A 115,364-nucleotide genomic window follows, 5' to 3' on the forward strand; every position below is an offset into this window, starting at 1 on the left:
ACTCTTCAGTCCCAGAAGCTGGCCACGAGGCAACACGTTTTCTTTGAACAGAGTTACAGAAAAGCCAAACATCGTGCAACGTACTCACTCGCTGAGATAACTGAGGTCCAGAAGAGAGGATGTTCCCTCTGCTGGCAGTTTGGATAAACTCCAACATTAGACCATTTTCCTCAATTGCACAGAGATCCTACATCACTGGGAGCCACTGTGAGAGCTCTGTGATCCTGGCCGGCTAAGCTGAAAGGATGGGGACTCTCCACAGGCATCCAAGGCAAAGGACTCCCTGCGGAGAGCACTCCGTAGCAGGCGGCTCTTTAATATTCTACCGTGTTTTAGCCAAATGAATGGGGCATTTTTTAAGGCATTGTATACTACTATCTAGAGGACCACACTGTTGTCTTAAATCAATTATTAAAAACAACATTTTAAAGACTTCCTTAGCTGAAACACTACCAAGATCCATATTTAAAATACTTAAATATTTAATTATTATTGTAAACATTATAGTTATAGCTTATAGCATTAAATGCCATGAAGTAAATATAAATTATTATCCATTTATTTAAATATTTTTTCAACACTTGCTTGGGGCAGTTGATATGCTGAGACCCATAGCCCTCTCATCTTCAGTGTTTTTTAAGATGAAGAGATTACAATTCATTCTTTTCATCCTCCAATTAATATCATAACTATCACTGAAACCCAAGGTTTCATGTGCTGAGAATGGTTATTGACTTGTTTGCTTTTCCCTACTTGGGCCTATTCAGCTCAACTGGATGAGAAGTCCATTGGAAAAAAATGAACAAATGGTGAAAAGACATTTATTTAGGGCCCATAAGAATAATTACCGATGTAAAGACAATAGCAGTAAATTTAGATAGTATTTTTGTTATTTTTATTTTTTTAAAGATTTATTTTGAGAGAGAGAGAGAGAGTGCATGCACATGCATGCATGAACCGGGGAGAGGCAGAGAGAGAGGGAGAAGGAGTAGCTCAAGCAGACTCCCCTCTAAGGGCAGAGCCTGATGAGGGGCTTGATCCCATGACCCTGAGATCATGACCTGAGCTGAAACCAAGCATCGGACGCTTAACCAAATGAGCCACCAGGTGCCCCTAGATAGTATTTTTAAATGGTATTGTCAATTGTTGGCAGTTACAAAAAAATACAGGATCAGTGAATTTGTCTTCAATGTGATTTTTTTATTTTATTTTTAACCATTCCTATCATAGCAACTATAGCAGAATATGTTTTCCTTAAAATTAATATAAATATATTACAGAGTTTTATAGGACAACTTTTAACAGAGTTGACATTACTCAGCAAAGAGGCATGGAACAGAGGGGTTAAGAATATGGGTTTGCACAATAGCCAAACTATGGAAAGAGCCAAGATGTCCATCGACAGATGAATGGATAAAGAAGATATGGTATATATATACAATGGAATATTATGCACCCATCAAAAGGAATGAGATCTTGCCATTTGCAATGACATGGATGGAACAGGAGGGTATTATGCTGAGCAAAATAAGTCAATCAGAGAAAGACATGTATCATATGACCTCACTGATATGAGGAATTCTTAATCTCAGGAAACAAACTGAGGGTTGCTGGAGTGGTGGGAGGTGGGAGGGATGGGGTGGCTGGGTGATAGACATTGGGGAGGGTATGTGCTATGGTGAGCTCTGTGAATTGTGTAAGACTCATGAATCACAGACCTGTACCTCTGAAACAAATAATACATTATATGTTAAAAAAAAAAAAAAAGAAGAAGAAGAAGAAGATAGCAGGAGGGGAAGAATGAAGGGGGGGAAATCGGAGGGGGAGATGAACCATGAGAGACTATGGACTCTGAGAAACAAACTGAGGGTTCTAGAGGGGAGGGGGGTGGGGGGATGGGTTAGCCTGGTGGTGGGTATTGAGGAGGGCACATTCTGCATGGAGCACTGGGTGTTATGCACAAACAATGAATCATGGAACACTACTAATGATGTAATGTATGGTGATTAACATAACATAATAAAAAAAAAAGGTAAAAAAAAGAATATGGGTTTGCATTCTGTCTGCCACGCAATGGTTTACGGCGATGGCTGGTTAACTCCACTTGAATCTCAGTTTTCCCATCTGTAAAACAAGGATAATAATTGTACTTGCCTCTAAAGTTCATGTGAGAGTCATCCAAACACTCAATAAATACGAGCTCAAGCAGGTAGAAAAAATTATATATAAGTTGCAAAACTTGTGATGATTTTTCTAAGTGATGACCAAGACCATCCTGTTTGCGGTAGATTTACTCTTTTAAGTATTTTATATTGATTTCCTTTGTCAAAATAAATGTTTTAGGAATTAATAAATTTTTGTGCCTGTGAATCACAAAATCATGTTTTTTATTGTATCTGGTAATGGCAAGGGTAGGGCTAGGGGGCAGTGGACTCTGCATTAAGATTCATTTTTATGAGTTATAACCCTGAGGGAGAGAAGGCTAAGGTTAAATCAGGAACACTGCTTGGAGGTGATCTAAGAGTCATAATTTTAAGGAGGTGGTCTGTGATCTACAGGGAGGAGACTTTTTATCAGGCCTCGGATAGGCTGTTGAACTCTGGCTCTTCCATTCAGTGACACAAGCAAGATTCAAAGTCAAACCTGAGTGCTGTGGGCTCAAGTTTGCCACAGAATTTTCAGAGTAAAGTTCCAAATAATATGATCTTTTGAGTCAGGTGTGAAATTCAAACTGAGAGCATTAGATGAAAAAGTACACCTCATTTAGAAGTAATCTTGTAGATGGTGATCACAAAGTCACCACATCACACAATTACCTTTAGGCTGTGGTGTTTCACTGGTTTTTGAGACTGGGTAAAAAGAAAGACACCATGTTTGTGTTGGGGGGGAGCGGAAACAACCCCAAACACACAGACCTTTTCCGGAAATGTTTGGAACCATTCTGAGACACCTCTGGTGTGGTTCCAGAAATACAGAGCGCAATACAAGATACTGTAGAAGAGACGCTAGTCCAGGGCCTCCTCAAACACAAGCCACCTGTTCGATGAAGGCCTTGCAGTTCTGGAGCTCATGAAACTACGCTCTGGCCCTGCACCCAATGTCCCTCCAAGCCCACCCAGACCTGGCTTTGCCAACAAGCCTGGTCCATCCACACCTCCAGAACTTCCCCTCACCCTGTCATCAAAGGTGCTTGGAGGACAACGGTCACTCCTGGGTTTTGGGCCCCCAAATCTTCATGATGATACCTCTCTTGCCCAAATGAAATTCAAGGATCTTTACCTTCCCAGGGTTGATATTCTGTTTCTTTCTTGCTTTCAAAATTGGGAAGGATGTCAAACTGCAGTTCCTTGGTTTTTTAGCATCCATGTTAGTCCTGCAGGAGGAAGAATAAAAAGTACATTGGTAGTAGGAGCAAAATATAAGTAATGGCCCCTGCACCCAGGGATGGGAAGAATGCAGGGCAGGCTTGGAGACAAAAAGTGGTAGGCCTAGGGTGCCTGGGTGGCTCAGTCGGTTAAGCATCTGCCTTCAGCTCAGGTCATGATCCCAGGGTCCTGGGATCAAGCCCCACGTGGGGCTCTTTGCTCTGTGGGAAGCCTGCCTCTCCCTCTGCCTCTGCCTCTCCCCCTGCTTGTGTAAGCTCTTTCTCTCTTATAAAAATACTTTGTAAAAAAAGTGGCAGGCCTAAAAACAGTGGCTGAGTCTCCGCTAACTCCTTTTTTTTCCCTCTTGGTGGCAGATGATATCAGGAAAGGGGATGTCTTGGCATCAGCCCTTGGGTGCTCAGGGCAGAGGGAGACAGCAGCCCAGGAAGCTAACGAGCTAACGAGGTGGCCAGCAGTTTAGGACACCAAACAAAAAGACCCATTTCCTCTAGCTCACTGCAAAGTAAACCATTCTCTTACCACAACCACCTTTTGCTCTGAAAGATACATATATAAGCGGTTACTCGGTAGCTTAAAGCCTACAGAAGAAGAAAAGGGACAATGGATAGAAATGCTTTGCCTGGATCTCATTTAGCCATTTTTTGCACCTTCTTTATTCAGACCAGAGCTATATGAAAAATGAACTCACTGCAAGACGAAAATCTAATTTGCATTAAGTTTATGGAATCTGGTTAAAGCGATGATTTATATAAATGGAAGAGTCTTAGAGGCTCTGACGCCCGTTCCATTAACAGCTGCTGGAACTCTGCTTTGTGTCCCTTTGAAGTTCCTTTTCAGCCTCTAACTCTAATAAGAGCCAAGGGAGCCAAGGATATATGAACAAGGACAGAACAGGGATCAGTGCGAATGTTATCCTGGCTTCTGCAAACCACTCCATTGGTAGGTTCTTAAAGACCCTATAATAAATGGTGACAGCATCACAATTCTGAAATTATTCAGAGAACTCAAGACACGTCCTGCCCACTATTATCGCAGCATAATGTTGAAAAACCAGAAATTACTTGTCTATATATAATGAGAAGTTAAAAAATATGGCACGTGTATTATAGACTATGATGTGATCACTTTAAAAAATGAAGTCTCTATGTATGCCTGTAATGTATTGAATAAAAACAGAACAATATGCATGATTCCATATTTGTTTAAGAAAAGAACGAGATGGGGGCACTTGGGTGGCTCAGTTGTTAAGCATCTGCCTTTGGCTCAGGTCATGATCCCAGGGTCTTGGGATCGAGCCCCACATTGGGCTCCCTGCTCGGCGGGAAGCCTGCTTCTCCCTCTCCCACTCCCCCTGCTTGTGTTCCCTCTCTCCTGTGTCTCTCTCTCTGTCAAATAAATAAATAAAATCTTTAAAAAGAAAAAAACGAGGTGGAGGTGCCTGCGTGGCTTAGTCCATTGAGCTTCTGCCTTTGGCTCAGGTCATGATCTCGGGGTCTTGGGATTGAGCTCCCTGCTCATTGGGTTCCCTGCATCTCTCCCTCTGCCCCTCCCCCTGATTGTGCTGTCTCTCTCGCTCTTTCTCTTCTCTCAAACAAATAAATAAAATCTTTAAAAAAGAGAGAAAACAACAAGATGTTTGCATGTCTTAATCAGGTATATCGAAGAACATAGGAAAAACCATAGCTGGTGGAGCTGGGGGAGGTGAGTGGGAACATGAGTTTTAACACACACACACACACACACACACACACACTATGAAAAAATCCTATGCAAAAGTAAGCAAAAAGTAATAGTTGCTTCTCTTCAAATGATCATAATGTCACTTCTTTCTTCCCTTCCTTCCTTTTTACAAACATTTGCTGAGATAATTCTTCTGATAAACCAGACACAGCCTCTGCCCTTAAGGAGAGTTCATTATCTAGGAGGGAGACACATGGAAACAGGTCATTACAATGCACATGATCAGGGCAGTAATAGAGGCCAGTGCAAAGAGCTAATGAAGCACACTGCAGGGGGCTGAGGAAGCCTTCACACCTGAGCAGAGTAGAGCTGTCCTTGAAGAATAAACATGACAGGCATGGAGTCAAGAGCAGATGGACAAGACAGCAAGCACAACAGTAGGAAAGAGCACTGTGTTCTTCAGAAAGTGTGAGCATATGGACATTACCGTAGAGGGCTAGAGAGGTGGTTAGACTGTAAAGAAAGGGTCTCATGGTTCATTCTAAATCTGACAAAATCAGATTTGTACTTAGGATCATCTCTCTGGCAATACCATGGAACAAGGTTCAGAGGAGCTCAAGTAGGAAGCTGTCTTGAGCATCTAGGCAAGAGAGGATGAGGACCTCAACCAAGGCCATGTGAGGGCACAGTGGAAGTGGGAACTTGGGAATAATTTGGGAGAAAGAACTGGTAGAATTTTGGCCATCAGTTCAATATGAGGGTTGCAAAATCCAAACATGGGGTAAGAATGAATACAATTCTTTCTGCCAAGGCTCTGTATCAAATGCTCCCTCCATCTATTCCACAGGGATGTGGGAGACAATCAAGTCCACATGCATCTTTCCCAGCAAGTGGAGCTCTTTTCGTCTATTCAGCTTCTGGTGCTCTGTAGGTGAAGAGAACATGAAGACCTCAAGAAGATGCTGAGGCATCTTGGAGTCTAGTCTCAGTGCTGTCCCCAGATAGATTCTGAGCAAGTCATATGCCTTGTCTATCCTCAGTTTCCCCATTTGTAAGATGACAGGACTGGACTAGATGGCCTCTGATGTCCCTTCCAGTTCTAAGCTTCTTTGATGCTAACTTTATTAAATACTGCCAGATTGGAAAAGTTCTGTTGTGCCTTATTCCACAAGCTCTCTCCTTTGGATAATTCTGTGATAATCAAAGACTGTCTTGTGCCTTTTTTATTTCCTAAGAATGCATTCAATCTAGCTTCAATTTAATCCATGACACATAACCTATGTTCAAATCTTCACAGATGCCACTTTTTATCCTCAAAATAAGTGGTGAACTATGAGAATGTTTTATATCTTGTTTATAACTATTGCATGAAGGGTCAAAGATAACAAACTCATCTCAGAGCTAGAATGAATATGGCTTTGAGAACTGAAACTAAAATTTAAAATTTCCTCCTATTATTTTACACGGAGATCAGTTTCCCTACCTCTCCAGCTTAGACCCATCGCCTTCCCCTGGATTTCAGCACTCCTGTATGTGGAGATCATTTTGTCACTTGGTCAACAACTTGAGTTTTAATTATTTTAGGGGCATACATTTCATCTCATCTTGATTGTGAATCTCTTGGAGGCAAGAATGATGAGCTCGGATTTTATTTTATTCCTTACATTCCTCCTTCGGACAAGGACAATGACTTGTCCACTGAAAGCTCTTGGTACAAATGTGCTGAGAAAGAGACAACTAAGATAGTTCGGATGAATTCATCAAAAAATTTGAGACCACCATCTGAATGCCAGGGATTGCGTTAAGCATCGGGGCCTGAGAGATAAGGAAAACAGAATCCTTGCTTTCAAGGAGAGTTCAGGGTCCGGTAGGCATGACAGAGCCATCGACAGTGGGGCCAGGCTTATTGCACACATAGTATTTTACACATAGTGTGTTATCTATGTGCACCAATCTTCAATGCCCAGAAAGGAAATATATCTTTTGAGATTTACCTGTTATGATTTCAGTATTTCTATTGCAGTTGTCAAGTAGCTTGATCTTTATGCCTTGGAGAGCTACGTTTGGGGCAGAAATTGTGGCAGTGTAGGACTGGCAGGGACTCCCTTTGTATTTCTGTGAATAGGAGATAATGTACTTAATGTACTTAAGTTACTCTCACTGCTGCAAAGAAAACTCCTTGGCCCCTCTGCAATTATCCTTGAAACTCTTCATGGTCCATGGACTCTCAGAGCTGGAAGAGGTTTTAGGGGCCATTCATCCATTTTCCCACCCCAGCAGAAATCCTCTTTAGAGTATCCCTGGCAATCATTCAGTCTCTGCTTGAATATTTCTGTGACAGAGCTCACTGTTTTTCTGGGCAACCCATTTCACCTCTGGCTGCTTATACATATGGTTGGTGCTCAGCAAATGTGGGTGGGAAGAAATGATACTGAGCAACATATCCTCCACCAATACTTGCTATCCTCTGCAGAACAACAAAGAACACATCTACCCTCTCTTCTACTCCAAGAGCTCTTGAATATTCAAAACAGTGTCTTCTTGCCTCCCTGGCACCTACTCATCTCCAGGCATTCTGTAGTTTTATTTCAAGCATGTCTTCGTAGGATAGAGCATCCAGGCATGACAGAGAGAACTTGTATTGTGATTGTTCCTCTCTACTTTCTAGTTTTTCTATGACCTTGTTTTAAGTGGCTATCGTTTTCTAGAGTCTAGATTATGTACTGATCAATGCTAAATCAGCCAGAGAGATCTTTACATCACTTACCTGGTCACTGTATTTCTATTAATGAAGTCTAGACCAGTATTTGCCCCTTTTAGCTGTCACAACACACTCATGTTGGATTTGGGATCAACTAAAACCATGGACTCCCAGCACTGGGTCCTCCACAAGTTTGCAGAGGATGTATTCTAGCCAAGTTCCTGACAACAGTATGGAGCTGGAGAAGGCAAAGTCAAAGAGTGGCTGGCACACCACTCGAGACTCCTTTCAGGTTTCTCATTATCCTCCTGATAAGGACTAAAACCGAGAAGGGAAGTAAAAGACATAAGTCCCAGAACCAATTAGGCACAATCCAGGTTTGGAGAATTCCTTAGAACTCCTAGATTTTACATACTTAACACACGTAGATAATTAAATCCCTCGAGCAAGACTGGCAGCAAAGGACACATTTGTCCTTTCATAGTTTGAACTTTCTATAAATGGCCTTGCACCTTTGCCAGGTCTCCATTGAAGCCTGAACAGTGAAGCTTGAGTTAAGATTGTTGACCATCAGCCATTTAAAACAAATCAGAGGGGTTACAAGTTACTTACACCCTGAATTGGCTGATGGACGTTTCAAACGTAGCAAGTACCACAAATCAACTACAGATTAAAAAAAAAAAAAAAAAAAATCCAAATTTTGCATTGTTCATTCCCCTTTTAAGTAAAATATTTGCTAGGACGAGCATTACCCTAGAGTGGCAAATACCACCCAGAGGAAAAGTGATGCTCTGGATGTACCTACGATCGATCCGCACACAGCTTAAAGCAGTCCTGCATTGGGCTCTGCTTGAGCATGGAGGCTGCAAGCAGATGCACTGGGCCAAGATAGGCTGGTATCAGCCACATCCTAGGACATCCACGTGAGGCGTGGGGTTGTGGGCTCACTTCTGACCTCCAAAAGGACCAGCCACGCCCTGAAGATAAAGGAGGAGGAAAGTTTTGCGCCCCACGTTGTCGGGGTCAGGGCTGGAAGCAATTTCAGGAGAGGTCTTATGAGTTTCCTAAAATCCATCTCTCCCCACCCCGCACTCAGCCAAGGTCTGCGATGCAACTTTCTGTTAGGAGCAAACTACATGGATGCCAGTTTGTGAGGATGCGGCGGTTCGGAGCACTTGTCCCGTCCGCGCTCACACCCCGCGCCTCTCTCTCCTCCGACCACACTCCGCCTGCTGTTTCGCATTCTCTGCACCTCCCTTCTCCCCGCTTCCCCAGCCTTCTTCCCCCGTTGCCCCGGATGCTTCTGCCCCACCGCGGTCCCTTCCTCCCCGCTGGCGCTGCGCGCTGCCTTACTCGGTCCGGGCGCCGGCAGGTGGTGGCAAGAGCTGCCTGGGGCTGGCGCACGCTGCCCGGCGGCCGCTGCGGGGCGCTTGCTCCCACACCCTGCCCGCGCCGGCCCGGGACCACGCCCTCCTCCCGTAGCTATAGAAACTCTGGCCGCCCTTTTTGTGACTCCGGCCGCGGAAAGAACTTAGACTTTGTTCCCGTCCCAAACCACCGTTCACATCAGCCTAAAGAATACTTCTCTTTCCCCCCTACTCCCATTCTCTCGCCTCAGGTGGAACTGGACATCCCAAGGATGGGCAGGTTAGAGTTCACCGAACTGCCCGGGCTCATGAAATTGTTCCTACTTTGTCCCTCTTCCAAAAAGTTTGTGGTTCCCGGAAGCTCACGGCAAAAGTTCCAGATATAAAGTATTCATCAGATGAGCACTTTTTGAGCATTGGCTCTGCACCAGGTTTTAAATGCATGAAAACTAAGAAAAGTTCTAGCTGAATGACAGTAGCGTGACCTGGAGGAATATCGTCTGGTCTGAGGAAACAGACATTCAAAAAAAGCTTTTAGAGAGAGGAGTTGAATTTGAGTCTTCAAGGCCAAATAGGAATTAGCAACGTAAAGCAGGCAGTTAAGAGCCCACGTAAAGGCCCTGAGCTAGGGGACCACATGGTATCACGGGTGTCAGCCTGTTGGGTGAGGCAAGAGTCAAAAGTGCATAGGGGACAGCATGAGACCAGGTTGAAGAAGCAGACAGGAGACAGCCAGATTTGAAATAGCTCATGAACTAAACAGGCTAGGGTATATGTATGTGGATTTTAAGCAGAGGGGTGTTCATGCTCAGATTTTAGAAAACTTTCTGGCAATATGGTATGGAGGGTAGGCCAGAGTAGGTTAAGAATCAAGGCAAGAAGATGTCCATCGACAGATGAATGGATAAAGAAGATGTGATATATATATACAATGGAATATTATGCAGCCATCAAAAGGAATGAGATCTTGCCATTTGCAACGACGTGGATGCAACTGGAGGGTGTTATGCTGAGTGAAATAAGTCAATCAGAGAAAGACATGTATCATATGACCTCACTGATAGGAGGAATTCTTAATCTCAGGAAATAAACTGAGGGTTGCTGGAGGGGGTGGTGGGGTGGGAGAGATGGGGTGGCTGGGTGATAGACAATGGGGAGGGTATGTGCTATGGTGAGCACTGTGAATTGTGCAAGACTATTGAATCACAGATCTGTACCTCTGAAACAAATAATGCAATATATGTTAAGAAAAAAAAAAGATAGCAGGAGGGGAAGAATGAAGGGGGGGAAATCAGAGGGGGAGACGAACCATGAGAGACGATGGACTCTGAAAAACAAACTGGGGGTTCTAGAGGGGAGGGGGGTGGGAGGATGGGTTAGCCTGGTGATGGGTATTAAAGAGGGCATGTACTGAATGGAGCACTGGGTTTTATACACAATGAATCATGGAACACTACATCAAAAACTAATGATGTATGGTGATTAACATAACAATAAAAATTTTTTAAAAAAAGAATCAAGGCAAGGATGCCTATTAATAGTGAGTGATGTTTCAGAGTAAGGGACAGCAGGTGGAAAAACAGTTCTGAGCAATTTACAAAATGGAAGAGAGCTCAGTGACTGGATGTGAAGGGCGGAAGTGCCCCAGGCCCTCCAGTTGATAGTGGTGCCATTTACTAACAGAAAATCTAGGAGGGGAAACACGGAGGATAGGGAGGATATTACTGATTTACTGGTGACTTAATGCATCAGATTATCAATGAAACAGGCTCTTGCACAGAGCAAGATCTGGGCTAAAAAAATCCTGACTTGGCAGTCATTGTCACATAGGTGACCACTGGAGCTTGAAGTCACCTAAGCTTAAAAAAGGGGGGGGGGGGGCAGGGGAAAAGAATGGAATCACACAGAATAGGGCACTATGGTGGAAAGAGTGGATGTAGGTGACACAAGAATGTAAGTCTGCAAAATAATGAAGAGCAGGCAGGGATGTGGGGAGAAAACTACAAAAGAATAGTGTCATGTGAGCCCAGGAAATAAAATGTATTAATAGGTAGGTTATGATGAATAGGGTCTATAAGATTAGGTGAGAAAACTGTACACTGGATTTGAGAACAGAAAGGTCATTAGTGCTTTCTGCAAGGCCAGTTTTAGCATAATTTAAGGTAATTTTCAGTATAAGCTATTACTTTTTTAAAGATTTTATTTATTTGGAGAGAGAGAGAGAGAGACAGCAAGCATGAGTGGGGGAGGGGGAGCGAGAGAGAATCCCAAGCAGACTCTTGGCTGAGTGCAAGCCCAATGCAAGACCATGACCTGAGCCGAAATCAGGAGTTGGATTCTTAACCCAATGAGCCACGCAGGTGCCCCCAAACTTACTTTAAATAACACAGAGGAAACAGGTCCATCAGGCTGGTGCCAGATGATTAATCAGTGATAGCAGTACCTAATACAGGGTAGGCTCTTAATAAATGTTTACTGTTGAACTGCACCATATAGAGCACCTTAATACCTTGTAACTGAATACATGTTTTTAAGAAGGGGATGCAGTGGGGTAGGTGAGGTGGTATACAACAGTATACAAATATACACAGAAAAAAATGTACAATAGCAATAAGCAAATGCTCACTTTTTTTTTAAAGATTTTATTTATTTGAGAGAGAGAGAAAGAGAGAGACACAGAGCACGAGCAGGGGGGAGGGTCAGACTCCCCACTGAGCAAGGAGCCCGACACAGAGCTCGAGCCCAGGACCCTGGGACCATGACCTGAGCCAAAGGCAGACACTTAATGACTGAGCCACCCAGGTGCCCCTGCAAATGCTCACTTTAATCATTTTTCTAAATTCCTTATTTTCACATTAACATAGATGTTTCTATAAACCAAAAAAAACTGAACCAATAATATTATATGTTTTAATGGTTAACATGATGAGCAAGAAAAAGAGAGAGACTTTGAGGAGGAGGGAGGAGCAGAGATGAAGGGAGAGGGAGTGGAGAGAATCTCGAGAGATTCTGTGCTCAGCATGGAGCTCAAACCCACAACTCCGAGATCATGACCTGAGCCGAAACCAAGAGTCAGACACTTAACCAACTGAGGCACCCAGGCGCCCCTAATGGTTAACATGATTTGAAGAGTTTTTATTAAAAAGTGATCAGGAGCTGGTTGAAATTCTCACCATAAAATGTGAAATATCTACAACTATTTTTATTCATAACAAATTCACATTAAGCTTCCTGAAAAGCTGTATTATCTAATATCATAATAGGGATGACGAAGTACTTGACAGCCACCCTCTAATCACTGGCCTCACAAAGTGATTATTCTAAGAAACAGCTCCCCCCCACCCTTATACTTACAACAAAAAGACTAACTTTTTTTTTTTTTTTTTTTGCAAAACATTCATTTAATCGTGAAATGTAGACAATCAGAAATAGATGGATGTAATGGTATCAAGGAAAAGAGCATATCAAGACTCTTCCACTTTTATTAAAGGTTTTGGCAATGAGAGCTTCATAAAATCTCATGAAATTCTATTTGCTATATAATAAACATCTATTTCTGAGTAGGAGACATATGCCATATTATAGTAACCATTTTAATGTGTAAAATAATTCTGAATTCTTACTGTAAAAATATTTGGCTAAAATATGAAACATCTTTGCAGTAAAACTGACAACAAAACCTAAGTTAAGATTTCAGAAATGTCTCCTGGAAAAAATGGGCATGTTTCCTTTTGCTAGATAAAGCCACAACAGTGAAAGTTAAGGTGCCATAAATCAGACAAAGCTGGAAAGCAACATCATCTTCTTAGAACAGTATGCAACATGGACTTCCTCCCAAACAGACAACTACTTAATGACAATGACTTACTACACACAGGAAAAAGAGAACACGTTCTTCAGAAGGAAATGACATCACAAAATAATTCTTATAAACAATCCTCTTCTTGAAGTCTTGAACAGCTTCAGAGAACATCATCACAAAATAGGTAGAGGCAATTCACATAACCTTAAAGGATTCCTTTATATTATGATGCCCTCCTTAAATAGAAACACACTTCAAATATAAACACACTTGTAAAATTCTGATTCTCTTAATCAAACATTTGTTTACCACCACACTCAGCTGCTAGCAGCGCTTGGATGCAAAGGTTTAACTCGTGCTAATCTGGACAAGCCAAGGCGGAGACTCTGACTTGGAGACTTAACAGACACCCCTGCCGGGGGGCTCTTCCTCCTGCTGCAGCCGCTGCTTCCAGATTCCGCTGAAAGAAAGCATAGCACCTGCTGCTGGCGATGTTTGAAATCTCTTAACAAAGATCAACTTCTAAGACAGAAGATGCAAAAAGAAAAGCAGGTGCGGATTACTGCGGTATGTAAGTTCTATCAAGCCATAAACAAGATCAAAAGAATGAACAGTATTAAAGGGCAGAAAGAATACAGTACTGCCTATTTTCAAACATGTTCAGAAGGCAAGTTAATGGCACCAAAACTTTAAGCACAAAAGCTGAAACAGGTAAGTTGGGAGCAAGTAACATTGGTTTTAAAGGCATGAAGAACTGCATGCGGTTATAATTTCTAAAGGAGCAGAAAAATCCAATGCATTTTTTGAAAATGCTGCAATTTTTACAAATACTCCTTGAATCTATTTTTTCAAATATTAAATTATTGTAAACATGACAAATATTCTTTTTATTTATTTATACTAGTTTATTTAAGTGACATTATATGGTATTTGTCCTTCTCTGATTGGGGGTGGGAGTGGATGGGTGAAATAGATAAGGGGGATAAAGGGGTTGAGACATAAAAACTTCCAGTTATGAAATAAATAAGTCACGGAGATGAAAAGTCCAGCATAGGGAATATAGTCAATAATATTGTAATAACGTTGTATGGGGACAGATGGTGACTATGCTTATCATGGTGAGCACTTAGTAGTGTGTGGAACTGTTGAATCAATATGTGCCTGATATTTTACAAGATGAAGTAATTAAGAGACATTAAGTAATCATGCAGTTTCAGACTGCCATCTTTTTTTAATAATGCTTTTTATTTATATTTCAAGTTTTATTTAAATTCTAGTAACACATAATGTAATATTAGTTTCAGGAGCAGAATTGAGTGGATTCATCACTTACATATAACACCCAGTGCTCCTCACAACAAATGCCCTCCTTGATGCCCAACACCCATTACTCCATCCCCCTACCCATCTCCCTTCCAGCAACCCTCAGTTTGTTCTCTATAGGTAAGAGTCTCTTATGGTATGCCTTCCTCTTTTTTTTGCTTCCCCGATGTTCTTCTGTTTTGTTTCTTAAATTCCACATATGAGTGAGATCATATGGTATTTGTCTTTCCCTCACTGACTTATTTTGTTTAGCATAATACCCTCTAGTTCCATCCAAATGGCAAGATTTCATTCTTTTGGATGGTTGAGTAATATTCCATTGTATATATATACCACATCTTCTTTAACCATTCATCAGTTGATGGGTATCTGGGCTCTTTCTGTAATTTGGCTATTGTGGATAGTGCTGCTATAAACATCAGGGAGCAATACAAAAATACTGACTCAGACTGAAATCTGTCTATTAATACCTAGTTATCAGGGGGTGACCACTGTGGACCAATCAAGAAATGTCAGTGAAAAGAAGTAAACCAAACCTGAGTAGATTTGAAATGACTTAGAGAAGGAGAAGGGACAAATGAGGAGAGACATACCAGAGGGAGGAAAGTGGACAGAGAGAGGCTCTGACAGAAGACGACACACATTGTGTTTAAGGAAGAAAAACGGTATCAATCTCCCTGGACTAGAGGGTTCATGTGGTTGGGTGAGAGGAAGCAGATAAAGGACTAGTTAGGAAGCCACAGGTGCTTTGGGGCATGAAATGAACAGGGCCTGGACTAGGTTTTTGGTAATGTCAAGATAAGTGAAGGTCAAAGAATTCTTAAAGGATCAGTGAGGCTTGGCTGTGGAGCAAAAACAAAGGAAGAAAAGTCAAGTCTGCGAGGGCATTTGTTAAATGCTGGAAGCCCTGTGTACAGGTCCCGAGGTTTCAGTCAGACTGTGACCAGCGGGTCTTGAGCAAACCAATTTGTTGCCAAAAATAAATATCAGGAATGTTAAATGTTAACACTCTTTGACACTGTAATTCCACCACTAGGAATTTGTCCTAAGAAAATAATCAAGGATGTGCCCACAGATTTCTAAAATAAGGACGTTTGTGCTTATTGCAACCTTATTTATGACACTGAGAAAATAAGAAACAATCTAGATGCTCAGTATAAGCATGTAAGTATAAGGGAATGACATATGATGAATAAATGCAGCAATTAAAAACCTTGGTTTTGAAGAGTACGTAATAATATGGTGTTAACACTTACAACTAGGGAAAAACATCTGCCAGTGATAATTTTCCAGGCCCCTGCCCTTGATCAATAAATATGCCATACCTGGCGGGATCCACTTAGGTTTTCTGCTTTCAGCTGAAGGGCTGCGTATTTGTAATGATTTCCTAGTGGCCTCTGAAGAAAGAGAAACCTTTTTTGGTGAAGGCTGAGATTCTGATTTCACAGCAGCTGGAACAGAGTCTCCTGAAGTCACTTTAAAAAAAATATATATATAGAGAGAGAGAGAAAGTAATGAGCACTGGGTGTTATATACAACTGATGAATCACTGAACTCTACCTCCAAAACTAGTAATATACTCTATGTTAATTAACTGAATTTAAATAAAATTTTAAAAAAATATACATAGAAAAGGTTTTTCACAGAGGAAGATTAAGTCTAGCACATAGGTGTAAAAATTATAAACTTACATAATCTTATAAAAATTAAAAAGGCAATATCATAAATTTGGAAAATTCTTATTATACACAAACATTCACTGAGAGCCTAAGAATAGCCATTTTTACGAGCATTTGTAGGCAAGGCACTGTGGTAAGCATTCCACACACACTACCTTTAACTCTCAGAGCAACTCTGATACAGATATTGCTATCCACACTATCAGATAAGGAAACAGGCTAAGCAATCTGCCTATAGTCTGATAGCTGATAAGTACCTGAGCCAGGATTAGGAACCAGGTCCAAAGTCTATACCTGTAGCCATGACATAACAGTGTCTCATCAGTACATGTCAATGAGACAATATATTAGGCTCTAGGGTTACAAAGAGTATAGCTCATGGATCTTGTTCCCAAGGAACCTAGACTCTAATAGAGTTCAGTCACTAGACTAGTAAAATGCTCAGGTCGTGATCTCAGGGTCTGGGGTTAAGCCCTGCGTCGGGCTCCCTGCTCAGTGGGGAGCCTACTTCTCCCTTTCCCTCTGCTGCTCCCCCAGCTTGTGCTCTTGCTCTCTCAAATAAATAAATGAAATCTTTAAAAAAAAAAAAAAAAAAGGAAGGAAAGAAAACCAAAGAAGCCCAAAACATGTGGCAAGAGGGATCTCAAATCAAAGACTAAGTCAAGATTGAAAGCAAGAAATGAGAATCATGCAAACTTCCCTGTTCGTTGTCTGGAAAAAATGTGGTCCAGTGGCTAGAGCTTGGGTTCTAAATGGACAAACCTGGGTGCAAATTCCAGCAGCTCACATAATTAGTTGGAAGAATTCCAATAAATTCTTTAATCTGAGCCTCAGTTTTCTCACCGTAAAATGCAGGTGACCCTAGCTGTCTCAGAGGGGGGCCGTCAGTGCTGCAGGAGGGAAATTCTAGTAAGAGGTCCACAGGAGGTGGGGCTCAGAACTCTCAGCTGCTTTTCTCCCTTCCCCACCACCCCCTTCCTTCTGTGTATCTTAGCTAGAAGTGAACACTGGCAAAATGTTAGGGAAAACAAAGGCAGAGAGAAGAAAAACACATTAAATAAACCAAATACATTCCCTTTATAAAATTAAGTGTTTTGGACTAGGCTTACCCAAAGTATCACATTTGGATTTAGGTTTCTTCTCCTTCTTTTCAACTGGGGATTTTCCCTTCACTTCTTTCTTCTTAATTTCTTTCACTTTATTTTTTCCCATAGTGAAGTCTTCATCATCGTCTTCACTCTCATTAAAATCAGAGTCATCCTCAGACTCTTCACCTAAAACAGAGGATTACATACTTGATCTTTGTTCTAAAAAGTGAGGCTTCCGTGTATACCTGAAACTAATATAACATTGTATGTCAATTTACTTCGATTTTAAAACAAAGTGAGGTTTCTATTGCCTCAACTTTACAGCCTTTGCACTCGATTCTTGGGCACCTCGTGCTATGCTATGCCACTGCAGGACTGAGCATGGTTGCCTGGGTTTGAATCCTGGCCCCTCTGCTTACACTTTGTGTGACCTCAGACAGGCCGCTTACCTCACTGTGCTTAAGTTTCCTATGTATAAAATGAGGATAGTCATAAAGCCTACATGAGAGGGTTGTTGTGCAGATTAAAGGAGTTAATATAGGTAAAGGATTTAGAATAACATGTGGCCAAGAGCAAGCAAAACAGAACTGTTTGCTCTTACTATTATTATCATTATAATTTCCCATCAGTAATCTTTACTTCCAATTTTTCCAATTTAACTTAGTAACTTTAAAAGAATAGTAGGGCATAATATTAGCAACTCCTTCAAAACAAGGACCTTGATGGTAATAATAACAGTATACTTTCCTTTAATCACATAAACTTCAACATTCTAGAATAGAAACCCATTGGGAATCGAGAAGAGACTAACCATACCACAACATATTAACTGATAACCCTATGTATGATTTCATTTGGGACACACCTTTCATTTCCCACAAGCTCTTCTCTGTATTATATGAGACGATACAAGCTAGTGAGGTGATATGTTAAGTAGCTACAGCTGCTCTGGAAATCAACATATTTCACACAGCTGGAACAAATAATCCTAAAATTTGTATGGAACCAGAAAAGACCCCGAATAGCCAAAGGAATGTTGAAAAAGAAAAGCAAAGCTGGTGGCCTCACAATTCCGGACTTCCAGCTCTATTACAAAGCAGTCATCATCAAGACAGTATGGTACTGGCACAAAAACAGACACATAGATCAATGGAACAGAACAGAGAGCCCAGAAATGGACCCTCAACTCTATGGTCAACTAATCTTTGACAAAGGAGGAAAGAATATCCAATGGCAAAAAGACAGTCTCTTCAACAAATGGTGTTGGGAAAACAAGAGAGCAACATGCAGAAGAATGAAACTGGACCATTGCCTTACACCACACACACAAATAGACTCAAAATGGTTGAAAGACCTAAATGTGAGACAGGAATCCATCAAAATCCTAGAGGAGAACACAGGCAGCAACCTCTGTGACCTCGGCCACAGCAACTTCTTGCTAGACACGTCTCCAAAGGCAAGGGAAACAGAAGCAAAAATGAACTATTGGGACTTCATCAAGATAAAAAGCTTCTGCACAGCAAAGGAAACAGTCAACAAAACAAAGAGGCAACCCACAGAATGGGAGAAGATATTTGCAAATATCTTATCAGATAAAAGGCTAGTATCCAAGATCTATAAAGAACTTAGTAAATACCCAAAAAAGAAATAATCCAGTCAAGAAATGGGCAGAAGGCATGAACAGACACTTCTCCAAAGACACACAAATAGCCAACAGACACATGAAAAAATGCTCACCATCATTCATCATCAGGGAAATACAAATCAAAACCACAATGAGATACCACCTCACACCAATCAGAATGGCTAAAATTAACAAGTCAGGAAACAACAAATGTTGGCAAGGATGCAGAGAAAAGTGAACCCTCTTACACTGCTGGTGGGAATGCAAGCTGGTACACTCACTCTGGAAAACAGTATGGAGGTTCCCCAGCTATTGCACTATTAGGTATTTATCCAAAGGATACAAACATAGTGACCTGAAGGGGTACCTGCATCCCAATGTTTATGGCAGCAATGTCCACAATGGCCAAACTATGGAAAGAGCCCAGATGTCCACTGACAGATGGATGGATAAAGAAGATGTGGAATATTACTCAGCCACCAAAAAAAAAAAGAAAGAAAGAAATCTTGCCATTTGCAACGATGTGGATGGAATTAGAGGGTATTAAGCTAAGCAAAATAAGTCAATCAGAGAATGACAATTATCATATGGTGTTACTCATATGTGGAATTTAAGAAACAAAAAACAGGCTCATAGAGGAAGGGAGGAAAAAATAAAACAGACAAAATCAGAGACAGAAATAAACCATGAGAGACTCTTAACTAGGAAATAAACTGAGGGTTGCTGGAGGGGAGGTGGGTGGGAGGATGGGGTATCTGAGTGATGGGCATTAAGGAGGGCACATGATGTAATGAGCAGGGGTGTTATTATATAAGACTGATGAATCACTGACCTCTACCTCTGAAACTAATAACACAGTATATGTTAATTAATTGAATTTAATAAATTAAATTTAATTTTAAAAAAGAATATCTGATAGTTAAGCAATGATTCTTCTGTTTTGGGAAAGGCCAGGGGAGGGGAGTCAGAAAGCCATGTCTTATAACTAATAAATTCTGAATACTAAGTGTAAGTAAGGAGTAGTACTATATTCATAAAAACTTTACATTTTTTTATATTATAAAACAGTACATGCTTTTTGCAGGAAATATAGAGCACACCAAAGAAATATCAACGCAAAAGAAAATCCACTCTTAATCTCGCCACTCAGAGATAACCACTGTTATGCTCAGTGTATATAATATTTACCTATCTGTAGGAAATAATAAATTTTATATAAAAAATACATAAACATTTCCAAGCATACACAATAGACAATAATAAACTACCACTCAGACTCAATATTCATCAATATTTTTCTACATTTGTTTCATCTCTCTCTTGTCTTCTCTTCCCCTTCCTCCTTGGAGTATTTTAAAATAAATCCAAGGCATCAGCTCATTACACTCCTAGATACTTCAGAGTACGTCTCTAAAAAACCTGGGCTTTTTTTTTTTTAAACACAGCAATGTCATTATCATATCTTATAGTATCAACAACAGTTTCTTGGCATCACCTTCTATCCAGTCATTATTAATCAAGTAGGGGAGTTTCTCCAAAATTTCAAAATATAGACTCTTGGAGGACAAAACTTCCTATGTATCCAACAGTTTTGGTAGTGCATATATTCTTTTCTTGGCTTGAGGATAAATGGTAGGAGCTGACTAAACTCTATTTATCAAACTTTTCTAAAGATGGGGTCCAAGTGATCATCATCAGTCAACAAAGAAAGTAGTTTAAATAATTTGGTGGTGGGAAGACAGAGCTCCCAGAATCCCAAGTCATTAACACACCATATTGGCAAATCTGGAAGGCCCAAACAATGGGGTTATGGATTCTGTGAATCTTCAAATGTCCTTAAGAATTCTTAAGTCTTGGGGCGCCTGGGTGGCTCAGTCGTTAAGCGTCTGCCTTCAGCTCAGGTCATGATTCCAGGGTCCTGGGATCGAGCCCCACGTCGGACTCCCTGCTCCGCGGGAAGCCTGCTTCTCCCTCTCACACTCCCCTTGCTTGTGTTCCCTCTCTTGCTGTCTCTCTCTCTGTCAAATAAATAAATAAAATCTTTAAAAAAAAAAGAATTCTTAAGTCTTGGGCACCTGGGTGGCTCAGTTGGTTAAGCGACTGCCTTCGGCTCAGGTCATGATCCTGGAGTCCCAGGATCGAGTCCCGCATCGGGCTCCCTGCTCGGCAGGGAGTCTGCTTCTCCCTCTGACCCTCCTCCCTCTCATGCTCTCTGTATCTCATTCTCTCTCTCTCAAATAAATAAATAAAATCTTTAAAAAAAAAAAAAAGAATTCTTAAGTCTTATGTTCTCAGTGAGGGGGAGGAGCAAGATGGCAGAGGAGTAGGAGACCTAAATTTCGTCTGGTCCCAGGAATTCAGCTAGATAGGGATCAAACCATTCTGAACACCTATGAACACAACAGGAGATCGAAGAAAAGAATAGCAGCAATTCTGTGAACAGAACAGCGACCACTTTCTGGAAGGTCTCTTTGGATTTGTTTAGTGTATATTTTTCTGGGGTCATTGTTACCCTGTTAGCATTTTGTTCTCTTATTCATCTATTCTCCTCTGGACAAAATGACAAGACGGAAAAAATCACATCAAAAAAAAGAACAAGAGGCAGGATCAACTGCCAGGGACCTAGTCAATACGGATATTATTAAGATGCCAGAACTAGAGTTCAGAATGATGATTTTAAAGGTACTAGCTGGGCTTGAAAAAAGCATGGAAGATATTAGAGAAACTCTTTCTGGAGAAATGATAGAACTAAAATCTAACCAAGTCGAAATCAAAAAGGCTATTAATGAGGTGCAATAAAAAATGGAGGCTCTAACTGCTAGGATAAATGAGGCAGAAGAGAGAATCAGTGATATACAAGAACAAATGATGGAAAATAAAGAAGCTGAGAAAAAGAGAGATAAACAACTACTGGATCATGAGGGCAGAATTCGAGGGATACGTGATACCATAAGACAAAATGATACTATAAGACAAAACAATATTAGAATAATTGGGATCCCAGAAGAAGAAGAAAGAGAGAGAGGGGCAGAAGGTATATTGGAGCAAATTATAGCAGAGAACTTCCCTAATTTGGGGAAGGAAACAGGCATCAAAATCCAGGAAGCACAGAGAACCCCTCTCAAAATCAATAAAAATAGGCCAACACCTCAACATCTAATAGTAGAACTTATGAGTCTCAGAAACAAAGAGAAAATCCTGAAAGCAGCTCGGGAGGAGAGATCTGTAACCTACAATGGTAGAAACATTAGATTGGCAACAGACCTATGCACAGAGACCTGGCAGGCCAGAAGGACTGGCATGATATATTCAGAGCACTAAATGAGAAAAATATGCAGCCAAGAATACTATCTCCAGCTAGGCTGTCATTGAAAATAGAACGAGATAAAAAGCTTCCAGGACAAACAAAAACTAAAGGAATTTGCAAACACGAAACCAGCCCTACAAGAAATATTGAAAGGGGTCCTCTAAGCAAAGAGAGAGCCTAAAAGTAACACAGACCACAAAGGAACACAGACAACAGTAATAGTCACCTTACAGGCAATACAATGGCACTAAATTCATATCTTTCAAAAGTTATCCTGAATGTAAATGGGCTAAATGCCCCAATCAAAAGACACAGGCTATCAGATTGGATAAAAAAACAAGACCCATCAATATGTTGTCTGCAAGAGACTCATTTTAGACCCAAAGACACCCCCAGATTGAAAGCGAGGGGGTGGAAAAGCATTTACCATGCTAATGGACACCAAAAGAAAGCTGGGGTGGCAATCCTTATATCAGACAAATTAGATTTTAAACCAAAGACTGTAATAAGAGATGAGGAAGGCACTATATCCTACTTAAAGGGTCTATCCAACAAGAAGATCTAACAATTGTAAATATCTATGCCCCTAACATGGGAGCAGCCAATTATGTAAGCCAATTAATAACAAAATCAAAGAAACACATTGACAAAAATACAATAATAGTGGGGGACTTTAACACCCCCCTCACTGAAATGGACAGATCATCTAAGCAAAACATCAACAAGGAAATACTTTTTTTTTTTAAGATTTTTTTTTTTATTTATTTATTTGAGAGAGAGAATGAGATAGAGAGCATGAGAGGAGGGAGGTTCAGAGAGAGAAGCAGACTCCCTGCCGAGCAGGGAGCCTGATGCGGGACTCGATCCTGGGACTCCAGGATCATGACCTGAGCCGAAGGCAGTCGCTTAACCAACTGAGCCACCCAGGCACCCGGAAATAAAGACTTTAAATGACACACTGGACCAAATGGACTTCACAGACATATTCAGAACATTCCATCCCAAAGCCACGGAATACACATTCTTCTCTAGTGCCCATGGAACATTCTCCAGAATCAATCACATCCTAGGTCACAAATCAGGTCTCAACCGGTACCAAAAGATTGGGATCATTCCCTGCCTATTTTCAGACCACAATGCTTTGAAACTAGAACTCAATCACGAGAGGAAAGTCGGAAAGAACTCAAATACATGGAGGCTGAAGAGCATCCTACTAAAGAATGAATGGGTCAACCAGGAAATTAAAGAAGAATTAAAAAAATTCATGGAAGCCAATGAAAATGAAAACACAACTGTTCAAAATCTTTGGGATGCAGCAAAGGCAGTCCTAAGAGGCAAGTATATAGCAATACAAGCCTTTCTCAAGAAACAAGAAAGGTCTCAAGTACACAACCTAACCCTACACCTAAAGGAGCTGGAGAAAGAACAGCAAATAAAGCCTAAACCCAGCAGAAGAAGAGAAATAATAAAGATGAGAGCAGAAATCAATGAAATAGAAACCGAAAGAACAGTAGAACAGATCAACGAAACTAAGAGCTGGTTCTTTGAAAGAATTAACAAGATTGATAAACCCCTGGCCAGACTTATCAAAAAGAAAAGAGAAATGACCCAAATCAACAAAATCATGAATGAAAGAGGACAGATCACAACCAACACCAAAGAAATGCAAACAATTATAAGAACATATTATGAGCAACTCTATGCCAGCAAATTAGATAACCTGGAAGAAATGGATGCATTCCTAGAGATGTATCAACTACCAAAACTGAACCAGGAAGAAACAGAAAACCTGAACAGACCTATAAACACTAAGGAAATTGAAGCAGTCATCCAAAATCTCCCAACAAACAAAAGCCCAGGGCCAGATGGCTTCCCAGGGGAATTCGACCAAACATTTAAAAAAGAATTAATACCTATTCTTCTGAACTGTTTCAAAAAATAGAAATGGAAGGAAAACTTCCAAACTCGTTTTATGAGGCCACCATTACCTTGATCCCAAAACCAGACAAAGACCCCATCAAAAAGGAGAATTACCGACCAATATCCTTTATATACATGGATGCAAAAATTCTTACCAAAATACTAGCCAATAGGATCCAACAGTACATTAAAAGGATTATTCACCACGACCAAGTGGGATTTATCCCTGGGCTGCAAGGTTGGTTCAACATCAGCAAATCAATCAACGTGATACAATACATTAACAAAACAAAGAACAAGACTCATATGAGCTTCTCAATAGATGCAGAAAAAGCATTTGACAAAGTACAGCATCCTTTCTTGATCAAAACTCTTCAGAGTATAGGGATAGAGGGTACATAACTCAATATCATAAAAGCCATCTATGAAAAACCCACAGCAAATATCATTCTCAATGGGGAAAACCTGAGAGCTTTCCCCCTAAGGTCAGGAATGCAGCAGGGATGTCCACTATCACCACTGCTATTCAACATAGTATTAAAAGTCCTAGCCACAGCAGTCAGACAACAAAAAGAAATAAAAGGCATCAAATCGGCAAAGAAGTCAAACTCTCACTCTTTGCAGATGATATGATACTTTATGTGGAAAACCCAAAAGACTCCACCCCAAAACTGCTAGAACTCATACAGGAATTCAGTGAAGTAGCAGGATATAAAATCAATGCACAGAAATCAGTGGCATTCCTATACACCAACAACAAGACAGAAGAAAGAGAAATTAAGGACTCGATCCCATTTACAATTGCACCCAAAACCATAAGATACCTAGGAATAAATCTAACCAAAGAGGCAAAGAATCGGTACTCAGAAAACTATAAAATACTCATGAAAGAAATTGAAGAAGACACAAAGAAATAGAAAAACGTTCCATGCTCATGGATTGGAAGAACAAATATTGTAAAGATGTCAATGCTACCTAGAGCAATCTACACATTCAATGCAATCCCCATCAAAATACCATCCACTTTTTTCAAAGAAATGGAACAAATAATCCTAAAATTTGTATGGAACCAGAAAAGACCCCGAATAGCCAGAGGCATGTTGAAAAAGAAAAGCAAAGCTGGTGGCATCACAATTCCGGACTTCCAGCTCTATTACAAAGCTGTCATCATCAAGACAGTATGTTACTGGCACAAAAACAGACACAGAGATCAATGGAACAGAACAGAGAGCCCAGAAATGGACTGTCAACTCTATGGTCAACTCATCTTCGACAAAGCAGGAAAGAATGTCCAATGGCAAAAAGACAGTCTCTTCAACAAATGGTGTTGGGTGTTGGTGATTAACATAACTTAATAAAAAAAAAGAGAAAAAAAAAAAAGTCTTATGTTCTCTCCAATTTTCATTTTTCTTTCTCTACCGAAGGTCACAATGATCCTTCTTCTCATCTAGGGTGAATCAGTACAGGGCTAGAGTTCTGACATGTCACCTAAAGAAAAGGATCCTGCTCCAAAATAACTTCAGGTTTTCTGAAATGATACCAGTTACACATTCAAGTGCAATAGACAATCACTCTGAGGGAACTGGAGAGTTGTCAGTCATCGCTGGCTTAGAGTGAAAGAAAATACACTGATTGCATTGCTCCTTAAAATACACTAAACATGAAGAGGAACAGGTTTATCTTTCAACTTAAAGGTAAAGCAGGCTTGGCTGGAATAGCTTAAGGAGGTTTACACGGCCAGAAGACAGTATAAAGCTTTTGCATGCTCCAGCAGGGGACAGAAAAAGAGAGACAAGGAGAAAATTCTGTCTAAAGCTTAGTTTGTGTATCCACGGCACAGGCCAGTGGGCAGTTCTCACCACAGCTAATGAGCCAGCTCCCTCTAACAGAAGGACTGCTTCCCAGGGTGGACCACATGGCATTTTATAGGGAGAAGAGCCATACTTGTAGTGTGGTGGAAACCATAATAATGTAACAGGGGAAAAAAACCAAACCAGCTCTCAAAGAGCTGGAGAAGTAGCCGTCATTTTAGTCCACAAATGATGCTAGATAGGGGATACTTCTTAGAACCTAAGAATGTACATATACTACTATATAAACAATTTGCATTATTTTCTCCCAGTGTCCTAACCAGTCTCAGATCCGAGGATTCAGACATTCCATTTATTGGCAAGTCACTGTTACCACAACAGCTTCCTGTAGTGACTACTGTCTTAGTTATAATGATAATGACCCTCATCATCAGAGTTCACAGTAAAATCACCATTTGACAAGCACATTTCCCCCCAAACAGCTAACAGGTCTTGAATCCATCCAAAGGAAGTGAGAATAATTTTCAGTTAGAAATATTTTTTGCAGTCCTCACATCCAGCATAACTTCAGAAGCACATATTTCAATAAATGTTTTCTTTCCTATTTTCAGTGTTTTCTATATCCTAAATCACCATTCAACTGTACAGAATTTGAAAATAAATCTATTCCTCTTTCAGAACTGTGGCTCATATTTCATCTCAAAAATATTTGTTTATGCAAAATTGAATAAGAAAATCCACCTGGAACCAAACCAGTTACTTTTTTTATTTTTATTTTTTTAAAGATTTTATTTATTTGACAGAGAGAGCACAAGCAGAGGGAGAGAGAGGGAGAAGCAGGCTCCCTGCTGAGCAAGGAGCCCGAAACCAGTTACTTTTAAAAAATGACTATTTCCTTCTTTTAAAAAAATTTCTAATTGTGGTAAAAAAAAAAAAAAAAAAAAAAAAAAAACCACTAACATAAAATTTACTATCTTAATCCTTTTTACGTGTGGAGTTCAGTAGTGTTGAACATATTCACATTGTTGTGCAACAGAACTCTGGAACCTTTTCATCTTGCAAAATTGAAACTGTACCCATTCAACAATTCCCATTCCTGCCTCTCCCCAGTCTCTGCTAACCACCATTCTACTTTGTTTCTATGAATTTGACTATTTTAGATACCTTCTAAGTGGAATCACACAGTATTTGTCTTCTGTGCCTGGCTTATTTCACTTAGCATAAAGTCCTTAAGGTCCATCCAAACTGTAGCACATGACAGGATTTCCTTCCTTTTCAAGGCTGAATATCCCACTGTACATGAGACCACATGGTGTTTATCCATTAATCCGCTGATTGGCATTTGGGTTGTTTCCATCTCTTAGCTATTGTGAAGAATGCTGCTATAAATATGGGTGTGCAAATATCTGAGACCCTGCTTTCAATTCTTCTGGGATATATACCCAGGAGTGGGATTGCTAGATAATATGATACATCTATTTTAAATTTTTTGAGGACCTGTGGTCCTGTTTTCCACAGCGGAAATGCCACTACCAGCGCACAAGGGTTCTAATTTCTCCACATCTTCACCAACACTTGTTATTTTCTGTTTTTTGACATCCTAATGGGTGTGAGATGACAGCACATTGTGACTCTGATTTGTATTTCCCTAATGATACTGATACTGGGCATCTTTTCATATGTTTTTCGGCCATTTGTATATTATCTTTAGAGATTTTAACTACTTTTAAAGGCATACAGGCGACTTTTAAGTCACTATCCAAATTACAATTTCAATAAAAACTTATTTTTATAAAAGGATTCAAGACTATCTGAAGTTAGAATGTAAATAACACAATATTATTCTTTTTAAATCTCTATCATACCTGAAACATAACCCATATAAACCCAGCCAACAAAGCAAGTGATTTCACTTCCACATAGAAAGCAAACATTTGAAACATTACTAAAGATAAATTCATTTCATTGACATGCTGAGTAGACTTGCTATCTATAACTTTAAAATTGTTTATGGATTTTTCTGACAAGCGTGCATCAGATAATGATAAGGACATTCTAGAAGTGCTACGATCATCACCCCTGAAAGACACTTAAACTGACAAGGGGTTATTTTTATCATTTGGGGCTTTTTTGTATTCAGTAAACTTCAGTTGGAAAACATTCAGCCTGTGCTTTCCTATACTATTTCTTCAGGGTGTTTTCTTTCACTGGCTCCTGTTCTGGTGCTCTGCTTATGTCTGTGTTTCTCCAAGTAGGACCCCTAGACCACCTGCTTTGGCATGACCTGGATCATGTAAAACGGCAGGGACTGGTTCAAAAGGCAGATTTCTGGCCTCTACCCTGCCTTTCTCTTCTTCACGGCTCTTCTATGATGACACTGGACACATTCTACATTTCATTACTGTCTGTGTCCCCTTGCTTGAATTCAAGCTCCTTAAGGGAGCTCTGGTATTTTTTTTTGTTGTTGTTGTTCACTGCTGTATAACTAAGTGTCTAGAATATAATGCACAGATACTCAAATATTTACAGAATGCTGATGAACAAAACCATTTGTCAAGAGCATGTTAAAATCTGTCAAACTATATCATCTGATTTGGCACAAATTTATGGATTTATTCACTTTAAATTTTAATTAATATATTATGATGCTCTGTCAAGGTCACTATGCTTCCCATCTGCCCTAATTTCTGAATGAGTCTGAAAACATGTCACAATAAGATACAGGTTTCATACACTTCAATCCCAAACTATGTCATGAATTTCCACTATCTACAGAAAAAGTCTACATTTCTCAGAGTGGGTCTGAGGCCCTCCACGATCTTGTGCCAGCCTGCCTCTTTAGCCTCTTCTACAACATTCTCTCCTGCAGGCTCACTGACTTCTTGTATGTGTCCTTGTCTATTCCACTGTTTATGCCTTTCTGTCAGCCAGGAAAGCTATTTTATTTACCCTGTCATTTTGCCTAAATGCTACTCATTTTTCAAGCCACAGCTTAAAGGTCACCTCCACATAAAGCTTTCTCCCCAAATGGCAGAGCTGAATTTAACTGTCCTGTGTGTTCCTCAAGTTTGCATATACCAAACACTTAGCACAGTGCTTTGTATGCATTAATGGTCCCTAAGAACTTTTCATTGAATTTCCATGGGCTTAATTTTGAGGTGGGCTATAACTCACCAGTTGCAGAGTCTGGTTCAGAGTCATTAGCACTATCACCATCACTACCGTCCAAAAGAATCTTCCTCTGTTGTACCACAGATTTTGATGCTGCTTTTCTTTTCCCTTGAGCACCGTGAAAATCATCTTCCTCGGTAATCTTATCCAAATCTTCAGGAGAGGCGTAAAAATCAACGGAAAACTTTTGTGACAGGTAATATTGCAAGAGCTGCAGAACAGACTTCTATCACATCTGTTTTTTTGTTTTTGTTTTTGTTTTTGTTTTAATTTTATTTATTTATTCATGAGAGACAGAGAGAGAGAGAGAGAGAGAGAGAGAGAGGCAGAGGGAGAAGCAGGCTCCCAAGGAGCAGGGAGCCTGATGTGGGACTCGATCCCAGGACCCTGGGATCATGACCTGAGCCAAAGGCAGACGCTTAACCATCTGAGCCACCCAGGCGCCCCACATCTGTTGTTTTTATTTGCCCCGCTTCATCCCTTCACTGCTTCTGAGAGACCACAGAGTCCAACCTGGGTCAATCCCAGTACCTCAGGCTCCTGACAAAAGAGTCCAGTTTAAGGATAAGCGTGAGACTCAACTGAGGAGTCCTTCCCCAAGAAACGGTAAAAACTGGAGCTGGGAAGATGCAGCCCCTTTCTTCAGCGGTTGAGCTACTGGCTAGGAGCCGGGGGTCATCATGACCCTCCCCCAGGGAAGAAAAGAAAAATGGGTCTGCAGTAAAAGGGAAGAAAACTAAAACACAAAGAAACAAAGGAGAAGTGGTAAAGGGAACCTTGACAAATTTAAATATCTTGGTTCTAGCTACCGTGTCAGGTATTTAAATCAAAGTCAGAAAAACAGCAATGTTGACAGAGAAAGTAAATATTATTATTAATATCAAAACTTACCTAAATAATCACTGGCTACACTGCAATTGGAGATATGGGGAGCCTTATTTATTGTTCCGGTTTCGCTGCTGCCACATTTTTCGGTGCCTAAAGACAAGGAAGAAGGAAAAAGATAGAGGCACCTTAATCAGCCAAGGGGCAGAAATAGGAAAATTGGTGCTCCAATGTAAAAGCAACCAGATACAGATGAATGATCCAAACTCAGAGCACAATGATTTACCTTGGAAAGGTTAGCATATGGTTAGGAGTTTGGGCTCTGAAATCACACAGATTTAGACTTCAGTTGAAATTCAGGCTCTATCATTTACATTGGCTATATGGCCACAGGAAAGTTGCTTATCCTCTCTAAGACTTAATGTCTTCATATATCATATGGAGATAAAAAATAGTGTGTGGAATAATTGGGTTTATTGTGGGGGATTAAATGTCGATCACATATAGGAATTGCTTATTGTAGTGCCCAGCACATAGGAAACAGTCAATAAATATTAACTATCATTTCCATGTAAGCTGATACATGCTCTTACTAACAAAGCCTCTTCAATCATTATAATAATCTTAAAATGATTTAAAGTATTTCAAGAGGACTTTAAGTCATAATAATTGGTACTATTAAATCCCATTGCTATAAAGGGCATTCATCTATGAGAAGTGGTACTTCCAAGGAAATCCTGCTATGTCTTCTACCCTCTCTTACTGGAGAGAGATGAATTTCATTTTCTCAATTTTTGGATATAAGATAATTCTCTTTTTACATTTCTTTCATTTCCTGATTACTAAATGGCTCCCTAATCAACAGTGTCTCATTCATTTCCAAATAGGAGGCAATACTGATTTAAACATCTATACCCCTAAATAAGCTAATAAGTTAAAAATATCCTCCAACACAAGTTAAGCCAAAACAATTTCATCCAAAAAGTATTTTAACAGTTTGAATATCTTTTCCAGGAATAATGATTTCTGCCTCTCCAGAATATCAATATTGCCATCTGCTGCAGAGTTGCCAGAAAAATCGGAGAAAAACCAGAGAAATCCACAAGTCACACATCTTTTATGTCCACTGAGCTCGCTAACCAAACTAGTATCTTTAACCTGTAAATAATAAAAACTACCACTACCAGGTCATGTTTAAAGGATTTGAATTTTGAGAGAAAACAGGTGGATTGTTAGGATTGTATAGACCAATTCATTTGATCAAGAAATTAAATTTCCACTGTAAACAAAAATGTAGCTTGAACATCCAAGCTCAAAGTCCACGACCACAAGTTTACATTAAGTGTTAAGCAGAGATATGTGTGTGTGTGGGGGGGGAACGTAGACTTATGCAGCAGAATAAACAACCAAATCTAATTGTGCCCTCTGCAAATTGTTCCACTTGTTGTCCATAGTATTAAAATTTTACTCTTTCCTCTGTGAAGGCTCATCCAGAGAAATGATGACAAAAACACAAGGTTATAAAGATAAATATATGGAAAATAAAGTTACTTTTATCTTGAGCCTCTTCCATATCAATGGTGACTGTTGAAAGTTCCTTCACTGATAAAGCTAGTGCGACTTCTAAGTCCCGCTGGTAGAGCTTGTCATCTAAAGCCATCCTAAGGTGGACACACAAACAAAAATCAGTTTTTAAAAATACCAATCTCAACCAAACAGCAAAATCTGTGATTTTCCTAAATTACTATTTAAGAGCTGCCAACTCACAAAAATGTTTTTAAACGGTAATCATGATCATAATTGATTTTACTAACAACACTGCTAATATGTAGTAATGTCATGTTACATCTAGCACAAGAAACTGAAAAGAGCAGCAAGCACCATTGTTAAGTACTGTTTCCTTTCTGTGTAATGTCAGTCCTTACTACCAACTCCAAGCAGCTGCTCAACCTAGAATAAAGATGTGGCTCAACAACCCACTTAGAAATCTTCTTTGACCTCACTCACACCTCCCTAGACAAGTATTATAGCTCTTATATTAAACTGGTTTTTAACATCTGTTCCTCCCAATCTCAACTTTAACAAATATGTCACCAAGTACTTACTGTGTATGAGGCACACACTAGATAGAATACTAAAAGTACCCTCAAGGAATCTGCAATTAATGAGGGTAGGGAAATAAGACATACTAATAATTATACTATATATGCAGATTATTATTATTATTATCTCCTATTCAAGGTAGTCAAAAGTGCTATGGTAAGAAAAGAAATCAAAGATTTTTTTAAAAAAGGTTATATAAGGACAAAATACTGAGATGCACCTTGAGGGATTATTTTCTAAAAACAAGTTTTATTGAGATATAATTTACATAGCATAAAACTCACCCTTTTAAAGTGTACAATTCAGCAGTCTATAGTATATTCAGAGTCGAGAAACCATCACTGCTATCTAATTTCAGAATATTTTCATCACCCCAAAAAGAAACCCTATATCCATTAGTAGTCACTCCCTGCTTACCCCTCCCCAGCACCTGGCAACCACTAATCTACTTTCTGTTTCTATGGACTCACCTGTTCCAGACATTTCATATCAATGGAATCATATACGTGGACTTTTATGTTTGGCTTCTTTTGCTCAGCATGTTTTCAAGGTTCATCCATGTTGTAGCATATATCAGGACTTCTTTTTATTGCTGAATGATAGTCCAGTGTATGGACAGACCATATTTTATTTATCCATTCACCAGTTGGTAGACATTTGGATTGCTTCCATTTTTTGGCTATTATGAATGATGCTATGAACCTTCATGTCCAAGTTTTTGTATGGCTATATGTTTTCATTTCTCCTGGGTATATACCTAGGCTGGGTTATAAAATAACTCTGTGTTTAACATTTGGAGGAACTGCTAACTCTGCTTTCCAATGTGGCTGCACCATTTTACATCCCCAGCAACAATGTGTCAGAGTTCCAATTGCTCCACATCCTCTCACTGGCTATTGTCTGTCTTTTTGATTATGGCCATCCCAACGGGTGTGGGTGTGAAGTACCGTCTCACCACAGTATTGATTTGCACTTCCCTGATGGCTAAGACTGTCAAGCATCTTTTATGTGCTTATTAGCCATTTGTAGATCTTCTTTGGAGAAATGTCTACTCAAATCCTTTGTCCATTTTGTAAATTGGGTTATTAGTCTTTTATTGTTGAGTTGTAAGAGTTCTTTATATATTCTGAATACAAATCCCTCATCAATTATATGATTGGGAAATATTCTCTCCCATTTGTAGGTTATTTTTTCACTGTATTTAAAATGCAGTACAAGGAGCTCGAAAACAAAAATGAAAAAAGAGAAAAAAGTAAAGAGCAGGACATGGGGTAAATTTCTCTGTTAATGAACTCTTCTCATACTCGCAGCAGTGAACCGTATCATACCCCATGTTCCATTTGTTAATACTCCCATCTGCGTTGGTGGTATAGTGGTGAGCATAGCTGCCTTCCATTTGTTAATACTCCCCTTCTGCCCATCTCCTCTCCATACTACAGGTTTGGGGCCTCTCGGGACTTCCTTCTCTCATTCTCTCTTCTCTCTTGGTACTAACTAATGGAAATCCTATAGTCTACAAACTATAGGACCTTCTCAGTGCTGGACAAGTCTCAACAATATAAAGAGAAAACATCTTTTACCTACAGGAAAATAACATGGTTTTAATTTTTAGAAGACTATCCTTACAAATGTAATTTTTAACAAAGTAGTCTTATAAGACTTGAGGACTTTAGAGACAGGTACAGAGTCCTATCAAAGTAAGCTGTAACTCCTAAACTTTGTAATTATGATTATCTTAATACTTAAATGAGTATTTCCTTACATGTTTGTGAATTTCTTTTTTAAGGCAGAAAGTCACAAGAGGATTAATGGTACATCCCTGTTCTCTTACACCCACTAAATAAAATAATACCTAGGACTCTGCTCAAGTAATAATTTAAACCAAGAGTTCAAATCTGTCCCTCTCTTAAATTAACACATCTAATGTATATTTACTATATGTCTTACCTCTCACCTTTTTTTAGGGGTTTTCTCTTGTTGTGAGATATCTTCTTTCTGGAGATTCTTCAGTTTAGGTTTCCTTGTTTCTAGTTTTAACTCCTTTGGTGTTGTTCTGGGTTTCTTATTTAAAGGTGCAGTTGCAGAAACAAAGTCATCTATTTATGTGTGAATCAAAAATAAAAGAATCTATGACATTGCTTTTCATAAGTAAGAAATAAAAACATTTTCTGAGCAGTTGAAATTCATTACAGTGTGTGTTCAAGTTTTAAACATTAAGAAAATTGTTTAACTGCCACAATGTAAAAAATGTGGTTGGCATATTATTTTTCTTTATTCTCACTCATGCTTTTCAACTTTGTCGTAGTGGCCTTTATTTATGAAATTATCAGTCTAGCAAAAACTGATACAGTTCCGGTGACACTCAACATAAAACTGCTGCTATAGCTTTTATACTCATGCGTGACACACGCGTGAATAACTTCCGGGCACATGTAGTCTTAATTGCAGCTTTAGTATTAATACATGTTGTCTCTTTAGAGATTCCCAGAGTAGGAATATGATAACTCGTGGCTTGTCCCCCAACTCCACTCCATAATGTCTAGAACACAACTGGCAATTTATAAAAATCTACTGACCTACTGATAATAGTAATAAAAAGCTACAAGTTAGAGTCTCTACAATTTTCTCCCAAGTTTTAGACACACTTATGGTTGAGCCCAATGCAAAAAACAGGTTCCTTCAAACCTCAGGATTACAAAACATTTGACTCACAGAAAGCTCTGGTGGTCTGAGAAGTACAGAACCTACTTCGAAGTATAATGTAATCTAACTAAATGTTTCTCACACTTTCTGACCAAAATCCCCTTAATAGCAGAGACAAAAAAATACATAACCCAATAGGGTATAGCTTACTCCTAGCCTTTCTTCGAGGTCTTTTTTTTTTCTCCTAAGTTTTTATTTAAATTCCTGCTAGTTAACATACAGTGTAATGTGTACTAGAATTTAGTGATTCAACACTTATAATCAACACCCAGCGCGCATCACAAGTGGTGCCCTCCTTAATCCCCATCACCTATTTCCCCCGTCCCCCCCCCCCACTCAGCCCCGCTCTGGTAACCATCAGTTTGTTCTCTATAGTTAAGAGTCTATTTCTTGGGGTGCCTGGGTGGCTCAGTCATTAAGCGTCTGCCTTCGGCTCAGGTCATGATCCCAGGGTCCTGGGATCGAGTCCCGCATCAGGCTCCCTGCTCTGCAGGAAGCCTGCTTCTCCCTCTCCCACTCCCTCTGCTTGTGTTCCCTCTCTCGCTGTGTCTCTGTCAAATAAATAAATAAAATTTAAAAAAAAAAAGTCTATTTCTTGGTTTGCCTCTCTTCCCCCCACCATGTTCATTTGTTTTGTTTTTAAAATTCCACATGAGTGAGATCATATGGTATTTCTTTCTCTGATGTATTTCACTTAGCATAATACACTTTAGCTCTATCCATGTCATTGCAAATGTAAGATTTCATTCTTCTTTATGGCTGAGTAATATATGATCCAGCAATTGCACTAGTAGGTATTTACCCAAAGGATACAAAAATACTAATTTGAAGGGATACACACACCCTGATGTTTATACCAGCATTATTTACAATAGCCAAATTATGGAAAGAGCCCGAATGTCCACTGACCGATGAATGGATAAAGAAGATGTGGTATATAAAATCTTGTTTTATTGTACAATTAATGGGCATTTCACATTATATTCTGTAACACATTTGTGTTTCAAAAGACAATGTGTTTCTTCTTAAGGAGAGGGATAGGAGGAGACAAATCCCACTATGAGAAACAAGAACCTAGAATAGTTTAGATCTAAAGAGCCATTTCACCTGGCCCTGTTCATTTATCACTTACCCACATAATTCTTATCAGTGTAATTATCAGCATAATCATCCCAAATGCTTAGAAGGTAATTTTTGCAGCCCTAGCTCATATACAATTGAGCAATATGTTCAATGTTAGAATTCTATATGTCATATAAATTCTGAGAAAATAGATTTCCAAATTTTTAAAGCAAAAATATGAATCTCCACTTACCATCACTGTCAGAATTCTCAAACTGTGAATAATTGACTGGTTTCTTATGCCTATGACCAAGAGAGAAATTTTTTAATTACACAAATACCAATTTCCCACCTCCAATCCTTAAGACCATTAACAGTCTTGAGTAAAGGAAAATGTGTTTCGATTCTCTTAAGAATACTTAAACTTGAAACACAAGTTAGATTTTACAGTTGGAACTTAGCATTAGCTGAAGTAATTACAACTATACTTGATATACCTGATAAGGAAAAAATGAATTCAGATGAACCCTCAAAGTAAAAATAATCAATATCATTAACATAATTTACATACTGTGTAATTGCTGTGAGGTGCTTATAAGTTCCTGTTATACGTATTCTTTTGTTTTATGTGCTCATTCTGTCTTCTTATTTGATTAAAAACTTGACACTGAAAGCTATTTTCTCTCTTTTTTTAATCTCCCCACAATACTAAATAATGTTCTTTATGCACTGGACAGCGAAACAATGGTGAGTGACTTTGTACCTGCCACCTGAAACAAATCTTTTACTACTTTAGAGAGCCATTAGAAGAAAGTGATATTCAAAGTGGAAAAAATAAACTCACTTTCTTCCCCCTTCCTCTAGGCACTAAATGAAATGGCATTGTGGTTTTCTTTTCTACCTTTTGCCAAATACCCAAGTGTGAATAACCTAGTAGGCCAGTTGTTCTTTCAAGTAAAATGATGTTCTATGGAAAAGAAGTCAGTTCAGCTCCCAACTCAATCTCATAAGTGCTTTCCCTGAAGACAAACACTGTAGAAGTAGTTTATGTGTATATACGTAACTCTTATTACTCTCCTAATCTTTGGAGCTAAAGATTTTGAAAGCTGAATAAAATACAAAAACCCCTTTACAAACTCTGAAGACTGAATAATAGTAAAATATAATAAAACCTCTTAAAAAAATAAGTATGCTCAACAGTTGAGCTATAATGAATATGAGAATTCTTACTGCTTCATCAAACACATTCTTAAGTGAAACTGGCATTTTCTCTTTTTTTTTTTTTGTACTGAGTGTGCAGCAGTAAAGAATACAAAGATACTCGTGCAGTTCAGTGCCACTGCCTTGATTTGTGCTGAGCTTCCAGCAGTTATGCCACCATTGCAGTGCAGATGACAGAACAATGAATAAAGCGAGCAATGTCTCAGGATGACTATGAAAATAGTTTTGACCTGAGAAGGTTTCAGGGAACCATAGGGGTCTGTAGCTGGTACTTTGACAACTGCTATTCCAGACAAGGGGATTATGTCTTTGCTACTTGGGTGTTTAAAATTCATTTCAGACTTCATGTGCTCAAAATGGAACTCCTGATCCCCCACACCTCCTGAACCTGTTCCCTTTCCTAGTCTTCCCCACCTTGGTTAGTACAAAGATCATCCATTCAAGTAGCTCAGGCCAGAAATACTGTGAAATCATCCTTGATTCTTTTCTCCCCCTACCTCTACATCCACTTCATCCGCAAATTCTGTCAGCAGTATCTCCAAAATATATCCCAAATTCATCTGTCCCATTCCATGTCCACTGGTAACACCCCACTCCAAACCACTATCCAATGATATAGCAGTTTCCCTGTTCCCATTCTGGTCACCCCATCTTACATTCTTTCTCCAACAGAAGCCAGTGAACTTTATAAAACCAAAATTAGATTTCCTTGACCTACTTAAAACTCTCCATTGGCTTCCCATTGTACGTAGAATAAAATTCAAACTCCTTTTAAAGCCTACAAGGTCCTACCTACTCTGGCCCCTGCCTATTTCTCTGACCTAACCCCCTACAATTCTCCCCACTGCTTGCTAATGCTACAGCTTTAGTGGCCTTCTTTCTGCTCCTCGAACATAGTCAAGCTCAGGGCCTTGGCTCTTGTCCCCCTCTACCTGGAGTGTCCCAGATTTTCACTGGCTAGCTCCTTCTCATCATTCATATCTCTAATCATGTATTATCTCTGCAGAGAGGCACATCCTAACTACACTATTTAAAATAAGATTTTCCTCCTTCTCACTCTCCATCACTTCGCAGTATTTATTTGTGGCCCCCTAACCTTACCCCTTGACTTGAATGTAACCTCCCACAATTAGTACAGTATACAGGTAACTTTCTAAATGAATGGCTGACTCTAGGCCTCCATAGCACTCCACTGTGGTTAGGTAGGGGAACAGTTTCAAAGAGTATAATGGAAAGCACAGAGGATCTGGAGCCAGATGATTTAGGTTTGAGTGTTATCCTGCCACTCACTAGCTGTGTGACTCACCTAAATTGGCCTAGGAGTTTCAATCGATAAAAACAGGGATACCTAAACTGTTATATCAAAGAACTACAGTGATGAAAAAACGAAATAACATGCAAGTAGGAGCTCGGTGAAATGTAAAGCGCTGTTCGAACGCTTACACAACCAGGGCTTCTTTGAATGGGGTCGGTAAAAGAATCCGCAATTGCTGCGAAGGGGGGGCAAACAGAAGGGAAAAGCTAGCATGCTAAGATACGTCTGCGGATTGGGTGACTCTCAGTGGAGACTGGAGAGCGTCCCAGAAACCGTCCATCCCACCCCACCTTCGCTACCCTCCGTCCTATTCGGCCCTTCCCCCTCAATCGGATGTAGACGAAGTTGCCTACAGCGTCTTCCTGCCTCTTCTCCCCATCCCCGGCGCTGTCGCGAACTACTCACCTCACAGGCCGCACCATGGCCCCCTCCAATGCTGAAAATTCGCAGCTTTCAAGTTCTTGCTGGCAGCAGCGGCAGTTTCAATTCCCGCCCAAAACCAGACACAGGAGCTCTCCGCCCCCTACCACCAGCCCTCCAATGATTACCAGCCATCCTTGCAGCTGCGCATGCGCTCTGAGAAGGCCTAAGTGCTCACGCCGTTCCCAAGGCATTGCCCTTCCGCATCCGGTCTACCAAAGCTGAGTTTGTGCTTTGCCTTTGCACTTTCGCTACGACAGTGGATTCCTTTTTTTTTTTTTTTTTTTGCGCCTTCTCTGAAATTCACAGTAACAGTATAAATACACCTTATTACATTTTTAAATGACCAAATTGAGGCAGGATGGAAAAACGGGGCACTTAGACTGAGGAATTTTCTATAGAGTGCCGGGAAAGAGGAAAAAGTATGGGCGAATCTGCTGAAGCGAATCTGTTAGCTGTAAAAACAAGTGGGTAAGTCAGCTGATGTTCCCTGTGCCCCAGCTCATTGACTGCTCGGAGTGTGCGGTCAGCTCAGGACTTCGGAGCTAGGGAAGGTGAGCCCAGAACCACGAGCGAGGAATCCCTTTGAGACTGAGACCGCCTAATGGAGCGGGTGTTCTCACTGGGCTGGAGCTTCTCGCGCCGGCAGCCTGCCCTCCCTTTCCTGCACTCAGAACCTGCGCTCTGTTGGCGGCAGGAGTTCGGTCCAGCCCTCCTCCTCCCATCCCAATTTTGCCTGGGAAACCTTCCTTAATTTCACCCCTGCTAAAAAAAAATTAAAGTGGGACTAAAGGGAACTAAAGAAGGGAACTAAAGTTTCAGTTTGTTGAAACATAATAAGTTTAAATGTTGAGCCGTTTGAAATCGGAGCTAATGGTTTTTGTTGACCGAAAATATTGAATCTAAACAAGATTAGATCATAACCCATTTATCCGTAACTTCAGTTCCCTTTTACAGTGTTCCCTTACTGCTTTTGTCTTCATCATGTATACTCAGTCAGCAACCTGTGATTTTTTATTATTATTATGTTCTTAGAGAACTTTTATTATTATTACTAGCCTTCATCTATTGATCATCTTGTTTGTCAGATGCTTCGTATTTATTATTCGACTAATCCTTATGATAATCTTACAAATTAAAAGACTTCTCCGGTGCCCATCTAAGCTGAAACCTGAAGAATGAGTAGCTGTTATCCAAGGAAAGAAAAGCAGTAAGAGTGCTCTAGGCAAAGAAAAAGCATTCAAAACGGTTGGAAGTGGAAAGAGAGGTTTGGTGTTGAAAAGAGTTCAGTATGACTGCAAAATGGTTTGTGAATTTGTGTGTTGCGGATGAAGGGATGCAGGTGCTGGGGGAAAGACGTCTGGAAATATAAACATTGATACTGGGTATAGGAGTTTGAATTTTATCCTGAGAGCAGTGGAATGTGATCAAAAGTTTTTAAGCAGATGAGCAACATGATCAGATAGGCACTTTGGAAAGATTACTATAACTTCAGTATAGAGAATACTATGAAAACTGTTTTGATGGTGAAAAGTGTAGAGATGGAGTTTAGCAAGGAGGCTGATAAATATCCTCAATTGATATTGATTCTTACTCTTTGTGGCCAGATTTTCTTCTTTTGAAAAGTGTCCAGTTTACCTTTTTTTGTATGTCTTTTTCCCACATGGAAATCTTTCCAACACCATCTTTCTTCCATCCGTGCCCAGTAAGATCTCATAACATCGAAGATCTTCAAGATCACTTCTTGGTCCCTGATCTATTTCTTTGACTTTGTATTCACCAGTTGTTTCATAACTCTGTATCTGTCTACCCATTCATCTCTTCCTAAAAATTTTCTCTGCTCTTCTCTCCATGTTCTCTCTCTATTCTTGAGAACCCTGCCTAGGAGTGCAAAATACTTTATGGGCACAATGTTTTTTTTTTTTCTTTCCTAAGTGAAGTTTAAAAGGAACTTTTTTCATTAAAAAAAGAAGCACTTCATTTCCTTCATGAAGGTGAAAATGCAGGGATAAAGGTAGGAAAACCTAGAATAATTAGCTTTGAGTCACACAAAATCACTGAGTGGTGGAACGTTTTCTTAAAAGTGGTACAACAATAAGGAAACATTATGATTTTTATGGACTTATGATCTGCTGGGCTTATGTTTGTTTGTTCTATAGAAATCCTGCCAAAGAAGATGAAGAAAAGCAGAGAAAGATTCTGCAACACAGAGAGGGAATTTGTATATGAATTCAAAGTAGGAAGTCAGTGCTTAGAACTGAGGGTGCCCCTCAAATTTCCTATTCAAGAGAATGCCAGTCATTTACATGGGCGTCTGATGCTGCTGCACAGTTTACCATGCTTTATAGAAAAAGGTGAGAACTGATTTTTTTAAGAGTTTATTTGTTTATTTTAGAGAGAGTGAGCATGTGGGGGTGGGGGAGGGGCAGAGGGAGAGAATCTTCAAGCTAACTGCCTGCTGAGCACAGAGCCCAACATGGGGCTGCGTCTCATGACCATGAGATCATGACCTGAGCCAAAACCAAGAATTGGATGCTTAACCGACTTAGCCACCCAGGCACTCCAAGGACTGATTGTTTTTTTTAAAGGTTTATTTATTTGAGAGAGAGCCACGCACATGTGTGCGCAAGTGGAGGGAGGGGTAGAGGGAGAGAATCTTTAGGCAGACTCCCCACTGAGCATGGAGCCCAACACTGGGCTCGATATCGTGACCCATGAGATCATGACCTCACCCAAAATCAAGAATCAGACACTTAACCAGCTGAGCCACTGAGGTGCCCTGAGGACTGATTTTTTTTAACACTTTATTATTAATTACACTTTATTATTTTCTGATAGTCTCTTTCCTTAGACATTTCGTATTAGAAAGCTTAAGCCTGAGAAGCTTGAAACAGCCATAAAATATGAAGTGTTTAACTGCTTCCTAGAATAAAAAGGTTCCCCAGGCCTTTGTTATTGAGTGTTTTTTTTCCCTATAACCCTTGTAGTTGTTTATTGGGCAATTTAGTATAAAAACTAATTTACAGGGGTGCTGGGGGACTCAGTTGGCTAAGACTCTTGATCTCAGCTCAGATCTTGATCTCAGGGTTGTGAGTTCAAGCCCCACATTTAAAAAGATTAAAAAATAAATAAATGAAAATCAATTTATATAATGAAAAATTAGTTATAAGGTTTGGGTTAGAATGCTTACTCTCTTAATTTAGTTGGGTGGATACATTTCAGCTATCAGTAATTATGACATTATAGAATTGTATTGCTAAATGCATTGCCCTTTTAATGATCTGGTCCTCAATTCCTGAGATGTCATGGAAAGGAAGGAATACTAATCTTTGAATAATTTTTGCTTACCTAAATTAATTCATAAGGTCGTCTGTATTAAATCCTTTTTAAAAGGTCTCTATGTTCTATGTCACAAATGAGAAAAACATTTTAAGCTGAGAATATGTTAGATCATAGAGCTAAAGGGAATCTAGGAACTTTTTAACACAATCTCATTGTACAAATAAGGAAACTAGTACACTGAAAAGTTAAATTTTTTGCCTAAGGCAGTGGTTCCCATAGGTTGTTCCTTGATCAGAAGCTACAGCATCACTTGGAACCTTGTTAGAAATGCACATTCTTGGGCCTCGCCCCATTCTTTCAGAATCAGACACTCTGGGGGTGGCATGTAGCAATCTATGTCAGTAAGCCCTCCAGGGATTTCTGATGCATGCTAAAAATTGAGAACCACTGGTCTAAAGCTACAAACATAGTGACAGAGCCAAAACCAGAACACAAGTATCCTGATTTCTGTCCCTGTGCTCTTTCCATTATATCATCTCTAAGTAGTGTCTCTAAAACTGGAATTCTAGATCATCCCAATTAAATCCATTTTAATATGCTAATCATTCAATTTCTCTTTCAAATTCAAGGACTGTAACTCTATGTATAGGAAGCTTTTTCATTTAAGTACAGTAACCTTCAGAACCTCAAAATCTGTAGATTTTTCTTCATGTGCTTTTACCTGCTCAGTTTCAAACTGAAGAATCAGACTTAAGAAAATAATGTTTTAAATTAGTATCAAGGTTATACATAAGAATTTTGACCATTCTCAATGCAATAACCTGTAATAGTAAAGAAAAATAATTGTGAAACTAGTCAAATGATCCCCAAGCTGATTTTACTGTATTTAGACATTAAGTATACAAGGTTGATAAAATAAAATTTCACATTGGAATGCTTATTCAGGTAAAATGTTCCCTGTTTACTTCAGGATTTTGCTGATGTTGGCATTTCTTATCCCTGTTACAGACTTAAAAGAAGCTCTGAGCCAGTTTATAGAAGAAGAATCCCTCAGAGATTATGACAGAGATGCCGAAGCATCCCTGGAAACTGTGAAATCAGGTGAAGTAGATTTACATCAGCTGGCCAGTTCATGGGCCAAAGCTTATGTTGAGGTAAGAAAATAGATCAGATTGTAAATATCAGGGATATTTTAGACTTTGATGAAGCTTTTAAATTGCTAAAGTAATACTGAAACAGTTGTGGAGTCCTTTTTTCTCTACATACAAGGTTCTATTCCATAATATGTAACCTATATTGATGTTCCTGTGCCTCCTTCCTATATGAGGGTGAGCACCAAATACTTTATGTAATATCTTTGTAAAAGAGAAGCTACTTTTATATTTCTAACCAGCACAGGGTTGGCAGATTTAGCAATTAAAAATACAGGGCACCCAAATCTCAAAGAATGAATAATTTTTTAGTATAAGTATATCCCACATATTATATGGAACATACTTACAGTAAAATTTATTCTTTTCTTATCTGAAATTCTAATTTAACCAGGTGACCTGTATTTTATCTGGCAACCTTAAACTAGCAGTAGTAGTTCCTTTTAGGCTTTTACTTTTGTCCTCTCACTTATCCTCACTGTTGTTGTTGTTGCCTTTTTTGATTTGTTTTGTTTTAGAGAGAGCAAGCGGGCGTGAGTTGGGGGCAGAGGGGCAGAGGGAGAGAGAATCTTAAGCAGGCTGCCTGCTTAGTGCGGAGCCCAACGCGGGGCTCGATCTCAACCCTGAGATCATGACCTGAACCCAGGCACCCTTCACTGTTGTTTTTATAGTTACATAATGTCATCACTTTTCCATTTAAATAATATATCTTATTTCATAGAGTCTAAGATGCCATTGATCATAACACGCACCATTAATTTATTTACTACCGAGATAGAACACCACCATCAATTAAGCAATGGTAGAATACCAAGATACCATCAGTATAAGACACATTCTGATTTCTCAGAGCTGTAATGTGAAAAAATATGCATCTTAGAATTGATGAGATACAGTTGAGAATCTACGGCATGCCAGGTACTGTACTGTGCCAGGTATTGGACATAAAGTGGTGAGCAAGATAGACACAAAATGAAATTTACATTTAAGTTAAGGAGCCAGAAACAGAACTACATAAACAGACAAATTCTATAATTGCAAGCTATAATGAGTGAATTACATCCCACTTTAAGCAACTTGGTCTATGAGAATTTGAAAATCAATTTTATGGGGTCATATTTTGTTGTTCAAAGCAGTTTGCTTCATGTCCGTTAAGGTTTCCTAGTATGTTTAAAAGATGACACTATTTACATGTATTATTTTGAATGTTAAGAACACAGTTGTTGCATTAAAAAAAAGATATGCCTGTAATAATTACTATTTAAAGAAACCTAATCTTTCTGCTGATAAAGGAATAAATAATTAAGATGTAGTTAAAGAATAATTCTACTTAATTTATTCAAGCAGTATTTTTTTGTACATCTAAAATGTACACAGCTGAGGATTTTAAGTCTTTGCCTTCAAGGAGCTTACAATCTAGTAGAAAGAGACAAAGAAATCTATAGCCAATAACACTGTGCAATCAGTGTTGGGATCAAGGTAAATACATGGGAGCATGTAGAGAAGTTGGGAGAAGAGTGGTCAAGAGTTCTTGAAGAAAGCAGTCAATTCCTCTTCTAGGATTGCTATTGTTTTGATACAAAATCTGGAAGTAGAACCTCTTCTAGCCCTGATTTGGTGTAACCAAAGAGAAAACTTCCCAAATGTTAGGTCAATAAGTGCTTATGTGTTTAAATTTATCTTATTATAAAAAAATAATTACCATATTCACTAATTTATGGTTTTCCTTATTCTTCTGCACATTAGCCATTCTAAAAATAAGAATTTGACTGTCTTCCAGATTAATGATCATAACAATAGTAATAATAATAGTAATATTAATATAACAAAATAAGAACACTCTATACTTATTCATTTAATCACAAGAGTGCAGATTTACAGTGAATTAAAATCAACAAGCCTCCATCGAGCAAGTACTCTGTTCTCACCCTCTACAAATTTAGTAGATACATAGCACCTCTTGTTACTTAGAGTTCAGCTTTCTAGCAATGCCAGGATTCTAGAAGTATAGTTGCTTGTTTGTTTTTAAAGAATTAAGAAAAGAAAGAGCAAAGAAACTAATACTAACAGTAAAAAAAGGAAATCTTGACTGTCAGGAAAATAACCGAGAAGACCTAAATATTGTTATACCCACTGGATGTATTCGGGCTGCCACTGGCTGTGAAAATTATAAAAGCTGAACAGCTAGTACAGGCTCAAGAATGTAGGAATCGGTGACTAAAAAGAAGGAATTGAAAGGGAAAAGGAAACAATGTTGCAGATCACCAAAGGGCCGGCAGAGATTAGAAGCTGCAGCCTTATGGAGATCGGAAGAATCCAAGTATGGCAGGCAGAAGACTGATAGTGGAAGCAGAATGGAGTAGAAGGGACAGAGGGGCTAACACATCGCTGCAGTATATGGGTAAACAGTATTTCAGTCACCTGAGAAGAATAACTGGACCATCAGGAAAAAGGTGAAATAGCATAATGTTTACAGTAATACTGATTACCTTGGTTATGAAGGAATGAGCTCCATTTACTATAAACGGACCTACTAGATATTTCAGATGCTAATATATTTAAATCACGAAACTTTTTCCTTAACCACCTTTTGATGAAGATCTTTTAAAAATGTAGTACAGGGGTACCTGGCTGGCTCAGTAGGAGCAGTGTGTGGCTCTTGATCTCAGGGTCATCAGTTCCAGCCCCATGTTGGGTGTAGATTACTTTAGATAAAGATAAATAAACTTTAAAAAAATTTTAAATAAGGAACGTAGTACACATTTCCTTGCTTTCTTAAACACAGTATATAAAATTCAGTTCCAACTCTTGAGGACCCCGAGTCATTACTATAAATATAAGTGATTATACCTTTACGTGATACAGTGAGGCACAGCTACAAGGAAGGACTGTCTGTCCCATCACTGCAGATGCAGTACACTGCAGAGATGTACTGAGTATGCTGCTGTTATATAAGGAATTTCCATTGTGGAGGACCATTGCCCCTGATAACAGAGCTGTACTTTAATGGATGTACTTGCCTGGTAGAGGAGATTCTGATGGCCTACTAAAATAAAGTGTGTATGACTGTGAATCCCTACTGTGTGGAGTAATTCTGTTTTCTTCTGTGTTTCCTTTTCTTGTCTACTGTCATAGGATCTATTGCTTGTCATCTTGTTCTGTTTTCAGCCTCTAAAAACCTTATATGGTTTTTTCCTAATCACAGCTGTGTCTTTGCTATTGCACTAATTTTTTAAAATAATGAGAAGTAAGCTTGGCTAGATGAGGAAAGCTAAACAGAGCCAAATATTGGCAAAATTGTGAAGTTGGCTATTTATTTTTGGTGGTGCCCTATCTTCCATTTCAGTATTGTCTTCTCAGGTCTCTTTGTATTCATCCATTCATCAAATGTGTACTGAGCTTCTGTTAGATATCAGATATTGTGTTAGGCACTTGGGGATAAGCAGAAAGAAAATAAGACACAGTTCTTACCTTCTCAGAGTTTATAGACTGTCAGCAGACAGATATTTAAAATTAAGTGCAGTGGGGCACCTGGGTGGCTCAGTCGGTTAAGCATCTGCCGTCAGCTCAGGTCATGATCTCAGGTCCTGGGATCGAGCCCCATGTGGGGCTCCCTGCTCAGCGGGGATCCTGCTTCTCCCTCTCCCTCTGCTCCTCCCCCACTCATGCACACTCTGTCTCTCTCTCTCTCAAGTAAATAAATAAAATCTTTAGAAAAATAAAATAAAATTAAGTGCAGTGAATGTGATAAGTGCTATGGTACAGGACAGTGCAAGGAGAGCACAAAGCAGGTACACCTATTCTAATCTAGAGAACTTCAGGAAAGCTTCCCACAGGAAAAAGAAAGTGAGTTGAGACCTGAAAGATTAGTTGGAAATAGGTAGGTGGAAGGTATGTGGTGGGAGAGGAGAAAAATAATACCCTAGGTAGAGGGTATAAATATAAAGGTTTGGAGGTGAGAGAGCCCATGGCACATTAGAAAAACTGAAAGTTGTTCAGAATGGCTAAGAAAGAGAGTTGCAGGCCATCTTGAGTTCTGTCTTTATGCCAAAGGTAATGAGCAGCTTTAAAAGAGTTTAGTAGAGGAGTAAGATGATGATCATATTTGCACTTCAGGAACGTCAGTTCAGTGCATTAGCATGAAGAGTTTATCCTGCAAGGGAGAAATACTGGAATAAGTTAGAGGACTGTTGTAGTTAGGGAAGAAATTATGAAAGCTTAGTCTAGAACAATGGTAGTTAAAATGGTAAAGAGAAGATAACAAATGACTTTTCATTCATATATTTGTTTATTCAGCAAATACTTTGTGTGGATCCTGTACTAGGCATTGGGGATGTATCAACATAACAAATCTGGTCCTTATTCCCATGGAACGGTAGTGAAGAAGACAGTTAATAAGTACATAAATTATAATTTTAAAAATGTTATTAAATAAGTAGGGTACTGTCATGGAGAACCATGAAGGGGGTTATAAACCTAATTTATATAGGATTAGAGAACTCTTCTCTAAGGTGTTAATATTTAAGCTGAGACATGAAAGATAAAAGATCAATTGGCTCAGATTTCTTGCTTGGACAACTGAGGGAATGGTGGAGTGGTGCCTCCCTTCACTTGAGCTCCCTTCACTTGAGAAGCAAGTTACAGCATAAAAATGATGGCTTCAGTTTATACCCTTTAAATGTGAAGTGCCTACAAGAGGCACCCATGTGGAGATGTCTCATAAGCACTTAGCTGTGTACACCTGGCACTCAGGAAAGATGATTGGATTGGAGACATGGGTATGGGAGTCATTCATACATAGATGAATTTTGAAGTCATGGAATGAATGAAATTGCCCAGGGTGACTATGTAGAAGGAAAAGAGTACATGCCTGTCCAGAATCCCAATGAAACCCTGCATTAGAATTGTCTGTTGACTTACCTGTATCTCCTGCTTGTATGGATAGCCACCTGGAAATGTTTAGTGTATTCTCTATTATAGCTCTGGTACGTAGCCCAGTGCCTGAAAATAACAGAGCTTTGGTATGGGTTGGATAGATGGGATAAGTAGATGGCAAAAAAAAAAAAAAAGATGGATGAATATACAAGTAAATGAACACACTAACACTTACGGGATGAACAGAGGAAGAAGAACCTGCAAAGGGAAGAGAGGAATTGGCCCAGGAAGTAGAAAGAAGACAGAAGATTATGGCTTCATGAAAGTTGAGAAAAAAGAGGTGCCAAGAAGGAGGGAATAGTTCATATGTCAAATGCTTCCAAGAAAATGAAGTGAGGAAAAGTCTCAAAAATATCCATTAGGTTTATCAGGTAATCTTTATCTGCAGCAAGATAGTTTTAATGGATTGGTGGGACTGAAACTAGATTTCAGTGACTTTAAGAATGTGTGGCAGTATTAAGGAAGGCACGTACTGCATGGAGCACTGGGTGTTATACGAAAACAATGGATCGTGGATCACCACATCAAAAACTAATGATGTATGGTGACTAACATAACATAATAAAATTTTTAAAATTAAAAAAAAAAAGAATGTGTGGAGTGTGGAAATAGAATGAGTATAGATAACTCAAGAAGCTTGGTTGCCTAAAGAAGAAGGATGAGACACTTGCAAAATGAAAACACAAGATCAGAGGTTTGTTTATGATGGTATCAATGAAGACTAGAAGGGATAGAATCCAGAACTCAAGTAGAGAATCTTGACCGGGAGGAGGTACATTTCTTCTGTTCTGGCAGAAAGGAAGAAGAAAAGGATGGATATAGATTCTGAAAATTTTACTGCTTTAGTAGCAGAAAGTTGAGGACATTTTCTTCTAACTGCTTCTACTCTATCTGGGAAATAAAAACAGGCCATGTGTTTAGATGAAGTGGGGAACTGATGACACAGTTGGATGTTTGAGGAGAGAACTGACCAGAAAAAGATAGGATTTCCAGGCATCATTGAAGGGAAAAGTTAGAGTAGCACCAATCTGTCATCATAAACTTTACAGTTTTGTAGTTTTTCTGCTGCAGCATTCTATAGCCTGACTGCAGGCATAGAGAAAAGGAGTAATACTAGAGTTTTGTTAGGTGGGCAAGAGAAAGAACATCAGTCAAGGGGGTTGAGGATTTTGGCAAGAAAATATTTGAATGCTGGACCATTCTCTAAACTACTTAGGGAAGAAAGTGAAGCTGGGCGGGACCTAATGGCTGATAAAATATAAGAACGTAGAAGGGTCTGTGCAGTGGAGATCCTGATGATTTAAAGAACTCATTGCCTGGGAGTAATTGAATGTGAATCTTGGTTGGAGGTTATAGTCAGACTGAATGTTTCAGTTTCAGAGGCTGAGCTGTTCCTGGGGATGACACAGAGTGGGGGACTCAGGGGGAGCAGAGGACTTAGTAAAGATAAGTTCAGGGAGGGGCGCCTGGGTGGCTCAGTGGTTAAGCGTCTGCCTTCAGTTTGGGTCATGGTCCCAGGGTCCTGGGATCGGGCCCCTCATCGGGCTCCCTGCTCCACGGGAAGCCTGCTTCTCCCTCTCCCTCTGTCCCTGCTTGTGTTCCCTCTCTCGCTATGTCTCTCTCTGTCAAATAAATAAAATCTTAAAAAAAAAAAAAAAAGATAAGTTCAGGGAAGCAAGAGGCAGGGCACTGGATTGGGTTACCCACATGGACATCCAGGTAACCCAGGCTGATGACAGGAGGTGGAACAGAGAGGAAGTCTGTGGTGTGAACTCAGGGCCAAAGCTTTATGCGGGAAGGTAGAGGTGGAGAAATAATGGCTTGGACATTAAATAGTTTTCTTTTTGCAGGCCTTTACTCAATGCCCCCATTCCCGTCAGCCATCACAGTTCCTTTCCTAGCATCCTCTCTCCTGAGGGGTTGGTATGAGTTAGGTTAGGGGAAAACTCTGTTTAGTGCTTCTCATGTAGGTAGTTTGTACCTATTGGTAAGGCTTGCTCTAGGCCAAGTGTTAAATTGATGCTGCCGGTTACTGTTGTTAGCTGATCTGGTTTGTGAGGTTCCTGAATATTTGGTACTATGTATGGGCAAGCAGATCTCTATGATCTCTCACGGGCTCCTTCCTACAAAGTTTTAGCCTGAACCTGAAGTGAATTTCGAACTGAACTTAAGTCACATGGGCTGCTTATAATTCCTGGAGCAGTTAGCAGAATGTGCTTTCAAGTTTTCAGAGGCATTAGAGCAGATGAAATCCATGTTCAAGATTCAGCTAGTCACCTTAAACTCTTCCCTCCTGATCTGGCAATTGATTGAAGTATAAGTGAAAGGTAAGGGATAAAGGTTTACCTGTTGATTGACCGATTTGAAGATACCTATTTCTGGGATATGTCCACTTGCTTTAGTTTTAAGTAAATTATTACTCTGAGTTATGTCCTCATCAATTACAGTTTTTATTTTCATTGGCAAGGAAAGGGAAGAATTCAGATTGTTCTTTTTTTATAGGTGTCTGTCTACAAAGATCAGTAATGGAAAAAACATTGAGTTCTTTGTGTTATTTCCACTTTTGCCATTAAATTGTATAATCTTTGACAAAGAACTGCTCAGCCAGTTTTCTCACCTATAAAAAGCATTGTGTCTGTCTGATGTATTGACATATCTCAGGTCCTTGGGACAGGCATCCGTACCTCCCCAATGGATATGTGTGCATACTTCCTTGGATGGATCCTTGTGTGTGTTGAGGGTATCCCTATTTTGCCTCTCTCCATATTTCTGTTTTTCTTGTTTATCAGTGTTTACTCAGTCCCTTATCATTTTTTTAAAGATTTTATTTATTTATTTGAGAGAGAGAAAGAGAGAGAGAGCACATGAGAGGGGGGGAGGGTCAGAGGGAGAAGCAGACTCCCTGCTGAGCGGAGAGCCTGATGTGGGACTCAATCCTGGGACTCCAGGATCATGACCTGAGCCGAAGGCAGTCGCTTAACCAACTGAGCCACCCAGGCACTCAGTCCCTTATCATTTTGATAGCTACTGTTTTCATATTCTTAAAAGCATATTCTTAAAAGTTTTCATATTCTTAAAACCATTTTAAGAAGAAAGAATACTAGAAAATCAAAATAATTGCATAGGTTTATCTTGATGTAAAATCCTACACATGAATTGGATTTTCAGGGTCATTGCATCACTAAACATGTGAGTATATATGTAACCTCATTTTCTAAATGTATATCCTATAAAACCTTTTTTAGCAATGTATTTTTAATAATGAGAAGCTTTTTTTTTCTAATTATAATAATATAAAGAAAGTTAAGGTCATCAGAAATCCTACATTCCTGAAATAGCTACCATTAGCATTTTGTTGATCATCCCTTTGTGTGTGTGTGTATGTGTGTGTGTTTTACAGAAATGTTATTCTGTAATTTTACAGAAATGTTAAAATTCTGTTATTTTACAGGAATGAGATCATAGCACCCTTAATTTTTTTTTCAATTATGAACACTTCCTATCCCTTCCTCCATATTAGTACCCCCTCCTCATTCCTACCTCCAGGTAATTCATATTACATCTTAGTTTATACTTTTCCATCTTTTTGTATACTCAAATAATCCTATATAACCTATATATACACATATATAAATAGAAGGTCTCTATCCTTGTCTGATGTACAAAAAAAAATTCATAATATATGTACTCGTCTAATAGTATAGTAAATGAAAATGCCGTGTCATGATTTAAGAATGTCTGTGTGTCATCTTGTAGACCACGTTAGAGCATGCAAGGCCTGAAGAGCCCAGCTGGGATGAAGATTTTGCAGATGTGTACCATGACCTAATCCATTCTCCAGCCTCTGAAACTCTCCTAAATTTGGAACATAATTACTTTGTTAGTATCTCAGAACTGATTGGCGAAAGAGATGTGGAGCTGAAAAAATTACGAGAGAGGTATTTCAGATTTCTTGCACTATCATAATTAAATGTCACATTGTCAGATACGATGGCTGCAGAATAATTGGTTTACATTTAATTGTAAAATTGAACAATAAAATAGAAAAAAGTTCTCTAATATTGGAAATTAATTTTCTTGTGTGTTTCAATCTGTAATTTCAGCTAGGAAGTCATCACACAGGCTTATAAAACTTCTCAAGTGATTTACCTGAATAAATTATGGTGACTTTATATATTATTTCTAATCTTTATATATTATTTCTAAGATCTAGGCACTGTGCAAAATGCTTTAGATGATGTCTTAGCCTGTTCAGGCTATAACAAAATACCATAGACTAGGTGGTTTAAACAAGAGAAATTTATTTCTACCAGTTCTGGAGGCTTAGTAGTTCAGGATCAAGGTGCCAGCAGATTTGGTATCTGGAAGACCTGTCTCCTGGCTTATAGACAGTGCCTTCTCAATGTGCGCTCCCATGGCCTTTCCTCAGTGTGTGGTCCTGGTGCGTCTCTTCTGGAGAGAGAGTTCTAGATACTAATTCCATCATGAGGGCTCCAACCTCATGACTTCTTCTAAACCCAATGACCTCCGAAGGCCCCACCTCCGAAAATCATCACATTGGGGGTTAGGGTTTCAACATACGAATTTGAGGAGACACAAACATGCAGTCCCTAACAGATGCCTTATCTCATTTGATTCTTACCGCAGCCCAACAATTATTACCCCCTTTTACAGATGAGGAAAATAAGTGAAATAACTTGTCTAAGGACAAGCTAGAATTTGAAGTCATAGCTCCACTCAAAAACTCTTAACCACTGTACCAAGCTCTCTCCCTATTTGGAACCTCTTTAAAACCCTGCCGTTACTAAGTTCATGGTCTCTTTCAGTTCACTTTTGTAAGTTTATTTACATGAGGGGAAAAAATAGCACTAGTATTATTCCAAGACATTTTAATTCATTGCATACAGTATTGAAAACAATGCTTTAGTGATTAATTTTTTTCCCTCCAGAGTAAGTAAAAAATTGCTAGCATTATTTATTTTAAAACATGACTTTCCAGATTGCTTCCTAGCAATTCTATAAAATATAATAATAATCAGGGTATGCTTCTTCTAAATAATCCATTTTAATCCAGCAGAATCTAATAACATTTATTACCTTAAAAACATTCACTTAAGACTTTAGGTATATGTGGTATTAAGATAATGTTTTGAGTGGCTGATGTGAAATTTCTTTAATTGTAAAAGTATATTAGGACCAAATCACATGTATTTCTTGTGACTGACTTGAGAGTCTGTCCCAAAGCTGGTTTGCTCCTGGCTCTCATTTGCTTTGCATTAGAAAACGTTGGGACCAGCAAGATGAGAATAATCTGTTATTTTGAGGGTTGTCATAGTTAGGAAAATTTAAAACGCAAAAATCATAAGCAAATTGATTTAGTAATTTTTTCCTGAGAAATACTCTTCTCCATACCAGATCAGCATTTTTACTATATTGCATAGGTTGGTACATTTTCATAACAGTTCTCCTCTCAACCTTTTATTTTCCTATCTAGTAAAATACTAGAACATTCCCTGTCAGAAAGAACTTGATATTTTGACATTTGTCACTCCGTATGGGTTTAGCTTTGCTGTTCAGCTGCATTGAGGCAGTTTATTCCTTTCTAGGTGGGATACCTGCAGTATGAGTCGTCACCAGGTAAAGAGTTGAAGCTGTGTCCCTGAGGGAGACAAAAATTTTATTTAGTCCTTTATTATGTAGCCAGTAAAACTGTGACTATATTTTTAGAGTAAGAACAAAATATAGGTTAGATTTATATAAGTATTCTTCCTCTGGGGAAGCTGCATTAATTTATTAATTATCTGCATTTACTGGTACTTCATACTTTTTTTTTCTATTGTGGAATAGTTTTTTTGTAGGAGTTTGGGTTTTTGTGGGGTTTTTTTGTAAGATTTTTTTAATTTATTTGACAGAGAGAGAGATAGCAAGAGCAGGAACACAAGCAGGGGGAGTGGGAGTGGGAGAAGCCGGCTTCCCGCTGAGCAGGGAGCCCGATGTGGGGCTCGATCCCAGGACCCTGGGATCATGATCTGAGCCGAAGGTAGACGCTTAACAACTGAGCCACGCAGGTGCCCTGGTTTATGTTATTTTTTGAAATGTCCTTTGGTCAAATCTCTTGATGGGGTTTTGCTTTTTTTTTCTTTGTAAACATAAACAATATTTAAATACATTTATTTTTTTTCTTAAGATTTTATTTATTTATTCGACAGATAGAGAGCATAAGTAGGCAGAGTGGCAGGCAGAGGGAGAAGGAGAAGCGGGCTCTCCGCTGAGCAGGGAGCCAGATGTGGGGCTCGATCCCAGGACCCCAGGATCATGACCTGAGCCGAAGGCAGCCGCTTAACCGACTGAGCCACCCCGGCGTCCCTAAATACATTTATTTTGACAACAATTTGTAGTTTATTCTCCACATACCCAAACTGTTAGCTTGAAAGGGAAAAATAAGCTAGGTTCCTCTTGAGGTAGGTGATTGTTGTAAAGGTTAACAGTATAACTTAAGACAAGTTAGACTTCACTGATAGCTATGGAAGTTCACCCAATTCATTTACCCAATGCATGAGCAGAAGTGACACATTTTCTTATTTCTCTTTTCATTTTAATTCCACTTTACATCTTTAAAAGACAGTTTCTTAGCACAGTATAATAATTTTTTCTGTTTTGTTCTGTTATAGCAGACTGTTATAATCGTTTTTTCTAAGTGTCTTCAAGATAATGTTCAGGTTGTTAGAATTATCACACCTGACATACTGAGCCAATACCTAGTTAGATAGAACTAGAAATATAATAAAATTTCCTTTCATCTTAATCCGAGAAAATGTATATTGTATCATTAACTGTATCATTAGCTCTTGCATTTCTGACACATTTAGGATGAAATGTTCGTGCAATTTCTTTTGTTGAATTATTTATTAGTCTTTTTTTCCTCACTGTTAATTTGCTGCTGTTAGCACACCAGATTTAAGATACAAAAATTTGAAGATACTCATTTATTGATATTTAAAGATACTAAATCTTTAAAACTTAAAAATGGCAATGATACTTTTTATCCACTAGAGGGAACATGCATAATGTAAAATATTAATCTATTTATATCAAAGTTTGTATTTATAATTGTCGCAGTTATTTCTGCTTTAATTAAAAATTTTACTTGCAAGCACCTGGCCCCCAATAGTTATAAAAAGTTATTGGGGTCACCTTCATTAGAATTAATTGAGGACTAAATGGTACTGAATATTTAATAGTAGGAGGTAAATACAGAAATGTATAAATAAATGTATAACATATAAATGAGTTTTATTTATCACATACATGTAAGTGTCTTAATCAGTTGTTATAATTAAGGATAAATTCTCTTTTAAGAGCGATTACATTAATTAGACTGATAGTAAAATCCTTTTCCTTAATGTCTTTATTTCATTCTTTTCACATTTGTTTGAAATATATTTTAGAACAAACTTTTTAAATACATTTATATTAGATAATTTTTTAATTTGAAAATTTTTAAGAACTTATTAAAACATACAGAAAAGACAACAACTGTAGGTGTACAATAAGTTTTTATAAAGTAAGCACACCCATGTAATCATCACTCAGCTCAAGAAATGGAATATTTCCAGCACTGCAAAAGGCTCCCCGGGGTCTTCTTGTCACAGCCCATCTCTCCCATAAATAACTGGTATCTGAACTTCTAATACCAGTGATTAGTTTTTCCTGTGGGAAAACCATGTTTAATTTCTGCACAAATGAAGAAGGTAAGGCTAAAACATACTTTAGAATGTATCTTATATTCCTCTATAAGGAGAACTTTGTGACTTAATACCAGTTTGATTCTTAGAACCTAATTGACAGCTTCGGGGATACTACAAGCTAACTTTCAGAGCTTGAAGTCACTTTAACTCCTGTGCGTATAAGTAGAAAATGTATTAAAGCTGGAGTCAGAGTATCTTCTTTGAAGAAATCTACAGATGAGAAAGGAATCTAGTTTCAAGCATCAGTCATGGAAATTGAAAGATTGCCTAGATTTTGACTGCTTTCACTTATGTGAAGCTTAGATCAAGATCTAGCTGTACAAATGACGCGTTATATGACATTATCATTATTCCCACATCCCCATTTCCAGGGCTTCAGAGTGATTTCTAGGTATTACAGTTGCTGTGCCTGGACATCTTCCTATAAAAGAAAAAATTTTATTTTCACTTCGTAGAGATTGTTTAATGAATCTGGAATGGCCATACCCCTTAAAGATATCATGAATAATATCTGATATGCTCATTTATGTTTTAGACAAGGCATTGAAATGGAAAAAGTGATGCAGGAATTGGGTAAATCACTGACAGATCAAGATGTAAATTCACTGGCTGCTCAGCATTTTGAATCCCAGCAAGTAAGTGAAGTGCAATGATTTTTATTTTATTTATTTATTTTTTTTAAGATTTTATTTATTTATTTGAGAGAGAGACTGAGATAGAGAGAGCATGAGAGGGGGGAGGGTCAGAGGGAGAAGCAGACCCCCTGCTGAGCAGGGAGTCGATGCGGGACTCGATCCCGGGACTCCAGGATCATGACCTGAGCTGAAGGCAGTCACTTAACCAACTGAGCCACCCAGGCGCCCAAAGTGCAATGATTTTTAGATACACAGTTGCATTTTCTTTCACTTATGTTTGTAAAAAAAAAAAAAAAATTGACCACTTGGTGTACTCTCTCTTTTGAGGACTTAGAAAATAAATGGTCAAATGAATTAAAACAATCAACTGCAATCCAGAAGCAAGAATATCAGGAATGGGTGATAAAACTTCATCAAGACCTAAAAAACCCTAACAACAGCTCCCTCAGGTATTAATCATCTATTGTTCTTGTTAGATGAAAGTTCATTGTTAGTAAGAGTTTGTATGTATTATAAAATTGAATCTTTTAGTTGTAGCTATTTTTAAGTTACCAATGACAGTTCAAGATAATTTTATACTTCTAACACCTTTGGTATTATCTGGATTTGTGTGGGTTATTTGGGAGGGGGGTAAATTGGTTGGCTTAAAATAGTGATTTGCCCCCTTAGAACTTAGCTATAAATCTCTTAGGTGTGTATATCTAAGTATCCCAAGTACAGTCTCTTGTTCGTTTTAAATTGGTTTCTGTTCAGTGCAATAAGCATTGGTTGAATGCATCTTAAATGCCACGCACTCTCTAAGCAGAAAATCAAAGGTGCCTATGCATGTGGAGCTTATATTCTAGAGAGACTGACCTATAAATAAGATAATACTATGTAGAATGATATGTGCAGTCAGAGAAGCATGTGCAAGGTAGAAAAGGAGTATATACACAACTAAAGAATCATTGAACACTACATCAAAAACTAATGATGTACTATATGTTGGCTAATTGAACTTAATAAAAAAAAGAAAGGAGTGTAGAAGACTTCTGTAATTCATAACTTGTACAGTACCTGATGGCCTAAATGCATTGTATTTCATATGTTGCCCTAGAGCTTGACAGTGCTTATGTTTTTTCCTGGCTGTATACTCATATGTTTGAGAATTTCTTTCTTTCAAATCTTCAAGTATATTCAACAGGAAATGTACTTAGAACAGTATGATAATCCTGTTTCCAGCAGTTGCCTGGAATCTGCTCCAAACATTTAGAAATAGCATTTTATTTGTGTAATGTCAGTCTCCCCTCTAGTCTTGCCTTGGAGACAAAACCCATGTGTGTTTTTTCTGCTGTTATACCCAGATCCTTGCCAAGTGTCTACCTCTTCACACTGGCACATAAGACATGCTCAGTATGTATTTATAGGATGGGTGGACAAATAGGCAGATGGATGAATTATCATTTAGCTGTTTACCTGATATCTCTATCACCTCTTATCCAAATATTATAATCTGTCATTTGCCTTATTTTCCCAAGACAACACCTTAGAAAAATTTAAACAAGTTTTTATGATTAGAAATGGGGTAACATCCTTGACACTGACATATTTGACTATACTCCTCATTTCAAATAAAAATAATGAACAAAAAATTTAAAAAAATAATGAGCACAATACAAAGGGAGAGGTGCGCAGAAAGAAGGGTTGGGAACATCTGTGTCCTATAATGTGTAATGGAGTTTCTCAAACTGCTGGTTACAGTCTGCCAGGACCATTCTAGATTCTTTACTTTCCAGTCAGACCTTTAAAAATCGCAATAAAGGGTCACCTGGGTAGCTCAGTCGTTAAGCAACTGCCTTCGGCTCAGGTCATCCCAGGGTGCTGGAATCAAGCCCCACATCGGGCTCCCTGCTCCACAGGAAGCCTGCTTCTCCCTCTCACTCCCCCTGCTTGTATTCCCTCTCTCGCTGTGTCTCTCTCTGTCAAATAAATAAATAAAATCTTTTAAAGAAATTAAATAAATTTAAAAAATCGCAATAAAATGAGATCGAATGCAATGGAATGGAACAGAGTATGGCAGAGTAGAATAAGGAAAAAATATGAGAGCACATCATACATGAAGCTTTCTATAAATAAATGTGTGTATTAAGCCAGAATGTAAAGTATATACTGTATGTTTTGGTCAGAGATGTGGAGAGTCTGGTGATGGGCATTAAGGAGGGCACATGATCTGATGAGCACTGGGTGTTATACACAACTAATGAATCATTGAATACTACATCAAAAACTAATGATGTATTATATGTTGGCTAATTGAACTTAAAAAAAAAAAAGGAAATGTGGAGAGTCACTGATTTCGGGAAGCTGAGAAAGCCCCTTGTTATAAACATTATCTCGCTTTGCTGCTGTAGTTTCAGAAATTCACTCTATAGAATCAATTCCATTGTGTACATATTGTCCTCTAGCTGATGCTGCTTTTACAAACTAAGTATTCCTAGGAAAGAATGTTTTTACTGTGACTTTGTCAGTTTTGCTTTTCTTTTAATAGCAGTTTCCTTGGGCAGCAGAAACTTGTTTTCGACTCAACTCTGTATAGAACTCCTATAAGAAGTTGATAAAAGTGGCATTTTATTTTTAGCCATTATTTTTGCTTTTTTTAAAAAAAAGTCAGGCCTACTGAAGGGTAGACTATGCAAATTAAAATTTACCTCTTTTAGGTTTACATTTTGATGAGTTTTGACAAACTTAACTGTCATGATTTCATGCAATCAAGATACAGCATTTCACTTCTATACCTTTATAACTCATTCCTTTCTCTTTCCCAGCTCCTGGCAACCTGCTCTGATTTCTGTCCCTGAAGTTTTGATTTTTTTCAGACTGTCTTATAAATAGAATCAAACTGTTATGTAGCAGTTTGTGTCTTGCTTCTTTCACTTATCATAATGCTTTTTATTCATGTTGTTTCATTTATGAATGGTTCTTTTCTTTTTATTACCCAGTAGTATTCTAGAAATTTTATAGTTAAGATTTATATGCATAAGTCATGATGTATTGTTTCATATATATTATATAAGTAAATATGCCTACTATAAAATAGTGAATAAACATATATATATATATATATGATGGTGTATAGTTTTGTTTTTCTTATGATATCTTCATTTGGTTTTGGCATCAGGGTAATGGTGGTATCATAAAATAAGTTGGTGGTCTGCTGATGACCCTGTCAAAGGAGTTGATATCTGTGATCATCAATTTGACATCATATTTTTATTTCTAGTACTTTAATTTCCTTTCTCTCTTTGCTTAAATTCCTTATGTGTCCTTGTGTATTGTTTTCCAATAGATCTTTTAGCATATTGATCATCATTATGTGAAAGTCTTTTTCTTTTATGCCCAGTATTAGGGTCATCTCTCAGTCTGTGTCTGTTGATTGCTTTATCTCTTGACAATGAGTTATTTGTTTCTTTTGCTTGCTTTTTTGGGTCTCTCTTTTTTAAAAGATAAATGCTTGTTGTGTGTATTAGAAGAGACTAAGGTAAATAATATTTATGTCCAGAAATGAACAGGCCATTAATGTGAAGGTCATGCCACCCTAGTCAGTAGTTGAGCTGAGTTTGGTTTTTGTTCCATCAGTGATACCACAGGCTTCATTTTCTACTGTAGTAAGCTGCTGCCACTTTGTATTTAGAATGGGGCTTTGGGTTCTAGAGGGTTTTTTCCTGTCATTCTGTTCCATCCTCACTTTCGGGAGTCTTTGTAGGCTTGTGCCACAGCATGAGGTCTCTATGCTGTTGCTCTACCCCTGAGGAATAGACTGTTGTTGTTTGTGACTTGGTGCTAGATTCATAGTTGGGGGTGGGGAACAGGTCTCTGTTGTCTTTGTCCAGCTTCAGTCTTGGGCAAGCCCTGTATCTCTAGAGTTTGGGTTGGAGCATTCTCAGCATTTCTACCTGTGCCACTCAAGGGGCTCCCTTGTCTCCTGGACTGCCTCCAGTGTTTTCTTGGAAACACCTGGTGGAGACCAATGGAAAAGAGTTTACAAGTACATGCAAACCTCCCTCGTGCCTGAGGCTCATAGCTATTCTAAATTTACATGCTAGCCCACACTTGGCCTTTAAGAATTCATTAAAATTTTAGCGATTTCTTTTTACCTCTTTACATTACAGCAATTCATTTCTGCCATGCTCTGCCAAAAATGAAAACTGTGTCTCCTGTCTGCCCTTGGAGGGGTGTGTTGCATTTTAGAATTGAATTTACTTGGTTGCCATGTTACCTCAAGTTTCAGAAAAGTTAGGATTTTATAGATTATCTGGCTTTTTCTTGTTGTTAGAGAAGGAGGAGCAATCTCTTGTGGCTTTTCAAATCCTACAATGAGGATGTTTTATTAATATAAATTTATTTTTAAGTTTAAATTTGCCATATATCCTAATGAAGTTAGTGAGACTAATGAGACTCTTTGGAATAACCCCAAACATGTGGTCCAAAATGACTATTATAGACTTATATCATCTTCAGCATACCATGAAATTTGAATTTACAGTTGTACAGTGCCTCCATGGAAACCTTTTCAGCAAATAAACAAGAACAGAGTAGAGCAAAGGGAAATGTCCTTGAATGGAAGGAGAATGTTGGCAGGGAAAAAAGCAGGAAAAGATTTAAAAAAATAGAAGATGTGAATACATCAAAATGAACTTCATCTTTTTTATTATTCCTTTTATTTGACTTCTTAATTTTTATTTCTATAACTTCACCTATTTTTTAGTTTTTCCTAGAGCCAGCCTTGATATAGGATATATTATATTTTTTTAAAATATGCCATTTTAAAGTAGTAAGTTAATCACTTCATTTAATCATTCTCTTAGGCCACATGAGTTGATATTCTAATGACTGGAAAGAATAATATGCAATACTTACTGTAAAGAAATCAAAAACAAGTAGGAATTTTAAGAACTTCTGCTGTTTATGATTCTTTCTTATTACCATGGATTAAGGAGTAGTTTAGGAATAAATTAAGTGGTATTCTCAGCTTTTGTTTTGTCTCATTTCATTATAAAGCTTTCTTTCCTTCAAGAAAAGTTCCTGACAAATAGACCAAAAAAGCATATGAATAATTTTATTAATTTCAGTGAGGAAATTAAAGTTCAACCAAGTCAGTTCAGAGAATCTGTAGAAGCAAATGGAAGGATTTATGAGGAGCAGAGAAAGTTGGAAGAAAGTTTTACCATTCACTTAGGTAAGTGGATTCATTTTTTGCAGGCGTAATTTATTATAACTTGGGAAGGTTTTTTTATGCTGTAAGAGAAAAATCCCTAGCATATGAGTACAATGTACCCATGTTGTTTTTAATTATAAATTATATCCTGCTCCCAGCAACATGCAGAAGAATGAAACTGAACCACTTTCTTACACCATAAACAAAAATAAATTCAAATGGATGAAAGACCTGAATGTGAGACAGGAAACCATCAAAATCCTAGAGGAGAACATAGGCAGTAACCTCTTTGATATCAACCACAGCAACTTCTTTCAAGATATATCTCCAAAGGCTAGTGAAACAAAAGCAAAAATGAACTTTTGGGACTTCATCAAGATAAAAAGCTTCGGGGCGCCTGGGTGGCTCAGTTGGTTAAGCGACTGTCTTCGGCTCAGGTCATGATCCTGGAGTTCCGGGATCAAGTCCCCGCATCGGGCTCCCTGCTCAGCAGGGGGTCTGCTTCTCCCTCTGACCCTCCCCCCTCATGTGCTCTCTCTCTCTTATTCTCTCTCTCAAATAAATAAATAAAATCTTTAAAAAAAAAAAAAAGATAAAAAGCTTCTGCACAGCAAAGGAAACAGTCAACAAAACAAACAGGCAGCCTATGGAATGGGAGAACATGTTTGTAAACAATGTATCCGATAAAAGGTTAGTATCCAAAATCTTTAAAGAACTTACCAAACTCAACACCCAAAAAACTAATAATCCAGTCAAGAAATGGGCAGAAGACATGAATAGGCACTTTTCCAAAGAAGATGCTCAACATCACTCAGCATCAGGGAAATACAAATCCAAACCACAATGAGATACCACCTCACCCATGTCAAAATGGCTAAAATTAACAACACAAGAAACAATAGATGTTGGTGAGGATGCCAAGAAAGGTGAACCCTCTTGCGCTGTTGGTGGGAATGCAAACTGAGGCAGCCACTCTGGAGAACAGTTTGGAGGTTCCTCAAAAAGTTAAAAATAGAACTACCCTACAATCCAGCGATTGCACTACTAGGTATTTACCCAAAGGATACAAAAATACAGATTTGAAGGGATACATGCACCTCAATGTTTATAACAGCACTATCAACAATAGCCAAACTATGGAGAGAGCCCAAATGTCCATTAACCAATGAATGGATAAAGAAGATGTGGTAGATATATGTACAGTGGAATATTACTCAGCCATCAAAAAAATGAAATCTTGCCATCTGCAACAACATGGATGGAGCCAGAGTGTATTATGCTAAGTGAAATAAATCAGTCAGAGAAAGACAAATGTGGTCATAATGTGGAATTTAGGAAAGAAAACAGATGAACATATGGGAAGGGGGGAAAGTAAAAAAGGAGAGAGGGAAACAAGCCATAAGAGACTCTTAACAATAGAGAACAAACTGGTGGTTGATGGAGGGAGGGGAGTGGGAGATGGGCTAGTTGGGTGATGGGGATTAAGGGGTGTACTTGTTGTGATGAGCACTGGGTATTGTATGTAAGTGAATTCTACACTGAATTGTATGTCACTGAATTCTACCCCAGAAACCAATATTGCAATGTGTGTTAACTAACTAAAATTTAAATTAAAAAAAAATTATGTCCTGCTTCTAGAGTTTGTTGGCTACACATTTTCTGTTTTAGCTAATATTTATTTTTTAAAAATAGAAAGGTTAAATCTGAATAGTTATCAGAATGGGAAATTGCAAGGCCTATTTCTAATTATTTGTAGCACAGATTTATCTGAATTCTTGCCGTAGAGATTTGCATCCTGTTATAGTGGATTTTTGCAGCTGTCTGAGTTTCTTTCTGGGACTGTTGCCCACCCCCCAGGAGCCCAGTTGAAGACCATGCATAATTTGAGATTGCTGAGAGCAGATATGCTGGACTTCTGTAAGCACAAAAGAAATCATCGAAGTGGCGTGAAGCTCCATCGACTCCAGACTGCCCTATCGCTTTATTCCACGTCTCTGTGTGGCCTGGTTTTACTAGTAGATAATCGAATCAATTCATATAGTGGTATTAAAAGAGGTAAGTTAACATTACCATATTTACTTCATTAAATTTCCCCTTTAATACCATTCTTACAAAGAAAGGAATTACAGAAAAACAAAAAAATTTAGCCCTGGTATTCTAGTAGCCAAGCAACACACATACCCAGCCATGGCTATTTTAGATTTCTTTCATACTTCAGCATGGGTAAAGTGCTTCAGGATATTTACTTTTTCTTAAAATTCTGTTTTATCATAAGTAATGCTCTTATGGGATTCTTGCTTCAAGGCATAACAAAAAGAATAATCAAGACACAAATGTATTCAATTCAGAGGCAGATCCTGGCTCAGTGTATTTTAGTTCATCCCTTTGTCCTTCCTTCCTAGGTTTTTTAGATAACATATTTCTTAAATGTTCTAGGTATAATTCTGTGTTCCCTCTGTACAGTTCACTTTATATGATTATTTTAAAAACTTTATATATATTGAAATGTGTAACTTCTTAAGGAAGCTTGAATAGAGTTTATTTCCCATCATAAATAAAAGAGCTTTCTTGTATTTTTCAGCATTTGGGGGACTGGATTATGATTAAAGTAACTATTATTTAAAGAAGGTTTGGAATTATCTGAAAATTTCCTTGTCTATTAATTGTTTGCTCTTTTGAGTGATTGGGAGATTAGGTTTCTGATTCAAACAAAATCTCTGTCCCCTAACTTAAGACATAAGCATTGAAAGGGCAAGTATAAGAAATCATATTTGTGAATTTTATATTTTATTCTGCTAGCTCTCATTGTCTGTAAGTAAATACTCAACATTTGATAGTTCATCTATAGAAGTTCATAAATGTTTTGGGTTCTTTAGATTTTGCCACAGTTTGCCAAGAATGTACTGACTTCCATTTTCCCCGAATTGAAGAGCAGCTGCAAGTTGTCCAGCAGGTGGTACTTTATGCTAGAACCCAACGAAGGAGTAAGTTGAAAGAATCACATGGTCAGTAAAACTAAATTTTTCAAAATTTCACTTTCAGTGTATTCTGTCCCTAAGCACTCTAATAGCATGTGGACCATTATTAAAATACAGAAAGTTGTATTGGTGGAAAAGTGGAAGAAAGAAATTAAGAACAAAATTCAAGATCTTTAAAAGCTTGACTTCTGTTCTTAATTTCCTTCTTTGCGTGACTTTGTTCAATAACCTTAGCAAAAACTGTCTTTAAATTTAAATTCTGTAGTTACACTTTAAAGTACTCAGTGGAAAGTTGGTGGTCTTTTCATCCAAGTTCTGTATCTCTAAAGTGGACATAATTACTACCTCAAAGGGCACTGAAGTGATAGAGTAAATGTTAGCACAAAATATACTTTTTAAATGTTCTACCTTTGATCCGTCTTAGGTAGTAGGAAGTCAGTTATAAGAGTTGTTTTTGATTGTTCTTTTGAAAAATTACTATGTCCAGAACTATGTCCTGTTTTTTTTTCCATATTTATCCATAATATAAATATCCTTTCTAACTATTTGAGAAATTTGCTGGAAAATTATTTTTAAAGCTATAGAAAATGTTCGTGGCATCTCTCTGTAGATTTCTATTTATTCTTAGACTTAAGGGAAGATATGGGTAAAGGAAAGAACTTCGGCTCAAATTACAGAGTTCTATTTTTTAATTGAAAAATATAAGTTTAAAAAGTAGTTTCTTTATAAATTAAATTGGCATCATAAGTTTTAGTTAAGAGCTAAATATAAGGGTAATATCCATTCAAAATATATGTAAGTTGCATGTTTCTTATTTTTCAGACATTTCATATTATATCACAGGCATAAAATAACAGTATATGTTCTTATTTGGCTTTAATGCATACTCAGTATTTTATTTTATTTTTTAATAAAAACTTGATGTCTTACCCAAAAAATAAAATATGGCAAGTTTTTAAAGTGTGGCTGGTCAAACTTTTAAATCTTCCTCTGGTACTTGGATGTCTGTTTTGTTGGTTTGTTTTGCAATTGTAGTGTTTAAAAGAAACCATCATAGTACTTTTGGTTCATATGTTTTGTGTTTTGTAGTAAGCAAAGAGATATTGTTTTATTTTTGCTTGCTGTCTTTGTTCCTCTCCCAATGTAATTTGTAGAATTTCTCCCTTTCTCCTGATGCTAGAAGGTAGCTCTCTAGACTTGATTAGCACTCACTATGGTTTCCATATTCAATAGACTTCTAAAAACTTGTTTTATTTTTTAATCATTTCCTAAATAGGTAAAACAGTCTCAAGATTCACAATTTAAACTGTACAAAAGAGCATACGGTGAAGGTCTTCATAATTGTCTGCCAGCCATTCAGTTTCCCCCACCCCGCAGAGGCAGCCAAGGCTGCCTTGTACCTCCAGACCTATGTCTATATGTGTATCCATGCGTGTATGTGTGTGCCTGTATTTATTTTTCCTTTTTACACAAGTAGCATCTTTCTCTGCACACTTTTCCGTATTTTGCTTTTTTTACTGAATATTTATTTATTTTGGCCATCATATCATATCAGTGCATAAAAAACATCCTTATTAGCTTTCCACTGCCCCATAGTAGTCCATTGCAAGGCATCCTGTTATTAATCAGTTCCATGCTAGACATTTAATCTGTCCCAGCATTTTTGCTACTATAAGTAATAACGCATGAGTCACCTTATGTGTACATCATTGTGCATGTGTGAGCATATCTCTAGGAATAGACTCCGAAAGAGAAATTACTGGGTTAAAGGGTACATACATTGGTAGTTTTGATAGTGTTAGCTGTTGCTCTCCATAGCCTCACCCCTAGTTTATATTCCCACTCTAGGGAACTGTGGCTTTGCTGTGACACTGTGTGTCATATATGACAGAGCCAGGCTGTGTGAGGAAGTCATAACAGAAATGTATCCTAACATAACAAAGGACCTTTCAGAAAATTCCAGTGTGTCCTCTTATTCTTCTACCATCTTCTTCCTCCATCTCATTCAAACTAGCAGTGATGTAATCAGAAATATCTTAATATTATTCTTAGTAGTGACTAAAAGCATGAAGATTGAGATCATGACAGGTGTGGGAGAAGGAGGAGGATTCTAAGTATATTTATGAGAGATAGAAAGTGTGCAGCAAATGACAGGAAGTTTTCAAACCACATACAGTTAAGGCAATGTGTGTAAATCATGGTATTATTTTGTTCTTGTTCAAGCAACTATTTTGTGGTTTAAGTGAGTCAGTGAAACAAGCAGGTCTATAAAAGACAACTTTCTGAAAGGAACCCACATGTTGTCATAGAAGAGCTCAGTGAAAATACTTTCTCTGTCTTTTCCTCTTCTGTGCACACCCACGTATTTGTTCTACACGTTTACATCCTGATACTCAAGTACCTATTTATTCTAAGGCATTCCATTGTTTTCCTTACTGTGTTCATTATATTAGAATCTTTATATTTCTACAATCCACGATAACAAGCCAAAAGCAATTTTGTTTTCTGTGTACATGTTATATACATTTTTTTTAAAAATGAAAAATAGTAATTTTCTTAATATTACAAGGTATTACCATTAAAACATGGAGAGGGGAATAGGCTATGAACTGTTCTCTCTTATTCACTTAGTAGGGATTCTGTTTGTTCATACCCCATGTAAACAAAATTGTTAGAGTCCTTATTTATCATTTCTTTTGTTTTCTGTGCTATGATCAGACATTTATTCAAAACTTATCAGTTGCTGGGGTGCCTGGGTGGCTAGATGGTTAAGCGTCTGCCTTAGGCTCAGGTCATGATTCCCAGGTCCTGGGATTGAGTCCCATGTCCGGCTCCCAGCTCAGTGGGGAATCTGCTTCTCCCTCTCCCCCTGCTTGTGTTCTCTCTGTCTCTGTCTGTCTCTCTCTCAAATGAATAAATAAAATCTTTAAAAAAAAAAAAAAGCCTATCAGTTGTATCGCTCTGTATGAGAGACAGACTATTACATTAAATATAGATTCTGGCAACACAGAGCCTCCTCTCTCTGCCTCTTTCTCCCTCTATTGACAAAATATTTTACAAGGTACAATGATATAATCAATTATTCCGAGTAGTCGCTAAGTAAAAATAGTAAATTACTTTCATTCAGAACATTTTTGAAAGCATAATTGCCCTTGGTATTTTCAGTTTACTCATTTGAAGATCTGACTGTTTTCAAGTGCTATTCTGATGCTGACAGCCATTCCAAATAGTTTTGTATTTAATTGGAATACATATACACCATCTTAAAGGTAGCTGCTTTGAATGCTAATATTCATTCTGCATTTTTGAGTTTTGGTAGAAGATACATCTGAATCTTATAAGAAATCTATTAAAAATACATGTACAGGGGCGCCTGGGTAGCTCAGTCGTTAAGCAGCTGCCTTCGGCTCAGGTCATGATCCCAGAGTCCTGGGATCAGGTCCCACATCGGGCTCCCTGCTCTGCAGGAAGCCTGCTTCTCCCTTTCCCACTCCCCCTGCTTGTGTTCCTGCTCTCGCGGTCTCTGTCTCTGTCAAATAAATAAATAGAATCTTTAAAAAAAATACATGTACATATGTAAAATAATTTGTGTCCAATTATAATAATGTATGGTCAATTGTGATTTATTTTACCAGTATTTATCCGTCTAAATAATATCATGCCTTCCAGAAAGAAAAAACAACTATTGAATATCTAACACAAGAAGTTCCCATTTGAAACAAAGTCTCATGTATCTATTTGAAATAAATTGTATATGGTGTCAGATAAGAAGTAACAGATTTCAGAATGGGCTGAATATCAAGTGATTCCTGGTACTACTAACCATTGCTTGTAGTCCTGAACAAGTTATATCAGCAACAGTGACTCAGATTCTAAAAATAAAGATGGCCACTCTACAACTATCTAATGAAGTTGTTTTATGTGTAGTTAATTTAGTGCCCTGAACCTCCCAGATGAAAAATAGGGTACTGCCAAGTCAAATGTGGTTAAGCCCATAGGGTTTGGAATCTGGGTATGTGAGTTCAAGACCTGGTTCTGCCACTTACTGTGCATCCTTGGTTAAGTTACTTAACTTACGTAACCCTCTGTTCCCTCATATATACAATGAAGATAGTAACAGTATCTACCTCATGAGGTTGTGTTTTAGGGGTTTTGTGAGAATTAAATGAGATTATGCATGTAAAACATGTATCAGAATGCCTGGCCCCCCAGCTATCCTTAGTAAATTTTTGCTGTTATTGTGATTGTTTGGGGAGCAGTAGAATTAAATGTGTCTTCATATGTTATTATGTTCTTTCATGTTGTATTATCTCATGAATAGATTCTGGAAACCGAAATGGAGGAAATGATGATAAGGCTAAAAATGCTGACAGAAACTACTTAAATATTTTACCTGGTAAGTAGTATTTTATTTGAAATTGCAATTTTCTTATGATCACATCCATGGAGATCATAGATTTGAAATAAAAGTTCTTATGGTGTATACATTATAAGAAGTTTGTCAATGTATCACTTTGAAACAACATTGTATCTACAGAATATACTTTCACAGATGTTCTGCAATTTAAATCTTTATTCTTATACTAGTACTGACTTTCTAGATCCATACAATAAAAATTGTCCAGACAATTGCATAAATTTAATCCCATTTGCTATTTTAAAATTCTTCTGTTATACATTGTTTCTTAGTTTCTTAAATGAAGCAAGAAGTCATTTTTACTCTGAAATATAAACAGTACTAGAGACAGAAACAGTTGAACTTGTGGAAAGAACATGAGTCATATAATTTAGAATCTTTCTTATTTCCACCTCCCCATAACTGTTCCTGTTTCCCATTTCTTTAATTTCCTTTGTTATTTTCAGATAGATTATTTATCAAATGGAAATTCAGGCTCTTGATCCTCTTCCAGATTGAATTCACTCTGGTGATCTTGTAGTGTTCAGTTGACAGAGTATAGCAAGGAAGGCGTATCAGTTCACAAGCATAAAGTCTTTTGAGCTAACTAGTAAAGTTTGCATTTTCCTAAATAACTAGGTTGTTTCCTCAGTGTTTCTACCCCAGATTTTCTACATGTAGGTCACATTCCATTTAATAAGCAAATAGCATGTCGCTTTCTGGTATTCATCTTGTCAGTCCCAGTCAGTTAGCTTGTGGTCATCAGCTTCCGAACTCCCTCCCGCCTTCAGAGATTCTACCTTCGTGGGTAATGTTAGAGGCAGGATTGCATCACCACATGCTGTTTCCTCCACTTTGTGGAACAGGAAACTGTCCTCCTCTCTATCTAAAAATATCTTCATTGAGACAGGATTTATTGTATTTCTCTGCACAGATCCATAATTTAAATCATCCATATTTTGTGGCTTTCTTAAAATGTGCCAATCTCATTACCTATTCCGGAGGTACTGATGTGTGGGTTTTTTTCAACTTACCTCTCTCTTGCTATATTTATTTCCTTCCTTGCTCCTTTTTGGGAAGAGCCTATAGGTTAGTATCACATTATTACCACCAAATCAGGAGGATATGTCGTAGTCCGCATTAGAAAAGGAGTATCAAACTATTGGGTTAGATATGCTGACAGCATCTGAATTTCCATTTGTTAAAGGATGCCAACAGCAAGAAAGTTTACCAGAGATGATGAAAGATCCAAATCACAAATGCTTTTAAGTTTTCAGGTTGAAAAAGAAAACAGTTTTATTTATATATTTATTACCAGGAGGTTTGCTCTATCATTATCTAAATATTTATGGTTTATATTATCTAACTCTCACAACAGCTTTGTAAGAAAAGCAGTCAGGCATTATTTTTCTCATTCTTACATGAAGTACAGAGGATCTATAAATCAAATTAATTTGCCCAAGATCACTCAGCCAATAGGTGCTTAGAGACCAGATTTTCTCAATACCCAATCTAGTCCTTCTTCTATATCATATTATTTTGATGACCACTGCCAGCTCCATGATCCCCATTTCACTACTGGGTAAAATGAGGCCAAGAGACAAATCATGTAAGGTCAAACAAAGCAGTGCCAATTTGGGGATTAGGAGCACCTGACTCGTTCACTAAGTCATCTGCCTCATCACTGGACCATAGCCCATATTTAATGCTGCCACTCCCCTCATCTCAATGATCAGTTAGAGTTGAGGAGGTAATATACTTCACTGGGCCCAGAATGATACTGTCTCATACAGTCTGCCAGGTTTCTGATAGGCAGTCTGCATCTTGTATTGCCTTCCAGGGTAATTGTAACTGTACTCTTCTTTTCATCTTTTATCTTAAGTCAAAAAAAAAAAAAAAAAAAGGCCCTTGCATGGGGCCTGTTAGTGGCATCCATGGATACAGCTTACAAACACTGGTAACTACAGATGAGTAAACACTGTGCTAATGTATATCAAATATTTTTAAGCATACTCTGTGTTTATAAATCAATATAAGTAAAATCCTAAGATAATGACTTTGAAGCAAGGGGAAGCAGAATTTGTGAGGGCAGGGGTTAGTGATGTAAGTGTAGTTCTTAGAAGCAAAGCTTTCCTAGAATTTTCATATCAGAATTTCCAGGGAGGCATGTGTGTTTGTAAAAACATATTCTTTATAAGCTTGTATATTTTACATATTTATACTGAGAGAAACTGTAGAATATAAAGGCTGATGGCTAGTGTGGCTACATAGAAAATGGAGTGATTATAGGAAGCATGGATTTTAAGGCTTGTCTATAAACATTTGTTCATCAAGTCATTCAACAAATACTTATTAAGTACCTTCTATGTACCAGGCACTGTTCTGTGTGCTGGAGATAGAACATTAAACAAGATAGACAAAATCCCTGTAGTCATTGAGCAGAAACAATGGTCTCTTTGATAAAAAAGCTTTTGCACAGCAAAGGAAATAGTCAACAAAACTAAAAGGCAGCCTACGGCATTGGAGAAGATCTTTGCAAATATCTTATCAGATAAAGGGCAAGTACCCAGAATCTATAAAAGAACTTACCAAATTCAACACTCAAAAAACAAAAAATCCAGTCAAGAAATGGGCAGAAGGCATGAACATACATTTCTCCAAAGGAGACATTCAGATGGACAACAGACGCATGAAAATATGCTCAACATCACTCAACATCAGGGAAATACAAATCAAAACCTGAATGAGATACCACCTCACGCTGGTCAAAATGGCTAAAATTAACAAGTCAGGAAACAACAGATATTGGTGAGGATGCAGAGGAAGGGGAACCCTCCTACACTGTTAGCGGGAATGCAAACTGGTGCAGCCACTCTGGAAAACACTATGGAGGTTCCTCAGAAAGTTAAAAATAGAGCTACCTTACAACCCAGCAAGTGCATTCTAGGTATTTACCCAAAGGGTACAAACATAGTGATCCGAAGGGGTACCTGCACCCCAGTGTTTATAGCAGCAATGTCCACAATAGCCAAACTATAGAAAGAGCCCAGATGTCCATCAACAGATGAATAGATAAAAAAGGTCATATATGTGTGTACACACACATTATACCCACACACATATATATATATATATATATATATAATGGAATATTACTCAGCCATCAAAAAGAATGAAATCTTGCCATTTGCAATGACATGGATGGAATTAGAGGGTATTGTACTAAGTGAAATAAGTCAGTCAGAGAAAGCAAATACCATATGATTTCACTCATGTGGAATTTAAGAAACAAAACAGATGAACATAGGGAAAGGGAAGGAAAAATAAGAGGAAAGCAGAGAGGGAGGCAAACCATAGGAGATTCTTAACTGTAGGGAACAAACTGAGGGTTGCTGGAGGGGAGGTGGGTGGGGGTTGGAATAACTGGGGAATGGGCATTAAGGAGGACACGTGATGTGATGAGCACTGAGTATTGTACGCAACTGATGAATCACTGAATTCTACCTGTGAAACTAATAATACAGTATAAATTAAATTGAATTTAAATAAAACTTTTTAAAAATAAAATAATCTCAAAGAATTTCAGTGCTGAGAAGAAAATAAAACAGAACAATGTGGAGAAGAAGAAGTGAGGGGTGTCCTATACCAGATGAGACAGTCAAGGAAGAGCTCTCTGAGGAGGTGACCTTTGATCTGAGACATCATTGTAAAAAGAAGTCAGCCGTATAAGAACCTTGGGGAAAAACTTGGACAAGGCAGCCCTGATTTGGGAACAAGCTCTACATGTTTGAAGAACTTTACAAAAGCCTGTGTGGCTGGGACAGAGGAGAGGGTAAGATGAGGACAGATAGCTAGGCAGCATCCAGGTCACATAGGCCACGGGAACCACAGTAAAGAGCTTGGATTGTTTTCTGAATGAAGTGTGAGCCTGTTGGACAATGTTAAGTAGCAGAGTTTTATAATCTGATTTATATTGAGATTGTTTGGGCTGCAAATGTGGAAATGGTTTGTAGATAGGCAAGACTGGGAGCAGAGAGATTAATTAAGAGGCTTTGACAAAAACCTAGGTGAGAGATGATGGTAGCGTGAACCTAGGGTAAGAGCATGAGGTAGGGTAATAGCAATTAAAATGGAGTATCTCAGATTTGAGATATTTGTTGGAGATATTACTTAAAGTAGTTGATGATGAATTGTATTGTGGATTAGGGAAGAGATACTGAGATATAGAAAGTAATTAAGGGCAACTTCTGTGTTTTGTCCTGTGCCATTAACTAACTGAAGGGAGATTAGATCCACAAATTCAGATGGAGAATGCTGATTTAGGGTGTGGGGAAGAGAGGTAATCAAGCAACCTGTTTTTTTACATGCTCACTTTGAGTTAAGTAGGACATTTTGAGCATTTACATCAAAAAGTACTCATTTGATTTACTTACTTAAGACTTGGTGGTCACCATACCAATTTGTGAACCTAATGCAAAATTGGCTATTGTCTCTTTTTTTCATCACCTTTCCAAGAAGTAAGGAGCAATGGCTGTATTTGCTTCCTGAGCCCAACATAGGTTCCTGATACCTCTCCTAGTTCAGCTCATTGACTGCCCTAATTATAGTTACTTATAAAGCCTATCGATGAATGTGATTTATTCATTTGAAAATCATGATTGTATTTGGTGTTCACAGGAGAATTTTACATTACACGGCATTCTAATCTCTCAGAAATACATGTTGCTTTCCACCTTTGTGTGGATGACAATGTGAAATCAGGAAACATCACTGCTCGAGATCCTGCCATTATGGGACTCCGAAATATACTCAAGGTTTGCTGTACCCATGACATCACAACAATAAGCATACCTCTCTTACTGGTGCATGATATGTCAGAGGTAAGCAGATAGAAGAATACCATAATTTTATAAATATGTTAACCATCAATATTGTGTAGTAATAATAATCCACTTTACATTTTAAAAGCACTTTTTAAAAAACTAATGGACCTTTGAATCTCCTATCTGGTTAATAGCACTGAGTGACATATGATACAAAATAGTGAATAATCCTTAACCATTTATGTTCAGAGAATTATAGCCTTATAGTAGGTAAACTAGAAAATCAGAATTAGCTTTAGCTTTGGATAAGACATATACCCCTACTTCTCTCCCTCTTCCTCCATTTTTGTCTTAAGTAGCATTAGATTTACCTCCACATTTATATTTGGCCTACACTAACATTAAAATTAGTTTGCATTCTCTGAGTATGCATTAATAGGCAACAGAAGGAGATACTAGACAACAGGAAGAAGCCAGCCTCATTTTAACATTCTCTCAAAGATGCTCAAGGATGCTTTTTGGATAATGTAAGTGTTGGCTTCTACAGTTAAAATGTGGCATAATCATCCATTCATTTTATTATGTACTGTGCTTTGTTTCATATTTTGGAAAAAAATCTTCCCGTGACTGCTTTCTCTCCTGTTTTCCTTCTCATCCACATAAAAACTGGTTAGAGGGAATAAGCTGAAGAAATAATACAAAGACCAAAACTCAATTTCAAATAGCCTGGAGAAACAAAGTAGCCTCAAAACAGTGGTGGTGCAGTCAAGTGCTTCTGGGAAAGCTAGTGGTCAGCCTGGTGATGAAGGACCCACATCAGCAACTTGGGGCCTGCTGGTTTGGAGGTGGCTTTTTTTTTTTTTTAAATGAAATGGCTTAATGCAAATTGTGAATGTCAGGAAGGAAGTTTGATCATTGATTATTAAAAGTTATTTCTTGAAATAAAAGATGTATAAATGCTGCTTTTTAGAGCAAAACATTTCGATTAATTCATTTTAAATGCAATACCCTGTGTAAACACACACACAAAATCAATTCCAGGTAAGATGAGGTGATTTTAAATGATTTACCACTTACATCCCATTTGTATTTTCATCAGACACATTGTTTCAATTAAGAGAATTCTGGCTCCATCCTATGAAAGGTGTATCCAACTGCCTGATTTATCATTCCATTCACTTATATAGCCTAAGTCATACCTAATATGGTATCAGGAGAGATTAACACACATGGTTTGTTTGGGGTTTTTTCAACTGTAGCTTTATAAAGTTTTAGTTCCATCAGGAATGTTTAGCCATTGTTAAGTTATCACTAACTAGTCCATCTATAAAAGTGTTTGGAGAATAACAAAGTTTGTGATGAATTCCAGCCGCAAGGAAACATCCAAACATTCCTGCAGCTGGACTCCTGGTTAACCAGTTTATAAAAATGGTTATATGTAGGTGGGAAACAACCTCAAAAACAGTATTTCCAAAAGTCACTAAGTTTGGATTTACTTCCAGACATCTGATACTACTAGCATTCCCTCTCCCACAATGTTACAAAAGTTACATGTTTTAAATTGGGACAGCCAGCTGCAGGACATTAAGTTTGTTTCCAGAGTGTCCATTTTAATTCACAAAAGTATATTGAGCCGCGATCCTCCCATTTGTTGTATTTAAACATCCATTCGGGTCAAGAAGTTTATTCTACAAACTCAGACAACATTGCACAGGATATAGAGTTAATCTTTGTTTTAGCTTTCATGCAAGGGTCCCAAAGCATTTTCAGGTGTTGTTTACTTCCTCTAGCAAACAGAATTTCTAGACGCTCGGTTACCACATTTTAGCGTGTGCACAGTAATGACGATAATGTCTGAAACAGCCCATGTTCTGTGGTAGCTAGAGCTGTAGAAATTAATTGCAGTTTAAAAAAAAAAAAGAAAAAACTAATCTATCAGCGAAAAGAAAGACATCCTGATAATCACCAGCTTATCTCTATAGATATTTGTAATCTCAGATACTGTCATACTGGTGCCAATCTAACCTGATAGGTATGGAATGAACGTGCAAGCCAAGAATATCAAGTTCCTGATTTCCTTTTCTTTTTTGTTGTTAACTTACTGAATAATTTGGGACTTAAAGGTTTTAGTTATTATAATTGTGGCTGATGAAGATGTTATTTGTTTTTAAATTTTTATTAGAGTAGAATACACATACAGAAAAGTATACATAAGCATATAGCTCAAATTTTCACAAACTTAACACCCATGTAACCAATACCCAGATCATAAAACAGAACATTATCACCACCCCAGAAGCCATCCTCATGCTCCCTTCCAGTCAGGTAAACCACACTCTCTCCATGAGGGTAACCATTTTTTTCCATTTTGAAAAGCATAGATTACTTAGGCTTGTTTTTGTAGTTTATATAAGTAGAATCATATATACATATTCCTGTATCTGGCTTCTTTCACTCAATAATTGTTTGCAAAATTTACCCTTATTATTGTCTGTGGTTGTAGATTGTTCATTCACATTGTTAGATATTACTTCACTGTGTGATTAGACCACAATTATTTAGCAATGCATTCTACTATTTATGGACATTTGGGTAGTTTCTAGGTTTTGATTATTATGACTTACGTTGCTATGAACATTCTAGTGCATAGATTTTGGCATTTCTGTTAGGTATAGACTTAGGGATGGAATTGTTAGGTGTCAACGGTATGTGTATGTTTAGCTTTGGTATTTACAACCAAATAGTTTCCCAAAGTGGTTGTACCTAACCCATTGTTTTTGAATGTGAAAAATAAGAATGCCAGACTGTTCCTCACCTTCAGATAATGACTGAGAAACTGATTAATAGTATTTCAGGTACCTCAGAGGCATATACTTGAGAGTAAAGAATAGTTTTTCAGTTTCTCCCATGGGTGTATGAACTCAAAATAATTCTGATATAACTTTTAAGACATATACCAACTAAATCTTAATCGCCTCTGCAGTTCAACCTTACCCTAATCAGAAGATTCAAGTTGAATAGTCAAGTATGGCCTGTTATTTTTTAGAAGATACTGTCTGCAATTATAATCATAATTGACATTTTTAAAAATTTTAATTACAGCGTAGTTAACATATAGTGTTATTTTAGTTTCAGGTGTGCAGTATAGTAGTTCAGCACTTCCATATAGCAACCCAGTGCTCATCAAGATAAGTGTATTCTTAATCCCCTTCACCTAGTTCACCAATCCCCCCACTGACCTCCCTCCTTTTTTTTCTTTGTTCATTTGTTTCTTAAATTCCACATATGAGTGAAATCATACAGTATTTGTCTTTCTCTGACAAGCTTATTTTGCTTAGCATTATACTCCTTAGATCCATCTATGTGGTTGCAAATGGCAAGATTTCATTCTTTTTATGGCTGAATAATATTCCATGCATATATATACCACATCTTCTTTATCCATTCATCTTATTGATAGACACTTTGGCTGCTTCCATAGCTTGGCTATTGTAAATAATGCTGCAGTAAACATAGGGGTGTATATATCCTTAGAATTCATGGTTTTGTATTCTTTGGGTAAATACCCAGTTGTGTGATTAGTGGATTGTAGGATAGTTCTATTTTTAAATTTTTGGGGAACCACCATACTGTCTTCCACAGTGGCTGCACCAGTTTGCACTCCCACCAGCAGCACAGAAGGGTTCCTTTTTTTTTTTTTTTAAGGTTTTATTTATTTATTTAATTGACAGAGAGAGAGAGAGACAGCATGAGAGGGAACACAAGCAGGGGGAGTGGGAAAGGGAGAAGCAGGCTTCCGGCCCAGCAGGGAGCCCGATGCAGGGCTCGATCCCAGGACCCAGGGATCATGACCTGAGCCGAAGGCAGTCGCCTAACCAACTGAGCCACCCAGGTGCCCCATCACAGAAGGGTTCCTATTTCTCCACCTATTCATCAACACTTGTTTCTTGAGCTTTTGATTTTAGCCATTCTGACAGGTGTGAGGTGGTATCTCACAGTAGTTTTGATTTGTATTTCCTTGATGATGAGTGATGTTGAGCATCTTTTCATGTCTGTTGGCCATCTGGATGTCTTCTTTGGAAAAATGTCTGTTCATGTCTCCTGCCCATTTTTTAGTTGGATTATTTGGTTTTGGGGTGTTGGGTTGTGTCAGTTCTTTATATATTTTGGATACTAACCCTTTATCAGATATGTCATTTGCAAATATCTTCTCCTGTTCAGTAGGTTGTCTTTTAGTTCTGTTAGTTAATGCTTTGCTATGCAGAAGCTTTTTTTTTTTTTTTTTAATGTGGTCCCAATTATTTTTGCTTTTGTTTCCCTTGCCTCAGGAGACATATCTAGAAAGATACTGCTACAGCTGATACCAGAGAAATTACTGCCTGTGCTCTCTTCTAGGATTTTTATGGTTTCAGATCTCACATTTAGATCCTTAATCCATTTTGAGTTTATTTTTGTGTATGGTATAAGTAAGTGGTCCAGTTTCATTCTTTTGCATATTGCTGTCTGATTTTCCCAACACCATTTGTTGAAGAGACTTTTTCCCATTGCATATTCTTGCCTCCTCTGTTGAAGATTAATGTCAAAGACCATATAGTTGTGGTTTTATTTCTGGGTTTTCTATTCTGTTCCATTAATCTATGTGTCTGTTTTTGTGCCAGCACCATACTGTCTTGAATCACTACAGCTTTGTAATATAACTTGAAGTCCAGAATTGCGATGCCTCCAGCTTTGCTTTTCTTTTCTCTTTTCAAGGTTGCTTTGGCTACACAGGGTGTTTTGTGGTTCCATACAAATTTTAGGGTTGTTTGTTCTAGCTCTGTGAAAAATGCTGTTGGTATTTTGATAGGGATTGTATTAAATGTTTATATTACTTTGAGTAATATAGACATTTTAACAATATAAATTTCTGTTCTATGAGGTTGGAATGTCTTCCATTTTTTGTGTCATCTTCAATTTCTTTCATCAGTGTTTTATAGTTTTTGGAGTACAAGTATTTCATCTCTTTGGTTAGGTTTATTCCTAGGTATCTTACAGTTTTTGGTACAGTTGTAAATGAGATTGTTTTCTTCATTTCTCTTTCAACTGCTTCATTATTAGTGTATGGAAATGCAACAGATTTCTGCACATTGATTTTGTATCCTGTAACATTCCTGAATTCATTTATCAGTTCTGGTGGTTTTTTTGGTGGAGTCTTTTGGGTTTTCCATATATAGTATCATGTCATCTGCAAATAGTGAAAGTTTTACTTCTTCCTTACCAATTTGGATACATTTACTCCTTTCTGTTGTCTCATTGCTGTGGCTAGGAACTCTAGTACTATGTTGAATAAAAGTCGTGAGAGTGGACATCCTTGTCTTGTTCCTGACCTTAGGGGAAAAGCTCTCAGTTTTGGGGGTCAGGCAAGTTTTATGAAAAAAGGGAGTGGTCACTAATGTGAATTATTACCAGTAAGGACAATTAGAATATAAAACTGAGAAAAGGTTTGGTAATTAATAATCATTGAATTGTAACCCATCGTATAAAGTAAATACCCATAAGTTCATACTGTTGTAAACAGATGATTGAATAAATAAATAGGGGAGAAGAAACAATGCAGAGGAATTCCAAATAATTTATATAGATATTCATTCTTCAGGGAGGGAAGCAAAAATCACCTTTTACATGTGTGCTGTTCACAGTGAGTGACTTCTTTCTAAAGAGTATGTTATGGAAAGGTTGGGGAACGGGAGAGGGGAATAACTTTACAGTGGAGAAACCTGAGAATCACTGCCTCAGCAGGTGATCCAGATCAATGTCAACAGTCATAAATCATGTTGATAAGGTGTATTGATATGATATTATAAAAATGGCTCCTTACCTCTGTAGTCTTCCTACCAAAATCCATAGCACCACTCTGACCATGAGAAAAACAGCAAATTCCAGTAGAAGGCATCCCTTACCTGACCGGGACTCCTCAAAACTGTAAGGTCATCAAAAACAAGGAAAGTCTTGTTTCATTCATTTATTCAAAACTCATAGGCCTGAGGTGACATTATAACTCAATATAGTATAGTATGCTGGATGTGATCCTGGAACAGAAGACATCATTAGATAAAAACTAAGGAAATCTGCATGAACTATGGAGTTTAGTTAATAATAAGGGATCAGTAGTGATTCTTTCTCTCTTTTTTTGGCTATGAATTTGTTTATTGCATCACATTTACTGCACCCAGTAGAAGGATTAAACATGTACTCAGGGTTTTTTGACTGACAGCAAATAGAGATTCTTTAGTGAGATCTTGGCAGTTTGATGGTATATATATACTGTCTGTCATGTATACATGGCATACCTATACATATACTTGCATGCATACATATATATAATTTCATTGATGGAATAATAAATGTCAGAAATATATCAGAAAAACATGTTTATATTTATATTATTTATAAATAATAAAATAATAAATATACCTAGTAGTGCAATTGCTGGATTATAGGCTATTTTTAAATTTTTGAGGAATATCCATACTATTTTTCAGAGTGGCTGCACCACTTTGTATTCCCACCAACAGTGCAAGAGGGTTCCCACTACTAGGTATTTACCCAAAGAATACAAAAATGCTAATTCGAAGGGATACATGCACTCCGATGTTTATAGCAGCATTATCAACAATAGCCAAATTATGGAAAGAACCCAAATGTCCATCGACTGATGAGTAGATAAAGAAGATATGGTCTTGTATATACAATGGAATATTAATCAGCCATAAAAAAGAATGAAATCTTGCCATTTGCAACAACATAGGTGGAGCTAGAGAGTATTATTCTAAACATAGGTCAGTTAGAGAAAGACAAATACCATATGATTTCACTCCTATGTGGAATTTAAGAAACAAAACAAGCAAAGGGGAAAAAAAAAGAGAGGGAGAGGTAAACCAAGAAACAGACTCTTAACTATAGAGAACAACTTAATGGTTACCAGAGGGGAGGTGGGCGGGGGGATTAAGGAGTGCACTTGTGATGAGCACTGGGTGTTCTATGGGAGTGCTGAATCACTATATTTGTACAACCGAAACTAATATTACACTGTATGTTAACTAACTGGAATGTAAATTAAAACTTAAGGGGTACCTGGGTGGCTTAGTCGGTTAAGCATCTGCCTTCAGCTGAGGTCATGATCCCGGATCCTGGGATTGAGTCCCACATTGGGCTCCCTGCTCAGTGGAGAACCTGCTTCTCTTTCACCCTCTGCCTGCCACTCCCCCTACTTGTGTTCTGTCTCACTCTCTCTCTCTCTGTGTCAAATAAATAAATAAAATCTTTAAAAAAAAACTTAAAAAATAATATGTATATAAATTTTAAATAAATTACAATACCTTAACTCTATAAAACAGCAGTTTTTAAATTTGTGTTCTGAAGATCCCCCTAGGATCTTAGCCCCTTTCTGGGGCTCAGCAAGATTTAAAATATTTTCATAATGATACTAAAGCATTATTTGTCTTTTCCATTCTCATTTTTTCATGAGCATCAGTGAGTTTTTCCAGAGGCTGTACACAACAGATTAAATGCAGAGTGGATATAAGAATCCAGATGTCTTCTATTAAACCAGGCTTTAATGAGATTTGAAGATATGTAAATCATTGCCACTCTTCTTGCTTAAATTTTTTTGTTTAAGGAAATATAGTTACTTTCTACTGAAAAAAAAACAAAACAAAACATGTTAGGTGCACCTGGGTGACTTGGTCAGTTAAGCGTTGGACTCTTGATTTCGGCTCAGGTCATGATCTCAGGGTGGTGAGATTGATCCCCATATTGGGCTCTGCACTCAGGGGGGAGTCTCCTTCTCTCCCTCACCCTCTCCCCACCCCCTGCTTGTGCACACATACATCCTTTCTCTCTCTCTCTAAACTAAGTAATCTTTTTTAAAAATATGTTAACATGCAATAGGTTTTTCATTGTCATTTTTAAGTGAAATTGATTCTTTTGTGTGTTGCTGTCCAATTTCCCAACACCATTTGTTGAAGAGACTGTCTTTTTCCCATTGCATATTCTTGCCTCCTTTGTTGAAGATTAATTGACCATATAGTTGTGGGTTCATTTCTGAGTTTTCTATTCTGTTCCATTGATCTATGTATCTATATTTGTGCCAGCACCATACTGTCTTGATCACTACAGCTTTGTAATATAACTTGAAGTCCAGAATTGCAATGCCTCCAGCTTTGCTTTTCTTTTTTCAAGGTTGCTTTGACTATTCAGGGTGTTTTGTGGTTCCATACAAATTTTAGGATTGTTTGTTCTAGTTCTGTGAAAAATGCTGTTGGTATTTTGATAGGGATTGTATTAAATCTGTAGATTGCTTTGGAGAGTATAGACATTTTAACAATACTTGTTCTTCCAATCCATGAGCTTGGAATGTCTTTCCATTTGTTGTTGCTTAAATTTTTTTTATCAGTGTTTTGTAGTTTTCAGAGTACAGGTCTTTCACCTCTTTGGTTAGGTTTATTCCTACGTATCTTACAGTTTTTGGAGCAGTTGTAAATGGGATTGATTCTTTAATTTCTCTTTCTGCTGCTTCATTTTTTACATTTTTCTGTTTTAATTTCCAATGTAATAACTATCAAGAGATAAAATCCACATAGACAAAAGCTCATTGGCGTCCTCATTGATTTTTAAGAGTGTATAATATTGGGGCGCCTGGGTGGCTCAGTCGGTTAAGTGTCTGCCTTCGGCTCAAGTCATGATCCCAGGGTCCTGGGATAGAGCCCTGCATTGGGCTCCCTGCTCCTTACCCCTCCCCCTGCTTGTGCTCTCTTTCTCTCTGTCAAATAAATAAAAATCTTAAAAAAAAACTTAAAAAAAAAAAAGTGTAAAAGATCCTAAGACCCCATAAGGTTCAGAACCACTCTAATGAAATAATAAATGTATATTATAGTTATGATTATGAAGACTCGCAACATAGAAAAGTAATTCTGGAGATAATGAAAAGTAGAATTTAAAATGGTATAATCACTGATTGTAACTATAGAAAATTATAAGTGAATCGATTATAGTCTGGCAGTAGCACTCATGTGTGCATTTGATCAGAGATTAGAGAGGAATGTAGAAAAATGAATACATTTGGTTTGGTAGGTGGCTGGGATGGGATGTTTGTGTATTTCTGTCACTTTTTAAATAACATGTTATACAATAAAAGCATTTTGATGCATTGTTCCAGTATTATACAAGTTAATGGAATTATTCATGCTAAAACACAGTAGTTGGAGTTCTGATGTCAGTTTGTCTTTAGAATTAATTATCTAGAAAGTTTTAAGGGTATGTTTATTTTTTAAATTATATTTACTAGGATAATTAAATTGGTTTCTATTCCACAAATGTAATCTAACAGCTATAAGGAGTTATACCTAAAGACCAGAGAAATCCAGCTAAAGTTAGCAAAAAGTTGCCCAGATCTGTTCACAAAGTAGAGGTCAATGTTATAGATAAATTAAGACTTGATTTTTTTTTTTTTTTTTTTACAAAATTCTGTTAAAAACATTTATTTTGGTTCTCTCTTTAGGAAATGACTATACCATGGTGCTTAAGGAGAGCAGAACTTGTGTTTAAGTGTGTCAAAGGTGAGCATAACCTTATATTTTAACAACATGACCTGTATTTCTTAGTCCCAACTACTGAAATTAGAGAAACCCAGGAGAAGAATATGAACGTTACCTCTGTCCTCTGGTGCCTCAATTAAAAGTGGTTTAACAAGGCAAATATTTTTTACTTATCTTTTTTCCAGTCATAAAATAAACAAGTCTCTGGCCCTCTTGAAATGCAAGGATATTTGGATATTATTTATATTTTGCTCTGATTATGTCTTGCTCTCTATTGCCTTTTTATTTTCTTAAAAAGAAAAAAATAGAACCACATCTTCAATTATCCTTTAATAACCTGCTTTAGCTTCATTGTATAGAGACTAAATAGGACTTGAGAAATCATGAGTAAAAATGCGTTAACAAAATTATGTTAAACCTCTCTGGCAGGGGGAATTAAGGATTGCAGAAGTTTATCTGTTCTTTGGGCCTAGCCTCTCCTGCACACAAGTGGCTACCTAAAAAGGCAAGACATGAAGCCCCACATGAAAATTCAGTTTATCTTCATAAGGGACTTGTAGGTTTGAGGACCAGAACTCATACTTCAGCAAAGTCTGTTGTTCTGTTTTAGGTTTCATGATGGAAATGGCTTCATGGGATGGAGGAATTTCCAGAACAGTACAGTTCCTAGTACCACAGGTGTGTTATCTGAATAGATCTCTCCCCAGTTTAATCTCTGCTATAATATTGTTCCCAGATACAGCTAGACACCCTGTCCTAAACTCAATATAACATAATGAAATGCTTACAGCTTTCTGTTTATTAAGGGGAGAAGTGTTTGGATGCCATAAAAGCATTTACTTTATTGTCAAAGATGTCAGCATCTGCCACTCAAGGGATCTTTTATTTAACCCCAAAACCAAATTTGACTCTTTTGGTTTTTTTCCCACATTTATGATTGAAGAATTCAATAAATATGTGATTGAAGAATTCACGTAAAAGGGCATTAGCAAAAAATGATTCTGTATTCTATATAGAGCCTAGCAAAATTAGTGGTACTTTACTTACTGACTATACGAGAGTTATCTAGGGATTTTTCTGGTAATCAAATTTACTATTTGACAGAAACAACATAGATTCTCAGAAGGAAAACACCCCCTGTCCATAACCATGCGGTTAACTCAGTCATGAAAGAGAATTTTCATATACTGCTCTCCCTATCTAGGACTAGTTCCATATTTTAAATTACTTCAAAATTTTAAAAATCAATGATGATTTAACAAATGTGAACTTTTTTTTTTACTTCTAACAGAGTATTTCTGAAGAAATGTTTTATCAACTTAGTAACATGCTCCCCCAGATCTTCCGAGTATCGTCAACACTTACTCTGACATCCAAGCACTAAATCCTTAGAGACTGACACGTTGGCAGAAGAAGACTGTTAAACTTTCCAGGAACTTGAGCTGTGCTGGGATTCTGTCAAGCAAAAGATGCCCAGAAAGAGAACTTGTAATCCAAGCCCCAAATCAAATCATGATGTAGGTCTGTGAAGCCTTACAAAAATTCATATACCATATAGTCTAGTGATCAGCCTTTTACTTATACATTTATTCTTAAAATTTCTTTATGAAAAAATCTTTTTTTCTACTGTTATGCCCTGTCTGTGAATATTAGTAAGTTAAAACGTCTTATATATCATACCTGGACACTTGATACAGGAGATTGTTAATTGCATTTTCATGGAGACATTTGACTTTTCCAAAAGGGTTGAGTCATATCAAGTGCAAGACTTAATCATAAAAATAAAATCTTTCCTTTACCTTATTTGCCAAGCAAAAATTAAAAGGCACGGAGATATACATTGCAAGTATGGATTTCTTGTGAAAATCTTTGTAGAAACACAAACATATGAGACAAACTTTTAAATTCTCCTGTTTCAAAAACTCTAAGGTTTTATAAGTCAGAAAAAAAAAATCAGGAAAGGACTTTGGATTCTTTACCTCTGTCTCACCCTCTCTATATGACCTTGCCCTTGTCTATTAATAACATTTCATGGGCTGGGAAAATAGCATGCTCATTTGCAAGCCCAATGGAAAGTTAGTCCAAACCAGCACCTGGCAGGATTTTAGTGTTCGGCAACATTATGACAGTCAGACAACAAAGATCATTTTCATTTCTCCATCCTGCTTCCTGCATTCTCAACTTCCTTAACCATTCTTCTACTTCCTGCATTCCATTGCTGATAACTAATGTCCCCATTTCTTTCTCTGCTCTGTTTCCTCTCCTTTTTCATCATCTTTCCTACTTTCTCAGATGATGCATATCACTTATTTCTCCCATCTGTAACACATTTGCTATGAGTAGTGACTACATTAAACAAAGACATTTGCAAAAGCAATAGTTTCATCATATCCAAGTTGTATGCATGTTGTAACTGACCAATGAAATGAAATGGAGGGCTTTGACATTATGAGGAGGTGTTATGGCCTGATTCCAAGAAACAGAAAGCACTCTTGTTAGTGTACCTAAATACCTAAATGTAGTAACTTACAGAAACTCTTTTGACACACAAAATGCTTTCCCATAACACAGAATATGTCTGGATTTTCTATGTCTTGATGCAAGGAAGTGACTGTCCAAGTAACAACACTAAGGAGAACACGCACTCCAGACTGTGTCCATTACACACTAACACTTTCCACATGCTTTTCCAGGGAACCTGGAAGGTAGGAATTCTGTTCTCACAGCGAGAAATTGTCTTCCAGGCACCACTGTTATGCTTGAGACTGATTCTAATGCAAAGCAAGGTAGACAGAGGTGGAAAACAGGGGTGTGTTTAGAGCAGTATCAAAGACTACTTTTTTTTTTTTAAGATTTATTTATTTATTTATTTGACAGAGAGACAGCGAGAGAGGGAACACAAGCAGAGGGGGTGGAAGAGGGAGAAGCAGGCCTCCCGCCGAGCAGGGAGCCCGATGCGGGGCTCGATCCCCGGACCCTGGGATCATGACCTGAGCCAAAGGCAGACGCCACCAAGGCACCCCAAAGACTACTTTAGATCATAATATGAAAGGTCAAGTTGGAAGTGGGTGTAGTTGGATCAATATTAGATGTTCAAAAAGAGGAATTGAGAATCTTTCCATAGAGGTTCTGTAACTAGGTGGACAGCCAACAGCTAGGGGCATAGCCAGAGGTCAGGGGGTAGGAGTAAGGGTTCACTCATGGAAACTTGGTGAATGCTGCTGCCCCGTCCTTCCTTTGCCACTATATAATGTAGCGGCTTTCACTCCAGGGCAATTAAAGGTAGCGTTTGGCCCATGAAATCAAGATAAATGTATTAAATATCCTTTTTTTTCACATGGTACTGTATTATGAGATATACAGAGTGGTAAGATTGGAAAAATGCTTATGATGTTATATGAAGACATACCAAACTCTGAGCTAGTAACAAATATATAATTCAAAGCACTAATTATATGTATGCAAGTGATGGGGATTTTAGTGAAGCAGTAGATGAGGAAGTCTGGAATTTTGTGTTTGGACCAGAAAAGGTGAGATCATGACCTTTTTCTGAGTGTTCTAGAGAGCTTCATGGAGGGGAGTGGTTTGGGGCACTTCATGAGTGATACAAAGAAGGTACCTTAGCAGGCTGAGACTAGAAGGGGCATTCTCGGTCTAAGATACAGATAGGAACAGAAACCAAATGAAGGGAGGCACTGGTAAATGGCCAGTAAGTTGAGAGAAGCTGACCACAAGAGCGTTTTGGGGGTGGGGTAGGGGGCCTTAGCTCAAACATTGGTGAGGAGTGTTCCACTGAGCACGAAGCTTTTTATTTGCGTAAACAGTTAAGTGTTCCTAAGACAGATGACAATATGGTACTCAAGGCCTTAAAAATATGCTTTGGAAATCACGCAGGGGCATTGAGCCTGCTGTGTCCATTCCATACTGCTCTGTCCTCCCCTTCCCCGATTTTTGTTCTCAAAGCACAAAACCAAGCAAAGCTGTAACATTGCCATTGATCAAGAAGTGTGGTACCAGCTGTTCTCAGCATGACAGTGTGGCCAGAATGGAAGAAATGCATGAAAAAGAATTTCAACAGAAAAACAACTCAGTTTGCCTGGGAGTTGGCAGACCTCTTACTGGCACAGTACACACATCCTTTGTGCCACTTTAGTTGGAGGCTGGCTCATTCTCACAAGAAGAAAAAATGTTCCACAAAGGAAAGATGAATTCACGGAAACGTTCCTAATGTAGAGGCCCTAAGGGGAATCAGCAGAGCTGTGCCAAAAGAAGAAACAAAACTTAGAGAATGGAGTCTTGGCTGCTTCTCAGTCTCCAGGTGAAAATGATTGCTTTTCTGTTACTCCGTTCTCCCATTTAGATGAAATTGGACTGCTTTGCTCAAAAGGAGTTACAGCAGTGTAAAAATCATTTTCACAGTTATGAAGTAAAAAATGTTTTACAACACCTATTTACCAAAAGTACCATGCAGGGGCGCCTGGGTGGCTCAGTTGTTAAGCGACTGCCTTCGGCTCAGGTCATGATCCTGGAGTCCCTGGATCGAGTCCCGCATCGGGCTTCCTGCTCGGCAGGGAGTCTGCTTCGTCCTCTGACCCTATCCCCTCTCAGGTGTTCTCTCTCTCTCATTCTCTCTCTCTCAAATAAATAAATAAAATCTTTTTAAAAAAAAAAAAAAGTACCATGCATTCAGAACCATTTAGATCAATGTTTTTCTACCCTTTAACCATCAAAGACCCTTTCCATCATCTTCAGCATATTTCTCTGAAATGTCTTGAAAACTTTTACCTAGCAAACAATTGAAGTAAAAAAAAAAGTAATCTTTTTTTGTTGTTAAAGACATATCTGTGGAGCTGAGTGAGAGTATTAGCAAGCAATACATAGTATTCCCACATAGATTATCATTGTATGATTCCCATACATAGTTTTTACACATAAAATACATAGAATTATTGTGTAATACCAGGCAAATTCACAAAAACAACCTTGCTGTTTTACTTAACCAGCAAGGTCTCATCCCAGTGAAATGTACTTCAGAAAGATTTTTTTTTGTTTTTGCTTTTGTAGTTTATTTATTATTACATTCAGTTAGCCAGTATGTAGTACATCATTAGTTTTTGATGTAGTGTTCAACAATTCATTAGTTGCATATAACACCCAGGGTTCATCACAACATGTGCCCTCCTTAATGCCCATCACCCGGTTACCCCATCCCCCCAGCCCTCTCCTTTCTGTAACCCTCAGTTTGTTTCCTGGAGTCCAGAGTCTCTCATGGTTTGTCTCCGTCTCTGATTTCTTCCCATTCTGTTTTCCCTCCTTCCCCTGTGGTCCTCCACACTATTCCTTATGTTCCACATATGAGTGAAATCATATGATAATTGTCTTTCTCTGCTTGACTTATTTCACTTAGCATAATCCCCTCCAGTTCCATCCATGTCGATGCAAAAGGTGGGTATTCATCCTTTCTGATGGCTGAGTAATATTCCATTGTATATATGGACCACATCTTCTTTATTCATTCATCTGTTGAAGGACAGCTCAGCTCCTTCCATAGTTTGGACATTGCTACTATGAATGTTGGGGTGCATGTGCCCCTTCTTTTCAGAAAGATTTTTTTTAATAGCTCTTCAAGGACCACTAATTCCAGGAACCCCAAGCTGGGAATCACAACTTTAGACAGAAATACTTACATGAGAGTACATTACAAAGGGAGGGCAGAGATAAGGACAACATGAGTGGCAGATTGACCCTAGAATCCCATTCAATAAACACCAAATGTTTACTGCATTTCTTCCACACACAAAGGCACAGTGCTGAGCAAGAGTCAGCCTCTAGAAGGCTATGCAAAGGCTATGGGACTTGAGGAACTATTTGATTAAGGTAAAAATGCTTGGCAAGCTTTTCTGTGATCTGTGATGCTGACTATGACTAAGATAAAATCCCAAGTGAAGCAGGTGAAGGGATGAGAAGCCTCCTGATAATAACTACAGAACTAATAATATGGGCATGTGATGTCCTATTCAATATTCACAGCTACAATTATTGCAGTGCAATCCAGTTCTCTCTTGCTATTCTTTTCCTGACATATCCAAATCCAAGATTTGGCTGAATTTCATGCCGTATATAGTCAATCATCATTAATCATGGATTCTATATTTATGATTTCACCTACTTGCTCAAATTTATTTTTAATTCTAAAATTAATCCGTAAAGGCATTTATCAAGGCACATAATCATTTACAAAAGCACTGGTGTTTTTTTTTTTTTTATCAAATCCAAGTTGTGTGGCTGTTGTAACTGGCCCACAGAATGAAATAGAGGACCTTTGGCAGCACTTTGGCATCACTCAGGAGTTAAAAATTTTGAGTAGACATACACATCTTCCCAGCTGAAAGGAGAAAACACTCTGCCTTCTGGTTTCAGCTCTCGTAATATAAATAAGTATCCTTTTCATGGTCTATTTAGTGTCATGTTTTTCACACCTTTGTGCTTTTTGTTGGTGATTTTGCTGTTAGCCTCCAAGTGCAGTGCTGAAGTGCTATCTAGTGTTCCTGAGCACAAGAAGGTTGTGACGTGCCTGATGGAGGAAGTGTGTGTGTTAGAGAAGCATTGTCCAGGCATGAGTTATAGTGCTGTTGGGTCATGAGTTCATGGTTAATGAGTCAACAGTCTTTATTAAATAAGATGTCTTTAAAAAGAAACACACATTTGGGGCGCCTGGGTGGCTCAGTTGTTGGGCAGCCGCCTTCGGCTCAGGTCATGACCCCGGGGTCCTGGGATCGAGCCCCGCGTCGGGCTCCCAGCTCAGCGGGAAGCCTGCTTCTCCCTCTCCCACTCCCCCTGCTTGTGTTCCCTCTCTTGCTGTGTTTCTCTCTGTCAAATAATAAAATCCTTTAAAAAAAAAACACATTTAAAAATGTTATGTTCACTTATTTGTGGAACGTAAGGAATAGCATGGAGGACATTAGGAGAAGGAAGGGAAAAATGAAAGGAGGGTGAAATCAGAAGGAGAGATGAGCCATGAGAGACTATGGACTCTGAGAAATAAACTGAGGGTTCTAGAGGGGAGGGAGTGGGGGGATGGGTTAGCCCGGTGATGGGTATTAAGGAGGGCACGTACTGCGTGGAGCACTGGGTGTTATATGAAAACAATGAATCATGGAATACTACATCAAAAACTAATGATGTGTTGTATGGTGACTAACATAACATAATAAAATTTAAAAAAAAATAAAAATGTTATGTGTGGATTAACTCACAAAAATGTAGTGAGAGGCTTGCAGGGAACTCGCCCTGTATTCCCTCTAGGAGCAATGGCTCAAAATTTCCTCCCTCATGTTCACAGCACTAGAATCAATAGTCTGTGTGTCTTCTCTCACAGTCAAGAGCTACCTGTATATATCTTTAGCACGTGGGGAATAAGACATGAAACTATATTACAGAGAAGCAAACAGATCCTTTCTGGAGATGTTTAGGAATTAAGCAGAAATTGCTGTCACAGGTTAGGTATGACATCTGCAGGAAGAGAGTGTATTTGTGGGTCTCTCCCTCCCTGTTTCATTCTCATCTGCTTTCTATCCTTCTCTTTTTTTCTTTATAATGAAGTCCTAGCTTCTTGTTATCAGCAAATCTGTACTCAACTACTCAGGATGACAGTATGGCATCAGAGATGGGGAGCACAGTCCCTAGAATTAAACCAGGTTCAAGTACCACCTCCCTGACTGACTTGCTGTGGCTTGTCACATTGGGCATATTACCTAACCCCCCTAAGCATGTTTCCTCGTCTGTAAGCTAGGAAAAATTAATAATAGTATCTACCTCATTGAGAAGTTGGGAGGATTAAGTAAGAAAGTGCACACTACCTGGCATATAGTCATTCTATAAATATTTGCTGCTATTATCCTTCCTTCATGCCTTCCTCTCTCCCCCTTCCTTCCTTTCTTCCTTCCTATCTGACCTTTCTCCTTCTTTCCTTCCTTCCTTTCACTACATAGTAGGGATACTAAGTCATTTAAAACGTCATGTCCTCAAGGAGCTTACAGCCTTATTGAGTTGAGAAGGCAACCCGTGTAACTCACAGTATTAGCCCGCATATAATAAGGGTACACAGTCAGTGCAAAATAAAGTGTACACAGAGTGCTGTGGAAGTCAAAATAGAAACATGAGCAATGCATTGGGCCAAGAGGGATGTTGAGCCCCTTGAGAGCTGCTTACCCTGCCTTTCTCTGGCATTGAGTGAGTATCCTCTGGGAGCCCTTGTTACACTCAATAGGTCAAGCACAAATCCTCCTGGCAGGCAGACAGAATGCCACCTGTGCCAATGGCAGCAACAACTTCAGGAACAAAGGACAGGGCAGGTTAGAATGTCAGGAGGAAGTCACAAGGTAGGTGAGTAACCCTGTATTTGAGTGGAACAGGAAGGACTATTACATTTTTATCAGGTGGATCTAGATTTTAGACATAACAATAGTATTAAGCAGTTATAAAAGTGAAAGTCTCCTAGCCCTGCAGCAGCCATAAAGAATTTACTTCTGTCATGCTTCCCTGGTTCTTCTCTCATGATTCTCTTGTCAGTGAGCTGATCAAAAGTTTCCTATCTTACAGGTGACTGAGGCCACAGGATTAAGTGCTGGCAAAGGATTAAATGCTAGAAAGGTATAGGGGAAAAGTCCTTCCAGTGGAGAATTAGAATTCAGACATAACTAGTCGACTTGGTGTACTTTGTGCATGTGGTGGCAGTGAAGGGGTGAGGGTAATAAGTACAACTCTCTATTGTAAAAATCATCTTGGCTATCAGAATAACAAACCACTCTAAAACTTAATGGCTGAAACAGGAAGCATTTATTACTCATGACTCTGTGGGTCACCTCTGTAGTTCTTCTGGTCTTACCTGGGCTTTCATGAGTAAGTCTTCAGACCTACTTCAGTAGGTCAAATAGGCAGTTCTGATGAATTTGGCTGGGGTCTCTCACATGTTTGAGTGTTGGCTGGCTGTAGGCTGGAATAAAATGACCTCAGCTGGGGCAACTGGACTTTCTTTCACTGGGTCTCATCCTCCGGGAGGCTAGCCCAGAATTTTTCACATAGCAGTAGCAGAGTTAGCAAAGAGAAAGTGGAATCATGCACTGACTCTTGAGTTCTAGACTCAGAGTGGACACACTAACACTTCCACCACATTCTATTGGTTAAAGCAAGTCATGAAGCCAGCCCCTACTCAAGGAGTGAGGTATTTGTTGATGAGAAGGGCACAATGAGAAGTCACACTGTAAAAAGCACGGACACAGGATGGGGAGAAGAATTGGCAATATTTTGGCTATTAATGTATCACTCTCTCCTCAGCAATTTCCACTTTCTTGATGTTGTTTTTCATTCTTATGGGTTTATTTATAGTTTCAATGCATATATAGTGTAGCCATATCTATACAGTGTAGCTGTAAAATGTATCATGAAATGTGCCAAAGTGTCATACTGAAAGCTTATTTTCTACATGTCATTCAACAACTTGCTTTTTTTAAAATCCCACATCATGGGAGCGCCTGGGTGGCTCAGGTCATGATCCTGGGATCCTGGGATCGAGTCCCACACTGAGCTCTCTGCTCTGCGGGGACCCTGCTGCTCTCTGTCTCTCATGAATAAATAAATAAAATCTAAAAAATATACATATATATTAAAATTTTACATCATGTTTTTGAGATTTAATCATGTTGACACAGAGTTCATTAATTTTAACTGCTATATTATTTCTGAATACTCTGAATTATATGCTTACAGCCCATGTTATTTATTCATTCTCCTATTGATGGACAATGGGAGGTTATTTTCACATTTGTGCCACTTTGTACTGTGCTGTAGTAACCACATTCTTACACAGGTATCATTGTGCATATGCGCTAGTTTCTCCAGGGTGTATATCTCTGAATGGAACTGCTGCATTATAGAGTATTGACATCTTCAAATTTGATAGTTCCAAATATTACTCCAAAGTATGTGTACTAAATTCCCCTTCTATTGGCAGTATGTGAACACCCCCTTTTCTCCATATCTCATATAAACTAGGAAAGAATTTTCAGAAATTTTAATTTTTCCTATTTTAAGTATGAAATAGCATCTCATTGCTCTTTTGCTTTACATTTCTGTGGTTATGGTGATGATGAATAATAGCACAGCATGTTTGTTGTCCATTTTTATTTTTATTTTTTTGAGTTGCCTGTGTGAATCCTTTGTCTATTTTTTCTATTGGGTTGTCTTTTTCATATTGATTTGTAGCCTTTCTTTTTATAGCCTGAACATTAAACCTTTATAACTTATTCTTGTACATCTTTTTCCCCAGTTTATAGTTTTTTTTTTTTTAAGGTTTTATTTATTTATTTGACACAGAGAGAGAGATAGTGAGAGCAGGAACACAAGCAGGGGGAGTGGGAGAGGGAGAAGCAGGCTTCCCGCCAAGCAGGGAGCCCAATGCGGGGCTTGATCCCAGGACCCTGGGACCATGACCTGAACCAAAGGCAGACGCTTAATGACTGAGCCACCCAGGCACCCCTATAGTTTTTTTTTTTCACAGAGTTTTAAATTTTAGTGTAGTATAATTTATCACTCTGAGATCTGAGCAGGAAAGCAAAAATAAACCTATATCTAGGTTCTTTATGGTAAAACTGCAGGACACCCAAAATGAAGATAAAAATCTTAACAGTATTTTAATTTTTTAGTAAAAACCAAGCAAAAGCGATTTGAATTACAATTTCAAAAAGAGCAGACTTCTCAGTAGCAATAACAGATGCCAGAGAATGATCAGTGTCAGAGAAAATAACTGCCAACTAAAAGTTTTATACCCAACGAAACTATCATTCAAGCCATACAACTACATAAACACATCTAAGTAAAAAAAAGGAGGTTTCAACTAGCAGAACTCTCTAAAAGATCATCTCAAGGAAATTACTTTACTTCAGAAAGAAGAAAACTTATCTTCAAAGGAAGGGAGAATCTTTCAAATTGAGAACGTAGGGTTTGTTCATATAAAACAGCAAAAGACCAAGAGAAACTTGACCAGGTCATCAACAAAAATATTTAGCTATTTATGGATTTTCTGAACTACCTTAAGAGGTTAGCCATGGAGCACACATGGCACACTGTCTCTGTTTAATGTTTGTTAGTGTCCTTTTGTTGGCACATCCACCTTAGTTAAGTCAAGACATCATTTCCCTCATCGGAATTTCTCCATCTCTAAACCTTTATTTCATATTTTCCACCTATGCTACATTCTAAGTCAATATCTTTTATCTGTTCACTGTTTCTCTTAATTTATATGTAACTTACTGTTTGTTTCAATTTCATTTAACTTCAGTGCCAAGGACCACATATTTTTTTGTATAGAAATTCTACATTATTTTCATTTATAAAAAATCTTTGTAAATCTGCCTGGTATTTTGTTGTAGTGTCTTGTTCTTTTCTTATGTTTTATATTCTTTCTATGACTTTAATCATTTGAGATATATTTATTATATATGCTTATCAGATTATTCAATTATTATTATTTTGGTGAGAACACTTACGTTCTCTCCTAGCAAATTTCAATTATATAATACAGTGTTGTCAACTATACTTACCATGTTTTACATTAGATCCATAGATTTTATGCATCTTATAGATGGAAGTTTGTATCCTTTTACCAACCTCTCCTTTTTTCCCCCACCCCCCAGTTTGACTTTTTTTTAAGATTCTACAGATAAGCAATGCCATGCAGTATTTGTCTTTCTTTGTCCAGCTTATTTTACATAGTATAATGCCCTCAAGCTCTATCCATGTTGTTGTAAGTTGACAGGATTTTCTTCTTTCTCATAGCTGAATTAGGGGTGTGTGAGTGTGTGTGTGTGTGTGTGTGTTTATACACACACACATCTTCTTTATTCATCTGTTGACAGACATTTATGTTGTTTCCATATCTTGGCTATTGTGAATAATGCTGCAATGAACATGGGAATGCAGATAACTCTTCGATCTCCTGTTTTCATTTCCTTTGGATATATAACCAGGAGTGAGATTCCTGGATCATATGATAGTTCTATTTTTAATTTTTGAGGAATCTCAATGCTCTTCCCCATTGTGGGAAAACTGGCTGCACCAGTTTACATTCCCACCAACAGTGCACAGGGTTCCCTTTTCACCACATCCTCACCAGCACTTGTTATCTCTTGTCTATTTTCCCCTCAGTTTTATTGAGATATAATTGACATATAACACAGCAACATTATGATTTGATATAAGTATATATTGTGAAATAGTTACCATAATAAGTTTAGTTAACATCCATTAACTCACATAGCTACAAATATTTTTTCTTATAATGAGAATTTTTAAGATCTACTCTCTTAGCAACTTTCAAATATAAAATGCAGTATTGTTAACTATAGCAACCATGCTGTATGCTATATTCCCAAACTTACTTATCTTGTAACTACAAGTTTGTACCTTTTAACGATCTTCACCCATTTCCCTCCCCAACACCCTCACCTCTGGCAACTATCAATCTGTTCTCAGTTTTTATGAGTTTTTTTTTTTTTAGATTGCACATATAAGTGAGATCATTCAGTATTTGTCTTTCTCTGACTTATTTCACTTAGCATAATAATCTGAAGGTCCATCATGTTTTCTCAAATGGCAGGATCTCCTTTTTATGTCTGAGTACTATTTCCTTATACACACACACACATATACACATCACATTTTCTTTATCTGTTCATCTGTCAATGGACACTTAGGTTGTTTTCATATATGGGCTATTATAAATAATGCTGCAATGAACATAGGGGTGCAGATATCTCTTCAAGATAGTGATTTCATTTCCTTCAGATATATACCCAGAAGTGGAATTACTGGATCATATCATAGTTCTATAAACTCTTTGAGGAAACTCCATATTGTTTTCCATAGTGGCTGCTCAACTTACATCCCCACCAACACTGCACAAAGGTTTCCTTTTCTCCGCAGCCTCACCAATACTTATTATCTCTTTTCTTTCTGACAATAGCCATTCAAACAGGTCTGAGATGATATCTCATTGTGGTTTTGATTTGCATTTCCCTGGTAATCGGTGATATTGAGCACCTTTTCATATACCTGTTGGCTATTTATTTGTATGTCTTCTTGAGAAAAGTCCTTTATACTTCCTGCCCATATTTAATCAGGTTGTTTTATTTTTTTCTATTGAGTTGTATGAGTTTTCACCTATTGTGGATATTAACCTCTTAACAGATACATGATTTGCAAATATTTTCTCCCATTCCGCAGGTTGCTTTTTCATTTTGTTGATGGTTTCCTTTGCTGTGAAGAAGTTTGTTTGTTTGTTTTATCTTGATGTAATTCCACTTCTTTATTTTTGCTTTTGTTGTCTTTCTTTTGGTGTCAAACCCAGAAAAAAATCATTGCCAAGACCAATGCAAAGGAACTATGCTTTCTTCTAGAAGGTTTATGGTTTCAGGTGTCATGTTCAAGTCTTTAACCTATTTTGAGTGGAGTTTTGTGTATGGTGTAAGATAGTGGTCCAGTTTCTTTCTTTTGGGTGTGGCTGTCCAGTTTTTCCAACACCATATAGTGAAGGACTATCCTTGCCCCATTGCCTATTTTTGGCTCTTTGTCATAAATTAATTGACCATATAACTGGGTTTATTTCTGTTTATCTTCTGTTCTATTGATCTATGTCTGTTTTATGCCAATACCATGCTATTTTGATTATTATAGCTTTCTAGTATAGTTTGAAATCAGGAAGCATGATGCTTCCAGCTTTGTTCTTTCTCAGGATGGCTTTTGCCATTCAGAGACTTTTGTAGTTCCACACAAATTTTAGGATTATTATTTCTTTTTCTGTAAAAATTGACATTGGAATTTTGATAGGGATTGAATTGAATCTATAATTTCTTTGAGAAGTGTGGATGTTTTATTTTTTATGCTTTTATTTACATTCCAGTTAGCATACAGTTTCAGGTGTAGAGTTTAGTGATTCAGCACTTCCATACAACACTCGGTGCTCATCACAAGTGCCCTCCTTATCCCCCATCACCCATTTAACCCATCCCCCCACCCACCTTCTCTCAGATAACCATCAGTATTTTCTCTATAGTTAAGAGTCTGTTTCTTGGCTTGCCTCTCTCTCTTTTTTTCCCTGTGATTCTTTTGTTTCTTAAATTCCATACATGAGTGATATCATATGGTATTTGTCTTTAATTGACTTATTTCAGTTAGCATAATATTCTCTAACTCCATCTATGTTGTTGCAAATGGCAAGGTTTCATTCTTTTTTATGGCTGAGTAGTATTCCATTATATATATATATATAATATATATATATAATTCCAATATGTATATATATTCCATTATATATAGTTACAAATTATATATAGACATTTATATATATACATATATAGATATTTATATATAGAGACACATTTTATATATATATATATATAGACATTTGGGCTCTTTCCATAATTTGGCTATTGTTTATTATGTTCCTATAAACATCAGGGTGCATGTATCTCTTTGAATTGGTATTTTTGTATTCTTTTTTTTTAAGATTTATTTTTATTTATTTTAGAGAGGGATCATGAGCAGGAGAAGGAGCAGAGGGAGAGGGAGAGGGAGAATCCTCAAGCATACTCCCTGCTGAGCATGGAGACTGATGCAGGCTCGATCCCAGGACCCTGAGATCATGACCTGAGCCAAAATCAAGAGTCAGATGCCCCAAGTGCCCCAAGTATTTTTGTATTCTTTGGGTAAATACCTAGTAGTGCAATTGCTGGATCATAGTATAGGTCTATTTTTAACTTTTTGAGGAACCTCCATACTGTTTTCCACAGTGGCTGCACCAGTTTGCATTCCCACCAACTATGTAGGAGGGTTCCCCTTTCCCCACATTCTCACCAACACCTATTGTTTCCTGTGTTGTTGATTTTAGCCATTCTGACAGCTGTGAGGTGATATCTCATTGTAGTTTTGATTTGTATTTCCCTGATGATGAATGATGGTGGGCATCTTTTCATGTGTCTGTTGGCTTTATGGATGTCTTCTTTGGAAAAACCTGTATTCATGCCTTCTGCCCATTTTTTAATTGGATTATTTGTTTTTTTGGGTGTTGAGTTTTACAACTTCTTTATAGATTTTGGATACTAACCCTTTATTAGATATGTCATTTGCAAGTATCTTCTCCCATTCTACAGGTTGCCTTTTAGTTTTGTTAGTTACTTCTTTGCTGTGCAGGAGGTTTTTTTTTTTAGGATTTTATTTATTTATTTGACAGAGAGAGAGAGAGCACAAGCAGAGGGAGTGGCAGGCAGAGGGAGAGGAAGAAGCAGGCTTCCTGCTGAGCAGAGAGATGTGTGGTTCAATCCCAGGACCCCAGGACCATGACCTGAGCTGAAGGCAGACCAACTGAGCCACCCAGGCATCCAAGAAGCTTTTTATTTTGATGAAGTCCCAATAGTTTATTTTTGCTTTTGTTTCCCTTGCCTCAGGAGACATGTCTAGCAAGAAGTTGCTGTGGCCGAGGTCACAGAGGTTGCTGCCTGTGTTTTCTCCTAGAATTTTAATGGTTTCCTGTCTCACATTTAGGTCTTTCATCCATTTGAATTTATTTTTGTATATGGTGTAAGAAAGTGGTCCCATTTCATTCTTTTGCATGTTGCTGCCCAGTTTTCCCAACACCATTTGTTGAAGAGACTGCCTTTTTCCTATTGCATATTCTGGCCTCCTTTGTCAAAGATTAATTGACCATAGAGTTGTAGGTTCATTTCTGGGTTTTCTATTCTGTTCTATTGACCTATGTGTCTATTTTTGTGCCAGTACCATACCATTTTGATCACTGTAGCTTTGTAATGTAATTCGAAGTCTGGAATTGTGATGCCTCCAGTTTTGCTTTTCTTTTTTCAAGGTTGTGTTGACTATTTGGGGTGTTTTGTGGTTTCATACAAATTTTAGGATTGTTTGTTCTAGCTCTGTGAAAAATGCTGTTGGTATTTTGATAGAGATTGCAGTAAATGTGTAGATTGTTTTTGGATAGTATAGACATTTTTTTTTAAAGATTTTATTTATTTATTTGAGAGACAAAGTGAGAGAGGGAACACAAGCAGGGGGAGTGGGAGAGGGAGAAGCAGGCTCCCTGCAGAGCAGGGAGCCCAATGCGGGACTCGATCCCAGGACCCTGGGATCATGACCTGAGCTGAAGGCAGTCGCTTAACCAACTGAGCCACCCAGGCACCCTAGTATAGACATTTTAACACTATTTGTTATTCCAATCCATGAGTATGGAGTGTCTTTCCATTTCTTTGTGACCACCTTCAATTTCTTTCATCAGTGTTTTATAGTTTTCAGAGTACAGGATACCTAGGAATAAACCTAACTAAAGTTGGTAGTGTGGATATTTTAACAATATTAATTCTTCCAATCCATAAGCATGGGATTATCTTTTCATTTATTTTTGTCTTCTTCAATTTCTTTCATTGGTGTCTTATAGTTTTCAGTGTAGAAATCATTTACCTCTTTGGTTAGATTTATTCCTAGGTTTTTTATTCTTTTTGATGCAGTTGTAAATGGGATTTCTTTCTTAATTTCTCTTTCTGATAGTTCATGGTTAGTATATAGAAATGCAACTGATTTTTGTATATTAATTTTGTATCCTACAACTTTACTGAATTTATTAGTTCTAACAGTTTTGTGTGTGTATATGTGGAGTCTTTAGGGTTTTCTATATATAATACCATGTCATCTTCAAATGCAGACAGTTTTATTTCTTCCTTTCCAATCTGGATATCTTTTATCTCTTTGTCTTGCCTAATTGCTCTGACTAGGACTTCCAGTACTATGCTGAATAAAAGTGGGGATAGTGGGCATCCTTGTCTTGCTCCTGATCTTAGAGAGAAAGCTCTCAGCTTCTCACCATTGAGTGTGATGTTAGTTGTGGGCCTGTAATGTATGGCCGTTATTCTCTTGTGGGGCATTCCCTCTATACCCAGTTTGTAGTGGGTTTTTAATCATAAATGGATATTGAATTTTGTCAAATGCTTTTCTTTTTTGCATTTATAGAGATAATCATATAATTTTTATCCTTTATTTTGTTAATGTGGTATATAACATTGATTTTTAGATGTTAAATCATCCTTTCATCCCTGTAATAAATCCAACTTTATCATAACATATGATCTTTTTAGTGTATTGTTGAATTTGGTTTGCTAATATTTTGTTAAAGATTTTTGCATCTATGTTCATCAAGAATATTGTCTTATAATTTTCTTTTCTTGTCCTTGTCTGGTTTGGTATCGTGGTAATGCTGGCCTTGTAAAATTAGTATGGAAGTGTTCCCTCCTCTTCTGTTTTTTGGAAGAACTTGAGAAGGATTGGTGTTAATTCTTCTTGGAATATTTGGTGTAATTCAACAGTAAAGCCATCTAGTCCTGGACTTTTCTTTGTGGGGAGATTTTTTTGTTACTCATTCATTGTCCTTACTAATAATTGGCCTGTTCAGCTTTTCCATTTCTTCATGATTCAGTCTTAGTACCATGTATGTTTTTAGGAATGTATCCATTTCTTCTAGGTTGCCCAATTTTTTGGCATATAATTTTTCATAGTAGTCTCTTGTGATCCTTTGTATTTTTTGTGGTATAGGTTGTAATGTCTCCTCTTTCATTTTTAATTTTATTTCTTTGAGCCCTCTCTTTTTTTTCTTTATAGGTCTAACTAAATGTTTTTTTGTTTCTTTGTTTATCTTTTTAAAAAGACTATCTTGGGGCACCTGTGTGGCTTAGTCGGTTAAGCATCTGACTCTTGATTTCAGCTCAGGTCTTGATTGCAGGGTCATAAGTTTGGGCCCACATTTGGCTCCATGCTGGACATGGATCCTACTTAAGAAAAAAAAAAAAAAAGATTATCTCTTAGTTTTATTGGCATTTTCTATTGTCTTTTTAGTATCTATCTCCTTTATTTCTGTTCTGATCTTTGTTAATGCCTTCCTTTTACTAACTTTGAGCTTAAGTTGTTCTTTTTTTAGTTCCTTGAGGTGAAAGTTAAGTTGCTTATCTTTTTGATTCTCAGTTTACTTATCTATAAAGTACAATTAATACCTTTTTCTCTCTCAAGTTCATAGAATCAGACAAGGAAGAAAAATGAGATATGAGAATGCTTTACAAATTATAAAGTTACAAAAAAGGTAAGATTTAATTTGATTCTTAAGAGCCAGGGCCATATCTGAATATGAGAATCTTATTTCTTTTTGGGGATAGGTAGACAGAAGGAAGAATAAAATTATCCACTAAATAATTATTGAGTATCTGTTATGTGATCATACACTATTTTAAATACTAGAAATATTACATAATGGTGAAAAGGACAGATATGATCTTATCCTCTGCCTAGTATGAGAGATATAATAAATCAAGAAGTAAATACATATGTAATTATAAATTATGATGATTCCTATGGGGAAATAATAAGAGGAGTATAATTGATATGCAAATATGGGAAGGCTTTTAGGAGAAAATGACATTTAAGCTAAGACCTGTAAAATTAATAGTAATTAGCCATACAAAGAATTGAGGAAGAGGTTTTTTCCAGGCTCAGGAAATAAAACAAAACAAAGAACAAAAAAACTTTTTTAAAAAAATTCAGCAGCTGCAGGAAGTATGCAACTGAAGGGAGAAACTAAAGCCCCAGACTTCTGACTAGAAGATGAAAAATAGGAGACACAGGAAAATTATAAAAAGTGAGAGCTTTAACACCCCATTAAGTTGTTTATGAACTCCTGGACTTACTCCAGAGATGTGTCAACATGGATCTGATCCTAAACATCATACTAAAAACTTGGATAACTGAATTGTGAGATAGACCAACATCCAAATTCTAGACTGTTCACTGACCAGCACACATGTGAGAAAAATTCAAATAGCACTGCAAAGACTTTGAAAATGGAACTTACATTGAAAGCATAATTCAAAAAAGTTTGTTTTGAATTTATGGTCTGAAAGAAACTGGATTGATTGCCAGCTAAAAGAAACATATCAACATTCTCCATACGGTTTAAACAAGACCCATGATTTTATAACATAATATTTTAAATGTCCTGGATGAAATCTAAAAATATTTGTCATACACAGGACAAGAAAAATCTCAACTCCCAAAAGATAACCAACAAATCCCAATTCTGAGATTACACAGATGTCAGGATTATATAACAAAGAATAAAAAATAGCTATTATAAAAATGCTTTATGAACTAAGGACAAACTCTTGAAATGAATAAAAAGCAGACATTCTTAGCAAAAAAATAGATATAAAGAAGAATCTCATGAAAATTTAAGAGCAAAAAAATGACATCTCTAAAATTAAAACAAACAAACAAACAAACACTGGGTAGGATCAGAAGTAGAATGGAGATGACAAAGAGAAGAGTCAGTGAACCTGAAGATAACTCAATAGAAATTCTCCAGACTAAACAGAGAGAAAAAAGATTGGAGAAAAAAGTGGGCTGAGCCACAGGGGCCTGTGGGAAATGACCAAAAAGTCTGACATTCATGTCATTGGAGTTCCAAAAAGAGAGTGAAAGTAGTCCTGAAACAACACGTGAAGAAATATTGGCTGAAAACTTCCCAAATTTAGTTAATGATAGAAACCTAAAGATTTAAGAAGTTCAGCAAATCCCAAACAGGATAAAATCAATGAAACTTACACCCAAACTCATCATAATCAAACTACTGAAAACTAAAAACAAAGAAAAAAGCCTTGAAAGCAACTAGAGAAAAACCAATGCATTACCTATAGAGAATGCTAATTTGAATTGAATGGCAGCAGATTTTGTAGATATTGTAGATGCCAGAAGGAAGTGGAAAAATACTATTTAGGTGCTAAAAAGATTGCCAACCCAGAAATCTGTATCCAGTGAAAATATATTCGAGAATGAAGGTGAAGTGAAGACATTTTTTGATGAAGGAAAACTAAGAGAACTTGTCAGCAGACCTGATTTGAAAGTATTGCTAAAGGAAGTTCTTCAGACATTAGGAAAATGACTTTCAGGAAGAAATTTGGAATATCAAGAATGAAGGAAGAGCAACAGAAATGGTAATTGTCTGAGTAAATATAATAGACTATTCTTCTCTTGAGTTCTTTAAAGTTGAAAGCAAATATATATATATAACACTGTCTAATGAGGATTTCAATGTATGTAGATGGAACTACCTAACAACTACAAAATAAAAGGAGGGGGTAAAGGGCTTATATGCTGATCAGGTTTCTATATTTCACTGAAGTAGTAATATTAAGCCTAAGTGCACTATGAAAACAATAAAAAACCCTGAGATAAGAAATTTGACGCATTAAGTAAATAAGAAGTCAAATTGTAACAAAGGGCTACTGGGTCATGACTGCTTCTTCCTCATCTGAGAAAGATTCCAAATGGAAATTTTGCCTCATGGCCCAGCCCTTTCCCACACCCCCATATGTAAACAATCACCAAATCCTCCTTACTTCTTTCAAATCTCAAATATTTCTTTCCATTCTGTTGGGGTCTTCATAGATTTTTTTTTAAGATTTTTTTAAAGATTTATTTATTTATTTTAGAGAGAGAGAGAGAAAAGAGAAGCAGGGGGGGAGTGGGAGAGGGAGAAAATCTCAAGCAGACTCCCCACTGAGTCCAGAGCCTGACAAGGGGCTTGAACTCACAACCCTGAGATCAAGACCTGAGCTGAAATCAAGAGTCAGATGCTTAGGGGCACCTGGCTGACTCTGTTGGTTAAGCGTCTGCCTTCGGCTCAGGTTATGATCCCAGAGTGCAGGGATCAAGCCCAGCGTCAAACTCCCTGCTCATTGAGGAGTCCGCTTCTCCCTCTCCTCCTGCTCCTCCCCCTGCTCATGCTGTTCCCCTGCTCATGTTCTCTCTCTCCCTCTCATTCACTCTCTCTCTTAAATAAATAAAAAAAATCTTAAAAAAAAAAAAAAGAGTCAAATGCTTGACAGACTGAGCCATCCAGGCACCCCTGGGGCATCATTTCTTATCTATATACCATTCCCCACAAATGGTCTCCCTAACTCCAGTTTTGCCTCCTACTTTTTTTCTTCATCCCACTCCAATTACCTAAAATTCAAATGTCTTTATGTATTTCTGCTTATAACATCAATTGCTCCCTCAATACTTTTAAAATAGTGAATTCTTTAGCCTGTTCCAAGGCTTTTCATAGTATGCCTCCTGATCATCTCTCTACTTTCATTTCTTGACGCTCTAATTTCTCCCCCTAACTATATTCTCTAGATCAGCATAGTAAACATTTTAGGTTTTGAGGGCCATATGTTCCCTGTTGCAACTACTTAACTCTGTACTTGTAGTGCAAAAGCAGCCATAGACAATATGCAAATAAATGGGTAGAATTATTTGCAAATAAAACAAATTACAAAAACAAGTGTCTGGCTGTATTTGGCCCATGGGCCATTATGTGGTGACCCCTGCTTTAGACAACTGACCTACAAATCTGTGGACATGGCATTTTCTTTTATCTCTTGAGTACTGCACAATCTATTGTCTGTTTGGAATGTCTCTCTCCTTTGTCTGGCTACTTTCGGTTCATTACCATGTATCAACCTGGATGCCACTTCTTCAAACTCTCCTTAGACTCCTTGTCCCTCTACCTCCATTGTTGTACCTACCACACTAATATATTTACCTACTAATATATTTACCTGTTTACTTGTCTGTCTTCTCCCACTTGTCTATAAGTTTTGGAGGGCAGAAACTATGTCATGTCTGCACTTTAATCCTAGTGCCTAGCAGGGTACTTGGCACATATAAGCACTATATAGAACTTTCAGTTTTTCCATTGAGTGAAGGGAAGGCCAATAGCCCTCTGGCTGACTCAGCCCCTGTCTTAAACCTTCAGGGCTGGGAAAATACTGCCTAAGTAGATGGTTGTATCTCCATGGAAGCTGTCATCTGTTTTGGGCAAGCCATCCCTTTCCTTTGGCCTGGCTTCTTCTTCCAGGGAAGTAGAGGTCCAAAATTAAGGACCAACCACTGTATCTCCTCTCAGGCAGCACCCATCCCATCTACCAGGCAACTCAGAGCTATCTGACCCCACTTTCGGCAAACATTCTCAGCCACTGATTTTAAAAATAAGCCCCGAGGGGGAAATTGCTACATCTCTTTCCAAAGGCTGTTGTAGATGCCAAAGGCGGTGGACAATAAACCATTTGTGGTTAAGGGTGGAGAAACCACCATTCAGCCAGGCATCCTGGGGACTCTCCCTGCCTGTTCAATGTCCTCCCTTCCCAGCCCATCACCAGTAAAGTAGGAAAAGGGCAACTTTCTCTGCCAAGCCATCAGGTAATTAAGTGCCAGAAGGATCAACCATGTGTCCTGTTCTCAACTAGTGCTAAAGGCCAGGTAAAGACATGGGCCCTTCCTGCAGGACCTTACAATCTATTTTTAAAAATAAGATAGGCATGTTTGAAACATTTAGAGGTTAGTAACATACATTTATTTATTTACTCATTCGCTTTTTAAAGTACCAACTCAATGCTAGGCACTATGTGGGATGCTAAGTCACAGAGACAAAAAGTTCACTCAAGGATACTCTCAGTCTACTAAAATTTCCAGGAGGAATATGCAATGTGAATGGGGTTTAGAGTTAAAGATATCAATAAAGGCTAAAGTTGTCAGAGAAAGTCCCATCAAGGAGGTGGAACTTGAACTGGTCTTGAGGAAAGTATGGGGTACAGATTTATGAATGGAAAGAGAAAAGAATTTCACAGGAGATGACATGGCCAGAGGTGAGGAGGAAAACTGAGTGTGGAGAGAGGGGAGGAGAGATCAGGAGTGGGAAATAAGGCTGGAGAAAAAATGAAGGATTGTAGTGGAAGACCTTGAAGACTGGACATTTTAACTGGACATTTAAGGGAGGAGATACTATCCTTCTTCTTTTCTTTAATTGAGTTGTAGTTCATATACCATAAAACTCACCCCTTTATAGTGTAAAATTCAGTGGTTTTTAGTATATTTACAAAGTTATGGAATGATCATCATGATCTAATTCCAGAACAGACAATATCCTTGTGAATATTTCTTTTTCTTTTTTTTTTTTTTTAAAGATTTTATTTATTTGACAGAGAGAGACAGCGAGAGCAGGAACACAAGCAGGGGGAGTGGGAGAGGGAGAAGCAGGCCTCCCGTGGAGCAGGGAGCCCGATGTGGGACTCGATCCCGGGATCCCGGGATCATGACCTGAGCTGAAGGCAGACGCTTAACGACTGAGCCACCAGGCGCCCCCTTGTGAATATTTCTGAACAGAGAATTCATGGGTCAATCTGTATTTCAAGCAGAGTACCCCAGCTACAGGAGCAGGAATGATTATGTGGGAAGAAACTGGATGTGGAAACAAGCTAAGAAGTTCAGGGGCTTGGAGACTTAGACCAGAATAGGTCATAGTGCCACCTCCTATCTATGATCTCACTTTGTCCATGATAGTGAGGTTTATGGCAGGATAATTTATTGAGATAATAATCTATGTCTTGTTCTTCTTGTATTTTCCCTCCCTTGTTCCAAGAAGATAGCAGATATTTGTGTTTCTTAGCCTAAGCAGTTTCGGGAGCTAGGCTAGAAGCAAGTTGCCTGTGGACAGCCACCCTTCCTGACTTCTGTTTTAGGAGTTCTGAACTCAATATTGGAATTGTGTTGAGGGAGGAGATAAAAGAGACCCCTTGGGGACAGTGGGAGATGAAGCTGAGACAGCAAAGAGGGAGATTCCCCCAAAACTTTGAGGGGATTTCAGGTTCTGAGAGTAGGAGGGACCTCAGGGGTGTGACAGCATGCTTGACCCCAGGCCCCAGGCCCCAGGTCCCAGAGCTCCAGGGCTGCAAGCCTCAAAACAGACTCCTGTGCCCAAGTGTGGTACAGTGAGTATATCAATTCTGACAAAGTGGACTAAAGATCAGAAGAGCTCTCTCCTAAGTGTTTTACTCAGCAAAAAACTCCTGGGATTTTGCCCTGTCCTGGGGGGTAAGGAGCCCCAACAATAATGGAGACTGCATTAACCACCAGCTTGGCAGGTTCAAAGTCACACTTAAAGAAGTTGAAGCACTGGGGATCTTCTTGAGAGGTAGTACAACATAGGGGCTACTCCACCAGATTCTAAGGAATCAACTGTCTGGGATTGAGCCCATAAGATGGGCACATAAGAAAAGCTATATAAGTGTTTGCTTATTATTATTAATTAACAAGAGGGAAACAAATAGGGGAAGGGAGGAGTGTTGCCCTATAAAGGAAAACTATTGTGTGGAAATAAGGGTGGGAAAAATAGAGGGAATGAAGAATTTTAAAAGGCAGTATTAAAGATGAAAGACTTAAGGTAGATAACCATTTAGACATGGAGAAGAAAGGACTGTAAAATTAAAACAGATAGATGAAGATAAATAGAGACATAGATGAATTGATAGATATGAAATAAAAAGAGATTGAGAAATAAATGTATTATATAATAAGAACATCACAAAGGTAGAACAATGGTGGCAAAGAGTAACTGATAAAATTATATAATTGAGAAAGATCAACTAATATAGATAGATGATAAACTCAGAATGAAATACAAAAAATAGCATCAGATTCGACATGGAGAAAAGGGAAGACATAAAGGAAAGATGCAAGGGAGGTGGTGAGGGCTCAGTCATGGTGGATTGAATGACTTCCAGTCTGTGAGACAGAGGGAAGACCATGTTCCTTCAATTGAGAACTCCCTGCTCTCTGTTCTGTACAGTTCAGAAATTATTTTCTTCTGTCTCATTTTCTAACTGCTTTGTGTATACAATTCTTGTCTCCATTCCAAAAGACTGTGTCTACCATTCTCCACTTTCATGGCATCTCATCCAGTATGAAGAGGAGAGAAAAATGTGTGGAAGGCCAGTCCTGGTATAGAAGTGGGAATAGTAAGGGGCACTCCAATCTCCAACTACCAGTATCACCACCCTGTAGGACATCACCAATCACCCCTGGAAGGTTCCTCTCTCAAAACAACCTGGAGAGAACTTGTCCAGCTTGCCATAACACAGTAAAAATCTATGCAGTATGTGATGATCCCTTCCCCTCATGTTTCTCAAGAGTCCAGACATCTGTAATTCAACATTTTCCTATAAATAATTGGTCTCCCTACAAAATTGTGAGCTCCCAGAGGGCAGAGACTATATGGAAAAAGCTTCAGAAATATTACAGAATGAACAAGAGCTTATATTCTGTATCTACCACTTCCAAGGGCATCTGAAAATTTCTACCATGTTGTAGTTGATGTTCTTGGTCCTAAGGACAGAAACTGTATCATCAGGAGAAGGAAAATTTTGGCACAAGGAAAGAGACCTAAGAAGCTCTGTTTACACAGGTCCTGAATATAGGACCAGGGCCTTGTAAGGATCCAGGGAGAGTTCTGGTCATTTTGGCCAAATGAAACTCCCCCAGACTGATCTAAACCCGTTCCTTTCCTCCTAGACAAGAGGAAGGAAAAGTCCCATTTGTAACCACGGAGAAATAAAAGTCTTCCTGAATGATTATATACAATTTACAGCAGAGTGTTTCATTTGGTGTCCAGGAGCCTGTAATAGCTGGAATTGCCCTTGTTCCTCTTCCTCTTTGAAGGGCCAGAGCTGAGAAGTGCTCTGTGATTATGGGTCAGGGTATGGCATGTCTATGCCAAACTTGCTCAGCCTGGTTTGGTGTTGTATGCTTGTGCACATGCGTGTGTGTGTGTGTGTGTGTGTGTGCTTCCAGAACAAAATTTCCCACCTCCCTGCATGGTTTTTCAATTCATAAATAATGAGTTAAAATATCTTTGCCATTTCACCCATCCTTACTGGAAGGGAGGGAGGGAGAGAGGAGGGGAGGACATTAGAATCATTCCCCCACCCCACAACTTCACAGTGTATTGAAACTCCAGGATCAACAAAGCAGAAAAACTGAAGTGGGAGCCCTCACCACCTCCCTTGCATCAGTTGGGCTGAAATGTACTGAAGTTTACAGTACAGGTGATGAGAACCTAAGAGTAACAGCCTTCCTAGATTGTGAAGGTGAATGCTGCCTCATGCAGATAATTTGTGACTGGTACTCTCCCAAAGTTTTGCAACACAGAAGCCCTGGGGAGAGTGGTATGCAATAAAATATTAGAAACCTTAAGTCCGGGTTGCAAATTTTTTCTATAAAGGGCCAAATAGTAAATATTTTAGGCTTTGTAAACTATATGGTTAATATTACAACATCTCAGCTCTGTAGTGAAAAAGCAGACATAGACAATATGTAAACAAATTGGCATTGGTATGTTCCAATAAAGCTTTATTTACAGCGCACTTGGGTGGCTCAACTGGTTGAGGGACCAACTCCTGGTTTTGGCTCAGGTCATGATCTTGTGGTCATGATCTCGTGGTTGTGAGATTGAGCCCCAGTCGGGCGCTGTGCTCAGTGCAGAGTCTGCTTCAGATTTTCTCTCCCTCTCCTGTTCACACTTTCCCATTCTCAAAAAATAGATAAATAAAATCTTAAAAAAAAAACACCTTTAGTTACAAAAATAGCAGATGGTTAGAATTAGCCAGTGGGAGGTAGTTTGCTAACTCTTGCACCGAGTGATTTAACAGTATGAGGACCTGGTTTTGAAAAATCTTGTTACTTTTAAAGACTAAGTCTGAAGTAAAGAAAAAAAGGAAGAGGTGAAGAATGGGTAATAATTGTTTTTAGAATAAAAACAACTTGGAGCAACTGGACTTACAGGATGGGTACAAAGGGAAGAACAATCTCCGTTTGAGTCATTTGTAGTGAAATTTTGGACATCTTTAAGTGGGGTTTTGAGTACTTGCAAGGAAAGCAGTTGTGACCAAGTATGAGGAATAGAATCTGGGTTCTAACATGAGAGAACTATCTCCCTGTTTTACTTATCTATTTCTGTGTAGCAAATTAACTCCAAACCTAGTGACTTCAAACAAAAAGAAATATTTATCATCTTTCATAGTTTCTGTTGGTCAGGAAGTCAAGAATGGTTTGGCCAGCTGTTTTGGCTCATGGGTTTTCATAAAGTAAAGACAGGTCAGCCATAACTGCCATTATCTGAAGGCTTGACCATAACTGAAGGACCTGCTTTACTCACATGCCTGACAAGTTGGTGTTGGCTACTGGTGAGGGGCCTCAGTTCTCCACATGGGCCTCTCCACAGAGATGCTTGAGTGTTTTCACAACATGGCACCTGGCTTCCTGAAGAGTAAGTAAACCAAGAGGCCAAGACAGAAGCTGCAATATTTGTATGACCCAGTATCAGAAGTCATAAACCATCACATCTACCATACTTCACTGGTCACAGTGACCAGCCCTGTTTCAGTGTTGGGGAAAGCTAGTGCAGGGTGCAAATACCAGAAGGCAGGGATCAATGGGGTCCAACCTAGAGGCTGACCACCTGCCACCTAATAACAGAGAGAGGTAAAAGATAGGTCTATGGTCTCAGTCTAGGATCTGCATATTAGGATGGCCTAGGAATTTGTGAGTTAGAATGCATCTGGCTAGAGAAAGAGAACAAGGCAAAACACCCCACTTCAAGTTGCTTAAACAGTAAGATTGATTTCACTTATGAAAGAGTCTAGAGTTGGGAGTTTTCAGGGTTAGTCAATTCTGTAGCTCAACAATATCAGGTTCTTGTTCAAACTTTCTGTGGTTTTCTTGGCTTTTCCTTCATGGTCACAAGGTGGTTGCCACAGCCCACATTACATGTTTACACAGTTGCATGGGAAAGCAGAAAGTAAGGAATATCTATCAGGTAGCCAGGGAGCCCTGCTTGCCACAGAAACTGGTGTGACACTCTGAATTGAGTAATATGAATAGTGTACTTGTAACTTTCCTAGAACCACAGGATCTTAGAGATGACTAAGTCCAGTTCCCATGGAATACTTGCATCCCTTCTATTGGATTCAGGGAACATTGCCATATACCAAAATTTCCTCTCACTGTATTAAAATAGATTGGCTGCCATAAATACATGACAGAGACTTCTGGTCAAAGTGCATTAGTGTAAGAAATGTAAAAAGTTGAGGCCAAGCTATTTAGGGGACAATCCCTGAGCCCCTCACTGGTAGCAGGAACTTTGGAAGCACTAGTGAAGTCCTTTATTAGGGACTGAAAGGCTCTGACCACCACGTGGTTGGGTATCTTTCTTGCCCTTAAAATGAGTTTCAGAAGAGGCACATTCCCCTAAATGACTTTTGCTTATAATGGTAAAACCCAAAATTGAATAACTAAGACCCAGGGATAAAAGTTACCAGGAAATAGACTTCCAATTCAATTCTAGCAAAAAAACGTTTTCAACAGAATAGTCCAACAATGGATTTGCTAATGGGGATTCCTCAATAAGAGGAAAATTTGCATTACATGATCACCAATTTTCCTTCTAACTCCAAAATCAATTTTTCTATATTTACTGCTAGGAATTTCTTCCTGATATCAAGACTAAACCTCTTTTGCTGAGCTCTCAATGTACTTCATGAAGTCATAGACTATCAGCGTTGGTATGATTTAAGAGACTGTGTATTATTTTATTTCTTAAATATCTTGAGTCAGAGCTCCTATTCATTTATAATCAATATTTTATGACATTCCTTTTATGCCTATAAATTTTCAAGTTATATTTGAATAAACTTTCTTAAAATGTAATTTACTGAGAATAAAATACCATCATCTTAAGTATAAGATCTAATAAGTTTTGAAAAATGTGCAACCCCTACCACCACTGTCAAGATACAGAACATTTCCATTACCCAAAATGTTCCCCCACACCCCTTTGCAGTCAATTTCCACCCCTCCTGGCTCAGGGCACCACTAAGCTACTTTCTGTCATTACAGATTTTTTTTTTTTTGGTCTATTGGAGCATTTCATTTAAAATATAGAATCATAAAGCATGAACTCTGTTGTGTAAATTAGCTTGGGCCCAGCAAATTGTTTTTGACATTCACCCATGTTACTGCATAGAACAGTTCCTACCTTTTTATTGTTCAATAGTTTTCCTTCATACAGATATACCAGTTCATTAATCATTCTCGTGTTGATGTACATTTGAGTGGTTACCAGTTGAGGTAATTATGCATAAATCTGTGATGAATTTCCACATACAAGTTTATAGTTTTCACGGACAAGTTGATAGGTTTTTATACAGAATATGTTTTCATTTCTCATGGGTAAAGATGTCTGAGAGAAATTGCTGAGTTGAAAAGTAAATGTATCTTTAACTTTGTAAGAACCATCAATTGGTGGTATAATTTACATTCCCACCAGCAAAGTTTGAGAGTCCTAAGTTGTCCCACATCCTCACCACCACTTGGCATTATGATACTTTTCAATTTTACCATTCTAGTGGATGTGAAGTGGTATCTCACTTTGGTTTAATTTATCCTTCCCTGATGAATAATGATGTAAAACATCTTTTCATGTGCTAACCGACTATTTTTCTATTTCTTTTATGAAGAGTCTGTTCAAATCTTTTGCTCATTTAGGTTGTTTATCTTAGTATTGATCCATGAGAATTCTTTATATATTCTGAATACTAGTCCTTTCTCAGATATATGTATTGCAAATATTTTCTCCCATGGAGTGGCTTAGCTTTTCATTTTCTTTTTTTTTCTTTTTTTTTTTTTTTTAAGATTTTATTTATTTATTTGACAGAGAGAGAGACAGCGAGAGAGGAAACACAAGCAGGGGGAGTGGGAGAGGGAGAAGCAGGTTTCCTGCTGAGCAGGGAGCCCAATGCAGGGCTCGATCCCAGGACCCCAGGATCATGACCTGAGCCGAAGGCAGATGCTTAACGACTGAGCCACCCAGGCGCCCCTTAGCTTTCATTTTCTTAATACTGTTTTGAAGAGTAGAAGTTTTTAATTTAAATGAAGTATAGTTTAAAAGTATTTTCTTTTATTGATATTGCTTTTGGTGTTATGATTAAGAAAACCAAAGTCACAAATGTTTTTTCATATGTTTTCTTCTAAAAGTTTTATAGTGTTAAATTTTACATTTAGGTCTATTTTGAGGTAGTTTTTATATATGGTATGAGGTGTGGATCAAAGTAGTTGCAATAACAAATTACTATATATTTAGTAGCTTAAAACAACACAAACTTACTATCTTACAGTTCTGTAGGTTCAAAGCCCAACAAGGGTCTCACTGGGCTAAAATCAAGATGTCAGCAGAGCTGCATTCCTTTCTGGAGGATCTACAGAAGAATCTATTTCCTTGCCTCTCTAGCTTCAAAAGGCCACCCACATTCCTTAGTTTGTGATCTACTCTCTCCATCTTTAAAGTCAGCAACGTTGCGTTGCACTGTGTCTTCCTTTCATGGTCACATCACCCTCCGACTCTGTTCTGCCTCTCTTTCCATGTTTAAGGACACTTGTCATTACATTGGACCAACCTGAATAACCTAGGATAATCTCTCCCAACTCCTCAAATCTTTCACTCGGTCCCTTTTGCCATGGAAGATAACATATTCCCAGGTTCTAGGGATTAGAGCATGGACATCTTTGGGGTGAGGGTTATTATTCTGCCTACCACACTTATGAATTGTTTCAGTACCATTTGTTGAATTACCTTAGCATCTTTGCTGAAGTCAGTTTTTACACATGTGTGAATCTATTTCTGGACTCTATTCAGTTCCACTGATCTCTATATCTGTCTTAAGCCATACCATAACTTCTTGATTTCTGCAGCTTAATAGAAATCTTGAAATCACATAATGTAAGTTTTCCAACTTTGTTCTCTTTCCAAAAAAAATATTTGGCCATTCTATGACTTTTATATTTCCTCTAAATTTTTGAGGCAAATCATCAATTTCTATAAAAAGCCCTCCTGGTTTTTGTTTTTTGAACAGTTTTATTGAGGTATAATTTGCACACCATAAAAATTTATTCATTGTAATATAAAACTCCAAGAGTTTCAGTAATTTACAGAGTTATACAACAATCACCACAACTCAATTTTAGAACATTTCCATCATCCCAAAAGGATCTCTTGTCCATTTGCTAACTCTCTTTTTCCACCCCTAGCCTCAGAAAATGACTAGTCTACTTCTGTCTCTGTGGATTTGCCTTTTAGGGACATTTCTGGTAAATAGAATCATACAATATGGAATCTTTTTTCATCTGGCTTCTTTCATGTAGCATAATGTTTTTCAGGTTCTTCTATCTTATACCATGTATCAGTACTCTGTAACAATTTATTGCCAAAAAGTATTCCATCTTAAGAATATATGCATTTGTTTATGCATTCACCAGTTTGATGGACATTTGCTTGTTTCCATTTTGGTGTAACTATGAATGATACTGTTATGAACATTCATGTATAAATCTTTGTATAGACCGATATTTTCATTTCTCTTGAACTTTTTGAGCATTTTTGCTCAAAACTATTTTGGGGGGCTGCATCATTTTACATTCCCACCAATAGTGTATGAGGGATCCAGTTTTTACATAATCTTACAAGCCCTTGTTTTTGTCTCTTTATTATTACAGAGTCATCCTGGTGGGTGTGAAAGGATGTTTCTTTGTAGTTTTAATTTGCATTTCCCTAATACTAATGATTTTGAGCATCTTTTCATTTGTTTATTGGCTATTCATATATCTTCTTTGGTAATATGTTTATTAAAATGTTTTGCCCATTTTTTAGTTGGGTTATCTGCCTTCTTACTTCTTTTTTTTTTTTAATTCTTATGTTAATCCCCATACATTACATCACTAGTTTTAGATGTAGTGTTCCATGATTCATTGTTTGTGCATAACACCCAGTGCTCCATGCAGAACGTGCCCTCCTCAATACCCACCACCAGGCCAACCCATCCTCCCACCCCCCTCCCCGCCAGAACCCTCAGTTTGTTTTTCAGAGTCCATCGTCTCTCATGGTTCGTCTACCCCTCCGATTTCCCCCGCTTCATTCTTCCCCTACCGCTACCTTCTCCTTCTTCTTCTTCTTCTTCTTCCTTCTTCCTCTTCTTCTTCTTCTTCTTCTTCTTCTTCTTCTTCTTCTTCTTCTTCCTCTTCTTCTTCTTCTTCTTCTTCTTCTTCTTCTTCTTCTTCTTCTTCTTCCTCTTCTTCTTCTTCTTCTTCTTCTTCTTCTTCTTCTTCTTCTTCTTC

At 38.0% G+C, this 115,364-nt stretch overlaps 2 protein-coding genes across 6 annotated transcripts; one reads left to right on the forward strand and one right to left on the reverse strand.

The window, feature by feature from the left end:
* Positions 1–12,207: 12,207 nt before the first annotated feature.
* Positions 12,208–38,661, reverse strand: RAD51AP1 (RAD51 associated protein 1). 2 transcript variants are annotated; one of them, XM_035028429.1, is made up of 9 exons: positions 38,494–38,661; positions 35,806–35,855; positions 33,742–33,883; positions 31,236–31,345; positions 29,751–29,837; positions 28,863–29,012; positions 17,048–17,212; positions 15,585–15,734; positions 12,208–13,396 (listed from the first exon to the last, which is right to left on the reverse strand). In XM_035028429.1, exons 1-9 carry the CDS (start codon positions 38,508–38,510, stop codon positions 13,254–13,256), a joined length of 1,014 nt encoding a protein of 337 aa, XP_034884320.1. In that variant the 5' UTR covers positions 38,511–38,661; the 3' UTR covers positions 12,208–13,253. The 2 variants fall into 2 exon arrangements, with proteins under 2 accessions (XP_034884320.1, XP_034884321.1); XM_035028430.1 differs by having other exon boundaries at positions 12,208–13,458.
* Positions 38,662–38,977: 316 nt separating this feature from the next.
* Positions 38,978–86,086, forward strand: CUNH12orf4 (chromosome unknown C12orf4 homolog). 4 transcript variants are annotated; one of them, XM_035028433.1, is made up of 14 exons: positions 38,978–39,062; positions 40,668–40,862; positions 42,799–42,944; positions 51,633–51,814; positions 56,160–56,259; positions 56,587–56,708; positions 61,368–61,474; positions 63,311–63,508; positions 64,330–64,458; positions 68,753–68,827; positions 73,505–73,707; positions 83,189–83,246; positions 83,836–83,903; positions 84,517–86,086. In XM_035028433.1, exons 2-14 carry the CDS (start codon positions 40,685–40,687, stop codon positions 84,607–84,609), a joined length of 1,659 nt encoding a protein of 552 aa, XP_034884324.1. In that variant the 5' UTR covers positions 38,978–39,062; positions 40,668–40,684; the 3' UTR covers positions 84,610–86,086. The 4 variants fall into 4 exon arrangements, with proteins under 4 accessions (XP_034884324.1, XP_034884325.1, XP_034884323.1 ...); XM_035028434.1 differs by lacking the exon at positions 38,978–39,062 and adding an exon at positions 39,272–39,718; XM_035028432.1 differs by lacking the exon at positions 38,978–39,062 and having other exon boundaries at positions 39,726–40,862.
* Positions 86,087–115,364: the final 29,278 nt, after the last annotated feature.

Source organism: Mirounga leonina, unplaced genomic scaffold (assembly GCF_011800145.1).
Source record: "Mirounga leonina isolate KUSES-001 unplaced genomic scaffold, KU_Mleo_1.0 Mir_201, whole genome shotgun sequence".
In the NCBI taxonomy this organism is placed as follows: domain Eukaryota; kingdom Metazoa; phylum Chordata; class Mammalia; order Carnivora; family Phocidae; genus Mirounga; species Mirounga leonina.

What these genes read in the sequence shown, in the direction of transcription:
- RAD51AP1 (XM_035028429.1), bottom strand. An exon ending in TGAACCAGACTCTGCAACTG is followed by an intron (nt 17,213 to 28,862) that starts GTGAGTTATAGC and finishes CCTCTGTTTTAG; the next exon opens with GTGAAGAGTCTGAGGATGAC. An exon ending in ACCTAAGTGGATCCCGCCAG is followed by an intron (nt 13,397 to 15,584) that starts GTATGGCATATT and finishes GCTTTCTTTCAG; the next exon opens with CGGAATCTGGAAGCAGCGGC.
- CUNH12orf4 (XM_035028432.1), top strand. Translation starts at nt 40,649, where the DNA reads ATGTTTGTTTGTTCTATAGAAATCCTGCCAAAGAAGATGAAGAAAAGC. An exon ending in TGGTGCATGATATGTCAGAG is followed by an intron (nt 73,708 to 83,188) that starts GTAAGCAGATAG and finishes TTCTCTCTTTAG; the next exon opens with GAAATGACTATACCATGGTG. An exon ending in TGTGTTTAAGTGTGTCAAAG is followed by an intron (nt 83,247 to 83,835) that starts GTGAGCATAACC and finishes GTTCTGTTTTAG; the next exon opens with GTTTCATGATGGAAATGGCT.